The sequence below is a fragment of the Salvelinus fontinalis genome, chromosome 15 (genome assembly GCF_029448725.1).
Source record: "Salvelinus fontinalis isolate EN_2023a chromosome 15, ASM2944872v1, whole genome shotgun sequence".
NCBI lineage: Eukaryota > Metazoa > Chordata > Actinopteri > Salmoniformes > Salmonidae > Salvelinus > Salvelinus fontinalis.
In genome coordinates this window covers 26,327,447-26,455,427 of record NC_074679.1, presented here as the reverse complement: position 1 = coordinate 26,455,427, position 127,981 = coordinate 26,327,447, and the positions used below count along the sequence as shown (strand labels likewise).

General features: G+C 43.6%; 2 protein-coding genes and 1 pseudogene across 5 annotated transcripts; 1 reads left to right on the top strand and 2 right to left on the bottom strand.

Moving 5' to 3' along the window:
- Positions 1-587: 587 nt before the first annotated feature.
- LOC129811650 (synapse differentiation-inducing gene protein 1-like) lies at positions 588-19,271 on the bottom strand. Of its 3 annotated transcripts, XM_055863116.1 has the most exons (6): positions 19,180-19,271; positions 18,976-19,087; positions 17,498-17,604; positions 14,784-15,286; positions 2,268-2,405; positions 588-1,391 (listed from the first exon to the last, which is right to left on the bottom strand). In XM_055863116.1, exons 4-6 carry the CDS (start codon positions 15,213-15,215, stop codon positions 1,230-1,232), a joined length of 732 nt encoding a protein of 243 aa, XP_055719091.1. In that variant the 5' UTR covers positions 15,216-15,286; positions 17,498-17,604; positions 18,976-19,087; positions 19,180-19,271; the 3' UTR covers positions 588-1,229. The 3 variants fall into 3 exon arrangements, with proteins under 3 accessions (XP_055719091.1, XP_055719092.1, XP_055719093.1); XM_055863117.1 differs by lacking the exons at positions 18,976-19,087; positions 19,180-19,271 and adding an exon at positions 18,325-18,564; XM_055863118.1 differs by lacking the exons at positions 18,976-19,087; positions 19,180-19,271 and adding an exon at positions 17,920-18,303.
- A 29,214-nt stretch (positions 19,272-48,485) lies between these two features.
- On the bottom strand, positions 48,486-70,187 carry LOC129811649 (RAS guanyl-releasing protein 1-like). Of its 2 annotated transcripts, none has more exons than XM_055863115.1 (17): positions 69,937-70,187; positions 68,660-68,850; positions 60,904-61,009; positions 58,525-58,587; positions 57,997-58,128; positions 56,728-56,881; positions 56,382-56,555; positions 55,122-55,238; positions 54,727-55,002; positions 54,477-54,557; positions 54,080-54,184; positions 53,761-53,870; positions 53,221-53,365; positions 52,924-52,960; positions 52,183-52,305; positions 49,631-50,010; positions 48,486-49,489 (listed from the first exon to the last, which is right to left on the bottom strand). In XM_055863115.1, the coding sequence occupies exons 1-17, from the start codon at positions 70,074-70,076 to the stop codon at positions 49,349-49,351; spliced, it is 2,475 nt and encodes an 824-aa protein (XP_055719090.1). In that variant the 5' UTR covers positions 70,077-70,187; the 3' UTR covers positions 48,486-49,348. The 2 variants fall into 2 exon arrangements, with proteins under 2 accessions (XP_055719090.1, XP_055719089.1); XM_055863114.1 differs by having other exon boundaries at positions 52,171-52,305; positions 69,937-70,186.
- A 7,834-nt stretch (positions 70,188-78,021) lies between these two features.
- On the top strand, positions 78,022-82,179 carry LOC129811648 (piRNA biogenesis protein EXD1-like; annotated as a pseudogene).
- The last annotated feature ends 45,802 nt before the right edge of the window (positions 82,180-127,981 follow it).

Sequence of the window (127,981 nt, the reverse complement as noted above, 5' to 3'; positions counted from 1 at the left end):
GCATGTCTATCACAGCATTCTGCAGCAATACGCCATCCCATCTGGTTTGTGCTTAGTGGGATTATCATTTGTTTTTCAACAGGACAATAACTCAAAACCCACCTCCAGGCTGTGTAAGGGCTATTTGACCAAGAAGGAGAGTGATGGTGCTGCATCAGATGAACTGGCCTCCACAACAACCCTATTAAGATGGTTTGGGATGAGTTGGACTGCAGAGTGAAGGAAAAGCAGCCAACAAGTGCTCAGCATATGTGGGAACTCCTTCAAGATTGTTGGAAAAGCATTCCTCATGAAGCTTGTTGAGAGAATGCCAAGTGTGCAAAGTTGTTATCAAGGCAAAGGGTGGCTACTTTGAAGAATCTAAAATCCAAAATATATTTTAATTTGTTTAAAACTTTTTTGGTTACTAAATTATTTCATATGTGTTATTTCATAGTTTTGATGTCTTCACTATTAGGTGTAGGTGTAGGTGTGTCCAAACTTTTGACTGTTACTGTAACTCACATTGTTCAACAGTGCATTCTGATGTCCCTCTATTACACAGTGATGCCTCTCTCCACAGAGAAAGACAGGAAACAGAAAACTCATTATTCATGCCAAATGTATTTATTCTGAACAGGATATACAGTGCACAATAAACACAGTTTTCTTTGTCTAGAGTCTATTAAGGGATGGCAGTTGATTCTCCTGGACTGGACTGGCGAACAGTTTGATGAATAATCATGAAAGTGCGCCTTCTTGGTTTTGCATTTCAGACACAATGGCAGGTTCATTATAACTCACTGTGGCATGAAAATCAATACGACCAAAAACACCATCTGCACAATAAGTATTTACAGAGAACAGCTACAAATATGGATGGGGCCTCCATGATCATAATGAAGATCAGTGAAGGTGGTTAGCTCTGGAATTTAGGTAGTACTGTATCATCACATCTACTTCACTATATTTCATCTCATTCATGTAGAGGAGCAGAACAGTCATTGTGGGACAATAGTTCATCTTTCCTTTAGGGGTTTTCCCTCATTATTTTGTGATCCTCAAACATCCTTACCAGGTAGATAGACCTAGAGAAAAGTGGCTGTCTCTCCCCCTGGTCCTTCTTCTCCTCCTCTCTGCTGCTCCAAAACCAAAACATCCAGACAGAGCCACATGTAGACTGGTGCTTCAGGGTTGCCATAACAGGGAAGATTTCCCAAGCACTCTCCCCTGTGGCCCTGGTCCTGCTCCTATACGTGTCCCCTAGACTTGGACAGGTAGGCTACAAGTGCCACCACCACCCCCACGTACATCCCTGCCCCAATGGTGATGGAGAGAGCAGCGAGGAACAGGGCTCTTCTGGAGCTACTGCCTGCCCTAGAGAAGTCTCCCTTAGCCATGGCCTTGCTAGTCTGAGACAAAGGAGAAAGAAATTAGTCATGATTTCATATGACTGAGAACAATTTGAGTAGGTGTAAATTCACTGTAGGGAGAGAAAACAATGAATTGTTCCCGGGGAGCCATTAGTTGCTATGGCAATTATGTCACTACCGTTTTGACAGTGACTAATGTGTTGTTTAGATGTTTTTGGATCCCTCTGAAAAAGACTGGCCCATAACCCATTTGTCCCTTTGAATCCTTTATTAGGGTCATTTTTCAATTTAATTGTCTTTGCAATTAGTTTGAGAGATGTTGCGATCCACTGAGATAAATTGTAGTTGGATTAAGGGGCAGGGAGGGGACCTGCTGCATTCAGGACCTGCTCACTAAAGTGCTGCTATTTATAGATAGACCTGGGGTTCAATATAATCACAATTTCACAATGGCGAGACAGTCCCAGGGGAAGCAGATTATGTCTATTTATTATCTACTGAAAAATACATGTAGATAGATAGTATCTGCCAGACAGTCATGTGGGCAATGTATTGCTAACATAAAATGACATGTATTATGAGGCTTTTGATTAAATTCAAATCAAATAAAACATACTGCATATGTGGCACAGTCAACCTTTAGTTTGAACTGTACACAGTTTACATTTCTCTTTCAGTGGTATTGCTGCTTGTGTTCACAAGAGTAAAAGGGGACAGAACCTATGCGGTTTACGCAGTCAATGGTCTGCAATAAATGGTAGAGGGCGATGGGTGTGGAAAATGGGCTGTGTTAGCACTTGAGAGATAGAGCGCACTTGTGCCTACTGACCTTGCAGAGAGTGCTGGGGGTAATTAGCATTAATAACAGGGTAGTAGCTATAAAGGGGTGAAGTGGGGCCTGGGTCCTGGACTCACCCTCTGGGAGAAGTAGAAGGCAGCGATCCCTAGGGGCCAGAAGCAGCAGAGCATGGAGAAGATGGCCAGGCCCAGGTGGTCCCGAGGGGGCAGCATGATGAAGTTGTCCTCACTCTCAGTGTCACTGGAGCTATCGCTCTGGGAAGGAGAAAAGGAGAGAGGGGGGACCGGACAGGACTGGTATGTGAGCTACTCGTGTCATATTCTACTGCCGCAATTTGACGCATTCTCAGTATATATATATATTTTTTTAATTTTATCCCCTTTTCTCCCCAATTTTCGTGGTATCCAATCGCTAGTAATTACTATCTTGTCTCATCGCTACAACTCCCGTACGGGCTCGGGAGAGACGAAGGTCGAAAGCCATGCGTCCTCCGAAGCACAACCCAACCAAGCCGCACTGCTTCTTTAACACAGCGCGCCTCCAACCCGGAAGCCAGCCGCACCAATGTGTCGGAGGAAACACCATGTACCTGTCCCCCTTGGTTAGCGCGCACTGCGCCCGGCCCGACACAGGAGTCACTGGAGCGCGATGAGACAAGGATATCCCTACCGGCCAAACCCTCCCTAACCCGGACGACGCTAGCCCAATTGTGCGTCGCCCCACGGACCTCCCGGTCGCGGCCGGCTGCGACAGAGCCTGGGTGCGAACCCAGAGACTCTGGTGGCGCAGTTAGCACTGCGATGCAGTGCCCTAGACCACTGCGCCACCCGGGAGGCCCTTTCTCAGTATAATTTGTGCTGTGAGTAAGCGTGTCCCACCAATAGGGGCACATCACTTTTATTTATAAAACAATAATCAGCAAGGTTATAGGATCAGATTAGAGAACATTGTTCCATGGACCTGAATCTGACTCTGCACTATAGAGATACTGTAAATAATGTGTGAGCCCACACCTTGCTGTTACCGTTACTGTAACACCTAACAGTTTGACATTAGATGACAAAAACCACCAGGCATATCTGCCCTTGTTCTGCTTACATGCAGGACATGATGGGCTCAGCCAGGCAGAGAAGATTTGTATTTCTGTCAACACCCATGAGCGGCATGACAGATAACACTGGATTAACAGATTGTTTCATCACCACCAGGTGACAGGAGAAACAGGAAGAACACATTGCCATTTATGTGCTAAATTGCCTCCCTTTCTCCACACGCACCCCACCACCCCTCGTCATTTTGCCCGTCTTGCTTGAAAGGCTGTGAATATTCTGAGGGCCAGTGTGGTCTCTTCCCATACTGTACCTTGATTTTTCTCAGAGGCCCCTGGGTAGCTGAGGGGCTAATGAATAGGAAAGTCAGACGCTGCTGTGGGAACTCTGGCACAGGAACACAAGTGAATAGCAAAACACGAGGAGCCACGTCACTGAGATGACCTTTAAGAAGAGATGGCCTCACCTTTGCAGTTCTCCCAGAGCGGAAGATGCTGTTTGTTTAAATTAATGTTGTTAGTCTTGTTACTAACAGGGATCAAACAAACCTGTGGGACTGAGGGAGGATAGAAAATGGAAATGGATGTTCAGGGCCGAAAATAAATGAGCCAATTTAAAAAGGACGAGAGGAGAGAGGAAGAGGCATAGAGAGTGTGTAGACAAAGTGGACATAGCAGCAAAACCCTCATCTCACCCTCTCACCCATTGGCAAACATGATAGATAGAGAGATAAGCATTTTGAAGTGTCCTTGCATTGTGCATAAAATGCTACAAGTACTGTGCTTGAATAGAGAAAGTGACAGAGGGCCTAAAATGTATTACATAATACTTTTCATATGTAGCTACAGAGGCTATGACAATTATGTTTGAAGTTACACACAGAGACCCACATGCATAACCAATGATCACGAGACTTTTTCCCACAATTGGCCTCTGAAATGATCTATTTCATTCCTGGTGTACACCTGAAACACTAAGTGAGATTCTCCACATCCAAGCACATTTATAATGGATTCCCATGCTCCTGTGGATAGATTTCTAGACTGGGGCCTAGATTCAACTGTGTACTGGGAAAAGGCTGGCCCGGGGGCCGTATGCGGCCCACGACCTGATTCAACACAGCCCGCGGAATCATGCTCAGATCACATAAAGAATTTGTGATAGTAAAGTTTTGAAAATTGAAAGCCCAATGAATACTCGCCTTTGTGTAATGATTTAACTCCCACCACTTGTGGGCCATTTATTTTGAAGGCACGTATAAATAACAACTGCACGAGGACAGACAGTGACTGACAGGCTGACACACGACAGAGTTACAAATAGTACCTAGCTAGAAATTGCGCAAAAAATGAGTTTTTCAAAGATTTCAAAGAAAAGCAAAGTAGACAATGTGTGGACATCAAACTATTTCTTTATTGAGGAATCAGGGAAAGCTATGTGCTTAGTGTGCAAAGAGAGCATCGCTGTCTTGAAAGACAACAACTTGTCCTGACACTTCCAGACAAACCATGCAGAGAAATATAGGAATATGTCTTCTGAGCAGAGGGCCAGTGCATCGAAAGAGTTGCTTTCTCAGTTTCAAAAGCAGCAAGGACTTTTCACAAAACTGCATTCAACAAAGACGGAATGGCGAGAGCTAGCTATGCACTATCCCACAAAATTGCTAAACATAAGTCATTCGCTGAGGGCGAATTCCTGAAATATTTTTTTTGACTGCAGCAATACTTTGTCCCGACAAGAAAGAGCTGTTTGAAAATGTTTCCCGGGCAAGACGAACAGTGACAGGGCGTGTTGAGGACATCGCAGAGAATATGGAACAACAGTTGAAAGACAAGGTAAAGGATTTCATCTATTTCTCCTTGGCCCTGGATGAGAGCAGTGATGCACGTGACACGACACAGTTGTTGATATTCTGACACGGCATAACCCCAGACTTTGAAATTACAGAGGAGCTTGCTTCAGTGCAGTCAATGAAGAGCACAACCACAGGGAAATATTTATTGGAGGAGGTTAATAAGTGTGTGGCAAAGCTGGGAGTTTTGAAAGTTATCCAGTGTGACCACTGATGGGTGCCCAAACTTGACAGGAAAAAACGTTGGCCTTTTGAAAAGGATACAAGATCAAGTAACTGAGCTGATCCCAGATCAGAAAATTATTTTCCTGCATTGCATTATTCATCAGGAGGTGATCTGTAAATGTGTTCTGAAAATGAGCCATGTTGTGGATACAGTCACTAAAGTGGTAAACTTCACAAGAGCAAAATCTTTAAACCACAGGCAGTTTGTCTCACTTTTGAAAGAGACAGAGTCGGGTCATGCAGATCTAGCCTACCACACAAACGTGAGTTGGCTGAGTTTGGGGAAGGTGCTTAAAAGGATGTGAGACCTGAAGTCGGAGATTGCTGAGTTTTTACAAATGATAGGAAAATATGTGGATTTCCTTCAACTGCAAGATAAAGAATGATTGGCTGATTTTGCCTTCACCGTGGACACCATGGCCTTCATGAATTAACTGAATTCCAAACTACAAGGGAAGGGCCTTTTTGCACGTCAGATGTACAGCCTTGTCAAAACCTTCAAGGGAAAATTACTCCTACTGACCAGCCAAGTAGAAGCCAACAATCTCACCCACCTTCCGACACTACTAGTCTGTTCCCTATCAGATGACCTGCGGGAGAAGTATACATAGCTGCTGCGTGCTTTGAACGGTGAGTTTTCTTGTCGTTTTGAGGATTTCAAAGTGTTGGAAAATGACATGCTGTTGGCTTCCTCTCCTTTTCACCTTCAATGTGGATAACGCTCCCACTGACCTGCAACTTGAGCTTATCGATCTTCCGTCTGATGCAGTGATTGGAGAACTATTGAGGTTCTATGCATCTCTCGATGAATTAAAATTTCCAAAGATTAGGAGTCAGGCTCAGAGATGTTTGTACTTTCTGAGTCAACCTATGTATGTGAACAGATATTTTCAGTGATGAAATATAACAAGTCAAGACACAGATCATCTCTTACTGACTCTCACCTCTCAGCTATCCTGCGCATAGCGACGTCAGAAACTGTACCTGACTTCACTGCTCTAGTCAATGCCCATCAGAGACTTCACTCCTCACACTGATTGAGTAGTTTAAATGTAATGTTGAGCTCTCTCTCTTGTGTTTTTGTGCGTACCCGTTAACAAGTATTCTGTCCGTGGTGCTGAATGCACAGAATGCACAGAAGGAGAACATGGATGTGGTTTATTTCTTTGCATGTTAAAAAAGTAAAATAAGTAGCATATCTGGACATGATCTACAGTAGATATTTCTGTCAACACAGTCAAACACATGATCTATAATCCTGTAATATGATTCTGGCCCGCAGTGGCAAAAATATATTCTAATGTGACACTCCATGGAAAATAATTGCCCAGGCCTGGTTTAAACTCTAGAACCTAACCCGCTTACCCCTTCAATGTATCAGGATACATATGGAAATAAAAGATGACTGGTCATTGGTCAGAATAATCAGATCCGATCGGGATGTCATGATCTGGGCCAAAAAATCCATCAGGCTGTTATTCCAGGATTTCTTTTCAAACCATTCTTACAGCACTTTTTACAGCACTGCCCCTTTAAACTAAATAATGAGGATTTCTATCAGCCTAATCGAGGTGTAGATTACATCTCTCATTCCAGTGTTCAAACTTGTAAACAAGGCTGCAAGGGATTTCAATTAATGCGACAGCTAATAGCACCGACAGAGATGGTCGCCTCACTTCGAGTCCTTAGGAAACTATGCAGTATTTAGTTTTTTATGTATTATTTCTTACATTGTTACCCCAGGAAATCGTAAGTCTTATTACATACAGCCGGGAATGATTATTGGATATAAGAGTGACGTCAACGTACCAACATTACGACCAGGAATACGACTTTCCCGAAGCGGTTCCTCTGTTGGACCACCACCCAGGACAATGGATCTAATCCCAGAAGCTGACCCAAAACAATGGCACCGTAGATATGCACATCACCCACCGCTCCAGAGTATAATACTCGTCAATATCCAGTCTCTTGACAACAAGGTAGATGAAATTCGAGCAAGGGTTGCCCCTTGCTCGAGAGAGAGAGAGAGAGAGAGAGAGAGAGAGAGAGAGAGAGAGAGAGAGAGAGAGAGAGAGAGAGGGAGAGAGAGAGAGAGAGAGAGAGAGAGAGAGAGAGAGAGAGAGAGGAGAGAGAGAGAGAGAGAGAGAGAGAGAGAGAGAGAGAGAGAGAGAGAGAGAGAGAGAGAGAGAGAGAGAGAGAGAGAGAGAGAGAGAGAGAGAGAGAGAGAGAGAGAGAGAGAGAGAGAGAGAGAGAGAGAGAGAGAGAGAGAGAGACGACTCATGGTGTAATCATAACAACATACAGGAACTCAAGTCCTTCTGCTCACCTGACCTAGAATTCCTTACATTCAAACGCCGGCCATATTACCTCCCTAGAGAATTCTCGCCAGTTATCGTCACAGCTGTGTACATTCCCCCTCAAGCAGACACCAAGACGGCCCTCAAGGAACTTCACTGGACTCTATGTAAACTGGAAACCATGTATCCTGAGGCTGCATTTATTGTAGTTGGGGATTTTAACAAATCAAATTTGAGACCAAGGCTACCTAAATTCTATCAGCATAGTGATTGCACTACTCACGGGGCTAATACACTCGATCACAGCTACTCTAACTTCCACGATGCATACAAAGCTCTCCTCCACCCTCTCTTCGTCAAATCCGACCATGACGTCATCTTGTTCCTACCGTCTTAGAGGCAGAAACTCAAACAGGATATACCAGTGACTAGACTCATTCAACGCTGGTCTGACCAATCGGAATCCATGCTACAAGATTGTTTTGATCACGCGAACTGGGATATGTTCCAGTCAGCTTCAGATAACAACATCTATCTATATGCTGACTCGGTGAGTGAGTTTATAAAGAAGTACATTGGATGTGTACTCACTGTGACTATAAAACCCTACCCTAACCAGAAACTGTGGATGGATGGCGACATTCACACAAAACTGAAAGCGCAAAGCACCGCATTTAACCATGGAAAGAGGTCTGGGAATATGGCTGAATATAAACAGTGTAGTTTATATAGTTGTTCCCTCCGCAAGGCAATCAAACAAGCGAAATGCCTGTACAGGGACAAAGTGGAGTCGCAATTCAACGGCTCAGACACGAGATGTATGTGGCAGGGTCTACAGGAAATCACAGACTATAAAAAGAAAACCAGCCACGTCACAGACACCAACGTCATGTTTCCAGACAAACTAAACACCTTCTTTGCCCGCTTTGAGGATAATACAATGCCACCGTCGCAGTCCGCTAACAAGGACTGCACCCCCCCCCCCTTTCTTCTCCTTCTTCATTGCCGACGTGAGTAAAACATTTAAACGTGTTAACCCTCGCAAGGCTGCTGGCCCACACGGCATCCCAAGCCGCGTCCTCAGAGCATGCGCAGACTAGCTGGCTCGTGTGTTTACGGACATATTCAATCGCTCCCTATTCCAGTCTGCTGTCCCCACATACTTCAAGATGGCCACCATTGTTCCTGTACCTAAGAAGGCAAAAATAAGTAAACTGAATGACTACCGCCCCGTAGCACTCATTTCTGTCATCATTAAGTGTTTTGAGAGACTAGTCAAGGGTCATATCACCTCCACCTTACCGGCCACCTTAGACCCACTTCAGTTTACATACCGCCCCAGCAGGTCCACATCAATCACCATCACACTGCACACTGCCCTGTCCCACCTGGACAAGAGGAATACCTATGTAAGAATACTGTTCATTGACTAAAGCTCAGCATTCAACACCATAGTACCCTCCAAGCTCATCACCAAGCTGGAGGCCCTGGGTCTCAACCCCGCCCTGTGCAATTGGGTCTGGACCTTCTGACGGGCCGCCCCAGGTGGTGAAGGTAGGAAACAACATCTCCACTTTGCTGACCCACAGCACTGGGGCCCACAAGGGTGCATGGACAGCCCCCTCCTGTACTCCCTGTTCACCCATGACTGTGTGCACGCCTCCAACTTAATCAAGTTTGCAGACGACACAACAGTAGTGGGCTTGATTACTAACAACAATGAGACAGCCGACAGGGAGGAGGGGAGGGCATCAGGAAAACAACCTCTCACTCAACATCAACAAAACAAAGGAGATGATCGTGGACTTCAGGAAGCAGCAGAGGGAGCACCCCCCTATCTACATTGAAAGGACAACAGTGGAGAAGGTGGAACGTTTTAAGTTCCTCGGCGTAAACATCACAGAAGAACTGAAATGGTCCACCCACACAGACAGTGTCCTCAGGAGGCTGAAGAAATTTGGCTTGTCACCCAAAACCCTGACAAACTATTACAGATGCACAATCGAGAGCATCCTGTCGGGCTGTATCACAGCCTGGTACGGCAACTGCACCGCCCTCAACCGCGGGGTTCTCTAGAGGGTGGTGTGGTCTGCACAACGCATCACCGGGTGCAAACTACCTGCCCTCCATGACACCTACAGCACCCGATGTCACAGGAAGGCCCAAAAAATTATCAAGGACGACAACCACCCGAGCCACTGCCTGTTCACACCTCTACCATCCAGAAGGCAAGGTCAGTACAGGTGTATCAAAGCTGGGACCGAGAGACTGAAAAACAGCTTCTATCTCAAGGACATCAGACTGCTAAACAGCAATCATTAACTCAGAGAGGCTGCTGCCTACATTGAGACCCAATCACTGGCCACTTTAATAAATGGATCACTTGTCACTTTAAACAATGCCACTTTTAAATAATGCCACTTTAATAATGTTTACATGTCTTACATTACTCATATCATATGTATATACTGTATTTTATACCATCTATTGCACCTTTCCTATGCCGCTCGACCATCGCTCATCCATATATTTGTATGTACATATTCTCATTCACCCCTTTAGATTTATGTGTATTAGGTAGTTATTGGGAAATTGCTAGATTACTTGTTAGATATTACTGCTGTCAAAACTAGAAGAACAAGCATTTCACTACACTCACATTAACATCTGCTAACCATGTGTATGTGACCAATTAAATTGTATTTTATTTTATTTGGGAGCCGCTTGTGAATTTGACAGCTCTAACTCAGTTCCACCACCAACACCGCCAAAACAACTGCTTTGCAGGTGTCGGCTTACGCGGATCTGATACAATCTAGCCCCTAGGTGTGGGAAAACTGACAGACACTGGTGCATTACACTAACACCCAATCTGAGAGTCAGCCAGTCAGTCAGTCAGCCAGTCAGTCAGTCAGCCAGTGAGCCAGTCAGCCAGTAGTGGCAAGCTGAGCTACCAGTGCGTTTTGAGGCCAGTGTAATTGATGAGACTCCTCCACTGCCCTGGTCTGTTAATTATCCTCAGGCTGCTCTACCAGAAGGCTTGTTAATGACGGCAGGGGACACTGGGCACACCTTCAGGGCACACAGAGACGGCCATGGCCTGTGTCACTAGGGACTGGCATCATTCCACCCACATCTAGGCCTAAATCTCATTTTACCCCCCTACACACCAGCATGGGCCTGATTCCCCATCAAACTAAAGTGTTGGCATTTTGGAAAACGTTGCTTTCTGCAATTGTGGGGGCTGTTTTGTTAGACTTCAGTGTGGCTTTTGACATTAACGATCATAGTCTGCTGCTGGAAGAACTTATGTGTTATGGCTTTACACCCCCTGCTATATTGTGGATAAAGAGTTTACCTGTCTAACAGAACACAGAGGCTGTTCTTTCATGGAAGCCTCTCCAACATAATCCAGGTACAACCAGGAATTCCCCAGGGCAGCTCTCTAGGCCCCTTACTTTTTTCAATCTTTACTAATGACACGTCACTGAGTAAAGCCATGTATGCGGATGACTCAACACATACACGTCAGCTACTACAGCGACTGAAATGACTGCAACACTTAACAAAGAGCTGCAGTTAGTTTCAGAGTGTGTGGCAAGGAATAAGTTAGTTCTAAATATTTCTAAAACTAAAAGCATTATATTTGGGACAAATGATTCACTAAACCCTAAACCTCAACAAAATCTTGTAATAAATAACGTGGTTTTCGGTGACTAAATTGCTTGGAGTAACCCTGGATTGTAAACTGTCATGGTTAAAACATGTTGATACAACAGTAGCTAAGATGGGGTGAAGTCTGTCCATAATAAAGGGCTGATCTACCTTCTTCACAGCACTATCAACAAGGCAGGTCCTACAGGCCCTAGTTTTGTCACACCTGTACCAGTCGTGTGGTTAGGTGCCACAAAAAGGGACGTAGGAAAATTACAATTGACTCAGAACAGGGCAGCACGGCTGGCCCTTGGATGTTCACAGAGAGCTAACATGAATAATATGCATGCCACACACACGCACCCACACGATAACATAAATCAAATCAAATAAAATGTTATTTGTCACATACACATGGTTAGCAGATGTTAATGTGAGTGTAGCGAAATGCTTGTGCTTCTAGTTCCGACAATGCAGTAATAACCAACGAGTAATCTAACCTAACAATTCCACAACTACTACCTTATACACACAAGTTTAAAGTGATAAATAATATGTACATAAAGATATATGAATGAGTGATGGTACAGAACGGCATAGGCAAGATGCAGTAGATGGTATAGAGTACAGTATATACATATGAGATGAGTAATGTAGGGTATATAAACATAAAGTGGCATAGTTTAAAGTGGCTAGTGATACATGTATTACATAAAGATGGCAAGATGCAGTAGATGATATAGAGTACAGTATATACATATACATATGAGATGAGTAATGTAGGGTATGTAATCATTATATTAAGTAGCAATTTTTAAAGTGGCTAGTTATAAATTTTTACACACATTTCCATCAATTCCCATTATTAAAGTGGCTGGAGTTGAGTCAGTATGTTGGCAGCAGCCACTAAATGTTAGTGGTGGCTGTTTAACAGTCTGATGGCCTTGAGATAGAAGCTGTTTTTCAGTCTCTCGGTCCCTGCTTTGATGCACCTGTACTGACCTCGCCTTCTGGATGATAACGGGGTGAACAGGCAGTGGCTCGGGTGGTTGTTGTCCTTGATGATCTTTATGGCCTTCCTGTGACATCGGGTGGTGTAGGTGTCCTGGAGGCCAGGTAGTTTGCCCCCGGTGATGCGTTGTGCAGACCTCACTACCCTCTGGAGAGCCTTACGGTTGTGGGCGGAGCAGTTGCCGTACCAGGCGGTGATACAGCCCGACAGGATGCTCTCGATTGTGCATCTGTAGAAGTTTGTGAGTGCTTTTGGTGACAATCCGAATTTCTTCAGCCTCCTGAGGTTGAAGAGGCGCTGCTGCGCCTTCTTCACAACGCTGTCTATGTGGGTGGACCAATTCAGTTTGTCCGTGATGTGTACGCCGAGGAACTTAAAACTTACTACCCTCTCCACTACTGTCCCGTCGATGTGGATAGGGGGGTGCTCCCTCTGCTGTTTCCTGAAGTCCACAGTCATCTCCTTTGTTTTGTTGACGTTGAGTGTGAGGTTATTTTCCTGACATACGCACTATACACACACGTACACATGGATTTTGTATTCTAGATATGTGGTAGTGGTGGAGTAGGGACCTGAGGACACACAGTGTGTAATGATATCTGTGAATGTATTGTAATGTTTTTAAATTTGTATAACTGCCTTAATTTTGCTGGACCTCAGGAAGAGTAGCTGCTGCGATTGGCAGCAGCTAATGGGGATCCATAATAAAGACAAACACAAATATAAAACATTGCCAGAGAGTTTACCAAAACAAAATAATTGAGATGGGTGCCATTGAGGCCATGGTCCAGTCACGTGTTATCGTGTGGAATAGTTACATCCATCATATCCCTGTATTCCTACTGAGAACCATGTCTTGTCTGTATACAGATGCAGGGTTTCCAGAATAATTTATGATGAACACAAATACATGTGTAGAATAACTAATAGCAGATTTTGGCTTTGACATGTAAGAACTATCATCTGGCTCTTTCCTTCTTGTCTTAGTGTGCTGGGAGCATGTTCACTTTAAAAGACTTCTACAGAGCTCTGATCTCCACCTGGCTGCCACACTCATTCCATCTCCAATTCCTGGAACTACATCTACCAACACACACACGCACGCACACACACGCACACACACACACATGTACACACACACACACATACGTGTATACACACACACACACAACTGCTTCGAACAGAGGGTAAACCAAGAGAAGCAGCTGCCGAAGAAAAGTCTTAAAGTTTGTAATGGGAAATTTTATTTTATGTGTCCACATAACTGAGTATGTGACTAACCTTGTGAAACTATGTGAATCTTTGCTACTATAATCTCCTGTTCTTGGGAGTATCATCCTGCGTCCTTGTATAGTTAAAGTAACAGGAAACTATAAAGATATGTGCTTATCACCCAATGCTTCAGAATTCAGACTGTCTACAGTGCGCTATGTAAATCTGTTACTCTCTGAGCTCAGAAATAAAGGATCTTGGTTTGATTTGGACTCCAGCAGATCCTTATTTTCTATATCAACCACAAGTTAAAATGACTAAATGGTGAGCCTATCATTAGCTGATGTATTGGTGACGAAACAAAATGTGCTCCTGTTATTTCACGGAAAACATTGATTTTGCATAAAGGACTCAGCTGTGAAAGATGTGTGAAACACCAATGAATGCACAATCATACCACTTACATCTGAAAAATTTGCCAAAGTGCTTGATTTTCTTTTTTTTAGATGAATTTGTTCTGTGAATCGACCTGGAATAACTGATCTGCTCGGTTACCTGTGTCGGGGCCATGTTTCAGCCCAGTCTCCACTTAATAATACTTTCAAAGCACTGCATTGTGGCATTAATAAATGTATCTGCTGTGCATCTATCCATCTGCTAGTGACAGGAGCTGGACCGATGGTAAGACCGGTTAGGGATCACTCCCCTGCTGCCAACTCACAGCACTGGGTATTTCACAACCCTACTGCATGAAATTAGATGTAGACACTTTTCTAAAGAAGTTGCTTTCCCACTGTCACCATTTTAATTTGCAGTGGTTAGTCACAGGTTTGTCCTAACATAACAAAAGGCCTGGAGTGACATGATCAAAGATGAACAGGGAGATTTGCCAACAATTATGGAACAGAAAAACTACCACTCTATTGGATTTGTAAGTGCTATAAAATACATAACATTTTCCATTTAGTGAACAGACGGTTAGATGGAACAAATAGGCATGAATCATGCTGGCAGCTTTAACAGCCTATTAGCAAGAGGTAGGGAGCTTTGTTAATTAACATGAACAGTATTCAGTGCCCTGACCGATTATTCTGTTAATATACATCCCTGATAGCTTTCTACAACTAATAAAATACACACAATTTGAGGTAACCTTGTTATTTTATTTGTCCTATTCATTTTCTATGTCCAACTGCTCTCCACTAATGAAAAAGAGCCTTTTGATTTTAACAATGCTCAATGTTTTGCCTGTATGAGCATCATCACATCCCAAATCCAAAGTTCTAGCTGGTCACTTATAGTTGGTTGCCCTCTGTGTGAACTCTCACCTCATACTCATGTCCCTCCTCCTCCACCTCATAGGAGACTGTTTGGATCTTCACATCCTTCTCTCCCAGTAGTTTGTCCTGAGGGTCCTCTATGGGGGCTCCCTCCACTCCCAACACACTGTCCTTGTTCTCTGTGAAGGTGGTCTCAGAGCTCTCACTCTTAGAGTCCTTGCTCCGGAGGCTGACATCGTCATTGTACAGGATTAAGTTGGGCCTATAGAAGGCCTCCACTGCCAGGTGCAGAGAGGTGGCATCCAGAAACTGCTGGGCCTTAGTCTTGCCGTTGCTCCCTGTGACGAAGTAGCCAATGATGTTCTCCTGGCACTGATGGTTCGGGTAGTCGCCCTGGTAAGCCTGGTGGTTGTTGTGGACCATGTGTCTGCTGCTGGTCTTATCTAGGAGCGGGTTCTGCAGCTCACTCAGACTCTCCATGGTGGGGGACAGAGAGGGACTTCAGGGAGATCAGAGTGGATAGACAGCAAGCGTTGATAACAGGCTGGGAGCTAGAAAGGACAAGACAGGTATAGTTATGGAAAGTGGGATGAGGTATGATATGTGATGACATTCAATTGTATGAAATTCTCACTGATGCATTTACAATAGAATCAGCTAAATGCATCTATATAGGGTGTTGATCAGAAGAAGCTGATGCAGCACACTTGTAGATTGGAGACATGGTTTAAGGGCTGGGAATATTCTTCACACAGTATTACACCTCACATGTCACGCTTCTCGTGGGCTGAAGGAAGAGTGGACCAAGGTGCAGTGTTTAAAGTGTTCATGATTTAATCCAAAAAAACAATCTAACAAAAACAACAAACAGGAGAACGAAAGCGAACAGTTCTGTCAGGCAAACAAAACAGCTAAACAGAAAATAACTACCCACAAAAACCATATGGGAAAAAGATACCTAAGTATGGTCCTCAATCAGAGACAACGATAGACAGCTGCCTCTGATTGAGAACCACACCTGGCCAAACACACAGAAATACAAATCATAGAAAAAGGAACATAGAATGCCCACCCAAATCACTCCCTGACCAAACCAAAATAGAGACATAAAAAGCTTTCTACGGTCAGGGCGTGACATCACATGGTATGAATCACCAAATTACCATCTGTCACTGTTGCACATTTCATGCCCCTTGAATTCATATAAAAACGATGGTAAAAAGTCCCCCATCATTTTCCAAGCTCCCTCCATACCAACAAGTGAGATGAAGACAGATGTTGGAGGATTTTTGAATGCATACTGATCATAGTGCTAAGATACCCTCTATGAACTAGTCATCACTGCATCGTTGGAGTACCCCATTCTAGAAGTGGGGGAAAGCCTCTCATAGGTCATGAATAAGCTCCAGTTATGTTGACTGTAAGCCACTTGACTTTTAAAAAGCTAAACAAAGCACGAAAGGATATAGCAAAGGTATTTTCACGGTAAGTGTATTATCAAGATGCTATTTCAATAATGTCAGTAACAGCATCAGGGGAGCGTGTCGCCAGGGTAACATGTCCTCCTGTGAGCTAGTTTGTTGTTTTAAGCAGTATGATTCATGCGCTCTGAAATGCTGGGAAAACTCACCACTATTCCCTCTCTCACTATCAGACAGGGAAATTAGCATAAATAGAACTAGTAGCCAACGACAGCGTATCAGCTCAGTCCCAGAGGAGGTCAATGAGAAGACCTTCTTGTACACCTAATTCATCTTTCCACCCAAGCTTACTCACTGACGCTCTGATGAGAGGAGAACATATAAGCTTAATTTTCTCTCACACATCGAAAAAACCCAGTGAGCCTATATCCCATATCCTATAGCATAATCAATGCATCTCATATGTCTTATATGGAATGATGGCGTTAAGATGGCTATGTGAGATTAGTCATCGTGTAGCTGTTTCTGTGTGGAAGAAGAAGGCTTGGTGGGACTGAATTCTGAATATAAATGTATCCTTCATTCTATGATATGTTTTGGGGGATTCATTCACCCAGGAGCAATATCACAGAACATGTACATTAAGGAGCGTATCTAAGGGCTGGAGAAATAATGTTATTTCAGCCTGGACCTTTGACGCTATGAAAAATCATGTCCATTTGGGAAGATTCCCACAGCACTCAAGTGCTTTCTCTGCATGTCAAGGCAAAGCATCAATTATGGTTTGTGTCTTTTCAGTGTGCTGCCTTCCCTTTAGAATTACAAAGTGATTCTCATATGCCTTTGAGGATGCATCTCTGTTGCTTTTCAGAAAAGAGGAATTTTCCCTTCACAGTACATTACACAACAAAGAGCATATTTTATGTCCACTATTAATTCATCAGACAGACAGTGACATGCACTTATGTTTATATGAGTCTCTGGTTGGAGAGCTCAGTTTAGTAAGCGTGAAGCGGGCTCATGAGCTGCTCTCTCTCTCGTTGATTAATGTGAGTAGAATACATTTTTGAGAGGTGACAACAATGATCTGAAATGACAAATAATTTCCAACAGTCTTTTACAGTACTTAGTCCAATTTGGAATACAACTATGGCTAATTGAATGCCCAATTCTGAAATGAAACACATTAATTCCTATTCCACACATTCATCAATCAGTCTGTCTCTATAAATACGTTATTACATTAATTATTCATATCTAATGGAATTGAAAATGCATGACAGTATGTAATGCAATTCATTCAAGGCAATTCAAGGTAATCAATTAGTCCATCGATCTTACCTATTGTACAAGATCCTGCCACGGACTGCCTCAATAGCATTCCCCTTTTACTGTTGTCCAGGAGTCGATTGGAAGGGAATGAGGTTCCAAATCATACCCCGGCACCTCTGTAGTTCACATAAAATTAGAGACATTTATAAAAGACAACGAGGACCAATGTGCAGGTAACTTTCAGTCTCTGCTGGAGCATGCACTGACGAACCGCGCTCTCTGAGCTGACAAGACAGACCGCTGCGTATTGGAGAGGTGTTGATTACGCACACTCACCCCATAGTTTCACTTCCTCAATAACTCTCTAAATAACTTTCAATAATAGCTATAGCTCATATAATGTACGTTGAATATATGTTTTCCATCCACAGCGATAGGCTACAAAGTCGGTTGTAGCCTAGTCTACTGAGTTTGCTTGGTCGTAAAATCACCCCTGCTCATCTGTGTTTCAGTGCGCGGTGCCGGTGATGATGCCTCCAGCCGCATCCATCATCGCATGGACAGACACTCGTCTTGATGTCCTACACTAGTATCGACTGACACAGACTTCCATGTTCCTTTTTTTAGGCATAACCTCCCCCATACTTTTTTGGGGCATCCTGCATTTTTACACAATCCAATATGCCGTCTCTATTTAGAACAAAAAGTAAGCAAAAATGCCCACAGTAATCAAGCTAGGTCAGAGATCATTATTACATATGTTTAAGTGATTAATAAGACGGAACTAGATCAAAGGTAATTCAATCATACATTTTGTGATGCACCTTTAACCAATAGCCTAACAGATTAACAACTCTTTAAAAAATACAAAGACTTTTGATTGTCTTTATTAAAACCTCAAATTTCAAATTTCAGCCAGACCGACCAGCATCCCGAGCCGCCTGCACACCGAGCCCCACCAGTCTAGTCAATAACTCAACTCTCTACCAACACAATTTCCTCCCCAGTTCCCAGTTTAAACAAAATGTATTCCCACGAGAACGGTTTGGAAACAAAAACCTCAAGTACACCTCAAATAAACTCAGCAAAAAAAGAAACGCCCATTTTTCAGGAACCTGTCTTTGAAAGATAATTAGTAAAAATCCAAATAACTTCCCAGATCTTCATTGTAAAGGGTTGAAATACTGTTTCCCATGCTTATTCAATGAATCATAAACAATTTTGAACATGCTGTTAGTGTCTTAACAACCGTTCAGCAGGTGCATGTTCATAATTGTTTATGGTTCATTGAATAAGCATGGGAAACAGTATTTCAACCCTTTACAATGAAGATCTGGGAAGTTATTTGGATTTTTACTAATTATCTTTGAAAGACAGGGTCCTGAAAAAGGGACGTTTCATTGTGTCATTGGGAAAAGGCTCTCTCAACCATTGATACAGTTTGGAAATCAACTTTGGAGGTTAGTCAGACTGCCTTAAAATAGCATCTGGCTTGTCCAGTGTTTGCTGCACAGAGAGAATAAAGGGTTGTATCTGCAAAAATTCACCTCTGCTCCGTCACAGACTGGTCTTCCCTGGCTGCCTGACCTCACCTCTGTCACAGACTGGTCTTCCCTGGCTGCCTGACCCCGCTGAGACCCCTGTCACCATCTGATCCTCCTAAAACGAGGCATGACAAAGAATTACCTTGGTGTACATTTATACATTATATTATACACGAATAGAATCAATGGTTTAATAATTGAAATTACCATTATTCCCAGATCCCGACTGTTGTTTTAAACTGCTGTCCTGTAACTACAATAGGTCTCCCCATCAATTCAAGATGGAACATTGTATCATTCACTGATATTGTTAATATACTGCAAAATTCACCTGAGCTCTATAGATAGACTGGGTTTCCCTGGCCGTCTGACCCTGCTGGTGTAACCGATGTGAAATGGCTAGCTAGTTAGCGGTGGTGCGCGCTAATAGCGTTTCAATCGGTGACGTCCCTCACTCTGAGACCTTGAAGTAGTTGCTCCCCTTGCTCTGCAAAGGCTGCGGCTTTTGTGGCGCGATGGGTAACAATGCTTTGAGGGTGGCTGTTGTTGATGTTTGCAGAGGGTCCCTGGTTCGAGCCCAGTTAGGGGCGAGGAGAGGGACGGAAGCTATACTGTTACACTGCGACCCCTGCCACCATCTGATTCTGCTAAGACATGATGAGCAGTGTTGCGTACTGACTGTGCATTAGAGGGCTGACTGTGCACCCTACAGAAATCATTACGGCGTGGTCGTCATTTTTTATGCTGCCGGCAGTCAGACAGATGACTTTGGGATGAAAATATTTTTGTTGTCCCACAGATTATTTGGAGATGGTCCTCTTTCTGCTTTGTATGCGTTAGCCTACCTATTGTATTAAAAACACACATTTTTCGTATTATTCACTGCTTCAATAGTAGCCTACCTCTCCTAGTTGGGAGTTAGAGTTCAAGTGCACCTAGTAGGACTATGTGTGGTCTCATTGAAATAGAGGAGGCTGCAAACCTGGGCGGAGAATCACGTGGCAGTTAACTTAAATAGGAAATTAACTTAAATATGATTTGACTGTAGTTTACTCCAATGTCTGTAAATAAATAGGCTATTGATAATGGGAAGAAGTGGAGGGCGCTCAATCAACATGATTCGTAGTGTAATCAAAATGTTTAATCAGCAATGAAAAGGAAAAGGCACAACGTGCACATCGGTTAGGCTACTATGGTGAGCGATTTTTGCCTCCTTTCATTTTCAAAAAGTATTGATTACTCATTTTTTTGTCTATGCCTAAAACAAGGTATGCTATATCCTATAAGCCTATGCAAAATATAGCAAGTGTCGCTGTCATCATTCTTACTGCTTCAAGTTCAGTAGCCATACCTGCTAACATATTGATCCAACAGTGGCTAGGATGGGGAGAAGTCTATAATAAAGTGTTGCTCTGCATTCTTAACAGCACTATCAACAAGGCAGGTCCTACAGGCCCTAGTTTTGTTGCACATGGACCACTGTTCAGTCGTGTGGTCAGGTCCCACAAATAGAGACTTAGGAAAATTGCAATTGGCTCGGAACAGGGCAGCACGACTGTTCCTTGGATGTACAAAGAGAGCTAACATTGATAATATGCATGTCAATTTCTCCTGGCTCAAGTGGAGGAGAGATTGACTTCATTACTACTTGTATGTGTGAGTTATTGACATGTTGAATGCACCGAGCTGTCTGTTTGAACTACTGGCACACAGCTTGGACACCCATGCAAACCCCAAAAGACATGCCACCAGAGGTCTCTTCACAGTCCCCAAAGTCCAGAACAGACTATGGGAGGTGCACAGTACTACATAGAGCCATGACTACATGAAACTCTATTCCACATTCAGGTAACTCATGCCAGCAGTACAATTATATAGACACATGCATACAAACACAAGATAGCATACACACTATACACACATGTACACATTGATTTTATGTTATAGACATGTGGTAGTAGTGTAGAGACCTGAGGGCACACACTTAATATGTTGTGAAATCTGTTATGAATGTATTGTAATGTTTTAAAAATGCCTTAATTTTGGACCCCAGAAAGAGTAGCTGCTGTCTTGGAAGCAGCTGACGGGATCCATAATAATAGAGTAGGCAATGTCCTATGCATGGGCAGAGATGTACTGGGCAGTTCTCTTTTCAATGAGTTTCACTTCCTAAATAGTTTACTACATTGCCTAGAAATAGGCCTAAATATTGACACCCATATTTCTCATTCTGAAAATCTTCCCACTCCTAAAAGTTAGGCTATATAAAAATAGCTCACGAGAAAGTGCAAGTCTCTCCTACTCTGCTCTCTTCAAACTACATCTAGCATATTTGTCATGTTTTGTCTTTGATCATCATGTCTTGTCCCTGTGCTTCCCTCTGCTGGTCTTATTAGGTTCTTTCCCTCTTTCTATTCCTCTCTCTCCTCCTCCCTCTTTCCCTCTCCCGCTCTCTCTCTCTATCGTTCCGTTCTTGCTCCCAGCTGTTTCTCATTCTCCTAACGACCTCATTTACTCTTTCACACCTGTCCCCTATTTTGCCCTCTGATTAGAGTCCCTATTTCTCCCTCTGTTTTCCGCTTCTGTCTTTGTCGGATTCTTGTTTGAGGTTTGCTGTTCTGTGTCCTTGTTGCGCCCTGTCGTGTTTTTTGCCTTCTTCAGATGCTGCGTGTGAGCAGGTGTCTATGTCAGCTACGGTCTGTGGCCTCCTGAAGCGACCTGCAGTCTGTGGTCGCGTCTCCAGTCGTTCCTCTCTACTGACAAGAGGTTTTCAGTTTCCTGTGTTGGAATTACCTTTGAGAGGATCCAGGAGAATCATTGTTTGTTTAAGAATGGAATAAAGACTCTGTTTCTATTACGTCGCTTTTGGGTCCTCCTTCATCAGCATAACAATATTGGCTGATACAGCCCAGTAATACAGATAGCCTACTGTAACATAAAGGCCATGTGAGAATCTCTTGTAATTTAAACAATTTCTTAAGTTATTTTTGTGCATTTGATATTGCCTATAAAATTTGCTGGAACCATAGCGGTCAAGTAAGCTGCGCTTCACGTACGCCTAAAATAACATTGCGGGACCGCTCAGGTCTTGCGGTAGCAGGTGAGAGTCTGACAGAAAGCCAGCACGTGTGCGGATGGGGCAAGGGAGTGGGATTCTTCATCCCACGCAGACCTTTACTGTGCACCATGACAGTGAAGCGTGTAATGTTAGAGCTGTTTATTACTGTGTCAGTGTGAAAAGTAGGGAATTAGCTAGGGAAACTGACAGATCAATAACGTTACATTGCCATACGGACTAATAAAAACTCACATTGCACTGAAAAAACGTCAGAATATTGATCTTCAATCATTTGGCAGATGGTTTCATTGTTTGATTCAGGTCTAGTGTGATTGAGGCAAAAGGAATAGCTAACAACAGACAACTTTTGGCCAGCTCTCTCTCTCTAATGGTAACTCGTTTACCAAAATAAAAAAATAAAAATATTATAAAAAAATAAAAAGTGAAAGCTAGCCAAATGAATTTACTTTTGTTGAAACTTGACAAAACAAAGGCTACAAAACATTTCCATACAAACAACTGCTGTTAGATAGTAATAATAGCCACCTCATATCGCTATGAAAAGATAGCTAGAGGCTAGAGCTGACCTGGCTGTGATAGCTACTAGCTAGCGTAGCTAATTCATTCAGTCTAGAGGGGATGAAACACTAGCCAAAATTACATGTCAGTTACAATACTAGCTCAGCACTGCAAAGAAACACTAGTTTAGTTTTTTTCTGTTAAGTTAAACAGTAGTTACCTTGTCAGCTACACCAGTCAACTAAAGAGTAGCCAGTTTCTGCTCTACTTGCCTTTACAACTTGGTGAAAGAGTGCAACACATACACACTGAACTACTGTATGCTCATGTCTCCCATGTTGGTCCAGCCAACCTTCCAGAAGCTTTGCCTTTGCATAGCCTTTCAGCCCGGTCCTAAATCCAGCTGGCAGAACACTCCAAACAGTCTACCCGACTGCTCGGAGGCGTCTGCATGGTCCTACACACACTGTTTCTGCTTTTTGTATCACATTGAAATAATAAAACTGGGGGGGAGAAAAATGCAATTTAAGAATGTGTGTGTGGGGGGACATGAGCCCCATACCTAGTGAAAGTGTATTTTTAGTTTCCTCTGTTTCTATAACTGTGCCTTACATAATCTACCATTCAAATAGTCTATGTCTGAGTCTGAGCTCAAGGACATGGTCAAACTTAAAATAAATCAAACCCTAACATTCAGGTGCAGTGCATGAGAAACACATTGTAACGGTCCTGACCTGTTTTATGTTGTTTTTGTATGTGTTTTTGGTCAGGGCGTGTGTTTTGGGTGGGCAGTCTATGTTTTGTATTTCTAGGTTGGTTTTTGTGTTCGGCCTGGTATGATTCTCAATTAGAGACAGGTGTGTATCGTTTGTCTCTAATTGAGAGTCATACTAAGGCAGCCAGGGTTTCACTGGGGTTTTGTGGGTGTTTGTTCCTGTGTCCTCACAGGACGGTTGAAGGGGGAGAACAACAATGACTGCCTTTACAGAAACACCCACCACAACAGGACCAAGCGGATTGAGGAGAGAGAAAAGGAACTAAAGCAATGGAGAGAAGAGGAATGGAGTTGGGAACAAATATTCAACGGAGAAGGACCCTGGGCTAAGGTTGGTGTGAATCGCCGCTCGCGGGAGGAGAAGAAGGCAGCCACAGCCCAGGAGCGCTGGTATGAGGAGGCAGCACGTATGAGAGGCCGGAAGCCCGAGAGGCTCACCCAAAAATTTCTTGGGGGGGGCTAAAGGGGAGTGTGGCGAAGCCGGGTTGGATACCTGAGCCAACTCCCCGGGCTTGCCGTGGAGTAAGAGGGCGTCGTACTGGTCAGACACCGTGTTATGCGGTAAAGCGCACGGTGTCCCCAGTACGCGTGCTTAGCCCAGTGCGGGCTATTCCACCTTGCCGCACTGGGAGGGCTAGGTTGGGCATCGAGCCGAGTGCCATGAAGCCGGCCCAACGTATCTGGTCTCCAGTACGTCTCCTCGGGCCGGCGTACATGGCACCAGCCTTACAGGTGGTGTCCCCGGTTCGCCTGCATAGCCCAGTGCGGGCTATTCCACCTCGCCGCACTGGCAGGTCTACGGGGACCATTCAACCTGGTAAGGTTGGGGAGGCTCGGTGCTCAAGAGCACGTGTCCTCCTTCACGGTCTGGTATATCCGGCGCCACCTTCTCACCCCAGCTCAGTACCACCAGTGCCTACACCACGCACCAGGCTTCCAGTGCATCTCCAGAGCCCTGTTCCTCTTCCACGCACTCTCCCTATGGTGCGTGCCCTCAGTCCGGTACCTCCAGTTCCGGTACCACGCACCAGGCCTATAGTGCGTCTCAGCCGGCCAGAGTCTGCCGTCTGCCTAGCGCCAGAGCCGTCCTGCCATGACCAGCCAGAGCCGTCCTGCCATGACCAGCCAGAGCCGTCCTGCCATGACCAGCCAGAGCCGTCCTGCCATGACCAGCCAGAGCCGTCCTGCCATGACCAGCCAGAGCCGTCCTGCCATGACCAGCCAGAGCCGTCCTGCCATGACCAGCCAGAGCCGTCCTGCCATGACCAGCCAGAGCCGTCCTGCCATGACCAGCCAGAGCCGTCCTGCCATGACCTGCCAGAGCCGTCCTGCCATGACCTGCCAGAGCCGTCCAGCCAGGACCTGCCAGAGCCGTGCAGCCAGGACCTGCCGGAGTCCCTACGCCCGGACCGGTCGGAGTCCCTACGCCCGGACCGGTCGGAGTCCCTACGCCCGGACCGGTCGGAGTCCCTACGCCCGGACCGGTCGGAGTCCCTCAGCCCGGACCTGCCGGAGTCCCTCAGCCCGGACCTGCCGGAGTCCCTCAGCCCGGACCTGCCGGAGTCCCTCAGCCCGGACCTGCCGGAGTCCCTCAGCCCGGACCTGCCGGAGTCCCTCAGCCCGGACCTGCCGGAGTCCCTCAGCCCGGACCTGCCGGAGTCCCTCAGCCCGGACCTGCCGGAGTCCCTCAGCCCGGACCTGCCGGAGTCCCTCAGCCCGGACCTGCCGGAGTCCCTACGCCAGGACCTGCCGGAGTCCCTACGCCAGGACCTGCCGGAGTCCCTACGCCAGGACCTGCCGGAGTCCCTACGCCAGGACCTGCCGGAGTCCCTACGCCAGGACCTGCCGGAGTCCCTACGCCAGGACCTGCCGGAGTCCCTCAGCCAGGACCTGCCGGAGTCCCTCAGCCAGGACCTGCCGGAGTCCCTCAGCCAGGACCTGCCGGAGTCCCTCAGCCAGGACCTGCCGGAGTCCCTCAGCCAGGACCTGCCGGAGTCCCTCAGCCAGGACCTGCCGGAGTCCCTCAGCCAGGACCTGCCGCCCCTTATCCCGGTGCTGCCCCTTATCCCGGTGCTGCCCCTTATCCCGGTGCTGCCCCTTCATTTAGGTGGTGTTAGTGGGAGGGTGGTCATTGGGAGGGGGATAAAGAAGCGGGGATTGATTATGGTGGGGTGGGGACCTCGCCCTCAGCCTGAGCCACCACCGTGGTCAACTGCCCACCCAGACCCTCCCCCTGGACTTTGTGCTGGTGCGCCCGGCGTTCGCACCTTGAGGGGGGGGTTCTGTAACGGTCCTGACCTGTTTTATGTTGTTTTTGTATGTGTTTTTGGTCAGGGCGTATGTTTTGGGTGGGCAGTCTATGTTTTGTATTTCTAGGTTGGTTTTTGTGTTCGGCCTGGTATGATTCTCAATTAGAGACAGGTGTGTATCGTTTGTCTCTAATTGAGAGTCATACTAAGGCAGTCAGGGTTTCACTGGGGTTTTGTGGGTGTTTGTTCCTGTGTCCTCACAGGACGGTTGAAGGGGGAGAACAACAATGACTGCCTTTACACACATTCATAGTTTTAAAATCACTGCATTTACATTTGATACATTTTTCAGATAAAACTCATGCATTTATCATAAGCCTGCCAATTTGGTTGTCCTTTATGCCCTCATAAGCTTCTTAAGATTTCATGCCTTTAATTTATCATTGTAAATAGTGTTTACATAACATAAATATAGATGGGATTTTAATGCAAGCATAGGAAAACAGTGACGTGCTACATTCTGCACACTGGAATTAAGCTTTAATACATTTGACATGTCACCAGGAGAATCTATTAGGCAATGACTTAACCATTTACAGGATGCAAATAGCTAAATCCAACCACATCCGCATCAACAGTTGTTTAGTGCCAGTAAATACACTACATGACCAAAAGAATGTGGACATGTGGAAGGCTGTCCAAAAGATGTTGGAACATTTCTGCAGGGACTTGCTTCCATTCAGCCACAAGAGCATCAGTGAGGTCGGGCACTGATGTTGGGCGATTAGGCCTGGCTCATAGTCGACGTTCCAATTCATCCCAAAGGTGTCGATGGGGTTTAGGTCAGGGCTCTGTGCAAGCCAGTCAAGTTCTTCCACACCAATCTTGACAAAGCGTTTATGTATGGATCTCGCTTTGTGCACGAGGGCATTGTCATGCTGAAACCAGAAAGGACCTTCCCCACATTGTTGGAAGCACAGAATCGTCTAGAATGTAATTGTATGCTTTTGCGTTAAGATTTCCCTTCACTGGAGCTAAGGGGCCTAGCCCAAACCATGAAAAACAGCCCCATACCATTATTTCTCTCCACCAAACTTTACAGTTGGCACTATGCATTGGGGCAGGTAGCGTTCTCCTGGCATCAGCCAAATCCATATTCGTCCGTCGGACTGCCAGATGGTGAAGCGTGATTCATCACTCCAGAGAATGCGTTTCCACTGCTCGAGAGTCCAATGGCGGTGAGCTTTACACCCCTCCAGCTGATGCTTGGCATTGCACATGGTGATATTAGGCTTGTGTGTTGCTGTTTGGCTATGGAAACCCATTTCATGAAGCTCCAGATGAACAGTTCTTCTGCTGACGTTGCTTCCAGAGGCAGTTTGGAACACTGTAGTGAGTTTTGCAACCGAGGACAGACAATTTTTACGTGCTTCAGCACTCAGCGGTCCCGTTCTGTGAGCTTGTGTGGCCTACCACTTCGCGGCTGAGCTGTTGTTGCTCCTAGACATTTCCACTTCACAATAACAACACTTACAGTTGACAGCTCTAGCAGGGCAGAAATATAACGAACTGATTTGTTGGAAAGGTGGCATCCTATGACGGTGCCACGTTTAAAGTCATTGAGCTCTTCTGTAAGGCCATTCTACTGCCAGTGTTTGTCTATGGAGATTGCATGGGTGTGTACTCATTTTTATAAACCATTCAGCAATGGCTGAAATAGCTGAATCCACTCATTTGAAGGGGTGTACACATACTTTTGTATATATAGTGCATATTTCTGAACGTCATCGAACTAAATATACAAGTTACTAGACACAAACATTTTATAATTTTCCTCATTCAGAAGTCAAGCTATCAACATATTGCTTGTTATCTTTTAGACCTTCATGCAGTGCCTGTCACGATAGAAGCTATGGGTTGTTTCCAGCTCAAGACTACAGTGTCTCTTTAGTAGCTTATTTTCCATAGAAAAACAACCACATTGTTACAATGTGTGTCTCTATGTCTGCCCCTCCTCTGTCAGATGCGCTGGGTGAAGCATTAACATTCTGATGGGGACTTTATGAGGGAAACATGAGGCTGCATTTACAAGCCTGTGGTCTCTGATGAGCTGTGTCTGTCACAGAGTCACCTTGTGTTTAGATGGATGAGGCGATGGGGCAAAGCCAAACACGTCTCCCTATGATGGGGGGGCTGGTACAACTTGAGGCCAACTTGAGGTGTCAACACCCCCCCCCCAATGTAAAAAATATTTTCAAATGACCGTCCCTTTGCACTGTAGAAAAATGCATACGCTGCCCCATCATATAATTAACTCAAAATAATGTTTACGACCACAAAAAACAAGAACCGTAACCGTTCATAAATGTGGATATCGACTTTGTCACTTCAGCATGCTTTTTATGGCACTGTCGATGTCACGTAGTGCTACGGGCCAGAAGGTTGGGTTCGCAGACTACCACGGACAGTTCACTTTCCCTGCCTGTTTCATTACATTATGATCAGAGGCGGCTGCAGACAATGATCAGCTAGGTGTAAATCAGATTTTAAATATGTGTTTATATTTATAATTATATAAAATACATCCAACTTATTTTCCACCAACAGGTTTCTGTGCCAATGCACCACACAACCAATAGGCAAGGCATACCGAGTTCGGGCGCTTTAATATCATGGTTTGCGTTTTCAACACTACACTCAAATAGACTATGTCAATCTCGACAAACAGAAAATACATCCCTCCCTGTAGGTTTACCCAGTATCGAAGGCTTGTCTTGACAATCTCCGAATGTCATTAAACTGTTTGCTACAGATGTCTCTTTCCTTTCATCAAATGTTCAGATGTTCAGACAGTTCAGATTATTATATTTTGGTAGTCTACAGGATACTTTTGAAGTAGCCTAATCAGATTAAAACATTTTGACTGGTTGTGTTTGTGCCACATTTAAAAGGTAGTGCATTTAAAAAGGTAGTGCAGTTAAATGACAAATATCTGGGCGATATTGAAGCGTTCTAGGTGTGCGAGCCGCGAGGAATAGCCGCTACGATTGCCCCATCGCACGTTAAGCTTTCCTGAATAATTGGGCCTTCCGGGAGCATTTGTGGCTTGTAGGTTGACATGGGAGAATGATGATCTGCAACAGACAGCGCATCTCAGTATCAGAAGTAGAAATACAGCCAGACTCACCTGGTACTGAGCCTTTATAGACCTTATAAACTGTCGAGAGTAGACCCACATCTGATCCAAATGGAATGAAACATTCAAATCACAGGGTATTCAAATTACATTTTCACTGCAGCCTATGAATGGTGGATAGAGGGCAGGATAGGCAGTTAGACTGGTAGACTATATTGATTTGTTGTATAGTAATAGTTAGCCAGCGGAATGTATAGTGCACAAGGGAAGTACCAAACACCTTGATCTAGGGAAGGCACATGCAAGCAGATGAGGAAATGTGGCTAGGATGGAATAAATTATATAGTAAAACCTGCAAAAGGGTGAATGTAAAGCAGGGAAAAACACACTACCCTACCATGTGGCAAGTCTTTTTAAAAATTCGTTTTTTTGACAGTCCTCAGCTATATTTTAGATTTAAAAAGTTGACAATAAAAGACCCATTGCAGTAACACTTTGAAACCTACATGGCAATATTTGTCAATGTATCCATAATGTATAATAGTAGTTCAATCTTTGCCATCTGGGTATAGCTGGACACTTGTTTGTGAATATGTATGGGGTTCAACCTTGGCCCCTTCTCTGTTCCATTTTCTGGTCTACATTTATGTCCTGTGTCACCGAATGCAATTTGTCAAACAAATGTTTATGGTCTTACCTTATTTCATAGTCTTCAAAGTAGGAAAAGGGAGTTTGATTGGAACATGCTTTATAAACAGTTTTCCTAGAAATTAACAAGAAAATTCAAGAATATTTCATTGAAGCTGTGAGGCTTAGGACCTACCGTATACAGTGTTTGTTTGATAGTGAGGCTTTTTCCCACCTCTCTTTGATTTCCCAGCCAACACTGAGACCCTGGGCTGGAAGTCCTCCCTAACACCCATTAACAGGCTTTAATCATTTAAACACTTTTGGGAATTAATCGGCTTAATCCTCTTTGCAGAGGAAGTATTAAACCACTTAATTTGATCTGTTCTCGCCAGCTTTTGTCAAGAAAGGAAGGATTTAAGCCGCTTTCCTCAAGGATCATTCTGGGCATTATTTCCTCTGATTGAGCACTCTGACAAAGCACACCAATACCACCTCTGACCACTGAACCCACCTCAGGAATGGATAAAACAATCTACAGTATTGAAAAGCTTCTGTCAGGACCTGTTTAAATGGCCAGAATCAAGGTTTGGTTTTAGGTTGGGTAATATTAGCAGAAGTCTAATAGCGGAATAGTGGTACAATAAAGCTGTTACTGCATCTTCTATTCTAGAAACACCCTCAACTCATCATCACTATATCAACTTCCTACCTTGGTACAAGTGTCTCTGATCTATTTCTCTCCTGGTGCTCACTGTGAACATTAGACACTGTCTGACAATCTGATCCATTGAAGTAAAGAGGTGTCAGCCCTGAGAGAAGGTTGTGATCAGACTCAGGCCTCAGCCAGCCACTGCTGCAAGATTACGGACGTTTGGCAAATGAGAAGACATTTTGTCAGGAACAAAGTTAATCTCTCCTTCCAGAACCGGAGTCACAAAACAGAGCTACGCCCCCTAAAAAACACTTTCTGGTGAAGACTATGTCATGGTCAAGCGTATCCTCAGATACGGCATCTGTCTATTGATTGAGGTACAATGAGAGGACCAGGAAGTGAATTCGTTTTCTGTCCAGGCATGAACAGTGGAGGTAGAGTGGGCAGATGGTGATTGGAGGAGGTGATAAGTCAATAAGGATCATGGGTTGCCCAATAAATAACCCATTCAGCTGTTTTATGGCCAAAGTGGCACTTTTCTCTTAATTAACCAAGAAATCTTGTTGGGGCATTGGAGCTGACAAACAAAACAAAACAAAAAAACATTTGCTTGGATTTCTGAATTAAGGATAAACATTTAGTAACTTATGGTTGTGATAGTAAAGCCAACCTTCCTGTAATGAATGAAGCTGCTATATGGAGCATTTAGATGGATGGATTTAAGGACCTTATAAACATGGCAGGGTGTGTCTCTCCAGCTGTTATAATGAGATTGTATGAGTCAGAGAATGCCCAAGTTTATGAGAAGCAATTTCATTTAGCATCTGAAAGTTGTACTGACTCTTCAAGGTCTTCTCCGAAAATGAAATCAAAGCATTTACGGTTGCGCTGAATGGGGGCCCATGCAGGCACTTGAGAAGTATGTGAGTTAGAAAATGTGTGGGGAGCAGAGAAGGAGCGGCAGAGGCCTTCGGCAATATAATTATCCCTCGCACAAATGTATTAAGTGGTTCTTCAAGGAGAAAGCACTCAGAATCGAGGGGAAAGGTTGAGGTTTGTTATCCTGGATTTCAGAGAGGAGGATTGCTCACTAGCTCCTCTCATACAGTACCTGAGGCACATCCATATCCATGAGTCCAGACTAAGACATAACCCCCTGCCTGAAATGAATCAGTCCATCAAGGACAATCTTGGGTTGAGTCACTGACATGATCTTCCTGTACGTATTTGAGTCCCCTGGATCTCGTGCGGTGGGGAGATCTTTGTGGGGTATACTTGGCCTTGTCTCTGGGTGGTAAGTTAGTGGTTGGTCTTAAATGCTCTTAAATGCAAGTAAAACTAAATTCATGCTCTTCAACCGATCGCTGCCCACACCTGCCCGCCCGTCCAGCATCACTACTCTGGACGGTTCTGACTTAGAATATGTGGACAACTACAAATACCTAGGTGTCTGGTTAGACTGTAAACTCTCCTTCCAGACTCACATTAAGCATCTCCAATCCAAAATTCAATTTAGAATAGGCTTCCTATTTCACAACAAAGCATCCTTCACTCATGCTGCCAAACATACCCTCGTAAAACTGACTATCCTACCGATCCTTGACTTCGGCTATGTCATTTACAAAATAGCCTCCAACACTCTACTCAGCAAATTGGATGCAGTCTATCACAGTGCCATCCGTTTTGTCACCAAAGCCCCATATACTACCCACCACTGCGACCTGTATGCTTCATATTCGTCGCAAAACCCACTGGCTCCAGGTCATCTATAAGTCTTTGTTAGGTAAAGCCCCGCCTCATCTCAGCTCACTGGTCATCATAGCAGCACCCACCTGTAGCACGCGCTCCAGCAGGTGTATTTCACTGGTCACCCCCAAAGCCAATTCCTCCTTTGGCCGCCTTTCCTTCCAGATAGATATCCCTGTAGTGGTGTGGGGGCTGTGCCTTGGCAAAGTGGTTGGGGTTATATCCTTCCTGTTTGGCCCTGTCCGGGGGTATCATCGGATGGGGCCACAGTGTCTCCTGACCCCTCCTGTCTCAGCCTCCAGTATTTATGCTGCATTAGTTTGTGTAGGGGGGCTCGGGTCAGTTTGTTATATCTGGAGTACTCTCTCTCTCGGAGGACCTGTGCCCTAGGACCATGCCTCAGGACGACCTGACATGATGACTCCTTGCTGTCCCCAGTCCACCTGGCCGTGCTGCTGCTCCAGTTTCAACTGTTCTGCCTGCGGCTATGGAACCCTGACCTGTTCACCGGACATGCTACCTGTCCCAGACCTGCTGTTTTCAACTCTCTAGAGACCGCAGGAGCGGTAGAGATACTCTTAATGATCGGCTATGAAAAGCCAACTGACATTTACTCCTGAGATGCTGCACCCTCGACAACTACTGTGATTATTATTATTTGACCATGCTGGTCATTTATGAACATTTGAACATCTTGGCCATGTTCTGTTATAATCTCCACCCGGCACAGCCAGAAGAGGACTGGCCACCCCTCATAGCCTGGTTCCTCTCTAGGTTTCTTCCTAGGTTTTGGCCTTTCTAGGGAGTTTTTCCTAGCCACCGTGCTTCTACACATGCACTGCTTGCTGTTTGGGGTTTTAGGCTGGGTTTCTGTACAGCACTTTGAGATATCAGCTGATGTACGAAGGGCTATATAAATACATTTGATTTGATTTGATTTGAGTTCTCTGCTGCCAATGACTGGAACGAATTGCAAAAATCACTGAAACTGGAGACCCATATCTCCCTCACTAACTTTACATAGTTAGTGAGGGAGATGTACATAGGCTAGGTACAGGTGTATAGGCTATCTGTAAATAGGCCATCCAACTACCTCATCCCCATACTGTTATTATTATTATTTGCTCCTTTGCACCCCAGTATCTCTACTTGCACCTTCATCTTCTGCACATCTATCACTCTAGTGATTAATTGCTAAATTGTAATTATTTCGCCACTATGCCCTATTTATTGTCTACCTCCCTCATCTTACCTCATTTGCACACACTGTATATAGACTTTTTCTCTATTGTGTTATTGACTGTATGTTTGTTTATTCCATGTGTAACTCTGTGTTGTTGTTTGTGTCGCACTGCTTTGCTTTATCTTGGCCAGGTCGCAGTTGTAAATGAGAACTTGTTCTCAACTAGCCTACCTGGTTAAATAAAGGTGAAATAAAAAAATGTAATAAAAAATATCCCTTTAGTGGTGTGGGGGCTATGCTTTAGCAAAGTGGGTGGGATTATAGCCTTAGTCCCCAGTATCTATTCTGCAAGAGTCTATGTACTGGGGGTCTATGGTCAGTCTGTCCTATCTGGTGTAATTCTCCTGTCTTATCTGGTGTCCTGTGTGATTTTAGGTATGCTTCCTCTAATTCTCCCACCGCTCTCCTCTCTCTATCTCCCAGAGGACCCGAGCCCAAGGAACATGCCTCAGGACTACCTGGCCTGACAACTCCTGGCTATCCCTATCCCCAGTCCACCTGGTCGTGCTGCTGATCCAGTTTCTGGTGTTCTGCCTGCCGCTATGGAACCCTGACCCGTTCACCGGATGTGCTACCTTGTCCCGGACCTGCTGTTTCAACTCTCTCTCTCTCTCTCGACCTCTGAATGCTCGGCTATGAAAAGCCAACTGACAACCACTGTGATTATTATTTGACCCTGCTGGTCATCTATGAATATTTGCTCTTTGGGGTTGTAGGCAGGGTATCTGTATAAGGACTTTGATATAACTGCTGATGTAAAAAAGGCTTTATAAAATACATTTCAATGATTGCTTGATCTTAATGTAGTTTTATATGCAGTTTGTGGAGTTATTAGTCCAGTGAATGTAATCAAATCTCTGGCTGTGTTGCAGTAGGAGTCCTACCCTGGAGAATGGGATGACCACAGATTCATTATACTCTCTGTAGTGAGACTTGATAGTTTCATTAAAGGTGCGCCAGTGAGAATTTATTTGGACAGCAGAGCTTTTCAGCATGAATAATGTGGTGCCCCCTGGATCATCAGTATGATAAATTCCTCTAAATACAGTAGCTAATGTCGTGTCAGCAACGCACTGGAAACACTATAACATTTTATCACATCTGATAAAACACTTAGGCCTACAGCCAAAAGTAGAATGTTATGGGGGATGTGTGAATATTTTAAGGAAAGCAATTGAAGCCAGGTGTTTGACAGGGCTGTGCCCTCTTTCAGTCCAGATGTAACATGTGGGTGACCCAAGCCAAATCCTGATGCAGTGTCTCCACATTGTGTATTCTCCTGACTAGGTCTAGTGCGTCAGACCAACAGACGGGGCCACCCCTGTCCCCCCGCTGCCACCTGGGCCTTGGTTTTATTCACAGCCCGAACTAATCAGCCTCAATAAAAACGGAAATTAAAGGTGCTCAGCCTTGTCAGAGCAGCTCTTCCTGATGTGTCATGGGGGCAGGCTGCATATATAAAAGATTGTAGACATTAATAGAACGTATTGTCATGTGTAATACTGTGTAAGATAGCTCTCAAAATACTCGGAACAAAATTATAAATGCTACATGCAACAATTTCAAGGATTTCAGTGAGTTATGTTCCACATAAGGAAATCAGTCAATTGTAATGAATTAATTAGGCTCTAATCTATCACTGGGAATAAAGATAGGCATCTGTTGGTCACAGATACCTTAAAGAAAAGGTAGGGGCGTGGATCAGACAACCAGTCAGTATCTGGTGTGACTACCATTTGCTTCACGCAGCGTGACACGTCTCCTTCGAATAGAGTTGATCAGGATGTTGATTGTGGCCTGTGGAATGTTCTCTCACTCCTCTTTAATGGCTGTGCGATGTTGCTGGATATTGGCGGGAACTGGAACACGCTGTCGTACAGTCAATCCAGAGCATCCCAAACAGGCTCAATGGATGACATGTCTGGTGAGTATGCAGGCCATGAAAAAACTGGGACATTTTCAGCTTCCAGGAATTCTGTACAGATCGTTGATGAAACATGAGGTGATAGTGGTGGATGAATGGCACGATAATAGGCCATCACATAATCTCTGTGCATTCCAATTGCCATTGATAAAATGCAATTGTGTTTGTTTTCCGTAGCTTATTCCTGCCCATACCATAACCCCACCGCCACCATGGGGCACTCTGTTCACAACGTTGACATCAGCAAACCGCTTGCCCACATGACGCCATACACGTGGTCTGGGGTTGTGAGGCCGGTTGGACGTATTGCCAAATTCTCTAAAACGATGTTCAATTCTCTGGCAATTCTCTGGTGGACATTCCTGCAGTCAGCATGCCAGTTGCATGCTCCCTCAAAACTTGATACAACTGTGGCATTATGTTGTGTGACAAAACTGCACATTTTAAAATGCCTTTTATTGTCCACAGCACTTGGTGCAACTGTGTAATAATCATGCTGTTCAACCCTCTTCTTGATATGCCATACCTGTCAGATGGATGGATTATCTTGGCAAAGGAGAAATACTCACTAACAGAGATGTAAACAAATTTGTGCTCAAAATTTGGCAGAAATAATTGTTTTGTGCATATGGAACATTTCTGGGATCTTTTATTTGAACTCATGAAACATGGGACCAACACTTTACATGTTGCGATTATATATTTCCACACACTGGACAATGGACTAAACATATTACAGTGAAAAATATTTTGTCATGAAAAGACTACGTTTGAAAGAGGGTCACAGTCAGCTTGTATAAGATTTGTTTAAGATTAGGGAAATCTGAATTTAGTGTAGAGTTATTTATAGAGGTCCTATGTGTTTTGTCTATCCTTAAAGGAGATTGGAGCACAAGAGCCCAGGTACATTGAGAAGGATGGCATGTCATGGGAAACTATTACTAGAGGCGGTGGAATAGCTGGGATGGGTCATAAATAAGTGAGCGTTTGGGGGGCCACTCTGGGTCAGGCATACTGAGACACTCCCTGCAGGGGTGACTCATCACCCTGTCTATTTGAATCATGTCAGCTACCTGGGTCTTTGTATCTGTCACTGTGTTCCCATGGCTGCCCACTACCTCTCTCTCTCTGACTGTGGGGGTCTGCATCTTCCCCTGTCCACCTTGGTGTTGGGTCTAGAGAATATTTATCAGACACCCTCTAAGCCACCCACTCAGTCCTCAGTCCTCACATAATGTCTGTCAACTTTACGCGTGATGAAACGATCTATACGGTCAAGCAACCTGTCGGTTCCAAGTGGATAAACACCTTTCTCCATGCACTGTAATTTACCAATTGATAAGAGTTAGGTCAATGAGTAATCCATTTGGATAAGTGGATTGCTTTATGTCTATTTTAAGTTATGATTGCAGGACACAAACGTGAAACCAGTCATATTGCAGCAAACTGAAGCATATCAAAATATCACCTTTTCCACAGTGAAGTTTATGAAATGGTGGCCTTATCATTTGTGAGGAAATTTGGAGACCCAAGCTACAGGCTTCTGTAGTCCTACGGAAATGACAATATAGCGCCAAACCTACCAAGTTGATTTATGATTTCTAGAATCATACATTTTCTGTATGTTTTTGAAACAATTTGTATCGTGTTAAGTATTAGACACTATCGGTAGCCACCGTCAGTTATACCCACAAACATTAATAACGGTCACTGACTTGTGCTAGTTTCCTTACATTTTGCATCATTCAGATGCATCGTTAGTTTACCACACGTTCGTGTGGTTGATCCTGAGGATCGCTAGCATTATTGGATCATATTAGGCTAACGTATTACAAGTTATGCAATATTTAGGGACATGTAGCCTATTTGAATCATTATGGAACGCAGACCACACGTAGCAGTTTAAACCTGGAGCCGGGCACATCACTATCATTAGAGTTCCATGATTAGTGAGAATCTGAATTAGATTTATAGGACTATTGTTCAATCCATATTGTACACTTTTTTCCATCTTCCAATATTTCATGGATTAAACAATTGAATATGGCAACTGTAAGGATGAATCAAACCACTGCATTTTTGAATCACCAATATATTTAATGCAGGCTCTGGGCACTATGCCTATCCCTGAGTCCCTTTACTCTTATCAGCAGCTTTGATTTGAAAGCAGTTTCAGAGACCTGAAGGATTTTCCATTTATGAAGCTTACGCAAAGTCAATTGTGTAAAAATGTAATTTGTCTGTTCTGTCCACCTTTATTAATCAATATGCTTAGCTACCTCCTGTTCCTTCACCATGTCATCTTCTCTGTGGTCAGATACTGGAGATTATTGTTCTGCTCCTGCAGGAGGAGATGTAGAGAGTGCCATTACTTGACCAGCTGTTTTCGATCCAGACTGCCACTGTAGGTTGTGCTGTGACTAACAAAGAGGGGAAGCGTCTCTCTCCATTCAAGGTTCACCATGGGGTTAGTACAGAGCAGCTACTTGTTACTCTATTTATCAATATTGCTCATTCTCCATGCCCCATGCTACAATCCATTATTCCCAGAAACCTATAATGGGCAACAGAAGATTTGCCCAGTTTCCACGGTGATGCTCCATTCTTTCCATAATGTTCACATCTAAAAATCCATGCTTTCTGTCACATGACCTTCAACTGTGTCAATACTAGCTCAGTCTCCCACGCAACCACTCAACATGATCTCTGTTTATTTGCTCAGGCTTTAAAAAAAAATCTATAAACTCACATGCCCACAAATGGACCCCCAGAAAGAGATGTAAGCACTCAGGTCCCTGGTCAAAGAAGCTGGAGGCAGAGGAACATCATTCTTAACTGCTCATCCATTTGAACAGGCTGTTCAAAACTCTGTAAATTATAACTCTGCCCTTTCATGTTCACATGTTCATCTGTCTCCAGACAGCAAACACTGCAGTTTACTGACACAGTGAGAATACAATGCCATTGTATACTTTAAATCTCAGAATAGGATGACAGCCACACTACGGGTGATAAAATATAGGGCTACTGTAGTCATATGGCAAAATACTTACAGCCACAGTATTGGATGGAGAATTTGTAATGGAGCTGAGGGGTTCAGAGACTCTTTAAGACCAACATAATAGGGAAAAATATTCATGTCATTTGGCAAAACGAAAGGTATCGGTGCACGTATCAGTTCTCAAGAAACTGATTACTGGAAGTGTCTACATGGTCTGAGCAGAGACGATGCTTGACAACATGTTATTGCTGTGCTTTGACACATCTTCCTCTTGTTAAACTGAATAATACATGTATTCTATGCATAATTCATTGGCAAAGGAAGGTTTGCAAATGAATGAATGTCTATATATACTGTATAAATAGATCAGTCATTTGTCATTCTGTTTTCTGGAGTTTAGCGGTTGAGTTGGCGAAGCATCACTATTGATTGTTTATCTTCAACATGAGCAGAGCTACTGTCTATTGTCTGCCTGTGTGAGTGTTTAATGAGCTCACCACTTCATTTAACTGTGTTCATCCCAAATGACACCCTATTCTCTATGAAGTGTACTACTTTTGACAAGAGCCTGGTCAGAAGTAGTGCACTACAAAAGGTATAGGGCGTCAAACCCTGATCAATTTCACCTGTCCTTGTTATTGCCTCTACCCTCTCCATGTGTCGCTTGCTTTTCCCAGTGTATTCAACCCTGTGTTTCCTGTCTCTCTGTGTCAGTTCGTCTTGTATGTTTCCAAGTCAACCAGCGGTTTTCCCGTTCGCCTGCTTTTTGCATTCTCCTTGTTCTAGTCATCCTGGTTTTGACCCTTGCCTGTTTCTGGACTTTGTAACCGCCTGCCTGATCATTCTGCCTGCCTTGACCATGAGCCTGTCTGCCACTCTGTACCTCCTGGACTCTGATCTGGTTTTGACCTTTTGCCTGTCCACGACCATTCTCTTGTCTACCCCTTTGGATTATTAAACATTGTAAGACTCAAACCATCTGCCTCCTGTGTCTGCATTTGGGTCTCGCCTTGTGCCTTGATATAATGTGCCACTTGGGACAGATTTGTGTTGTTGTGAAAATAATGTGACCCTGTTACACTCAACACCTGGGGAAGTCCTCTGCAGCCAAAGGTATGGTAGAGACAATACATCACTGTCCAATCACAAATGGACTGGCTTTTCATTTCAGTAGTGAGAAGTGAGATGAATACCTGTAACCAGAGTCTACGGAGTCTTTCTATTTAAGGCTGATCAGGGTTTAAAAATTGTAATAACTTCCCAGCTAATCCATAAAGATACAAGACATTGCAGTCAAGTCCAGTCCAGTAGCACAGGACCTGGTGAAAGTATACATATTTGATTGAAGTGTTCATTTTAGTTGTCAGCAAATTGAGTGATGGCTCGGCTAGAGATTTAATCAGCTCTTTTTTTTAAAAATCTCTCACTAATGCCATATTTTCCCTCTTGACATTGACTTCTGAAATCCTAGTATACCGTTGTAGAAAAGTAAGGAAAATTTACAAAATGTCCCTAGTGACCCCACAGTTTTCACCCTATCACCGGCAATAGAGGGGAACAGATGTTTTATACAAGTTCAGAATCCACTGCTCTAACACCCAAGGACATTTATGTATTATTTATGGCAAGATCTCTCACCAGTTTTTAACCTCATACACACTCTGTTCATCTAACTATAGTAGAGGAAACATACTCTTGTAACTCAGGTTTCTATGTTAAAAGAGTTTATTCACAATGTTAAAGAAATGTCAATCTGAATTTTGATTATAGACCCACTGTACAAATTGGTCAGACCAATTATTTGCAATAAACTAAATGTCCCCTTTCCTGGTGTTAATATCAGTTACATAACTGCTGTAACAGAGCAGCACCCACACATTTCCTCCTGCAGCTGAAGTTGTGTGGTGCACAGTGCACTAATCTATGGGATGAAATAGTTTTCTTAAAATAGTATGACAAAGTGGGAGCTGTGGTTTCCATGGTTACCCAGTCTGTGGGAGAGGCAACCAAAGCATTCAGTAGACCAACCTCGCCAGTAGAAGTTGGCCATCTGAATTACTACGGTATATCCACAATACAGGAGACAGAATTATACTGGCTGTATTGGCCATGTCTGTGTCTGCTGTGACTAATACATGATGTAAAATCACACAAGCTTCATCAGCAAACCAAATAAACTTACTAAGCCAAATATGTCCTCCGATTTTCTATTTCCGAAATATCCGTTGAGCAACATTCTATGTGTATTGTCATTCTCACCTTATGCTGGGTATTTGGAGCGTTGGAGAGTTTAAGAGTTTGTGACATGTTAGGTGAGAGGTTTCCAGGCGGTGTTATCTATAAATAAAGAGCTGGGACTGCTGGAGCCAGAGCTGTCAACTCACATTACCTGTAGATTTCTTTCTCCTCAAATGCTTTTAGCACTTCTGTTGGCAGGGGGCGAAGGTCATGATTGGCTCAGGCATTCATTTTACAGACAACCTTGATCAACAACATTTAGGACTGTGACTCAGACTCATCCAATAATGATTGAATGTTCTATGTATCCACTGCAACTGTTTTAAAAGCGTGACAATTGTCTATTAAGGCTTTGATGGGAATGGTTTATTATCATTAAAATGCACTATTTTGTTCCATGTCTCTATGACGTTACTGCTGGTATAATTTTTCTTGAGATCTATGCAGAGGGAGCCATCATGCCAAATTAAGGAGAACAGTTGGCATCTCCCTGTGGCTTGGAGGCTCACAGATGGCAGGGAGTTGTGTGGTGGGGTTTTAACTCCTTACTACTTGCCTCAAATTAACTTCGGTCCATCACGATGGTGACTCCAGGGATGTTTTTGACGTTCCTCAAAGATAAAGGAAAATAACTGAGAGGTGGGAAGCATCTTTTTATGTCAACATGTCTGGTCGTGTTTTCTTTCCCTTTTTCTCTCAAGATAGTGTTTTTTTAACGACATAGGTACATGTCCATCACAGACAGATATGCCACGATGAGTCCATCCACTCATGCAATTTAGATCCCATAGTCCTCAATGGCCTAGGTATCTCTTTCCCCGTTCAGGTGTGAATGTGTGGTAATGTCCTCTCCTGAGCAGTGATGACACAGTCCTAGTTTGACAGTAACCCAAAGTAACGCCTTGGTTATGTTCCACTGTGGGCTGCTGTATTACTGCTGTCAATGTGCATCACCTTCCCTATAAATCCAGCCCTTTGAAAAACCCATGAGTTATTGTGTTGGAATGAAGTAGAAAATGAGGTCTTTATTTGGCTGGGGTTTGTCAGGGACTAGAAGGCCACATTAAAATACTCAAATACAGCTTGTTAGGGGAGATACTGTGGGCATGATAAGCCTCCACAGAGCACTGGATTACACATGCTGAGGGGGATGGAAGTGAATGTACAAAGTACAGTACAACACACAAGCTCATGTAACCCTTGTCTGTAATCATCACCTTTCTGTCACTCTCCCCATCATTCACTCTTCAGTAGTTTAATGTGATATGATGCCGATCACGTTCAGCTGCTTGCTGTTTCCTTTTTAACCCCTTTCAGTGAAGGACATCTGACCTTCAAGGACTAGAGATTATATTCTGGATTCTACAACCCTACACACCCTACAGTCAAAATACCACATAGACTACTACATACCCTACATCTCATACAAACAGGCTGTGTCCTAGTTTGTGTCAGTAAAGAAGAGTAATTGCTTGCTGTATTTCATTAAAGGCATGTGGCTATTGTAATCAGCCTCTGTGGAGAGGTGCTGTGCTGGGAAGTGAATGGCCTTCTCTCACCGTCCCCAGGAGAACTACCATGCCACTGAGACACCATGGAGGTGGAGCCTTATCTACTGGCCCAAGGTGGCACTAGGGCCAGCACTGCCCGTGGGTATAAAGAAGGCATGGGGACGTCATCAGCTGCTGCCCAGCTCGGTCATGTTCTGACCTGCATTGGCCAGTAGGTATTTTAGTAGCAATTTACATGTATATCATAGATTGGAGTGGCTTGGTCAGCATTGCAGTGTTAATCAAAGTTGTTGTTTTGTAAATAATGGGGTTGATTAATAGATTATTATCAATCACAGATTATTATCAATCACACTTGTTTTACTTATTTAACTTTGGAAATCCATTATTGCTGTCAATAAGTTGGCCTAGAACGCTTTAAACCATGAATTGTATTACGCTACATGTATCTAAACATCTAAAGGGTTATTATGTTCCAACGGAGATATAATTCAAGATAATATGCAACTTGCTACTGTGCAACATTTCACCTACTGTACTAAATTCAGACTCAAGTCTTAAATGAACTCCAGAATCCATTTTGGTGCACATGCTACAGTTATTACAGATGATTCATTTTGTGTGGGAGCACATTATGCATAATGTATCCATATAAACACATAGTCAGGTAGTTAAGGAGTCTTGAGTTCTCCTTTTTCTATAGTTCTAAGGGACCCAGAGGCAATTACAGTGTGAGGCGGCTCTCTTGCTGTTGGAAACATGCAGATTTGGTCAAATTAAATATTAATATTTGAAATGTATGCTAGGTACTGTATGTACAGCTACTCAAACACAATTTGTCTTGATCAGCTGAACATACCATGTAAATGTGCTGACGTTAAATATCCATGGAGAATAACCATTTGAAGCCCTCAGTCTTGGTTTTTGTAAGAGAAAGCGGAGGTCGGATACTTGTAGTGCACAGTACACAACAGCAAGCCCAGTAAGTATGGAATGTTACAAAATTATTTGAGGACATCTGGTTTACCAAAGGGGACTATGGCATATCTCTGTTTTGATAAACTGATCCACATAAATGTGAAATGATAAGATATGACACACAAGCCGCAGGGCCAAGCCTAACAAGGACCAATAACAATGGTCCTGGGAGGTGATTGCTGGCTGAACCAGTCCATCGATTGCTGGGAAGATAGTATATTCAGCCACTTACTTCTGACAGCTCCACTGATTGTGTAGCTTTACGACCTCTGACACTCTTGGCCCAGAGCTCACAGTGCATCAATCCAGTGATTTCACATCAGTTTATTGATACTCAATCCCCTTCAATCAATTTTAGTCTCTTATATTTTTATTTTTTATGCCTCAGCCAGGGACACACGTTAATCGCACCTGGAATCAAGCCATTTGTAAAAGGGATGGCTTCAGGATCAGATTAACACCTATTCCCATTAGCCACATCTCTTATGTGAGCTGAGCTTATTTGTAGAGTTGCTCTGCTGTCAGAACGCCAGCTACGACTAAAGCCTGTTTATGAAGTCACTCTGAGGGACTGTCATATGAGAGGAAATGTGTGAAAGACAGGGAGAGATATCCAGCTGTGACACCCTACTAGGACGTCTGATCTTTGGTTTAGAAATAAATTCAAACACAACGCATATTTCCACTATTTCCAATATAATGTTTCTGGTTGTTAACATAGTGACACAGAAATGTTGATATTCTATCTCATAGCAGCATGAACATAAACACGATTTACCTCCCATTCCATTTGGGAGCATTGTAGTGTATAGTGGAGGAATGAGAGTGTGAAATAGAACAATGACACAAAGAATGGGTGTAACTGTGAGGACAATGTCAAAAAAGAATGTAAAAAGACAGTGAAAAACAGTAGCGAGGCTATTTAGAGTAGCGAGGCTATAAAAGTAGCGAGGCTACATACAGACACCGGTTAGTCAGGCTGATTGAGGTAGTATGTACATGTAGATATGGTTAACGTGACTATGCATATATGATGAACAGAGTGTAGCAATAGCGTAAAAGAGGGGGTGGCGGGTGGTGGGTGGCGAAACACAATGCAGATAGCCCGTCTAGCCATTTGATTACCTGTTCAGGAGTCTTATGGCTTGGGGGTAAAAACTGTTGAGAAGCACAGAGCCACATCTAGTTAACCAATTGGTCTTTAGGTACTGCTTTTATGTTCTCAACATACTTACAGCTGGACTTTGATCTGGACATCATGGATATTATGGACATTTGACAACCCTGTTCTGGCCTGTTTAACAGCAAGAACTGAGGAAAATAAGAGTCCTCTAAGACTGTATAAGAGGGCCTTCGTGCAGACATTAGGAAATGAGAGGGAAAGGCCAGAAAGAAAATGGGAGTGATGAGGTTTCTGCTCACTAACATCCACAAATCCAAATCTTCAATTAGAAAGACCTACGGGGCTTCACATTTCTTCTCAGAAGCTTCCAGAAAGATGAATTTCCACATGCATTCAATGCTCTGCTCCTACACAGGGCTCATTTGACCATCATTAGAACTTAATACGGTACTGTATAGCCTAAGAATATTGCGGCATCCAAATGTACCTTGATTGGGTGTGTTAATTCTTATGCTTTGATTCGGTTCTCAGTTTCCCACTCTTCTATAGGAACTATAATGGGATATTCCCACATCTTGTCCTAATTAGTTTGAGCTCCTGTTCGTTAGATCCATATCCCATGGATCAATTCCCTGTAGTCCAATGATAGCAGTGCCATAAATCATCAGTGTCTCCTCGCCTGCCTGCCTGCCATGCCTCAATATAGTCTACCTCCTCCGTAGTTCAACTCTCATGCTTCTTTGCTTTTTGACTATACCATCTCATGGATGGAAGGATCTTACTGTGTATGAATATGTTTTATAGTTCATATTCAGTCTGAATTAGGTGGATGACACCAGAATAATGGTGTCCACTTTCCTTTTTTTGTAGATTCTGTTGTTATGGCTGTCTTTGGGCTTCAACATTTCAATGTAATTATAGATGCCTTTAACACTTACAAAAAAGGCACTATCTAGAACCAAAAAGTGTTCTTCGGCTGTCTCCATAGGATAACCCTTTAAAGAACCCCGTAGGTTCCAGGTTGAACCCTTTTGGGTTCTATGTAGAACCCTTTAAACATGGAACCCAAAAGAGTTCTACCTGGAACCAAAAATTGTTCTACCTGAAACCAAAAATGGTTCTCCTATGGGGACAGCTGCAGAACCCTTTTGAAACCCTTTTTTCTAAGAGTGTAGGCTACATGTTTTATTTTATTTGTCATCAGTGACTTAAATACGTTAAAAACATCCCATTTCCAGACACGCTGTACTCTGAGTTTAATGAACTGTCTGTTAACTGTCCCTCTTTTTCCTTACTCAGCCATGTTATTGGAAATGATCATGTGAGGAACCTGGGTGGGAGACTGACTGTGACTTTCCCTGAGCTGGGTGTCACATTCAAATATAAGTAAATTAACTGTCAGCAATGCTAAGCCTGCAGGCTGCACCATCTCAGACTGCTTACTCCGCTCAAAGCAGCTGTAGTCAGGATTGGAACTCCTCTGCATGTGTTTGTGCAAGGGAGTTAAGAACATACCGGAAGCTCACGCCATAGCTAGCTTAGGCTTCCACTGAGGCACAGTTATGTATCCCCCAGGTATGACTAGGGGATACATAACCTTTTCTATGAACTCCAAAGACATTTGAGAGAAATTAATGCATCCTATTTGCTATGAACAGAAGGAAGATATTTTCTTATTTTTAAGAGACATAATAGTCTGTGTTGTACTGTAGCATTGTCTGTCCTCAGTAAAGGTGAAGCCAGATGATTTGGTCTGAGATATACAGCTGAAGTCGGAAGTTTACATACACTTAGGTTGGAGTCATTAAAACTCGTTTTTCAACCACTAAACAAATTTCTTGTTAACAAACTATAGTTTTGGCAAGTCGTTTAGGACATCTACATTATGCAAGCCAAAAGTAATTTTTCCAACAATTGTTTACAGACAGATTATTTCACTTATTATTCACTGTATCACAATTCCAGTTGGTCAGAAGTTTACATACACTAGGTTTACTGTGCATTTAAACAGCTTGGAAAATTCCAGAAAATTATGTCATGGAAGAAGCTTCTGATAGGCTAATTGACATAATTTGAGTCAATTGGAGGTGTACCTGTGGATGTATTTCAAGGCCTACCTTCACACTCAGTGCCTCTTTGCTTGACATCATGGGAAAATCTAAATAAATCAGCCAAGACCTCAGAAAAAATTTGTGGAACTCCACAAGTCTGGTTCATCATTGGGAGCAATTTCCAAACGCCTGAAGGTACCACGTTCATCTGTACAAACAATAGTATGCAAGTATAAACACCATGGGACCACGCAGCCGTCATACCGCTCAGAAAGAAGACGCGTTCCGTCTCCTAGAGATGAACGTACTTTGGTGCAAAAAGTGCAAATCAATCCCAGAACAACAGCAAAGGACCTTGTGAAGATGCTGGAGGAAACAGGTACAAAAGTATCTATATCCACAGTAAAACGAGTCCTATATCGACATAACCTGAAAGGTCGCTCAGCAAGGAAGAAGCCACTGCTCCAAAACCGCCATAAAAAAGTCAGACTACGGTTTGCAACTGCACATGGAGACAAAGATCGTACTTTTTGGAGAAATGTCCTCTGGTCTGATGAAACAAAAACAGAACTGTTTGGCCATAATGATCATCGTTAAGTTTGGAGGAAAAAGGGGAGGCTTGCAAGCCGAAGAACACCATCCCAACCGTGAAGCACGGGGGTGGCAGCATAATGTTGTGGGGGTGATTTGCTGCAGGAGGGACTGGTGCACTTCACAAAATAGATGCATCATGAGAAAGGAAAATGATGTAGATATATTGAAGCAACATCTCAAGACATCAGTCAGGAAGTTAAAGCTTGGTCGCAAATGGGTCTTCCAAATGGACAATAACTCCAAGCATACTTCCAAAGTTGTGGCAAAATGGCTTAAGGACAACAAAGTCAAGGTATTGGAGTGGTCATCACAAAGCCCTGACCTCAATCCCATAAAAAATGGGCAGGAATGAAAAAGTGTGTGCGAGCAAGGAGGCCTAGAAAACTGACTAAGTTACACCAGCTCTGTCAGGAGGAATGGGCCAAAATTCACCCAACTTATTGTGAGAAGCTTGTGGAAGGCTACCCAAAATGTTTAACCCAAGTTAAACAATTTAAAGGCAATGCTGCCAAATACTAATTGAGTGTATGTAAACTTCTGACCCACTGGGAGTGTGATGAAAGAAACAAAATCTGAAATGAATCATTCTCTCTAGAATTATTCTGACATTTCACATTCTTAAAATAAAGTGGTGATCCTAACTGACCTAAAACGGCATTTTTACTAGGATTAAATGTCAGGAATTGTGAAAAACTGAGTTCAAATGTATTTGGCTATGGTGTATGTAAACTTCCAACTTCAACTGTATGTGTCTCTGCTCGTCACCACAGAAGGCTGCACCTCTAATTACCCACAGAGATCTCAGGTCAATATGAATTGGAATAAAGCACGTATTATGATAAGCAGCCTATTCACCTACAAGGGACACAAACGATAGGAACCACATTTACATTGCTCTGTTGTTCTCTTGCAAATGCAATTTCTTTCACTGATTGAGCCACCACCATCAGTGTTTGTTTTGTGGTGTGTCTGTAACGATGTTCGTCTGAGGAAGAAGGAGTACACCAAAGCGCAGCACGTGTTCATGATGTTTATTATAACCTGAACACTGAAACAAAAAACAAAAGTGGAACAAAACACAACAGTTCTGTCAGGTACTCATACAAAACAGAAAATAACTACCCACAAAACCAACATGGAAAATGGCAACCTAAATAGGCTCCCCAATCAGAGACAACGAGAAACAGCTGTCTCTGATTGGGAACCAATTTAGGCCACCATAAACCTACAATCCCCTAGACCATACCAAATCCCCATAGAAGACAAAAAACCCTAGACAAGACAAAAACCCCTAGACAAATACAAAAACTAAACAAACCACCCTTGTCACACCCTGACCTAACCAAAAAATGAAGAAAACAAATATAACTAAAGTCAGGGCGTGACAGTGTTTCCTGTTTAAGCTTGATGTTGGAGGTTTTAGAAAAGCTACATAGCTAGAGATTGACAATAGCTCTAAACAGAATATCAATTTCCATCAATACCTTGTTTCTAACTGGCTTTTCAGTCTGTTAAGTCTGGTTAAAATAAGAGATTCATGCCATATAGGTAGTCACAACCTCACCTGTTTACTGTGGAGGCTGAGCTTATTGTTCTTAACCTCTGATGGCGAGGGTGTCTGTCCCTTTAAGAGCAGAAGCAACCGGTCCAAACTGATTGCTACAATCAACTACCCTGCTCACGTTCGCTGACATTATGGAAGGATTTTCTTATTTTCGTATTAGACTTCCCATTCATCTCCAACTGAGAGGTAATGGCACTGTTTCCACTAGTTCACAGCTATTGTGATGAGGTTGAATAGAGAAAGTGGAATACATTTATCCAGCAAATAGTAGTCACTGTGAGCTGTATTTTCAATTATTTTAGCAAAGTTGGACAAAACAAAATGAAAACAGTCAAGCCATTATGAAAGCAGGCAGAGTGATAGGCAGAGATATAAAGCAGTTATGTATTGGTGGTTGGCTATGCCAACATTCTAGAGGGATTCAGTGACCCCTAGTGGAACTTATCTCACAGCTACTGTCACTTACATAGAAACAAAGACCAATTAGAACCCATTGAATTAGAAAACTCACCCAACATGACTAATAGAGAATATGTCTTTATTATAACATTCATTATGACAGCAATACTGAGAGAGGACATCTTGAGAGAAATACTGGTACGTTGGCACCACAATATATCATGTGCTTAGGGTATTTACATGGTATGTCATTGGTGAAACATCTAATATTATGTTAATTGCTACTATGGACAACACTGAGCTGATGAAATATACATGATAAAACTGTGGTTGAATGTATTCTTTCGATAAAATGTCTTACACATACATAAAAACTATTTGTCTATATCTACCTGTATAAAAAAAATGGAACTCTGCTTATCTTTTCCTCAATGATTGACATTAACTCTGAGTTTGTAGTGTTTTAACAATAAATATGGACAGTAACATTGAAATCACGTGGATTTACATGTTGTATGCAATATGCAACCTTGTTATTACCTAAGGCAGGACAATAACTACACAGTACACCAGAATTAACTTCTCCAGTTTCCTGGCCTTTCTGCCATACTGTGTGGTTTTCTGATTGTCAGAGTCCCAAAGCCGATGGCACACTGATTGGATATGTTTTGGCTATGTTCCATGATGGCTGGTACTGTACTTTGATTGTCTGTGTCCTATCCAGGACGGTACTTTCATTGGTTTTGCCTCATAACCCCGTTTTGGCTGTGATTGGCTGCAACTAAGACTGGCTGTATGTACCATACTGTCAGTAACAGCATCTCCTCACAGGGAAGTTTAGGTCCCTCTGTGTATCTTCTCGACTGTGTGGCACTAGGGTCCTCCAAGACATACAGTACTGTCAATGGCTCTGGAGACAGATGGCAGAGCATCACCTGTGATGTCATAGAGTGGGTGTGTCTGACTGGCTGAGGGGCGTTCCTGGCTAGGAGGAGGAGGAGGAGTCCTCCACCACGGAGTGAAGGGCGTGCCTCTTTAGGAGTGTCTGCAGGATCTCTACCTCGCGCTGCGTCTCCCTCAGCTTCTTACGCAGCGTCTCGTTGTTCTTCTGAAGCTTCTGGTTCTCCTGAGAACAACATCATTCACTATCATTGTTTGTTTGTTTGAATGGTCAACCTTACGTTCAAAACTCTAGAAATGAGAATGTAGAACATTCAATGTACACATTTGAACACGTATCAGTAACCCAGTGGTGTCTGAATCTCACCGTTTCCAGAGTATCATAGGTGGGTTTGTTGTCTTCGTCCGGCTCCCTGGGCTGTAGCACTGTAGAAGCTCTGTTCTCCCACTTGGCGTAAGCCCGTTGTTTGCGTTGGGGCACCGGGCTGGGGCATGGGGTGAGGGAGGGGGGTACGGGGGCCAAGAGAGAGGAGGGTACAGGGGCCAGGAGAGAGGACTGTACTGGCTGCAGCCGACTAGGCTCTGGAGGGGGGGCAGGGGCGTGGGGGCCCTCTGTCTGGGTGCTGCGGTGGATCCCCACAGGAATGGCCAGCTCAGGGGGGAGCCTCAGATGGGAGGGGGTCGGTGAGTCAAGGCTCCAGTCCCTACATTCCTCTGAGGGGTACGGGAAAGGCCCCTCTTCTGAGCCTAACACAAACAACATCATGAAGATAGTTAGTCAAATCTGATCTGTTCAGCCCATTTCAATCAGTTTTGGGGTTTTGAAGTGATGTGTTTGCATACAGTCTGCATCCCATAAGGTTAAGAAAAAGTCAACTGAGTGACTGTCTGACCACAGAATGTTATTTTTAGTAGTTCCTGAAAGCACATCCAGTGTTACGGTAAGTGAGGCAGGTCCTTGACTTTAGCGAGCAGTATGACAGTTTGAATCCACCTACTAAGGGAAACTACCCAGGATGCTGTGCTACTTTTCCATAAAGTAGCTTAAACCTGCACTATCATCTGCAAAAACAAACTGTATCTTTCAAGTAATGATTTGGCATTTTAAAGTTCCTGTGTATTTGCACTCTATATGACCAGTGTCAACAATGGTTGCAACATTGAATGGTACAGTTTAGGCCTATCTGAGACAAAATAGGTTTTAGTTTATATAACAGTAGTAAGAACAATGAGGATGATATATTACTTATAGGCCAACAGATGGCGACCTTCTGTGGCCTTAAATTTCTAACACAAAGCTGCCCTGGCTGGTTACTACACTACATGTGGTTATCACTATTTTAGACAAAGAACCTATTTAGTATGCGTGTACAGTGCAGTCATAAAGTATTCAGACCCCTTCACTTTTCCACATTTAGTTACGTTACAGCCTTATTCTAAAACGGAATAAATAAATAAAAATCGTCATCAATCTACACACAATACCCTATAATGATAAAGCGAAAACAGGTTTTTAGAACTTTTTGCAAATGTATAAAAAAATAAATAATGATATATATCAAATTTACATAAATATTCAGACCGTTTGCTATGAGACTCAAAATTGAGCTCAGGTGCATCCTGTTTCCATTGATCGACCTTGAGATTTTTCAACAACTTGATTGGAGTCCACTTGTGGTAAATTTGGAAAGGCACACACTTGACTATATAAGGTCTCACAGTTGACAGCGAATGTCAGAGCAAAAACCAAACCATGAGGTCAAAGGAATTGTCCATAGAGCTTCGAGACAGGATTGTGTCAGTTCTGGGGAAGGGTACCAAAAAATGTCTGCAGCATTTTTTTATATAAAAAAAAAAACTTTATTTAACTAGGCAAGTCAGTTAAGAACAATTTCTTATTTTCAATGACGGCCTAGGAAGAGTGTGTTAACTGCCTTCTTCAGGGGCAGAACGACAGATTTTTACCTTGTTAGCTCGGGATTCAATCATGCAACCTTTCGGTTACTAGTCCAATGCTCTAACCACTAGGCTACCTGCCACCCCATTGAAGGTCCCTAACAACACAGCGGCCTCTATCATTCTAAAATGGAAGAAGTTTGGAACCACCAAGACTCTTCAAGATTCTCTGGTCTGATGAAACCAAGATTGAACTCTTTGGTCTGAATAGCAAGCATCATGTCTGGAAGAAACCTGGCACTATCCCTACGGGTGAAGGTTGGTGGTGGCGGCATCATGCTGTAGGGATATTTTTCAGCGGCAGGGACTGAGAGACTAGTCAGGATCGAGGGAAAGATGAACGGAGCAAAGTACAGAGAGATCCTTGATGAAAACCTGCTCCAGAGCAGTCAGGACCTCAGACTGGGGCGAAGGTTCACCTTCCAACAGGACAATGACCCTAAGCACACAACCAAGACAACACAGGAGTGGCTTTGGGAATGTCCTTAAGTGGCCCAGCCAGAGCCCGGACTTGAACCCGATCGAACATCTCTAGAGAGACCTGAAAATAGCTGTGCAGCGACGCTCCCCATCCAACCTGACAGAGCTTGAGAGGATCTGCAGAGAAGAATGGGAGAAACTCCGCAAATACAGGTGTGCCAAGCTTGTAGCGTCATACCCAAGAAGACTCGAGGCTGTAATCGCTGCTAAAAGTGCTTCAACAAAGTACAGAGTAAACGGTCTGAATACTTATGTAAATGTGATATTTCTGTATATAAAAAAAATACATTTGCTAAATAAAAAAAAAAACTGTTTTTGCTTTGTCATTATGGGGTGTTGTGCATAGATTGATGAGGGAAAAAAACTATTTAATTCATTTTAGAATAAGGCTGTAACGTAACAAAATGTGGAAAAGGTCAAGGGGTCTGAATACTTTCCGAATGCACTGTATGTGTGTGTGTCCCTCCTCACCTTCCGGCCCACCTGTAGTGCCGGGTGTGGAGCCTGGTGTTAGCGGACCTTCAGAGGTGCTACTGCCTTTGGCATTCTTCTTACACTCAAACGCCACCTGATCCTTACAGAGCCTATGGCAGTTCATACCACAGTCTGTGACCAGGCCAAGAGAATGCAGACAATGTGTTAGAGCAAGCAGAGGTGGAAAGGAGGTAGTTAAAAATGTATTCTTGTATGGTCTTGCTGGGTTGCACAGAGAATGCATGTTTATGTTTTGTTGTGATTTACTAACGGAACACTTCAGCACCCTACTAGCTAATGTAACTTCCATTCCCCCTCAGTAGCCTAATGCTGCTGCTCAGCCTGTGGAACAGAACAGTTCTCAGACCTTTACGTGCATGTAGCCATGAAAACAGTGTGTTTCTGACTGTTTCAAGGGGAAGAGGGTAAAAACCAATGCTGTGGTTGCGACTGCAGACTAAAGTCTTTTATCTGTTGCAAGTTTCAGCAAGCAGTCTGCATGACAGAAACCACACAACGCAGCTTCTTCTCAAGATAGCTACACTTCACTTGCTCCTCACAGTCTCCCCATTATCAACAACATCGGCCTCCCCATTATCAACAACATCTGATAACATTGTATTCTATCAACAATAGAAAGTACTGAGTACAACGTACTGAACTCTAAGCTACATACAGTATGACATGTATGAAAACACTATGGAATATTCCAGTCTAAACTCAGTGACAGTAAAAAAAAAAAAGAATCACCTCTGCATCTGTAGCCTTGTTTTATGACGCCCCACAACTGTAATGGAGAAGAGGAAGTTGCTAAGGTTATTTATAGATAATACAAGTGATGCGTATTTAAAAATGAGCATGTTTAAATATTGTCATTTATAGTCGTAACTGCATTGCTATTGTTGATGAGTAGTCTATAACTAAGGCCCAGAGTTTTTCCTGTTCCGGTTACATGGTCTGGAAAACCTCCTGGCCCTATTAATGAGAACTACAGTCTAGCTGAAGACAGGCCAGGACATAGTGCTGTAATATAGAGTAGTGAATTACAAATCCGGAGCAGTTGTCACAGAATGTGGGCTTCATGTAGGTGGTCTCCTGAAAGTTGTGGACAAAGCCAAGACCCAGTTTGGAACAGATGACACTAGCACGCATGAAATAGGCTGTGATCTCCTCTCTGCTGATGAGGCCTTCCCTGGAGCAGGACAACAAAAGCATATCTCATGTACAAACTGTCTGATAAGAAATGTTTGCAATGTGCTGTGTAGGCATTGGGAACCATTTCATATGTTTTCATTGAAATAGGAGCAACCAAAACTAGCATTTGTTTTTTTTTACTTCAACAGTTTCACTCCAGTAGCTAACTGGTTAAAAAGTTTGTGGTTTCACCTGTCAGTTGACCACAGTGAGAATGGCTAGCTCATAGTTCTGTTGTTATTTCTGTTTCCTGCTGCTACAGACCCTGCTAACAGATTCCACTTTAGTTTCCTTTCTCTGCAGTCACAAATGAACCCATGCAGTTACAATGAACTGTCAAATGTGCCAAAGGAGAGCCCATTCACCCACAAAGGAACCATACACTCCACTTACTTCTCTTTGTCCATGACACAAAAGGAGAATGGAAAGCTAGCAGCAATTTTCTCAAAGTCCCCTTGAGAGATGAAGCCATTCTCATCATGGTCATAGTTCTTAAACACGGACTGTTGAGGACGAGAGACAAGAAATTGTAGTGGGATACAAGAAGCACAATAGATCAACTGGGAGAGTTGAGAAATAATGAATATAGTAAACAATAATAGTCATTACATAACAGTCAAGACATAATAATAATCATAACACAATTACTTTTTTTATGAAACAGAATACAATGCGTGTGAGAATACAGTGTGATAGGTCATGGATAACTCACATCCACCATTCGTTGCACATGTTTGCTGATGGTTTTTGGGTCAGGTTTTGGGGGCACTCCTGAAGCCCAGTTCACAACCACTGGAGGTCTAGAGGGGGTGGCTGGCTGATGTAAAACAAAACAGATGATCAGAACACTGTCAGAAGATGTAGAATAGACCAAACTGATGTTAAATGGGCCAATTAAAAAAAAGTTTCAGTGCTTATTCTCTTTCAATAGGTTTGTTCATGAGATATACAACATCCAATTTCCAGACATTCAGAAATGATTCAGTAAAGCTAACTGGGTCTTAATGAGTATTATTACATGTTTGAAATTGAAAATACCCATAGCCATAACACAGTGAACTTGATATGGCTAGGGGTATTTTCAGTTTTCATGTCCCTTTTTTACTCACGGGTGCTTTGCTGTTCTTGGGCTCCCTGGTGTAAGACAGCTCATAAATTTCATCCTCTGTGTAGTAGAGGTCCAGGGACAGCTGAGCAATAGAGGACACCAGGGTCAAACAGCTGATATATTCCAACGAACACAGTAGTGTGTACTAGCCTACGAATATGATATTTTGCACTGATATTACGATTCCATGTTCGTGTTATTTTTGCATTGTAGGTATAAACGTGTCACTGGCATTTTAAGTGTGTACTAACCGTGAGAAGGTGGACCAGGTCTTTGTTGGCATCGAGCTGTGGGGTGATCTGCTGTAGCTGGATCAGCTCGTTGATGTGGTTGTACAAAGCCTGGAGCTTCTGAACATTCACCTTGTAGTCCTCTACATAGTCTGACATTGCCTCGTTGACTGAGATCAGGTCCTTGAGATGGACCCCCAGAATGGGGATCTTAAAGCCTGCACACCTGCTGTACGCCTGACGGTAGTTGTCATAGTTCCTACAGGAGGACAGGAGGTCTGTCATCTCATTCAGCACCTGTGGAGAGAAGAGACAGCAGAGAAGATATTGTAGATGATCACCTTGTACAGTATGTATATAATGGAGACATTTGTCAACATACTGATCAAGTTATGATAATGTTATAGATAATGTACCTTGGTGACCTCGTGGGATACATGTGAACTGGTGTCTTTAAGTCTGGAGATTGAGCTGTGGCACAGGCCCCCCACCACAGCCATTAGTGTGTTGAAGTTGTGCATAAGATGGAGGCTCTGGTTAACACATACACAAATAATTAAATGAACCCCGGAGTCAACCAATAGTACACCCCACAAGTAGCACTCCAATATTGATTGCATAATGCACTCATAATACTGCCACACTTTTCTCAGTTCCTAATTGATGCTATATCCCTGCTGTGGGACACTGGCACCCATTGATGTGAAATACATTAAGAGAAGGTAGAGGAGCAGCATCTGACTAGTGCATTAAAGGGATACTTCAGGATGTTGGCAATGATGACCTCTATCTACTTCCCCAGAGTCAGATGAACTCGTGGATACCATTTGTATGTCTCTGCGTGCAGTTTGAAGGAAGTTGCTAACTAGCGCTAGCACAAATGCTACCTTGCACAAATGCTACTGGAAGTCTATGGTATCTTCTAGCATACTAGCAGATACCATAGACTTTATATCATTGCGCTAACGCTATGTAGCATTGGCTTACGAAACTACCTGTAACTTCCTTTATACTGGACACAGAAATCTAAAACTGATATCGACGAGTTCATCTGACTCTCTCATTGTCAAAATCCTGAAGTATCCCTTTAAAGTAACCTAGAGAGATTCTCCATCCAACTCGGCCTCTCCATCCAACTCTCTCAGCTCGTCATCACTTTTCAGGACACAGCTTTGCATGTGAATAAAGTGGTGAAGAGCCATAATAAACCAGATTTCATCAACTAGTTATGTTTTCCATGGTACACTTCCTAGCACTTGAGTGTCAGTGTTTCACCTGATAAATCCATTCGTGCGGATGGCCTGTACTTTGTTAATATTCAGAGCACACATTCTCTGTTAGCAAGCATCTTTGACGCACTAAAAGCCCATCATGGAACTCTTGAGAGTCATTAGCAGCCCTCTTTTAATATGCATTATGTAACTACAAATGATGGTGCTTCTGCAGCTCAGCAGTAGGTAGGTCTCACTGTGCTGTATGAGATGGTAGACATGTATTCGCTTAAGCCGAGGAAAAGGCACTGAATATACACTATGAACAAACACTCTTTAAGAGGGTACAAAACATGGAACCTAAATACCTTGTATGTGGACATTTTGTTATTTTTTACACATACACTGTAGAGGGAGTGTTAGTCTATGATAGATCTGGAGGATCAGGAATAGTTAGGGCTATACCTGAGCCACATGGATGAACTTGGTGAAAACCTCTGCTCTCAGCTGAGCTGTAGGCCGACTCAGAACCATGAGCTGCACCCACTGTGAGATACCATTACACAACGTAATGGAACGTTCCATCATGGGGTTGTCCTTCATGCAGCAACTGCGGATGTAGTTCTGGTAGTCTGCAAACTGTCAGAAATAATAAAACATATGCTGACTCATTTTGCTAAAAGGACAGAGGTTGGTGAACACATTTGGAATGCATTACGATACCTAAAGTAGAGCGCATGTGCTATGAGATTCTTCCCAATGTCCTAGTGTTAATAGCGATCACATTCAGGCGAATTGGGACTCTACTCACTGATATTCTACAGAAGGACTTGAACTCCAGGTAGGTGAGGTGCTCAGCCAGTTCGATGGGCTCCAGGTGATCAAACAGCAGAGACACTTTCCTCTTCTTACTGCTGTTAGCCTTGATTTTCTGACTGGGCTTCTGAGACCAGTGCCTGTCATTTCTGTGACACAACATGGTGAACAACATAGACGGGAAATATACAAGTACACTACATTACCAAAAGTATGTGGACACCTGCTCGTCAAGCATCTCATTCCAAAATCATGGGCATTAATATGTAGTTGGTCCCACCTTTGCTGCTATAACAGCCTCCACTCTTCTGGGAAGGCTTTCCACTAGATGTCGGAACATTGCTGCGGGGACTTGCTTACATTCAGCCACAAAAGCATTAGTGAGGTTGGGCACTGATGTTGGCCGTTTAGGCTTGACTCGCAATTGGCGTTCCAATTCACCCAAATGGTGTTTGATCGGGTTAAGGTAAGGGCTCTGTGCAGGCCTGCCAAGTTCTTCCACACCAATCTCGACAAACCATTTTTGTATCAACCACGCTTTGTGCACAGGGACATTGTCATGCTGAAACAGGAAAGGGCCTTCCCCAAACTGTTGCCACAGAGTTGGAAGCACAGAATCATCTAGAATGTCATTGTATGATGTAGCCTTAAGATTTCCCTTCACTAGATATAAGGGGCCCGTACCATGAAAAACAGCCCCAGACCATTATTCTTTCTTTCATTAAGTTCCTAACAAACAGTTATTGTGCTGACGTTGCTTCCAGAGGCAGTTTGGAACTCGGTAGTGAGTGTTGCAAACAAGAATAGGCGATTTTTACGTACTATGCGCTTCAGCACTCGACGGTCCCATTCTGTGAGCTTGTGTGGCCTACCACTTTGCGGCTGAGCCATTGTTGCTTCTAGACGTTTCCACTTCAGAATAAAAGCATTTATAGTTGATCGGGGCACCCCTAGCAGAAATTTGATGAACTGACTTGTCGGAAAGGTGGAATCCTATGACGGTGCCATGTTGAAAGTCATTGAGCTCTTCAGTAAGGCCATTCTACTGCCAATGTTTGTCTATGGAGATTGCATAGCTGTGTGCTTGATTTTATACCCCTGTCAGCAAAGGGTTTGGCTGAAATAGCCAAATCCACTACCTTGAATCCACATACTTTTGTATATATAGTGTACTTCACAAGCATAATTTGAAACCATTACATCAGCATGAATGTTAAGCCAGAGAGATATTCATTCTGTTCAGTAATATACTGGGGATACTTACATCCATTGAGTCTGCAACAGAGGGCACAGCCTCTCCTGGCCCTGATCTCTGATCAGATCCTGGAACTGTTCCATGGAGTCAGACAGGCTGCTGTGCAACCGGAACATTGTCCAGAACTCCTGGATCCAATACCTGAAATAGATAGAAAATAGATAGAAAATAGAGTTTTTCCCAACCCTGGTCCTCGAGTAACTCTAACAGAACACATTTTCATTGTAGCCCTGGACAAACACACCTCATTCAACTCATTGAGGGCTTGATGATTAGATTACAAGTTGAATCAGGTGTACTTGTCCAGGGTTACATAAAACATGTGTACTGTTAGGATACTGGAGGACCAGGGTTGGGAAACACTGACCTAAACCATTAACCTAATTACAGAATATTGTATTATTAGGTGACAAGTTGATTTCATAAGCTCATAAGAATGATTGGACAGTGAGGTATTGTGTGAAAGCCTTAGTGGACCCCAGCAGGCCCTGTGGTAGTGACAGGGTCAAGACCACTGCACGGGGAACACACAGTTACCTGATGAAGTAGCAGATCCTCTCACATTCTGTGGACTGCTCATTCTCCACGGCGCTTTTAAATGTAACAACTCAAGTTAAGGATACATTATAATTCCCTGGTATAGTAAAATGTGTGTACATTGTTAAGTGTCAGGGAAAAGACCAGGAACTGTATGTGGGATTTATTAGTGAATAAACGACCTGGATCACTATGCAGAACAAAGTGTCTATTCATTATAATCTCCACCCGGCACAGCCAGAAGAGGACTGGCCACCCCTCATAGCCTGGTTCCTCTCTAGGTTTCTTCCTAGGTTTTGGCCTTTCTAGGGAGTTTTTCCTAGCCACCGTGCTTCTACACCTGCATTGCTTGCTGTTTGGGGTTTTAGGCTGGGTTTCTGTACAGCACTTCGAGATATTAGCTGATGTACGAAGGGCTATATAAAATAAACTTGATTTGATTTCTGTTCATCTAAGTCACGTGTCAAACTCATTCCACGGAGGGTCGAGTGTCTGCAGGTTTTCGCTCCACCATTGTACTTGATCAATGAATTAAGGTCACTGATTAGTAAGGAACTCACCTCACCTGGTTGTCTAGGTCTTAATTGAAAGGATAAACCAAAAACCAGCAGACACTAAGCCCTCCATGGAATGAGTCTGACACCCCTGATCTAAGTAGACAATTCCAAATTGGTGTTTATTATATTTAGTGCAGGAAACAGATGTGACATTTGGTGTTTTGGGAGGAGGCGATCACAAATGGGAAAACTGGTTAGGAGCATCAGCAAGTGAATCATTCTGGTGGTGTGTGGTTCCGATAGCTCAGTTGGTTGAAACATGGTTTTTACAGTGCTATGGGTTGGATTGCTTGGTTGCCTTGGATAAAAGTGTCTTAAACGTGCCCAAAATACATTCACTATTCCTTCCAAAACAGACTATGTATTACATTTGCTGGCAGAGGATCCTTTTAGTCAGTAAAAACATGTTCTCTCAACCAGCTAAAAGCACAGCTTACATAATGTTACTTTTACCTCTCAATGGCTTTGAGTGTGAGAACAGTTTATTACCTAAGCTGCTGTGCCATATGCTCGTTAGGTACAGAGTGACCAGAATCCCTGGGGGATTGTATTAATCAAAAGTAAAAAACATTTCCATTCTTCTTAGTATATAAAACAGGTCTAAAAATAGCCGGACACTGTAAGCCTCGCCACAGCACTCTATTGGCAGAAATCAGCTTGAAGTGATGCACATAAAAAGGCTAATTCCATCATGGGAGCTCGAGAGCCGCCCACATCATCCCAAAGCCAGATTGTGTTTACAATAAATGGCATTAATGGCTTCAGTGCTTTCCCTTGTTCCTAACCCTCTCTTAACAATATTTGATGCATGCTTCTGAGACCTTGGCTCAGAATGAGCCCAGGGGTTCAAAATAAAGGGCAGGACGCATCGTGCATCTTGAGGTGTGACGTAGGTTTTGGTGAGCAAGCCTCCTTGGGCAGCTGAGAGGCTGTGCTTATATCTGAAGAGGACTTCAGTCTGGGAAGAGGTCATTAATACCTGAAGCCCCTAGCCTTAGTGCCCTCCGCACTGGGCCAGTACTGCTGCTCTTTGTTGAATGGAGGCCTAGATTACATACCGCTCATTTGGTCATTTTGTAAATATATATTATGTTCTGGAACCATTACATGCACCCATCTCATTATTTTTTAATTATTAGAGATATACAAATGTTTTTTGCACCGACCATGAGTCATGTCCGCAATGGTCATGTGAGGTGAAATGTGTATATTTTGGGATGTGAACAGTCAGTGTGTTTGACCTGATGAAGATCCGTTTCGGATGGAAACGTTGTCAATAAATCGGTGAATTGGGAGCTTTAACAGTGTGTGGGCATTCTTGTTGTATACCGCTCATTTTAAACAGAAAATAGGCTTCTAGAGTGACCTTTGAAAACCAGACCTGAAGTGGGGGAATTAAATAGGGACGAATCATGTTTTTTTGAATGGTCCTGTGTAGCTAAGATGGTCATAGAAAAAAAATGTAAGGTACCTGGAAGACACTGAATTTGAAACAGAACATGGTGATGTGTACTGGAGCTAGCAAAGACATTTAAAGAATCTACAGTACAGTAATAGGAAATTGGGGTACACACATATTGGCACTGATAGTCACATTGATTGGAGGAGTGAGGCGTCGATGACATGGCACCTTGTCAGCCAAGTTGGATCTTAATTGGCCGTTGCTACTGACAACCAAATCACAAAGCAGTGCTGCACAGCCGGTAAAGATCCTGTGTTATGTTTGGCACAACAGATTGGTCAGGTCCTTGTGCCAACTCAATAATAGTTCTGGCTGTAGTGGAGCAGCCGCAGAGCATTGGGTCTGTTTGGTAAAGGATATAGGGAGGTGAGTTTCTCCAGGAGGTCACTGGAGGACATGAGGAGTCGGTGCATGGTCAGGGTGATGTTCATCAGGTGGCTGCTCCCACATACAGAGCCCTCCACATCTGAAAGAGAGCACACAACACATGGAGCGCGTCAGCAGACATTCTGTTGCACATCACAATGCCAATACTGTACTGCAGATGGTTGAGAGTTCATATGGACAGGAAAATGATTTCTGAATATCAATGTCCAATGCTAATGTAGCTCTTGGATAACAAAAATCAAGCAGTCATGTCATGCAAAGAATCAATGTCAGCAAAACAAGGGGATGTAGCTATTAAAACTACCTGGATTCTTTCAGCCACAAGTCTGCAAAGTCATGCAATAACAGAAAAATAACGATAGAAATCAACCATAAACACAATAATGTACCAGTTATGTGTCAAATGCAAATCTCTAAGTGTATCTAGTCACTGGGTAACGGACATGTATAAAAATAAATGCCATGTATGATAGTATTGTCATCTAAGTACAACTACCATTACCAATTCCCCTACTATCTGAGGACATGCTTGACATGCTGGTGTACACCATCTCTGGACGTCTCTGCCTTTCCTGTGGTGGTGTTGTGACTTTCCTGTGGTCTACTTTTCTCTGTCGTGTCTTATTTCCTGTCTTTGTGACCACCTCCCCTACCTCTGCTGACACTACAGACATCACCGAGACCTGCAGCCACTATCACTGTCATCTACTCTAACAGCTTTGTCCCTAGAGGCACTAGAGATAAAAAAGGATATGACAATGTGGAAACCCACTGGGCAAAAACTGATTGAATCAATGTTGTTTCCACGTCATTTTAACAACAAAAAATATATTTGATGACGTTAAATGAACGTAGAAAACTGATTGGACTTGGGAAAAAATCATCAACGTAATGGAATTGTATCTTTTTTTCCACCCAACGTTTAACCTAAATCAAATGACATGATGACATTTTTTTATTTGATTTCACGTTGAATTCTAGTTAGTTAGACAACTCAACTAAAACTAGATGACGTTGAAATGACGTCTGTGCACAGTGGGAAAGATCTCAAGGAATACATTGTTACCTGTATCCACAAAGTAGCAATGGTGGAAAAAGTACACAATTGCATTACTTGAGTAAAAGTAAAGATACCTTAAAAAAAAATGACTCAAGTAAAAGTGAAAGTCACCCAGTTAAATACTACTTGGACATCAAAAGTAAACGTAATTGTTAAAATATACTTAAGTATCAAAAGTAAATGTAATTGCTAAAATATACTTAAGTATCAAAAGTAAAAGTATGAATAATTTCAAATTCTTTATATTAAGCAAACCAGACGGCACAACTTTCTTGTTTTTACTTAATTACGGATAGCCAGGGGCACACTTCAACACCGAGAAATAATTTACAAACAAAGCATGTGTGTTTAGTGAGTCTGCCGGATCATAGGAAGTAGGGATGACCAGGGATGTTCTCTTGATAAGTCCGTGAATGTCACGTTCCTGACCTGTTTTCTTTTGTCTTGTATTTATTTAGTTGGTTAGGGGGTGAGTTGGGTGGGTTTGTCTATGTGTGATTTTCTATGTTGGGATTTTGTGTTCGGCCTGGTATGATTCTCAATCAGAGGAAGCAGCAGTCAATCGTTGTCCCTGATTGAGAATCATACTAAGGCAGCCGGGGTTTCACGTGTGCTTTGTGGGTGTTTGTATCTCGTGTCAGTGTTCGTGCGACACGGGACTGTTTTCGGTTTTGTCACGTGTGTTGTTTTTTTGTATTTGTAAGTGTTCAGTTTCGTTTTGATTAAATCAATATGAGCACTAACAACTCTGCGTTTTGGTCCGACCCTTACTCCTTCTCCTCATCCGAGGAGGAGGAATTAGACAGCCGTTACAGTGAATTGGACAATTTTCTGTCCTGCTAAGCATTCAAATGTAATGAGTACTTTTGGTTGTCAGGGAAAATGTATTGAGTCAAAAGTACATTATTTTCTTTAGGAATGTAGTGAAGTAAAAGTATAAGTCAAAAATATAAATAATAAAGTACAGATACCCCAAAAACTACTGAAGTAGTACTTTAAAGTATTTTTAATTAAGTACTTTACACCACTGCAAAGTAGCAATTGCAGATTCCATTCCTAACTACATTATCCTTTCTTTTACAAATGATCTGACCTGAGAAAATCTTTTGTTGATCCGCTGTAACACGTTGTGCATCAAAGTTGAGACCGAGAGACTGAAAAACAGCTTCTATCTCAAGACCATCAGACTGTTAAATAGCCATCAATTAACACAGAGAGGCTGCTGCCTACATACAGACTTGAAATCATTGGCCACTTTAATAAATGGATCACTAGTCACTTTAATAATGTTTACATATCTTGCATTACTCATCTCATATGTATATACTGTATTTTATATTATCTATTGCATCTTGCCTATGCCGCTCTGTCAATGCTCATCCATATATTTACATGAACAGTTGAAGTCAGAAGTTTAAATACAATTAGGTTGGAGTCATTAAAACTCGTTTTTCAACCACTCCACAAATTAGTTTTGGCAAGTCGTTTAGGACATCTACTTTGTGCATGACAAAAGTAATTTTTCCAACAATTGTTTACAGATAGATTATTTCACTTATAATTCACTGTATCACAATTCCAGTGGGTCAGAAGTTTGCAAACACTATGTTGACTGTGCCTTTAAACAGCTTGGAAAATTCCCCAAAATAATAGCATGGCTTTAGAAGCTTCTGATAGGCTAATTGACATAATTTGAGTCAATTAGAGGTGTACCTGTGGATGTATCTCAAGGCCTACCTTCAAACTCAGTGCCTCTTTGCTTGACATCATGGGAAAATCAAAAGAAATCAGCCAAGACCTCAGAAAAAAATTGTGGAGCTCCACAAGTCTGGTTCATCCTTGGGAGCAGTTTCCAAATGCCTGAAGGTACCACGTTCATCTGTACAAACAATAGTACGCAAGTATAAACACCATAGGACCACGCAGCCGTCATACCGCTCAGGAAGGAGACGCGTTCTGTCTCCTAGAGATGAACGTACTTTGATGCGAAAAGTGCAAATCAATCCCAGAACAACAGCAAAGGACCTTGTGAAGATGCTGGAGGAAACAGGTACAAAAGTATCTATTTCCACAGTAAAACGAGTCCTATATCGACATAGCCTGAAAGGCCGCTCGGCAACGGTTTGCAACTGCACATGGGGACAAAGATTGTACTTTTTGGAGAAATGTCCTCTGGTCTGATGAAACAAAAATAGAACTGTTTGGCCATAATGACCATCGTTATGTTTGGAGGAAAAAGGGGGAAGCTTGCAAGCCGAAGAACACCATCCCAACCGTGAAGCGGTTGGTGGGTGGCAGCATCATGTTGTGGGGGTGCTTTGCTGCAGGAGGGACTGGTGCACTTCACAAAATAGATGGCATCATGAGGGAGGAAAATTATGTGCATATATTGAAGCAACATCTCAAGACATCAGTCAGGAAGTTAAAGCTTGCTCGCAAATGGGTCTTCCAAATGGACAATGACCCCAAGCATACTTCCAAAGTTATGGCTTAAGGACAACAAAGTCAAGGTATTAGAGTGGCCATCACAAAGCCCTGACCTCAGTCCTATAGAAGATTTGTGAGCAGAACTGAAAATATGTGTGCGAGCAAGGAGGCCTAGAAAACCTGACTCAGTTACACCAGCTCTGTCAGGAGGAATGGGCCAAAATTCACCCAAATTATTGTTGGAAGCTTGTGGAAGGCTACCTGAAACATTTGCCCCAAGTTAAACAATTTAAAGGGAATGCTACCAAATACTAATTGAGTGTATGCAAACTTCTGACTCACTGGGAACGTGATGAAAGAAATAAAAACTGAAAGAAATAATTCTCTCTACTATTATTCTGACATTTCACATTCTTAAAATAAAGTGGTGATCCTAACTGACCTAAGACAGGGACATTTTTACTAGTATTAAATGTCAGGAATTATGAAAAACTGAGTTTAAATGTATTTGGCTAAGGTGTATGTAAACTTCCGACTTCAACTGTATATTCCTTATTCCATTCCTTTACTTAGATGTGTGTGTATTAGGTAGTTGTTGTGCAATTGTTAGATTACATGTTAGATATTGCTGCACTGTCAGAACTAGAAGCACAAGCATTTCGCTACACTCACAATAACATCTGCTAACCATGTGTATATAACCAATAACATTTGATTTGATTATAAGTAGGTGGTTCACTATCATGGTTGTCTATTGGATAGAAATGGGAAACATCTTTGCTACACTCTTAGGAAAAAAAGGTGCTATCTAGAACCTAAAAGTGTTCTTCTGCTGTCCCCATAGGAGAACCCTTTGAAGAACCCTTTCCACAGAGGGTTCTACCCGGAACCAAAAAGGGTTATCCTATGTGGTCAGCCAAAGAATCTCTTTTGAACCCTTTTTCTAAGAGTGTAGACTTCCGATCTTTTCCATACCAAGTAGTATTAAACAATTTGCCAGTGACTTTCTGGAAATTGAATCGTGGCTAAGAGAGCACCTTGACGAAACCATTCAAATGGTGTTTAACTTTTAACCCAAACAGCTGGCATTGTCTTGATGCCACACAAGGACTCCAGTTTCCATGGGTCCCCACTTATCCCATTTCTCCTTGAAATACCACAGACACCATGGCAACATGTTCATTTCTAATCTTTGTTATCTATCTCACTGGGCCACTTCAGCAGGCAGCTAATCCTGTCCTCGTATATCCTGCTCCGCTGGTACGGGAGTGTTCTGTTTACTCGTTCAAACAATGGCTACAACACCCCAATGGTCAATGAAAAGTTACCTTCCCAGCTACAATATGACACACAGACAATGTTACTGAATAAAAAAACTGGCAAGAGTAAAAAGAAACATCTAGAAGATCAATAGGTTTGAAGCTTTATACTGTCACTGTACAGTATGTAAAAGGACTGTGATGCAAAACAAGCAAACTATCCTTCCTCTACTATAATAAACTGAACAGTGCTGTTTTTATGGCTGTAATCATACAAGCAAGTCATGCTCTAAAACAGGTGTGTCGAACTCATTCCAAGGAGGGCAGAATGTCTTTTATTTTCTCCCTTTCAATTAAGACCTAGACAACCAGGTGAGGGGACTTAATTCATTAGTGACCTTAATTCATCAATCAAGTACAAGGGTGGAGTTTGACACATGCTCTAAAATGACCTAAAATAACAAGGAAGCGGTTTTGATTCACTACCAGGTAAACAATTGCTTCATCATTTGACAACACCTCCCTGCCAACCCAGACTTGGCTAATTGCTGAGGAAATCCCCTCTGTCTTACTCACTGTGGAAAGTTAGGAAAGCAGCAGCAGGCGGCACTGGGATAGGAGGAGGGATATGATGACAAACACAGCAAAGAGCTGGGAGTGTTGCCCTACTTTGAGTGTTTTTATTATCATAGGCATCATCAGCAAAGCCCTGGTGTAAGGAGTCTTTCCTTGTTTTGACAGAGAGGTACAGTAACTGGGCTGGATGATCCTTTTGTTTTGCCTCCGTCAGCCTTATGCTTATCTCTACTGTACACATAAAAGAACCGGTAAGGAACGGTCTAAGAGACCCCAGAGATTTCAATTTCATTATTAGTTGCACACTTTCGATAGTTCTCTTTCTACTGAATGTACCAGCATGCTGTAGGTTTACATGTCAAACAATACATTCCTCAGTACAGAAACTTACTTCAATACCCCCAGACAGCCATGATGCTCCGTAAGTGTACATATATTGATTGCCATAGGCACATAAAGGTTTTTCACATTAGTGTCTACAGTACATCCGAGTCTGCAGTGGATCCTCTGACTCATGGTTTATCTCTTTGTGACATTCACAGGTTCTGTGCCTGCATCATACATGATTTACATGGAATATGCATTTAATTAAAAATGTCTTCTACGATTGAGGCATTCAAATATATACACTGCCTATTGCTGTCCATTAACATTATGATTGCGTAGAGACTTCGGGCACTGTGGATGAGTGGAACTGAGGAGCGTGGACTTGAGGGTGAATGATGATGTCAAACATTATTGATCCACACCCCTTGGTCCTCTGCATTTCAAAGAGTGGTCAGCATCTGAGGAGGGCCGTTTGGGGAGCTGACCTTTGGGCTAGCAGCCGCCAGCTAATCCTTCAAATAGCTCTTGCGTATGCTCTCACATTTGAAAAAGGTGCCTGAGCCCCAGGACCTGGGGGGGGGGGGTCAGCCTCTGATGTGAGACAGCAGCTGCTGGGGAACATTCAGCCCTCTTAAACCCCTCTGTACTAGGTACCTTCATTCTGTCCCTTATAATAACCTGGATTTAAAACCCCTGCCTGTTTATCTCCAGACCAGATTCTGATGAGAGGATTTGAATTTCTTGCTCTCACTTGATTAACTTGACAGATCTTCTTTCCTAAATGAACAGCCAGCCATTATTCTGCTATTGTTCCCCCTGACAGATAGTGTAACTGTAAGTAGGGGATGTCACTTTCTGTATTCAGTCCATTGTACCACCTCATCACTCTCACGTCATTCCATTTGTGTCTCCAAGCAACAGTAATCTGGATGCTTGCCTCTTCATAGACATAATCACCATAACTTTGAGAGCACTCCAGACAACTTCGTAGAACACATGATTCTAATTTGACAGGGTTTTTGACAGCATTGATAGTGCAGCCAACAGGAACGTCCTTAGCCTTTTGGGGCCCCTAGGCGAGATTTTCATGTTAAGTTAATGTATTACTAATGTGATATGCCTAAATCAAATTCCACATCTACTGAATCAGTACTTCAGTTGTTGCATGATTGTGTTATCTCATATTCAGAGCAGGCATAGTTGAATACACATACAATTACAGCGATTGGTATAAAGGTTTGCCCTATTGCCCGGGACAAGTGACCTGAGCAGTCGCAAACGTTGAACCTGCTCTGAGTTTTTGTTTATGATAACAACCAAACTTGCAGTAGTCTGGTATTTCTGGTTCCTCCCGTCTGTAGGTGAAAATAGCTACTTTCAATTTTTGGGCAAGTGATCATAATCTTCGGGCAACCAAAAATAATACTGATGTGCGAGTGCCTTTCAGACCTTAATGTCAATCCCTGACTTATCTCAAAAGCAAAGACTGACGACCATGTTATTAGACAAAAAATAGAGGCTAGTTCATTTAAGTCTTCAAATGTGGTCTGTTTGTGTCAACCAAGGACTATATGCGAATTAGAGATACCTTGTAAATGGTGACAGTTGAATGGAGACAGGGTCTCTTAACATCAAACAGCTAGATGCAGAGAAAAACAGGTGCTTCCAGGAAACACTCACCATACTGATTTAAAATAAACTGAGGTTCAGCGACATTTAAAAATGATCAAATGAAGCGAATGCTTTAACCTAACAAGCAGAACTAATGACAATGATCCTGACCTGCACAACCATTTTGTAGAGCTCAACAAACTTAAATATTAAATGTGTTTCTAATTTTACATAAAACAAAAAACATATTTTATTGTGATTTAACAGATGCTTTTATCCAAAGTGACTTACAGTCATGCATGCATACATTTTATGTAACGTGGTCCCAGCAGAAATGTAATCCAAGTGCCGTGTTCTACCGACTGAGCCAGAAATCATTTTCAAATAACAGAAAGAAATATGCAGCACATTAGCTACCAATAGCATTGCTGGCAGAAACTCAAGAGCAACCCAGAGCACAGAGACTCACCAAAGGACTGGATACAGGCCTGGATCACCTCCTCCCAGCTGGCCCCCTTTGTGAAGTGTCCTGGCAGAGACATTGTGACCTTGCCCTGGGTCATCTGGGCCAATTTGGGCCTGTTGAACCGCTGAGGCCGGGCAGGCACCGGTGGACAGACCTTAGATCTTGAGCCACATCCCGGTCCTGGAGAGAGACATCTGGAGGGGCAGTGGTGGAGAGAGGGAGTGAGATAGAGGGAGGTGTAGAGAGCACAGCTTTGTGTGTGTGTGTGTGTGTGTGTGTGTGTGTGTGTGTGTGTGTGTGTGTGTGTGTGTGTGTGTGTGTGTGTGTGTGTGTGTGTGTGTGTTTCTAGAGGACTTTCACAGCATGCAGTGAACATTAAACTATTGAAGTATACAGAACTTTCACAGCATGCAGTGAACATTAAAATGTTGAAGTATACAAAAAAATGAAGTCACACACTCAAATATAATGTAGGTATAAGTTTACCAAAAACTTGTCATGTTCATTACACAATAATAAAACGTGTTTAATACCAGGTTTCCTACATTTACAGTATCTGTGCTATTTTGTATTGTTCTCATTCACTTGCCTTTGGGGAAATCATTGATTACCAACTTCCATCATGGGAACCACTATATCAGTGTTTGTCTAACCCTGGTCCTCCAGTCCCCCAACAGTTGTTGTTATAGCCCTGGACAAACACACCTCATTCAGCTCATTGAGGGCTTGATGATTACTTGACATGTTGAGTCAGGTGTGTTTGCCCAGGGTTACAATAAAAAGGTGTACTGTTCGGGGTACACGAGGACCAGGTTGGGACACTGCACTAAATGAACCGTTAGATGGCTGATAAACAGAGAGGATGCCATGCACTTGTTTTATACACTTTCCACACTATAGGCTACAATTGTAATTAAAAACACTCAACTATGGCATACAATTCGAAGGAGAGAACACATAGGCTATAGGGAAGCTGTTTTGAGAGTGCACATTTTGTGCGCTCTGGCCGATGTTTTTATAAATCGCACTGAATTGGTGCACTCAAGTTATTTTACAACCAAGAACCACCAAAAGTTTCTGATTTAAATTAGGACTACATTGGAAAAGTGTACAAGATTCAAATATGTATTCGATGTCAATAAAGGTTTTATAATTGCGTATGTTGCAAATTGACAAAACCATATTCGCTGTATTTAAACTGTGTACGTAACGCACTCCCTAAACCTATTTAGTTTATTTTACAAACACAGGAAGGACTTCGTTATAAAATAAAAACTTACGAATGTTCTTTTTCCTTTCCATTCGAGCCCACGTTTTCATTTTGTCCATTTTCTTTGGATTGGCAGCCCATAGCGAGATACTGGGCAACAAGTGGTTGAACGAGACTATCCATCTGTGTCCGTTTCGATGAGAGCAACATTGCATGCTTGGTTCAGTGTGCGACCGTGCGCCGGCGGGGAGCTCACCATCGTCCTGACTTGTCAATGAGAACCGCACAAATTATGCATCGTGCTGTGGCTGTGTGGGCGTTAACGCAATTGAACAAAAGTTATTTTGGTGATGCACCCAATGTCACTGCTCAGTAATTTATGCATAGGGGCACATACGACCTCAAATGAGTAGAATGAGTAGGCCGCCTGACCTATTTCTTTATTAGTCTATTGCCATTGTATAGTGATTTGACATTGAAGCATGAGTCACGATTACATTGCCATTTTCTGATATTACCAATTAACTATCAGAAAATGTGTTGTTTCATAGATTATTCGGACTACAAATGGATAGAGATTTAAATCAATTTTATCACATTTAAGTATGCAATAACTAAATGGATTGCAGCAAAAGGGTTGGGTCAGTCTGTTAATAGGAGTTGGCAGGTTAATTCACAGTGCCCCTACGCTGTATGCCAATCAAACCATGACGAATGTCTTCAGGTTCCCTGGAATTACACTGGCATCATGACCACAGCTCCATGTATTGCTGTATTGCTGTGCCTGCAGAAAAGGAAAGGTGGGGCCTTCCTCTCCGTCAGAGCTCTCTACTATACAGGAGACTTTAGACCCCTATAAAGATGTTTCTGTGAGCCTGTTGAAGAGCTACACTATTTATACAAAAGTATGTGGACACACCTTCAAATTAGTGGATTCAACCGGTCAACTGTAAGTGTTGTTATTGTGAAGTGGAAATATCTAGGAGCAACAACGGCTCAGCCACGAAGTGGTATGGCACACAAGCTCACAGAACGGGACTGAGTGCTGAAGCGCATAGTGCATAAAAAACGTCTGTCCTCGGGGGCAATGGAAGCAGTGTCAGCACAATAACTGTTTGTCGGGAGCTCAATGAAATGGATTTCCATAGCCGAGCAGCCACACACAAGACTAAGATCACAATGCGCAATGCCAAGCGTCGGCTGGTGTAGTGTAAATCTCGCCACTATTTTATTCTGGAGCAGTGGAAACGCGTTCTCTAGAGTGATGAATCACGCTTCACCATCTGGCAGTCCAATGGACAAATCTGGGTTTGGTGAATGCCAGGAGAACACTGCCTGCCAAAATTCATAGTGCCAAGTGTAAAGTTTGGTGGAGGAGGAATAATGGTCTGGGGGTGTTTTCATGGGTTGGGCTAGGCCCCTTAGTTCCAGTGAAGGGAAAGCTTAACGCAACAGCATACAATGACATTCTAGACGATTCTGTGCTTCCAACTTTGTGGCAACAATTTGGGGAAGGTCCTTTCTGGTTTCAGCATGACAATGCCCATGTGCACAAAGCGAGGTCCATACAGAAATGGTTTGTCGAGATCGGTGTAGAAGAACTTGACTGGCCTACACAGAGCCAAGACCTCAACCCCATCGAACACCTTTGGGATGAATTGGAACGCCGACTGCGAGCCAGGCCTAATCGACCTACATCAGTGCCTGATCTCACTAATGCTCGTGTGGCTGAATGGAAGCAAGTCCCGCAGCAATGTTCCAACATCTAGTGGAAAGCCTTCCCAGAAGAGTGGAGGCTGACCAACTTCATAATAATGCCCAAGATTTTGGAATTCGACGAACAGGAGTCCACATGCTTTTGATCATGTAGTGTATGTTAGGACTAATCACACATGTCCAGACAGTGGTATAAGTAAATTGTTAAACTAAATATACATGTTGATATTAGTTGTCAGGGGTCTTTACTTCAACATTATTCTGTTTGTATTTCTAATACCTTTTAAGATTTTTTATGCTAGATGTTTTTCTAAGGCGTCTTTTCCATCTGTTTTTCCATCTTTTTTTTAGGATGGAAAATGGTAGAAACATTTATATATGCCTTAATATCTCCAAAATATAGACTCTGAGCTTTCATTTGACACCGAATTCGATGGACTAATTTGAACTTCATGTTAGTGCTCCTGGGGTCTTTTACATGGAAATGCCCAGTACCCACATTCATTTTTGGACTTATAAATAAATGTATGAAATGTACCCATTTATTCATGACGAAAAATAATTGATAAATGCCTCATAAACTTATTTTATTGTGATTTGTTTTACTCCAATGTTTTTAAGCAAGGTAAATGTAAACAAACATTATAAAGCCTAAAAAAGCCTCATGGATTTCATGGATGGTCAGTTTCATGGATCGCTAGTGCTTGCATCCCTAACTGTCTCTGAATTTGAGAGTGGTTACATTTTTCCAGCCATGCCCATGATTGACCCTTTAAGTTACGCTAAAACTACACTTTAAGAAAAATAGAGTTTACTTAACTGAAGTGACTTTGAAAAAGTAGGTCACTACATCTCAACTATTTTGTGAAAAATTATCATATCTAAATCTGAAATGTCATAGACTACAAATTGCATGAAAAGATCACTCTGGAGTCAGATGCTACCAGAATGTGTAATTTGGCCTACTAAACACAAGTGAGAATAAGGCAGGTCTGATGCCGAAAAATGAAGGAAATTCTTGCCTACTGTGCAAAAAAAGTAGTGTGTAGTTAATGAGCTTTGCCCCCAAACATGACCAAATTTGGTTGGACCAAATCTGAACCAATAATAGACGTCTATGCTCTGCTGAGTCCCCAACAATCGGATGTTCCGGTTTTCAGGGGAAATGAAAATAGAGCCTGTGACACAACTTCCGTTTTTGGACGTTAACAAGGCGACACTCCAACTTAACTCCTTCTCCACATTTACTGTATTGGTTGAACAGTGCTGAAGAAAACCTCCCCTGACTGTTATTTTTTCTCGTCAAGGACTAGTTTCAGGCGTTTCTTTTACGTTAGGTTAATGTTTTACAAGTCTGGAGATCAAAGTACAGCACAGTAGAGCTCAGTAGAGTACAGCACAGTACAGAAAGCACAGAACAGAACAGTAGAGTCGCGTATAGTTCAGTTCAGTACAGTATAGTACAGTACAGTACAATACAGTTTATTATACTGTACTCAACACTAGTGTGCTCTACTGTGCAGTACATGAGTCCACTATACTGAACTAAAGTCTACTAAAAACATTGTTTTACTGTACTGTGCTCTACTGTGCTGTCCAAACTTGTGAAACATAGACGTCTATGATTGGTCCAGATTTGGTCCGTTCCAGACTGGACTGGATGTTAAAATCAAGGCCAGGGCAGACTGACCAAATTTCAACTACTTTTCAACTTCCATGGACATCCGGTGTCGGTCAGTGCTCAGTGGGTAATTAGAGAGAGAGGGAGGGGTTGTCTAGACTGTTTTCACACTTGCTTTGACCACCAGAGGACAGCAACATGAAGAAAACAGGATCTTCATTTGAGCCAGTTTGCTACAGCAGTTAAATAATCCTGCAGCAACAGGAAATGTGAATTATTATGTGGATTATAATTAATGAAGTACGCAATATTTTCCTTTGCACATTTCCATTACTGATTTTAATTTACAGATTTGGTAACAGAATTTGAGTTATAATCACTTCATAATTCAAAAACCAATTAGTAAAATCAGTAAAAACACTATAACTAATTGGTAGGTCTACCTTTATTTGTTACTTTTGTGAACTTGTATTATCCTCCCACCTCATGAGGGAGAGAAATAAACACATTTTCGGTTTCGGTAATTGCTTTCAAAGACATTGGGAAGTAGCCTACGTATTTTGATATTTTTTAGTAGTTGAATGTTGGAATGTATTTGGAAATACACTTGGAAAGTATTTTCATGCACTGTATATGAAAATACTCAATACTGTTTGGTATTTAAAATAATGTATTTGGAATATTTTTTAAACAGTAGGCTTTTTATAGGAAATTCTTTGAAAATATTTTCAAATAGTTACAACAGAAGTAGTTGATTCTGGACATATTTTTGAAAAAACGGAAATACACAGAAAGTATGTATTTAAATAACAAATAATAAAATACACATGTATTTGAACCCTGGTCTGCAACAAATATAGGACTAACTATGCATGTGTTATTTGTTATCCAATACTTTTTAATTTTGTCTTCGTGGAGACATTGGTTGGGTAGGTTCTGGAGAAGCCGTCAAACATGACACAACCCAGTCCAGATGTTGACACAAGCACTAGTCATACCATCGTGTGGTCATAGACTGTGATACAAAAAACAAAAACTCCTGAAACTCAGAAACTCATGTTATCTGTGTGCACTCCCCTGGCCTACTCTCATTACTCGGAGACTTATTTCCCCCATCCACCCTTAACTGTGTGACATGGATTCTACCAGGCTGATATGGATGGAAATACTATACTCCCTTGTCTTTCTGCATTAGGCAAGATGGACTAAGGGTTGTTATCTAGTACAATTGCTAACACTGTAGGGCTTGCACTTCCTTGAAATCAGTTATTTTTTATGACTGAGAACATCATTCAACCATTTGCTCTCTGACTTTTGATAATGGATTAGATTCACTGTTTACTTTTCTCATAAGGCTACATTCTGTAATATAATTGAGTGATTGAACTAAGGCCCAAAATGTCTCAAGTCTGCCGCCATGTGGTTGTAGTCAGCACACATTATTATTATTATTACATATTAAAGTATTTACCAGAATCTTTGTCATACATTCTAATACTACTGAGCATGTTCCATCTATAAAATAAATGTTTGACATGTCAGCAGATAGCTCAAACCTAAAACCACATCTCCACATTCTCCAGATAATCAATATTCAAAAAACACATAAAACAGTCATACAAATGTGATACCTTCCTACCTTCTAAGTCAACTGTTCTATTTTATGCACTTTCCAAACGTTAAAATGTTCTCACAGACTGGTTAGGCTATGAATGTGAATAACTTGCAGCTATAATATTTCCCTCTGTGCATTCTGTAACCCCACACCCCAACAATGCCTTTGTGATGTTTGAAGTAGATTCGATTGGACTGTTGTTTAATGTGTGATTTATTGTAAGGAAATATGTACTACTGTTGCAAGACAGTAACTTCCTGCTGTGGACAAGGCATTAGGAAACATAAAACCATTATAGAAATAACCCAAAGCAACTCTGTGCAAGCCACAATGGCCCAATGCACTTTGTTTCACCTGTCTACTTTATAAACTTCACAAAACCATTACTCAGACAAAAAGCATTATATGACCCAACCATAATAGACTCATTCTATTTGGAAAAATTGGAAAGAGTATGACACTCATTATATTATATTTTAAGGCTGCTTACCAGATAACTCTCCAATTGAGGAACTTGCCTGTCTGCCTGCAATTTATTGTTTGGTTAGGTCAGGGTGTGACAAGGGTGGTTTGTTTAGTTTTTGTGTTGTCTAGGGGTTTTGTCTTGTCTAGGTTTTTTTTGTTTATCTATGGGGATTTTGTATTGTCTAGGGGAATGTAGGTTTATGGTGGCCTGAATTCGTTCCCAATCAGAGACAGCTGTTTTTTTATTGTCTCTGATTGGGGATCCTATTTAGGTTGCCATTTTCCATTTTGGTTTTGTGGGTGGTTGTTTTCTGTCTTTGTGTCTGTACCAGACAGGACTGTTTCGTTTCATTCTCTTTGTTATTTTGTTTAGTGTTCTGTTTTTAATAAATTAACATGAACACTTACGACGCTGCGCTTTGGTCCGATGATTCCTCATCTGATGACGAAAATCGTTACATGCTCAGTGCTCATGCTCATTTATTTGCTCTAAATCTGCACAGTAGCTGATCGCGATCAGCTCAGCTAATTTGCCAGCTAGCTGGCTACTAGTAGCTAGCTAATTTTAGTAGCTACTGGTAGCCAGCAGAAGCTACATCCTGGTCGTCAATAGTTACCACAGCCACAAAGTCATAGACTCTGCCCATTTCAAACATGTATCTTCTTATAATGTGATTTTAAACCGAACCGTAACCCCAATTTTAACCACTCTGCTAGCTTTATGCCTAACCCTAACCTTAAAATTAAGACCAAAAAGCAAATTTTTAGGATATAGCCAATTTGGACTTTGTGGTTGTGGTAACTACTGATTACCCTGCGTCCTGGTACTCTGTTCATGTGTGCCAGTTACTGCCCTGTGCTGCCAGTGTGTATTGCATAAATTAGTAATCTGCAATGTATGGGTCTAATCTGTTTCAGTTGTGGATGTCAAGAATGGAAAGAATTAAACTATTGTTTGGACATGAGATTCTGAAACAGGTGGCCTTAATCATGGAAACTTGCACTTTATTTCAGTCATTATTACTAGAAAGCTATTCAAATAGAATATAATCTCTGGTCATCTGCTATGTAACTACTAGCTACCCTTAGTATATCTTTCAGTGAAATTCCCAAATTCCGAAATTTCCCAAATTTAACAAAGACTGACCCTGGGTAAGTATTGACATATCATTATGTGTGAAAGATCAACTAATGTTAACTATGGACAGTGGTGTAAAGTACTTAAGTAAAAATACTTAAAGTACTAATTTAGTAGTTGTTTTGGGTATCTGTACTTTACTTTATTATTTATATTTTTACAACTTTTACTTTTACCTTACTACATTCCTAAAGAAAGTAATTACCCCATACATTTTCGCTGACACCCACCTTTACATTTTGAATGCGTAGCAGGACAGGAAAATGGTCCAATTTCTTATCAAGAGAATATCCCTAATACACATGCTTAGTTTGTAAATTATGTCTGAGTGTTGGCGTGTGCCCCTGGCTATCCGTAAATTTAAAAAACAAGAAACTGGTGCCATCTGGTTTGCTTAATAAAAGACATTTGAAATGATTTATACTTTTACTTTTAATACTTAAATATATTTGAGCAATTACTCTTACTTTCGATACTTAAGTATATTTAAAGCCAAATACTTTTAGACTTTTACTCAAGTAGTGTTTTACTGGTTGACTTTCAATTTTACTTGAGTAATTTTCTATTAACAATAGGGGGGGCGCTATTTTCACTTTGGAAAAAATCGTGCCCAATTTAAACGGCCTCGTACTCTATTCTATGCATATTATTATTACTATTGGATAGAAAACACTCTCAAGTTTCTAAAACTGTTTGAATTATATCTGTAAGTAAAACAGAACTCATTTTGCAGCAAACTTCCAGACAGGAAGTGAAAAATCCGAAAACGAGGCTCTGTTTCAGGGCCTGCCTATTCAATTGCCTAATATTTATCGATATGCATGCACTGCATACGCCTTCCACTAGATGTCAACAGGCAGTGGAATGTGGAATGAGGTGTCTAGCTTGATCTGAGGTCGAACAAGAGCTTTTGGAGTGGCAGGTCAGGCATTTCCTTTCTCTACCTAGGCGCACAAAGCACCCCCATAGTGTCTTCTGATAAGCGTTCGGTATACACGGCTAATATCTCCGGCTCTTATTTTATTTGATACATGTGATAATAACGTTGTAAAGTATGTTTTTTCAACCGAGTTTTATCAGATTATTCCAACTTTATTGAGACTTTTGGAGTTTTCTTTGCGTCGAGAGAAACTGGGAACGTCATCAACATTGGCTAGCATTGTGGCACGAATTCGACAGGAGAAAAGGACATTCTAAAACCAAACAACGATTTATTCTGGAAATAGGACTCCTTGCACAAGATTCTGATGGAAGCTCAGCAAAAGTAAGAACAATTTATGATGTTATTTCGTATTTCTGTGGAAAATGTTATTTCTATTCTCCGCCGTTTTGGCGGGCGCTGTCTCGCAATAACGCAAGCTGTTTGTTATGGTAAAGTTATTTTTAAAAATCTAACACGGCGGTTGCATTAAGAACCAGTGTATCTTTCATTTGCCATACAACAAGTATTTTTTAGTAAAGTTTATGATGAGTTCTTTGGTCAGATTAGGTGAGTGTCCAAAATAGCTCAGGACATTCTGGTGAATTGATGCTACATATTCACAATGTATAACCACGGTTTGCAGCTCTAAATATGCACATTTTCGAACAAAACATAAGTGTATTGTATAACCTGATGTTATAAGACTGTCATCTGATGAAGTTGGTCAAGGTTTGTGATTCATTTTATATATTTTGCTGGTTTTTGCGAATGCTATCTGTGCGGTGAATAAATGAGGTTGTGTGTTTGGCTATTGTGGTAAGCTAATATAATGCTATATTGTGTTTTCGCTGTAAAACACTTAAAAAATCGGAAATATTGGCTGGATTCACAAGATGTTTATCTTTCATTTGCTGTACACCATGTATTTTTCATAAATGTTTTATGATGAGTATTTAGATATTTCACGTTCCTCTCTGTAATTATTCTGACTGCTTTGGTGATATGTTTGATGGTAGCTGCAATGTAAAACTATGATTTATACCTCAAATATGCACATTTTCGAACAAAACATAAATTTATTGTATAACATGTTATAAGACTGTCATCTGATGAAGTTGTTTCTTGGTTAGTGACTAATTATATCTCTATTTGGTCGGTTTTGTGATAGCTACCTATGCGGTAGAAACATGGTGAAAATATGTGGTTGAGTCTTTGGCTATTGTGGTTAGCTAATAGAAATACATATTGTGTTTTCGCTGTAAAACATTTTAAAAATCGGAAATGATGGCTGGATTCACAAGATGTTTATCTTTCATTTGCTGTTTTGGACTTGTGATTTCATGATATTTATATGCTATTATTTACTTGTGGCGCTATGCTAGACTATGCTAGGCAGCTTTTACTGATGAGGATGCTCCTGGATCCAGGATGGGTGTTAAGTAAAGGTTAAGGTATCTTTACTTTTTTTACTTGACTTTGCTCACATTGAAATGAATGTCTTATTAGTATTGCATGTAATAATGCAAGAAACTGACCCTGTATTCAATTTGTGGCACAGATAACTCTAGTGACCACAGACCTGAAGGTCACCTGACTGTGGCAGAGTTTCAGCCATACAGGAAGAATCTCCTACTGAGTTAGTAACCTCATGTTCTATACTCTATTGTACACATTTAGCTAACTGAAGCCAAAGGTTTGCATCATTAGCTTTTTTCATTAGGTAGCTAGCTATATGATGATGTAGCTCAACAAAATAGATGTCTCCCTTCCTCAGATGATAATGAAATTGATGAGAGCCATGTCAACATTGTGGTCATTGATGAGCTCCATGAGAAGCTTGGTCCTGCTGTGAGTACCTAACCCTCACAATTACTGTTTCATTTCACTTCGCCCCCTGTGCGTACGCTTCACTTTACATAGCCTCTTAGCATACAGACGTGGATAACATCTCTGAAGAAAATGAAGCTGTAATGAGTCTAAGGAGCTGTGTGCCATTTGTCCTGTGGGCGTACGGAGTGATCTCTAGTACCTTGCTTGGTCATGCTCTCTCCACCTAGATGATGCACATCCGGAAGCAGCAGGTGATCGAGATAGGAGCAGACGGGTTTGGGACGTTCCAGCATGAGGGAGTCTGTTGACTGCAGGTGAGGAAAGAGAGACAGAGCTCGAAGTAATCCTACCTAGGCTTTTGGATATGAATATGTTCATCATTTTCTATTTCACGTTATCTATTACTTGTCATGAATGGAAATTTGAACTGCTGAACTATATCCAATCTCATTTGCAGATTGCCACTAAGAACAAGGTGTACCTCTTTGACTTCCTGATGCTTGGAGCCCGGGCCTTCAAGAACAGCCTGTCCATGATCCTGGAAAATAACATTTACATTTAAGTCATTTATGCTAAAGGTGAGTAATGTAAACAGGAGATTATTATATTAATCCATTTGACTTCTACCGTATGTAATTTCACCTCTGTCTGGATATTTATCTTATTCAGGTCACCTATAGCTGCCGGAGGATTGCCGGATGTCTGAGGGCTCAGTTTGGAGTAAATGTCATCAACGTCTTTGACACGCAGGTACTGTATTGTAGAAAATGTATGATCCTAGAGTGTGCAGCCGAAGCTTTGTTGTTGTTCTATGAATGTATTCTTACTGCCCTGTAGGCATAGACTGAGTGTTACCCTCCCAGCCTTATCACTGTGATATGTTTGGGTTATTTCTCCATAGGTGGTAGATATCTTGTACTTCTATACAGAGACAAGTAGCTTCCTGCCAGACAGGGTCAGGACTCTACAGGAGGTTGTGAGCCTACATCTGAAGATGCCCTTATCACGACTCTCCTCTCTCAAGATCAAGTCTCTGCTCACCAAGGTACATAAAGCAGGGAACATAGCACAAAAGTATGGATGTGCTCTGTGTGTGTGTGTATCTGCATTGTAAGACTTGATTTTGTGTGTCTGTACTAGAGGTCGACCGATTAATCGTAATGGGCGATTAATTAGGGCCGATTTCAAGTTTTCATAACAATCGGTAATCTGCATTTTTGGACTCCGATTATGGCCGATTACATTGCACTCCACGAGGAGACTGCGTGGCAGGTTGACTACTTGTTATGTGAGTGCAGCAAGGAGCCAAGGTAAGGTGCTAGCTAGCATTAAACTTATCTTATAAAAAACAATCAATCTTAACATAATCACTAGTTCTAACTACACATGGTTGATGATATTACTAGTTTATCTAGCGTGTCCTGCGTTGCATACATTCGAAGCGGTGCCTGTTAATTTATCATTGAATCACAGCCTACTTCGCCAAACCGGTGATTTAACAAGCGCATTCGCGAAAAAAGCACGGTCGTTGCACCAATGTGTACCTAACCATAAACATCAATGCCTTTCTTCTGCCCTGGGTCCCTGCTGAAGGTCATGGCTCTGTCGGTGATCCATCTGCAGCCTCTGAGGCTAGCTGACTACACAGGCCTGGTGGACTACTACCTTAGCAGCAGCCATGAGGAACCTTTCCACACCAAGTCAATGAGCTACACACACATGACCCACCACACAACCGCCCAGATAAATAAAGGACTTACATCCTCAAACATCCAGACTCACTTACTCATTACTGTACACATGACAAATGTCAATGTTGACGGAAAACATTGTAATAGAGTTAGTGACATAAACATTTATAGATCTCAATGACAGTTATTATCTGAGATATACATGTCCCAGTGAGATGAGATGAGATGATATAGATGCTTATGTGCTGCTTTGTGTGTCTGTCTACAGAGCAGTGTTCTGGAGCTGCGGGAGTTGAAGCACATGCGGCAGGAGTGGGCCATCGACCGTTACCCTGTCACTGAGCAGGGCCTGCTGGAGCGCTCCAACCCCAGACCCCTACCCCCATCACAGGATGGGCAGGGCCAGAACACAGCCCCCCAAGACAACCTGGCCGCCCTGTCCCCACAGCAGAGGAGCCTGTAGTCCCAGGACCAGTACCAGGGCTGCAGGCCCCAGCAGAGCAGAGACCCCCTGTCCCAGCAATATCCCGTGGCATCTGACCTCCATGCTATGCCCAGTGCCCTGACCCCAGAGGTCCAGCAGAGCTCCAGGAAACAGCCATCTGGAGTCGTCAGCCCAGCGGCTCCATCAGAATAAGGAGAATCAGGACTCATGGAGATAGTGATGGACACAATGGCAGGCAGAGGGAGGTCTCTGATGAAAGATCCAGCACCACCAACCCTCCCTGCCTTCCTCTCCCTGGGAAGAGGCCTGGTATTCCCGATGCCAGCGGCCCAAGCGGCCCAGGTCCCAAAGGAGAGCCCCAGGGTCCTAAAGACCCAGACCCCAGTGGGGAGGGTGGAAGTGCCTGTCCCCCCAGGCCCAAGACTCAGCCCAGTACAGTGAGCTGTGCCCCAGCAGGCTGCCCTGCCTGAAAACATCCCTGGGGCAGAGTGAGGCCTCTTCATCCAGAAACCCCAAGGTCTCACCTCTCCTCTCAGTCTCTCCTTCATTTCCTTTAGAAAGACTTAAGAGGACCACCTATGGTTGTGAAGGATTGGTTGAAAATTACTTGTGTAATTGTTTATTCTACAAAGACCACTAGATGGCAGTAAATTGTCAATTTTGTTTGCAATATAAATTGCATCAATGTTTGGGGGGAAAACAGTAGTGTTTCAGTTAAATTTCAAATGGAAAAACTATTTCAAATGGAAAAACGACAGTAGATTCACATCAAATTAAAATTGGATGAGTGATATTTTGATAATTCTGTATTTATGGCGTCTAGTTTACTTTGTGTACCTTGAGTACATTTTTTTGTTTATTCAAATTGCTGTTCACACTTGTTACAAATGTAAATTAAACACCAGTTCAGTACTCTGCTTATTGTGATTCTGTGTTTCTCTCTTTCTGGCCTGATTTGCGTGAGTAATGGTACATTCTGAATATGTTAAGTGCAGTCATTTCACTTGGTAATAGGGTCCTCAGCGTACAGTGATATTCTGCTAGGTTACAGTGCAATAATGTCCGACTAATTCCTTCGATATGACTACATGCAGTGGTACTTCACCCATCAATGCATTCCAGCCATCTAGGAATACCATGTATGCAGCACTGGCAGAATTATCATTCTAAATGTTTCTTCAAAGGAAACCTCATTAGTTAGTTGTGGAAATAAAACTTGTTTTTCTTGTCGTGGTAATTTCGTTGTTAATCACACATTTTTTTTCTCCTCAAAAGTCCAATGGGAAGTTGTGTTGGGACATGTTAGAACAAAACACCCAAAAGCTAAATGCATTTAACTTATGATGATTAATTGCCTAAAAACTTGGCTTCTTGGCTGCTATTAATTGAGGCTGAAAGCTAAGGAAAGCATTGATGGATTTGCTATTAATTGAGGCGGAAAGCTAAGGAAAGCATTGATGGATTTGCTGTTAATTGAGGAAAAACCTTGTTTATGGAAGGTTCCTTTGATTACAGATGACTGGAAAACCATTAGAGTTGGCACGGAATGAATGCAGGACGTTGACATTATTAAATTGATATTGCCTGTCTGCAGCACTAATCACTCAAGAAGTTCAGATGGTGATGATCACAAGTACACAACACCTGCCATGTTTTACACAGCAAACAAAGCCTTGTCTTATCAATCTACTATCGGTTTCCTAAATAAGGATCCTGCAATGCGGATATTGCACAGATGTTCCACAAACAGCCTCTTTGAATTAATTTTCGGAGGTACGGTTTGGGAACAAAACAGGATATTAAGACAAAACAATGTGTTCAAACAGCAGCAGGGTGCGAGATACAAATGGGGCCCACATTAATCACATCTTATTGCTATGGCTATCTAGATATAGCAGCTTGGACCTGTGCCAGGACCCCTCATTGAAAGCATGAAACAGATAAAGTAGGCTTTTAATTAACTAGGAGGGAGCAGAGCACAAAGACCCATCTCTCTTAGCAACCACTTCTCCTCAGCTTCTGCTAGGGACTGGATGGACAGATCCTGGATCCTTCTCATATGCTTCACCTCCTAGGCCTTTAGATCATATTTTAGATATCAGAATAATCTTTATTCACCAACTACAATTGTCCTTAGTGAGAAAGTGCTGCCAGCAAGCAATAAACAATATACAGAATACCTAGTCTTCTTAGACATCATACAGAATATACACTATCACAACTGTCTTGTTTCAAGTGATGCGAATGAAAATATAAATCCAATCCATTTAGCATTGTAACACTGACAGAGGCTGTAAATGCAGGAGGGTGCTCTAAGGGTTTCTCGAGGCTCTCTTCCCTGTTGGGTTGTGTCAATCATTCAGTATATATGAAGTGTACTGTGTTTGGTTGGCAGAAATCACATGGCCCAGTCCATTGTGTGCCATACTCGTCCTGTTCCTGAAATTGCCAGTCTGTCATTGCCTTTGGTCATAAAACACTCAACATTCCCATTGTTTATCCACCATTTTCTATAATACATGATGATGGGGATGTAGATTTGCAGGTTATGACTAAACACTCTGGTTCTAGTTGTTCTGTATGCTATATTGTTACAGTAATGGACATGCTCTCCCCAGTCTCTGTTTCTTGCTGACGTGAAGAAAGAAAGGGGTGCAGTAGGAGAGAAGTCTGCCACAGGGCTATAGAGGGCAGGGACCTGTCATTGACAGGTAGAGAGGGACCTTATTTTAGAGGACACTGCATTTCCTGTCCGTCACAATAATGCATTATGAGCTCCGCTTCCTGTTTCTCAGGCCTGGGAGGAAGGAACAGGGCCCTTGTCACACGGTAGTCATGGCTTCCTACCTCCTCCCCCCTGGCCCCTAACTTCAGACAGTCTCTTTACTTTTGAGGGGAGATGACTACACCTTGAACATCGCAGCAGGATGTGTATGGTTACTTTTAGTGTCAGGTCGAGAAGGTAGGACACAGACATAAACATAAACTTTAGAAATACCCGCTGTGTTTATTGGTTACAAGAAATTGTTGTTTCAATGTTGTGCCTCTTCTCCGGAGGAACGTGGAGTGGAGGTCTACTGTTTGCTCATCGTGTCTAAATGTGGGTCAGAACAAACAATTCCTTCCACAGTTAAATAAACAACAACCACACAATGAACTCCTTCATACAGTTACTGTATGCTTTATCCAAACTATAAACTTCATACACAACCTTCAAAACAGCTAATCAGAATAGAATGTGAATTGATTACATACAGTTGAAGTTGGAAGTTTACATACACCTTAGCCAAATACATTTAAAGTCAGTTTTTCACAATTCCTGACATTTAATCCTAGTTAAAATGCCCTGTTTTAGGTCAGTTAGGATCACCAATTTATTTTAAGAATGTGAAATGTCAGAATAATAATATAGAGAATGATTTATTTCAGAATTTATTTATTTCATCACATTCCCAGTGAGTCAGAAGTTTACATACACTCAATATAGTATTTGGTAGCATTGCCTTTAAATTGTTTAACTTGGGTCAAACATTTCGGGTAGCCTTCCACAAGTTTCCCACAATAAGTTGGGTGAATTTTGGCCCATTCCTCCTGACAGAGCTGGTGTAACTGAACCAGATTTGTAGGCCTCCTTGCTCACACACGCTTTTTCATTTCTGCCCACACATTTTCTATAGGACTGAGGTCAGGGCTTTGTGATGGCCACTCCAATGCCATCTATTTTGTGAAGTTCATCAGTCCCTCTTGCAGCAAAGCACCCCCACAACCTGATGCTGCCACCCCCGTGCTTCACGGTTGGGATGGTGTTCTTCGGCTTGCAAGCATCCCCCTTTTTCCTCCAAACATAACGATGGTCATTATGGCCAAACTGTTCCATTTTTGTTTCATCAGACCAGAGGACATTTCTCCAAAAAAGTACGATCTATGTCCCCATGTGCAGTTGCAAACCGTAGTCTGGCTTTTTTATGGCGGTTTTGGAGCAGTGGCTTCTTCCTTGCTGAGCGGCCTTTCAGGTTATGTCGATATAGGACTTGTTTTACTGTGGATATAGATCATTTTGTACCCGTTTCCTCCAGCATCTTCACAAGGTCCTTTGCTGTTGTTATGGGTTTGATTTGCACTTTTCGCACCAAAGTACGTTCATCTCTAGGAGACAGAACTTGTCTCCTTCCTGAGCGGTATGACGGCTGCGTGGTCCCATGGTGTTTATACTTGCGTACTATTGTTTGTACAGATGAACGTGGCACCTTCAGGCATTTGGAAACTGCTCCCAAGGATGAACCAGACTTGTGGAGGTCTACAATTATTTTTCTGAGGTCTTGGCTGATTTCTTTTGATTTTCCCATGATGTCAAGCAAAGAAGCACTGAGTTTGAAGGTAGGCCTTGAAATACATCCACAGGTACACCTCCAATTGACTCAAATGATGTCAATTAGCCTATCAGAAGCTTCTAAAGCCATGACATAATTTTCTGGAATTGTCCAAGCTGTTTAAATGCACAGTCAACTTAGTGTATGTAAACTTCTGACCTAACGGAATCGTGATACAATGATATAAGTGAAATAATCTGTCTGTAAACAATTGTTGGAAATATTCCTTGTGTCATGCACAAAGTAGATTTGCCAAAACTGTAGTTTGCTAACAAGAAATTTGTGGAGTGGTTGAAAAACGAGTTTTAAGGACTCCAACCTAAGTGTATGTACACTTCTGACTTCAACTGTATGTATATTCATCTTCTTTTCAGGACTAACTTGTACATTTAAAAATACTCTGATCTTGTAGATTATTTTGGTAAATTTTAGGGCTAGGAGAGCCTTTACGCACTAAATATATTGATGAATAAAAAATACAGGGGTTTGATTCATCCTGAAAATTGTCATGTTCAAGTTCCATCCATGAAATATTGGAAGGTGGAAAAAAGTGTACAATAGGGGTGGAACAATAGTCCTATAAATCTACCCTAATTCTCACTAATCATGGAACTGTTGGATAATGGTCCAGTCATCTTGAACCATATGCCAGTATCCAGTTTTAACCTGCTACAGTATGTGTGGTCTGACTTCCATAATGACTCAAATAGACTGCATGTTCCAAATTATTGCACAACCATAGCCTAATATGATCCAGTAAAGCAAGCGACCCTCTGGAACAACTACACGGACCTGACAGAGGAAAGAAAGGGAAATGGAATGATGCAAAATGGAGGCTACAAATTGAAGAAAACGAACACTAAAGAGACAATTATAAATGTATGTGGGTATTACTGATGGTGGCTCCAGATAGTGGCTAATATTTAACATGATACAAATTGTAAAATTTAACTGAGAAAAGTCCGGGCATAGGCTATAATTAAAACATTCTAAAGCGCATAGATGAACTCTGCAGGTACAGCCCCACAGAAGCCTATAGTTTGGGTGTCCAAATTTCATCCACGCAAAATATGAGGGAACACTATTCAAATTCAGAACAATGGCACCTGTGGATAAGGGGCTGCAATACATGTCATGTTGATATGAGTTTCAGTTTGCTTCCATATGGCTGGTTTCACATTCGTCTCCAGGGATCATAAGGAAATATAATCTAAAGCAATTGCTATGTGTATTTACAATCCCCTTCTCCAAACGGCTCACTCATTTACCTAGTTCTTATCAATATCTCTTATCGATTTAGAAATTACAGTGCATGGAGAAGACTGTTATTTATATTGGAAAAAATAAAGTTGATACTTTTCCCACTTTGAACCAGAAGGTTTGTGTGACCTTATTCATGGTTTCCTCGCACGTAAAGGTGTTGGTATTATCAGGGTGTTTAGACAAGGTCAGAATACGGCTTATCTGTAGACACACCTCTGCCACACCTTCATTTCTTACATCTCCACCCTGAACGAATAGTGGGTGAATAGCATGCTATTCACATGCTTAAGTTCAAGGTCAGAATACGCATAGACAAGTGCATAAAAAGGAAATAATGTTCCATTTACACACGCTTAACTCCGGTCAGAATTGGGGCCTATCTCTATACACATGCTCAGGCAGGTTCAGTGGAGGAATGCCTCAGATCCCAGAGGCATCCTGACACAACAGACACAACTGCATTATTGATCACCGGGGCTTGTATCCCGTTTGTGACAGGAGCCAATATAACTGTTATTGTCGTGGCCTGCTTTATTTACTTTCTACTGTATTACCACTCTCCTGGGGAGGGTCTCATTAACAGCAACATTAAGGTGTAGTATTTAAAATAGGTCAATGTTCCTAGGCAACTAGCATCCCTCATGACTAGTGTTTGGTTACAGATTGGTTCATATTTAATAGGTTTTCATGAATTATTAACCATAGAGGGGGGATAAACTGTCCTACCCTCTCCTTTTCTGTTCCTCTCCTTAGAACTGTCATTCCATTTGTTGGTTGGCTCCAATCTGCACATCTTGGCCAAAACCATCATTAATATTTACACTTGACTTAAGCTCTCCTGGGCAAGCTCTTATCTTGTCCACAGCTCACCTGTCATTATGTAGATTCAGCAGAAAGGAGAGAGGAGCTGAGAGCAGTGTTCGGGTCATTCCCTGGATCATCTCTCTCCCTGTGTGTGTCAGGTCTTGATCATCAGGCCTGAGTGGTTGTGGCTCCCCAAGAAAGCACTTCTCTGCTGTCAGGTGTGATGACTGGCATAAGGTGTCAGCGAGAGCCTTGCTGTTGGCAGCCATCATCTCTCCCATGGGTGTCTGTGGTTTTGCCTGAGTGGCAGAGTCAGTCAGAGGTGGGTGATTTAATTGCCGTAGTGTTGGGGAGTTTTGATTTTTCAATCTTACCTGAGCACTGAGGCAAATAGGCGGAGATGAGCATTAGCTGGCACTTCTGGTCTGTGCTTCTCAAATGTGAAAACAAGAGTCAACTAATAGTCTGAACTGCAGTATCCCTGTCCACAGGGACATACACATCATCAATCATCAGCTTCTACATTCTACAGTATTTGCCTTCCATCTGTTTGTACAAAACAAATACACTAATCTGTTATCATAAGACCCATGTCATTCATCCTACATATAGTTCCTCTCTTTCTCTCCCTCATTCTCTCTCTCTAGAGTAACACAATTAGCTCCCACTATGCAGCACTGGTCGTATTCAACAGGGGAATGAATAGTTAACGTGAGAACAGCCAAGCTGCCCAGATGGCCACTCAGGTTGGCAATTTCTTTTTACAAAACACAGCATTAATATTTCAGTATGTTCTACTGAAGATATGCTGTGTTTCTCTGTGGTCACTAGTCAGGCTCCACACGGACAAGATCTGAGAGCTGTGACCAAACCTAATGACCAGCTCTCAGACATAAGGGCCTTAGAGGCAAAAGCAGCTTAATCTTGTAAATTCGGCTTTGATTGCTTCAGCCCTAACCTAAATGCTGATTCTATATCATGCCTGGGACCTTGAATGTTAATATCTGCACATGTGTCTCTGTAGGGCTCTCTCCCTCTCCTCTCCTGTGTACACAGGGAGGCAGCAGGCTGGAGACTAGGCTACGCTGGCTGGGGCCTTTGGAGGGTTCTCTCTCCAGCAGGAGCCCACCGCCATATTGTGACCAGAGCAGACTGAATCAGCAACAGTAGGAACAGATTGAGTGACAGGTGAGTGAACAGATGAGGCGTGTGTAGCTGGGCAAAGGGCAGGCCCGCGGAATACCACACAAATGCCCCTGTGACAATCTGTACAACTGGCATCAAATGGACTGTTTGAGAGCACATTCACACCCAGGCCTTTAAGCTCCAGCAGTATGTTGTCCTGGCTTCGGTTCTGTGCAACGCTCCGGCTCTCCCTGGCTGCATTTACAGAATGCATTACATCCATTTATTGAGTGATACAAATAACTTAAGAGACTTTGTGACTTGGCTTCATGTACGTATGTACATGGTGAGAGAATGAGGAGAGGTGGCTCTTGCCTTAGGGGTTGTGAGAGGACCAGAGAGGAACCACCCATGTCTGACACCCTGCTTGCTCTGGAGGGTTGGAGCGTGGGGTGTCACTGATGCCTTGATGATGAACCCCATGGCATAGCACAAAGACACTCCAGCACTGGAGGACTAGTGGAAGCCTTCCCAGCTCATCCTGTGCCCAGGGTAGAGGCCAGGGACACAGTGGGACGTCAGCAGAGAAGATCTAGAACAATCAGAATGCCAGATTAACGCTTCAGAGCATTTTGAACATGAGTTTACCAACCGCTGACTAACTGGCCTCACTGCAGTCCCTGGGGTTCAGAGTCGTGTTCTTAACCACATGGCGGATAATGACAAAACGAGCAGGACATTCATTATTCACAAAGATGAACATGGACATGTGTCAAAGAGATCCATGAAAAATAATGGAAACTCCACTTGCTGTTCCACACATCTTCAATACAGCAACCAGAGACAGCACACAAATTAATCTCAGCATCAAGGAAGATGCAAAGGCACATTTCTCAGTGAGGCCTCATAGGCTTTGCTGTATCGAGAAGAGGGTAGTGCTGGTCAACAGAAGAAAATATGTTTATTCTCCAGAATCTCTGGTAATAAGACATCTGGATATTGGCACCATCATCTGTTACAAATGTATTTGATTAAAAAGATGGGAGATTAGGTTCTGGCAAGTTTGGCATAATTAAGGCTGATGTTGGGGGATGTGAGTCAGTTAGGTGTGTGTGTGTTTTTGTGTGGGAGGGTTGGTTATAGCCACAGGGAAGGGCTTAGAGGTGGGAGAAGGATTCCCTGTGGCTGGCTGAATTAGTGCCTGCTGGTTTGGCCTGGCAGCTGGGCTCTGCTCCTGGCACACTGACAGCCTGCCTGGCCGGATGATGCCATGTTGCCAGGGCCAACCAGCAGTCTGCCTGGTAGGCACCAACAGTAGGCACACCAAACACAAACTCCTTCAGTCCCTCCGCCAAGCTTTTTCTCCAAACCTACTCACCATTATATCTTTACTTGTGGCAATATTATTGGATTAGTGGTGGATCAAGTTTGGCAATTAAAAATAGCAAATTTGATTGATCTCATGTGGGACATTGTCAATGCCATTTTAAGCCTATTAGCCATTCAGCAGTAATGAACAATTTCACCATACAGTATTCTTCACACCACATTCATTTGTTCCAAGACAGATTGGTGCCAAGATATGCCAATCAGTTATGCTCTGTCCCTCACACCACGTACAGCTGAACGTAATCATAATGAACATGTCCTTATGAGTCAATAAAAATGTATGTTTAATTCAATGTTAGATGCTTTCCTTTGTCAGGAATGCTTAACAAAAGCTCTAAATGGGAAATCAAACGTGATACAGAAAGGAATGCCATCTGTTTTAAAAGCTGTTTATAACACAGTTGTATTAATTACCACCCATCTGTACCTACTGTTTCATTGAAAAGAAACGAGAGAATGGAAAATTGTCCTTTCACTTCATGGCAGGATTCAAGTTTGCTACCAGCTAGTGGAACAAACACACAACGTTTCTGTGTACAGTAGTGTCACAAGTGACTTCCTGTGTCAGCTGACTGGCCCCTAGAGGTGTCTGATTGAGTCTTTGACCTGCTGCTTGTAAAAGTTGTCAGCTATGGGGTTTGGGGAGCCTGGGCCTGGCAGGCAGGCTGGCTGGCCGTACCGTTGGCCCAGATGCAGGGGCTCCTGTCCAGGGATGGCACTGGGATATCAGCAAGGCCCAAACGCACCAGCTGCTATCTCCCCATCACAGACAGCTGTGTCTGAATATTCATAAAAAGCGCAGATTAATGTGTGTTTGTTTGGCCCCACCTGGTGTGCCTTCAAACAGGCCGGTGGACACTGTGTGTGGCTGCCCAGTTCCAGAGTAGACAGCCATAGTACACCACACACTGCATGGGCACCGCAAGGATAGATGTCGTCAGATCCACCCATAACACTTCTGAGATGGAGGGACAGTTACTGTGGTGGAGGAAGAACCAGAAAGAAGCCTTGAACAAAGTGGCAGTGTCTAAATGTCAATACCAGGCACTGGCACAGTTAGAGTGGTAGTTCACCATCTGAAAGCTACGGACAGTTCCCCATATGAGCCCAGCTCATCAACTAAAAGTTTGTATTCCATTGAAGGCCAGTTCTAAAGCTGAACAATACATCCCAAGCCTAGCCTGTCCATTAGCTGTGTAAATGTTACTGCCCATTCCAGGCCTGGCGATGGGAAGAGAAGAGCAGCTGCCTGTCATGGCTGGTCCAGTGACACTGATGGCTGTGACCGTGCGCTGTCCAACTCTCTGCTGATGCCTTTCATTCTGCGCCAGTAGGGGATGAGGCATCAGAGACTCCTTGGCTCTCACAGTCACACACACACACACACACACACACACACACACACACACACACACACACACACACACACACACACACACACACACACACACACACACACACACACACACACACACACACACACACACACACACACACACACACACACACACACACACACACAGAGAAATCCCCAATCCCCACTAACAGTCGCTTGACCAACCTTGGCTCCCATTAGGATAAATGGCTCCTGTGAGAGAGGGGGTATTTGGTCAAGCAATCTACTGGCCAATGGTAATGAAAGCGGTAAATGTGACTTGGGCAAAGGGAGGATTTTGAGGTGGGGTTGCTGTCTGAATAGAGCAGATGGTCTTTACTTTCCTGCCTTGAGTTGAATGAACTAGTGAGCACACCAAGGCAGATTTGTGGGTAAACTGTTTTACCTCCCCTCTCTTTTCTTTGTATTTGTATTTATTACGGATCTCCATTAGCTGCTGCCAAGCTGCTTCATGGGGTCCAAACAAGATTATGGCACTTACATACAAAATAAAACAGTACATTGCACTTTACCACAACTTTACCACAACATATCTACAATACAAAATCCATAATACAGCAATGCAACAATATTACAATGTATGTATGTGTAGAGTGAGTGTGTTAGCATATGTGTGCGTATGCGTGTGTGTGTGCCTGTGTGTGTCTTTTCATAGTCCACACTATTCCATAAGGTGTAGTTTTATCTGTTTCTTTTATTAGATTTTACTGCTTGTATGAGTTACTTGATGTGGGATAGAGTTCCATGTAGTCATGGCTCTATGTAATGTAGTACTGTGCATTTCCCATAGTCTGTTCTGGACTTGAGGAATGTGAAGAGACCTCTGGTGGCATGTCTTGTGGGGTATGCGTGTGTTACGAATCCCGCCGAGGATGGTACCTCTTCCCGTTCGGGCGGCGCTCGGCGGTCGTCGTCTCCGGTCTACTAGCTGCCACCGATCCCCTTTTCTGTTTTCCTTTGAGTTTGTCTAATTTGTTTCACCTGTTGTGTGTTTAGGTTAGGGGTTATTTAAACCCAGTTTGCCCGCTGACTTTTGTGCGGGCTTGTTTTTCTGTTTCGTGTTGGTGGTGTTCAGGAGTGGATTTCTATGTTACATTTTTCCTTGGACAATATTCTTTACGCGCCTTGTGTTTTGTGTGGCGTCGCCGAATTATATGTTATTTCTATAAGGGAATAAACATCCACTTGTTCAAGATATTCCTGCTCTCTGCACCTGACTCTTTTATTCCACCACTGGAAGTGTTACAGAAGCCCGCACCCCCGTAATGGAGTCAGCAGAAGCAGCAACCACCCCTCTTCCATCGATGGAGGAGCGTGTCCTTCATCACACCGCCGTTCTCCATCGGATAGGGTCGGCGATGGACATGATGATGGAGAGGATGGAACGATGGGAGAGGAGTGGTATCCCGACATCTATGCCAGCTCCTTCCCAGACGGCGCAACCTTCCCCATCAACATCGGCATCTGGTTCAGGCGCATTGCGTCTCGCGCTCCCAAGGGAGTACGACGGAGCGGTGGCTGGGTGTCAGGGGTTTTTGCTCCAGTTGGAGCTCTACTTGGCCACCGTTCATCCGACTCCCTCTGGAGAGGAGAGTGTTAGCCTCCTCATCTCCTGTCTGACGGGTACAGCCCTGGAATGGGCAAATGCGGTCTGGAACGGCCCAGACTCGGTTCGAGACCACTACCCAGAGTTCACCCGCCGCTTTCGGGCCGTATTTGACCACCCTCAGGAGGGCCGAGCGGTGGGTGAGCGACTGTTCCACCTCAGACAGGAGACGAGGAGTGCGCAAGACTTCGCCTTGGAGTTCCGGACCTTGGCTGCTGGTGCGGGGTGGAATGACAGGGCCCTGATGGACCATTATCGATGTAGCCTTCGGGAGGACGTCCGTCGGGAGCTAGCTTGTCGAGACACTACACTCTCTCTCGATGAGTTAATTGACATGTCTATACGACTGGACAACCTGCTAGCTGCCCGCGGGCGTTCAGAGGGGGTCCTGTCAGTTCCACCTGCCAGCCCTCCCGCTCCAACTCCGATGGAGTTGGGAGGGGCTGCATCTAGGGGGGCCAGAGGAGGTGGTTTCTCTTGCACCTATTGTGGCAGGAGAGGACACACTTCAGACCGGTGTTGGAGAGGCGCCTCTGGGAGTAGAGATGGCAGGCGGAATACTTCTCTGTCACCCCAGGTGAGTAGGCACAAGACTCACCCAGAGCTTCCTGTCGGTCACATGTTTTTGGTTATTTTTTTCCCTGCGTTTTTCCCTTCTCTCCAGCATAAGGCGCTAGTAGACTCAGGCGCAGCTGGGAGTTTTATGGATCGCGGTCTAGCCCGTAAGTTGGGTATTCCGTTGGTACAGATAGACCCTCCTTTCCCTGTGCACTCCTTAGATAGCCGACCGCTAGGGTCAGGGCTGATCAGGGAGGCCACGATTCCGCTGGACATGGTAACGCAGGGGGATCATAGGGAGCAGATTAGTTTCTACCTTATTGATTCACCTGGGTTTCCGGTGGTGTTGGGGGTTCCTTGGCTAGCTTTTCACAATCCCCTCATTTCCTGGAGACAGGGAGCTCTTCAGGGGTGGTCAGAGGAGTGTTCAGGTAGGTGTGTGGGAGTTTCCATCGGTGCCACCTCGGTGGAGAGTCCAGACCAGGTTTCCACTGTGCGCATTCCCCCAGAATATGCCGATTTGGCTATCGCTTTTAGTAAGAAGAAAGCGACCAAATTACCACCTCATCGACGGTGGGATTGCGTGATAAACCTCCAGGAGAACGCTGCACTTCCCAGGAGTCATGTGTACCCCTTGTCACAGGAGGAGACGTTGGCTATGGAGACATATGTCACGGAAGCTCTGAGACAGGGGTTCATTCGGCCCTCCATGTCACCCGTCTCCTCGAGTTTCTTTTTTGTGAGAAAGAAGGAGGGAGGTCTGCGTCCGTGCATTGATTATCGAGGTCTAAATTCCATCACAGTGGGATTTAGTTATCCGCTACCTCTCATCGCTACGGCGGTGGAATCATTCCACGGAGCACGTTTCTTCACAAAACTGGATCTCAGGAGTGCGTATAATCTGGTGCGTATTCGGGGAGGAGACGAGTGGAAAACAGCGTTTAGTACCACATCAGGCCACTATGAGTACCTCGTCATGCCGTATGGGTTAAAGAATGCTCCAGCCGTTTTCCAATCCTTTGTAGATGAGATTCTCAGGGACATGCACGGGCAGGGTGTGGTAGTGTATATTGATGACATCTTGATCTATTCTGCTACACGCGCCGCGCATGTCTCCCTGGTGCGCAGGGTCCTTGGGAGGCTGCTGGAGCATGACCTATACGTCAAGGCTGAGAAATGTGTGTTTTCCAAACAAGCCGTTTCCTTCCTGGGTTATCGCATTTCCACCTCAGGGGTGGTGATGGAGAGTGATCGCGTTAACGCCGTGCGTAATTGGCCGACTCCAACCACGGTAAAGGAGGTGCAGCGGTTTTTAGGGTTTGCCAATTACTACCGGAGGTTTATCCGGGGTTTTGGCCAAGTGGCGGCACCCATTACCTCACTGCTAAAGGGAGGGCCGGTGCGTCTACAGTGGTCAGCCGAGGCAGAGGGAGCTTTCAACCAGTTGAAGGCACAGTTTACTGAGGCTCCCGTGTTGGCGCATCCGGACCCTTCATTAGCGTTCATAGTGGAGGTGGATGCGTCCGAGGCTGGTGTTGGAGCCGTGCTATCACAGCGCTCGGGTACGCCACCGAAGCTCCGTCCCTGTGCTTTCTTTTCTAAGAAGCTGGGTCCGGCGGAGCGGAACTATGATGTGGGGGACAGGGAGCTACTAGCTATGGTAAAAGCCCTGAAGGTGTGGAGACACTGGTTTGAGGGGGCTAAGTACCCTTTTCTCATCTGGACTGACCATCGCAATCTGGAGTATATCCGAGAGGCGAGGAGACTGAATCCGCGTCAGGCGAGGTGGGCCATGTTCTTTACTCGTTTTAGATTTACGATCTCTTACCGACCAGGTTCCCTCAACACAGCCGACGCGCTGTCTCGTCTCTATGACACGGATGACCGGTCCATCGATCCGACTCCCATCCTTCCCGCCTCTTGTCTGGTGGCACCGGTGGTATGGGAGGTGGACGCGGACATCGAGCGGGCGTTGAGGGTAGAACCTGCGCCGTCCCAGTGTCCGACTGGCCTTAGGTACGTACCGCTTGATGTTCGTGATCGATTGATTCGGTGGGCTCACACACTACCTGCTTCGGGTCATCCGGGGGTGGAGAGGACAGTGCGTGGTCTTAGAGGGAAATACTGGTGGCCCACCTTGGCTAAGGACGTGAGACTCTATGTCTCCTCCTGCTCGGTATGCGCTCAGAGTAAGGCTCCTAGGCACCTACCGAGGGGGAAGTTACAACCCCTTCCGGTTCCACAACGGCCATGGTCTCATCTATCGGTAGATTTTTTGACAGATCTTCCTCCCTCTCAGGGGAACACTACCATTTTGGTCGTTGTGGATCGGTTCTCTAAGTCCTGTCGTCTCCTCCCATTGCCTGGTCTCCCTACGGCCCTACAGACTGCGGAGGCTCTATTTACCCACGTCTTCCGGCATTACGGGGTGCCGGAGGATATCGTATCTGATCGAGGTCCCCAGTTCACGTCCCGGGTATGGAGGGCGTTTATGGAGCGTCTGGGGGTCTCGGTCAGCCTCACCTCTGGGTATCACCCCGAAAGTAATGGGCAGGTGGAAAGAGTGAACCAGGAGGTGGGTAGGTTTCTGAGGTCGTACTGCCAGGACCGGCCAGGAGAATGGGCGAGGTACGTCCCGTGGGCGGAGTTGGCCCAGAACTCACTCCGCCACTCATCAACGAACATGTCGCCCTTCGAGTGTGTGGGGCCATTTAAAGTCCTGAGGAGGATAAACGAGGTGTGTTATAGGTTACAACTTCACTCTTATTATCGTATTAACCCCTCGTTTCATGTGTCTCTCCTCAGGCCGGTGGTAGCTGGTCCCCTGCAGGAAGGTGAGGTACCGGAGGTCCCTCCTCCCCCTCTTGACATCGAGGGGTCCCCGGCGTATAGGATACGAGCCATTCTGGACTCAAGACGCCGGGTGAGGGGCCTGCAGTACCTCGTGGACTGGGAGGGGTACGGTCCGGAGGAGAGATGCTGGGTACCGGTGGGGGACATTTTGGATCCGTCCCTCTTGAGGGACTTTCACCGCCTCCATCCGGAGCGCCCTGCTCCTCGCCCTCCGGGTCGTCCTCGAGGCCGGAGTCGGCGCGCTGCGGGAGCCGCGCGTCGGGAGGGGGGTACTGTTACGAATCCCGCCGAGGATGGTGCCTCTTCCCGTTCGGGCGGCGCTCGGCGGTCGTCGTCTCCGGTCTACTAGCTGCCACCGATCCCCTTTTCTGTTTTCCTTTGAGTTTGTCTAATTTGTTTCACCTGTTGTGTGTTTAGGTTAGGGGTTATTTAAACCCAGTTTGCCCGCTGACTTTTGTGCGGGCTTGTTTTTCTGTTTCGTGTTGGTGGTGTTCAGGAGTGGATTTCTATGTTACATTTTTCCTTGGACAATATTCTTTACACGCCCTGTGTTTTGTGTGGCGTCGCCGAATTATATGTTATTTCTATAAGGGAATAAACATCCACTTGTTCAAGATATTCCTGCTCTCTGCACCTGACTCTTTTATTCCACCACTGGAAGTGTTACAGCGTGGGTGTCTGAGCTGTGTGCTAGTCGTTTACACAGATAACTTGGTGCTTTCAACATGTCAATACCTGTCACAAAGACAAGTAGTGATGCAGTCAATTTCTCCTCTACTTTCAGGAGAGATTGACATGCATGCTATTGATGTTAGCTCTCTGTGTTCATTTAAGAGCCAGCCGTGCTGCTCTGTTCTGGGCCAAATGAAATAAAAATAAAAATAAAATTATTTGGGGGGGGGTAGATCAGCTTTAATATTGCATATAGATTGTAACTTCCATCAATGTAATTGTCTGCATCACTTCCAATCCACCATATATGTTTTTGCAAAAATATGAAATATACATATTTTTAATTTCACCTTTATTTAACCAGGTAGGCTAGTTGAGAACAAGTTCTCATTTACAACTGCGACCTGGCCAAGATAAAGCAAAGCAGTTCGACACATACAACAACACAGAGTTACACATGGAATAAACAAACATACAGTCAATAGTACAACAGGAAAGAAAGTCTATATACAGTGTGTGCAAATGAGGTAAGATGAGGGAGGTAAGGCAATAAATAGTCCATAGTGGCGAAGTAATTATAATATAGCAATTAAACACTGGAATGGTAGATGTGCAGACGATGAATGTGCAAGTAGAGATACTGGGGTGCAAAGGAGCAAGATAAATAAATAAATACAGTATGGGGATGAGGTAGTTGGATGGGCTATTTACAGATGGGCTATGTACAGGTGCAGTGATCTGTTAGCTGCTCTGACAGCTGGTGCTTAAAGCTAGTGAGGGAGATATGGGTCTCCAGCTTCAGTGATTTTTGCAGTTCGTTCCAGTCATTTGCAGCAGAGAACTGGAAGGAAAGGCAACCAAAGGCTGAATTGGCTTTGGGGTGACCAGTGAGATATACCTGCTGGAGTGCGTGCTACGGGTGGGTGCTGCTATAGTGACCAGTGAGCTGAGATAAGTAGCCAGTGGGTTTGGCGACGAGTATGAAGCGAGGGCCAGCCAACGAGAGCGTACAGGTCGCAGTGGTGGGTAGTATATGGGGCTTTGGTGACAAAACGGATGGCACTGTGATAGACTACATCCAATTTGTTGAGTAGGGTGTTGGAGGCTATTTTGTAAATGACATCGCCGAAGTCGAGGATCGGTAGGATGGTCAGTTTTACGAAGGGATGTTTGGCAGCATGAGTGAAGGATGCTTTGTTGCGAAATAGGAAGCCGTGGATCAGAGAATCACCAGCAGCAAGAGAGACATCATTGATGTTTACAGAGAAGAGAGTCGGTCCGAGAATTGAACCCTGTGGCACCCCCAAAGAGACTGCCAGAGGTCCAGACAACAGGCCCTCCGATTTGACACGTTGAACTCTATCAGAAAAGTAGTTGGTGAACCAGGTGAGGCAATCATTTGAGAAACCAAGGCTGTTGAGTCTGCCGATAAGAATGTGGTGATTGACAGAGTCGAAAGCCTTGGCCAGGTCGATGAATACGGCTGCACAGTATTGTCTCTTATCAATGGCGATTATGATATCGTTTAGGGCCTTGAGCGCGGCTGAGGTTTACCCATGACCAGCTCTGAAACCAGATTGCATAGCGGAGAAGGTACGTTGGGATTCGAAATGGTCTGTAATCTGTTTGTTAACTTGGCTTTCGAAGACCTTAGAAAGGCAGGATAGGGTAGATATAGGTCTGTAGCAGTTTGGGTCTAGAGTGTCTCCCGCTTTGAAGAGGGGGATGACCGCGGCTGCTTTCCAATCTTTGGGAATCTCAGACGATACGAAAGAGAGGTTGACCAGGCTAGTAATATGAGTTGCAACAATTTCGGCGATAATTTTAGAAAGAGAGGGTCCAGATTGTCTAGCCCGGCTGATTTGTAGGGGTCCAGATTTTACTGCTCTTTCAGAACATCTGCTATCTGGATTTGGGTGAAGGAGAAATGGGGGAGGCTTGGGCGAGTTGCTGTGGGCGGTGCAGGGCTGTTGACCGGGGTAGGGGTAGCCAAGTGGAAAGCATGGCCAGATGTAGAAAAATGCTTATTGAAATTCTCAATTATAAATCATATCAAATCAAAGTTTATTTGTCACGTGCATCGAGTACAACAGGTAGACCTTACAGTGAAATGCTTACTTACAGGCTCTAACCAATAGTGCAAAAAAGGTGTTAGATGAACAATAGGTAAGTAAAGAAATAAAACAACAGTAAAAAGACAGGCTATATACAGTAGCGAGGCTATAAAAGTAGCGAGGCTACATACAGACACCGGTTAGTCAGGCTGATTGAGGTAGTATGTACATGTAGATATGGTTAACGTGACTATGCATATATGATGAACAGAGAGTAGCAGTAGCGTAAAAGAAGGCTTGGCGGGTGGTGGGTGGCGAAACACAACGCAGATAGCCCGGTTAGCCAATGTGCAGGAGCACTGGTTGGTCGGCCCAATTGAGGTAGAATGTACATGAATGTATAGTTAAAGTGACTATGCATATATGATAAACAGGGATTTCCAGCAGCATAAAAAGAGGGGTTGGGGGGGGCACACAATGCAAATAGTCCGGATAGCCATTTGATTACCTGTTCAGGAGTCTTATGGCTTGGGGGTAAAACTGTTGAGAAGCCTTTTTGTCCTAGACTTGGCACTCCGGTACCGCTTGCCATGCGGTAGTAGAGAGAACAGTCTATGACTGTGGTGGCTTGGGTCTTTGACAGTTTTAGGGCCTTCCTCTGACACCGCCTGGTGTAGAGGTCCTGGATGGCAGGCAGCTTAGCCCCAGTGATGTACTGGGCCGTACGCACTACCCTCTGTACTGCCTTGCGGTCAGAGGCCGAGCAATTGCCATACCAGGCAGTTATACAACCAGTCAGGATGCTCTCGATGTTGCAGCTGTAGAACCTTTGGAGGATCTCAGGATCCATGCCAAATCTTTTTAGTTTCCTGTGGGGGAATATAGTGGATTTATCAGTGGTGACAGTTTCCTCGCCTCAGTGCAGTGGATAGCTGGGAGGAGGTGCTCTTATTCTCCATGGACTTTACAGTGTCCCAGAACTTTTTGAGGTTGTGCTACAGGATGCACATTTCTGCTTGAAAAAAGGTAGCCTTAGCTTTCCTAACTGCCTGTGTATACTGGTTCCTCATCTCCCTGAAAAGTTGCATATCACGGGGGCTATTCGATGCTAATATATATATATATATATATATATATATATATATATATATATATATATATATATATATATATATATATACATACAGTGGGGCAAAAAAGTATTTAGTCAGCCACCAATTGTGCAAGTTCTCCCACTTAAAAAGATGAGAGAGGCCTGTAATTTTCATCATAGGTACACTTCAACTATGACAGACAAAATGAGAAAAATAAATCCAGAAAATCACATTGTAGGTTTTTTAATGAATTTATTTGCAAATTATGGTGGAAAATTAGAAAATTACAATAACAAAAGTTTATCTCAATACTTTGTTATATACCCTTTGTTGGCAATGACAGAGGTCAAACGTTTTCTGTAAGTCTTCACAAGGTTTTCACACACTGTTGCTTTTATTTTGGCCCATTCCTCCATGCATATCTCCTCTAGAGCAGTGATGTGTAACGGTCCTGACCAGTTTTATGTTGTTTTTGTATGTGTAATTGGTCAGGGCGTTAGTTTTGGGTGGGCAGTCTATGTTATCTGTTTCTATGTTGGTTTTGGTTGCCTGGTATGGCTCTTAATTAGAGGCAGGTGTTTTGCGTTCTCCTCTAATTAAGAGTCATATTTAGGTAGGGTGTTCTCACTGTTTGTTTGTGGGTGATTGTCTCCTGTGTCGTGTAATGTATGTACCATACGGGACTGTTTGGCTGTTCGTTTTCGTTTCGATGTCGTCTGTTTCCTGTCCGTGAGTTTACGTGTAGTTATGTAAGTTTATGTTCAGGTTTCGTCAACGTCGTTTTCTTGTTTTGTAAATTTGAAAGTGTTTTGTGTTTCGTGTTGCCATCGTCATATTTATAATAAAGATGGCTTATTTCCCTGAAGCTGCATTTTGGTCTGATGATCCTTCTCTCCTCTCCTCGTCTGAGGATGAGGAGAGCGACAGCCGTTACATGATGTTTTGGGGCTGTTGCTGGGCAACACAGACTTTCAACTCCCTCCAAAGATTTTCTATGGGGTTGAGATCTGGAGACTGGCTAGGCCACTCCAGGACCTTGAAATGCTTCTTACGAAGCCACTCCTTCGTTGCCCGGGCGGTGTGTTTGGGATCATTGTCATGCTGAAAGACCCAGCCACGTTTCATCTTCAATGCCCTTGCTGATGGAAGGAGGTTTTCACTCAAAATCTCACGATACATGGCCCCATTCATTCTATCCTTTACACGGATCAGTCGTCCTCGTCCCTTTGCAGAAAAACAGCCCCAAAGCATGATGTTTCCACCCCCATGCTTCACAGTAGGTATGGTGTTCTTTGGCATTTCCCAGCCATTTCCCAGACAAAGTCGATAAATCAGCTCCAAAAGCAGAGCTGGACTACATTTAAGAATTTAAAGCTATTAAGCATGTCTTAATGTGTAATTTGAGTCTTAAGCTATCTGAGCAAACTCCTATCTTCTTAATCATCAAAGTAAGCAGTACACTGGGAACTCAGAGAGAAGAAGAGCATGACTGATAGTAAATTGAGTGCTAGTTTTCAAAGCCTAGACACCCTAAAGTTATGGTTCTCCAGCCAACCCTTATCACACAACCTACAGTAATAACCTCACCTCCAGACATCCGACCACCCAACCTCAACAGCAGAAAAAACCATAGGAGGGATCAGAAGAAAGCCCCGCCAACCCTGCAGTCCTTGGAAACTTTCTCAGTTCTCCATCACAAGTCTCTAAATTAGCAGAAGGCTATGAGCAAAAAACAACCAGTCATTTCGACCATTCAGTCACAAAGCACATGCACAGGACATTTCAAAAACTCCTGATGAGGATCTCTCCATCTAGTGTGGAAGTAGAGCAGTTCTTCTCTATAGCCTACAGACTACATTGCTGTCAGCAGAACAGATTGAGCACATTTAGGAGATGTTGTTGGAGAGTGCTCTGCTCGTTAAGGAAACATGCTTTAACATAGATTGATAGGGTATTTTATCACTGCAATAAGTGGCCAAGGACAATCCATCTCCAATTGCAGTAAGCCTGAGGTAATTTGCTGACTGTTTATTTGCGCAAGCTGGTGCTAGCCTTTATCTGACACTTTCAGTCTGTACCCTCACCTGAGACTATGTCTGGCTGAAAACAATACTTGACAAGAAACACCAGCTGTAAAATCACAGGTTGATGAAGCTGGTGCTTTGTTTTACACTATTTTATTTATTTTTATTTATTTAACCTTTATTTAACTAGGCGAGTCAGTTAAGAACAAATTCTTATTTACAATGACGGCCTACACCGGCCAAACCTGGACGACGCTGGGCCAATTGTGAGCCGCCCTATGGGCCTCCCAATCACGGCCAGTTGTGATACAGCCTACTCACTCTGACGAGGGACAGTGTGACTGAAACGTTAGCCCTATCACTGAGGAGGAGGAAGTGATGGGTGGGAGTTCCTCTCTCATTATTCCCTGTGTCCTCCTCTTTCCTCTCCTCCACTGCTGGAGCCCTGTCTCTCAGGTGGGATAACGTCCTCAGTGTTGAGGCTCAGAGGGGCTGCTGAGGCCAACCACACACAGGCAGCCTCACTGTAGATGCACATCAGACTAACTGAGCTGAATGAGTTGTAACAAGCCCAAATGTATTTTAGTTTTGTCAAATCTGTGATGGATTGCATCTGGCTCCACTGTAATGATTATATTATTCTCCATTAATGAGCTGGATTTGAACAGGGTTCTATTCCCCTAACAACAGAACATGATCTCTGCTAGTTGATTATGGAGGAAATCCATGGAGCTATAATCAGCAGATCCACATTGAACTATGGGTGCTTCTCTTACAGATAACCACAAGAAGACAGAATCAGAATCACTTTCATTCGCCAAGTACATTTACACACACCCAATTGATTCTGCCAGTAATAGACAAATGTACAGACAGTATACAGACAGAATAAAGACAGAGGAATTTACACAAAGTCAACATACAATGTAAATACAGTAAACATGAAACTTACAACTCTAGGGTATGGGCTGATTTACATTGAGGATATACAATTTACAATGGGGATATACGTATCTACTGTATATGCAGGGGGGATGCTGCAATGACATATATACAATGGATGTGCCGGGGTGTACAGTACATAGTGAAAATACAGTATAGTGCAGTTATTAGTTTAGCAGTCAATGACTTTTATAATACTGTCATGATACATCTTGGATCCCATCTTTAATCTGCAGTTGTAATTCCCTGTCAACCCCAGTAGAGTTTTGTATTGACTTCTCACCCCTAGTTCCCTCGGGCTACAGGGCCAACCACATCTCTGCACCTGATGCACCTGTCAGACTGAAGCCCCTATACCCAAATGTGCCGATGTGAGCATTAACGTGCCAGCCTTCCCAGTGTGAAAACAGGTTTGAATTAGCACTCTTACTCTCATGCACCTGTCACCAGTGTGTTTTAATCCATTTTCTAAACATGTAAAAAAACAAAAGTCAAGTCTAGAGGATGTAGAAGGACACTGACAATCTGTAAGAGTTGACTTGTATCAGAAAGCTCATTCTCATTCTCTCAAAGTACATAAATAAAGATAACACCCACATCATATTCCCTCATTTTAACTTGTTGCAACTTGCATTTAAGAGTGTGGGTGTACTGTGTTCACGTACATAGAGCCCTAAAAGGAGACATTTCTTGTCTGTGACACACAGTTTCCCATAAGCTCTCTGCCTCTATTCCCCGTTGCAGCAGGGCCAGGCCACTTTCCCATTATTATGAGGAGGAGAGAGGGAAATAGGAAGGCACACGGTTTCCAGGTATTACTTTAGTCAGGCTGGGTGAACCGTGAGAGGCAGGCCAATCTGAAGTGGAGACTGTGGGAACACAGGGGAACATGGGGGGAACACAGGAAGAACACAGTGGGAACACGGGGGGAACACTGGGGGAACACGAGGGGAACACAGTTGGAACACAGGGGAGCACGGGGGAACAGTTGGATCAAGGGGGAACAGTTGGATCAAGGGGGGAACACGGGGGGAACATGTTTCGAACATGGGGGGGAACACGGTTGGGACATGGGGGGGAGAGGGAACTGGGACCCAGAAGTGGTGGGCCGTGACATAATAACATCACACAGAATGAGCTCTTCCTTGTCTTTTATTGCTCGAACATACACGAAGAGAAACATGCACGCTCGCACGCACGCACACACACACAGACACACAAGCACAGCTTGAAGTAAGTCTATGCGTAACTATTGACAATGCTAAAACATTGTTATAATTGCCATAAGATGGAGAAAAAAAATTGTTCCCATTAAAACTCTATAGTAATCTTCAATTGTAGTACATTTTTCTCTGGTTGTCAACCAGGGGCACCAATGAGAACAATGGACATTGTACTCCATGAGAATGACAAAGTCCTGTGATTCTATGAATGAGTCGGACCGGGAGATGATGGGGGAGTGGGTGTAGGTCAGGGGGGGAAGTGACACGGCTTTCCAGATTAATTGATTGTGTCATGGGTGAATACAGGAGCACAGGCGCTCAGGGATTTGTCAGTGTGTTTCATGTCATGTGGTCCTGTTGGTCAATGTAAACTCTTAGAAAAAAGTGTTCCAAAAGGGTTCTTCAGCTGTCCCCATAGGAGAACCCTTTTTGATTCCAGGTAGAACCCGTTTTGCTTCCTGGTAGAACACGTTTGGATTCCATGTAGAACCATATGTGGAAAGAGTTCTACCTGAAACCAAAATGGGTTCTTCATAGGGTTATCCTATGGGGACAGCCAAAGAATACTTTTAGGTTCTAGGTAGCACCTTCTTTTCTAAGAGTATAGGGGATTTGTCATCTGACAGAGTTGTTACACATCATAACCACCATAGGGGAAACAATGATGTGAAAACATTGGTCATTCAATTAATGCTGACATTTGAAATACCAAATAGCTTCAGACAATTAACCAAGCTGACCGTGTGAACTGAACTTTTGTATTTACAGTAAGCTGCTTTACTCACCATCAGTCCATAGGCTATAGGCTCCCACCCTGCACACTCCTTCTAGTAGCAGACCCACATTGTCTGAGAAGGTACAATGCACTGTCAGACGACAGCCTTATTGTCTGATGAGGAGCCATGTTGTCTAGTGACGGTCCCATTCTCCTGTAGTATATAGTGTGTACCTTAATAGGTTTAACAGCAGCACAGAGCCCCCTCTCCTTTCTCAAAGGACAAACAGGAACTGGCCAGAACATGGAGGTGATTCTTATCTCCCTTTCACAAGCCAGAGAGAGAGCTGTGGTGGGGAATGAAATGAGAGCAGACATAATGCAGTTCCACAGCAAATTATTTAGATGTATAGGCAGAGATAGGAAAAAGAAGATAGAGCTGATGAGATTACAGTCAAGCTCCATTTTAGAGCAAATAAAAATCATTGCCTAACAACGATAGATGGCTGCATTTAAGAAGCTAAATAACACCAGAGGAATTGCACACAAAATAATAATCTGCCAATATGTCTATTTTTGATGCTGGTCAAATGAAAGACTTTGTTAAAACTGCCAATATATTCACATGAAAATAATTAACAATGGGCCAATGCTCTCAATCTAAACAATAAAAACCTGGATTGTAAAGTGTGATTTTGAACAAGAACCAACAGAAAACCAATCAAAAGCTTTTGCTGATGTGATTATTTTCTTGCCCTTAACTGCCTGGTCTTATGTTGCATGTGCAGTGTTTCTGTTATTTGCCCAGATCTGAGGCATACAGACAACAGTCCACATCACACGCTCAGGCTGTCCGGCATGCACCAAGCCAAGCTCACGCTCCTGTTTCATTTGAATGTGTTTGTTTTCGCCTAGACACACCTGCAGAACAAGGCGAGGAGCCAGCAAACATCTACAGCTTCCAACATCACACACAAAACAACAACCCTGTCACGGCTGTTGAAGGAGGAGGACCAAGGTGCAGCGTGGTGAGCGTACATTTTATTTTATTGAATAAAAGATGACGCCGAACAAAACAATAAACAATACCAAAACAAACCGTAAAGCTTAAGGCAATGTGCCATCAAACAAAGTTAACTTCCCACAAAGACAGGTGGGAAAAAAGGCTACCTAAGTATGGTCCCAATCAGAGACAACGATAGACAGCTGTCCCTGATTGAGAACCATACCCGGCCAAAACAGAAATAGAAAATCATAGAAACACAAAACATAGAATGCCCACCCCAACTCATGCCCTGACCAAACCAAAATAGAGACATAAAAAGGATCTCTAAGGTCAGGGCGTGACACACCCTTTAATATTGTCCTCCTGCCATCATTCCCCTCTCCCAAAATACATGGTGCCATGGTAATGGTGCACTCATGGTTCCACTAGTCTAAATGCAATCTTTGGGACGTCCCAACTATGACATCACCCCATTGAAGTTTAATTTAAAACGGTTAAAGTTAGGGTTAGGGTTAGGCTAAGGTTTGCACACATCGCACCAAATGTGGATCTCCCGTTTGTCTACCAACTGTTCAGCGTGCTGTTGATGTCTAACTGCAGACATTTTCACATGATTCTACATGTAAAATTGGTTTGCACTTGGTTCGCAAGTACTCTCGGTAGGAAAATGCTATTGCTGTGTTCAAGCCCTTAGGGTTAGGAATTTTATGTTCCTAGGGTTAGGGCACAGAGTTTCTAAACCCAGAAGCGCAACATCGCGAGACTTCCGGGAAAACTTGCGAAACAGACTACAGTAGGCTTGGGATGGGGATTAAAAAGTCAATGAGAAAAAATATTCTTTAATTGCTAATTTTCTCGAAATCTAAAGGCGCAACCTAGATTCGCTCCAATGTCTTAAGTAGTTGTTATTATTACTCCAACCTCGTGAAAGTGACAAACTGACACGTTTTCATTTTCGGCAAAAACAACTTCATATCTAAGGTGCCTTTGATGGCCTGCACATGTGCAGTTCGGCGCGAGACGACCGTTAGACCCGATGACGTGTTTCTGCGTATGAGCTTAGCTAGTGTGATCAAGTGTGATCTGGGATTTCTATTGGAGAAGAAGTTTTAGCCTATCTTCATACTGTACTGTCTTTGGTTTAAGATAGGAATGTCCAAAGGATCCCGGATAGCACTAACCCTAGGCAGAAGGGTGGGAATAATACTTGCCTGCCCTGGTCAGTCCCCATCTATATATACAGTATCTCTCTCTCATACAGTAGAAGTCGGAAGTTTACATACACCTTAGCCAAATACATTTATACTCACTTTTTCACAATTCCTGACATTTAATCCAAGTAAAAATTCCCTGTCTTAGGTCAGTTAGGATCACCACTTCATTTTAAGAATGTGAAATGTCAGAATAATAGTAGAGAGATGTCACGATCGTGTGGCGGATTAACGGACCAAAATGCAGCTTTTGGAAAATAAGCCATCTTCTTTATTAAACAACACGAAGATGAACACGACACAAAAACACTTTACAAACTAACAAAACGACCGTGAAGCTACAAACGTTGTGCACATACATACAGGCTACAAACGTTCTTACATAGACAATTACCCACAACAAATGAGAGCCTATGGCTACCCTAAATAAGGCTCCCAATCAGAGACAACCGAAATCAGCTGTCTCTAATTGGGAACTCATTCAGGTAACCATAGACTCTCCTAGAAAACTAACCACCATAGACAATGCTAAACATCTACACTCAACACAAAACCATATACTACACCCATTAACCCCTTTACCAAATAAACACCCAAAACAACAAAACATAAACATTCCCCATGTCACACCCTGACCTAACTAAAATAATAAAGAAAACAAAGAATAATAAGGCCAGGGCGTGACATAACGCCCCCCTTGAGGCGCGAACTCCGGGCGCACCATACACAGTCTAGGGGAGGGTCTGGGTGGGCTCCCCTCCACGGTGGCGGCTCCGGCTCTGGTCGTAGTCCCCTCGTCACCACAGTACCTAACCACCTCCTAGGCTTTCTCCAAACGACCCCCCTCCACATTAACCCCATTGCATTAAGGGGCAGTTCCGGACTAAAGGACAGTACCAGGGTAAGGGACAGTACCAGGATAAGGGGCAGTACCAGGATAAGGGGCAGTACCAGGATAAGGGGCAGTACCAGGATAAGGGGCAGTACCAGGATAAGGGGCAGCACCAGGGTAAGGGGCAGCACCAGGGTAAGGGGCAGCACCAGGGTAAGGGGCAGCTCCAGGGTAAGGGGCAGCTCCAGGGTAAGGGGCAGCTCCGGACTGAGGAATGACAGCTCCGGACTGAGGGACTGCAGCTCCGGACTGAGGGACTGCAGCTCCGGACTGAGGGACGGCCCATGGCTGGCTGACAGATCTGGCTGCTCATGGCTGGCTAACGGATCTGGCTGCTCATGGCTGGCTAACTGATCTGGCTGCTCATGGCTGGCTAACTGATCTGGCTGCTCATGGCTGGCTAACTGATCTGGCTGCTCATGGCTGGCTGACGGATCTGGCTGCTCATGGCTGGCTGACGGATCTGGCTGCTCATGGCTGGCTGACGGATCTGGCTGCTCATGGCTAGCTGACGGATCTGGCTGCTCATGGCTAGCTGACGGATCTGGCTGCTCATGGCTAGCTGACGGATCTGGCTGCTCATGGCTAGCTGACGGATCTGGCTGCTCATGGCTAGCTGACGGATCTGGCTGCTCATGGCTAGCTGACGGATCTGGCTGCTCATGGCTAACTGACGGATCTGGCTGCTCATGGCTTGCAGACGGATCTGGCTGCTCATGGCTAGCTGACGGATCTGGCTGCTCATGGCTAGCTGACGGATCTGGCTGCTCATGGCTGGCTGACTGATCTGGCAGATCCTGTCTGGTTGGCGGCTCTGGCAGATCCTGTCTGGTTGGCGGCTCTTGCAGATCCTGTCTGGTTGGCGGCTCTGGCAGATCCTGTCTGACGGACGGCTCTAGCGGCTCCTGTCTGGCTGGCGGCTCTAGCGGCTCCTGTCTGGCTGGCGGCTCTAGCGGCTCCTGTCTGGCTGGCGGCTCTAGCGGCTCCTGTCTGGCTGGCGGCTCTAGCGGCTCCTGTCTGGCGGACGGCTCAGTGGGCTCATGGCAGACGGGCGGCTTTGCAGGCTCATGGCAGACGGGCGGCTTTGCAGGCTCATTGCAGACGGATGGCTCAGATGGCGCTGGGGAGACGGATGGCTCAGATGGCGCTTGGCAGACGGGCAGTTCAGTCATTGCAGTGCAGACGGCAGACTCCTGCCGGCTGAGGCGCACTGTAGGCCTGGTGCGTGGTGCCGGGACTGGTGGCACCGGGCTGGGGACACGCATCTCAGGGCTAGTGCGGGGAGCAGCAACAGGACGCACAGGACTCTGGGGACACACAGGAGGCTTGGTGCGTGGTTTAGACACTGGTGGTAAAGGGCTGGAGACACGCACCATATAGCTAGTGCGTGGAGGAGGCACTGGTGGTACTGGGTTGGGGCGGGGAGGTGGCGCCGGAAATACCGGACCGTGCAGGCGTACTGGCTCCCTTGAACGCCGAGCCTGCCCAACCTTACCTGGTTGTATGCTCCCCGTCGCCTGACCAGTGCGGGGAGGTGGAATAACCCGCACCGGCCTATGTAGGCGAACCGGGGACACCATGCGTAAGGCTGGTGCCATGTACGCCGGCCCGAGGAGACGCACTGGTGACCAGATGCGTTGGGCCGGCTTCATGACATACGGCTCAACGCTCAGTCTAGCCCGGCCGATACGTGGAGCTGAAATGTACCGAACCGGGCTATGCACGCGTACAGGAGACACCGTGCGCTCTACTGCGTAACACGGTGTCTGCCCGTACTCTCGCTCTCCACGGTCAGTACAGGGAGTAGGCGCAGGTTTCCTACCTGACTTCGCCACCCTCCCTTTAAGGCCCCCCCCAAGAAATTTTTGGGGTGTACTCACGGGTTTCCAGCCTTGTCTCCGTGCTGCCTCCTCATATCGCCTCCTCTCGGCTTTCGCTGCCTCCAGCTCTTCACGAGGGAGGCGATATTCTCCAGGTTGATCCCAAGGTCCATCTCTTTCCAATTCGTCCTCCCAACTCCAGAGATCCTGTGTAGGTAGGTCCTGTTGCCGCCTTCCATGCCGCTTGGTCCTATGGTGGGTAATTCTGTCACGATCGTGTGGCGGATTAACGGACCAAAATGCAGCTTTTGGAAAATAAGCCATCTTCTTTATTAAACAACACGAAGATGAACACGACACAAAAACACTTTACAAACTAACAAAACGACCGTGAAGCTACAAACGTTGTGCACATACATACAGGCTACAAACGTTCTTACATAGACAATTACCCACAACAAATGAGAGCCTATGGCTACCCTAAATAAGGCTCCCAATCAGAGACAACCGAAATCAGCTGTCTCTAATTGGGAACTCATTCAGGTAACCATAGACTCTCCTAGAAAACTAACCACCATAGACAATGCTAAACATCTACACTCAACACAAAACCATATACTACACCCATTAACCCCTTTACCAAATAAACACCCAAAACAACAAAACATAAACATTCCCCATGTCACACCCTGACCTAACTAAAATAATAAAGAAAACAAAGAATAATAAGGCCAGGGCGTGACAAGAGAATGATTCATTTCAGCTTTATTTCTTTCATCACATTCCCAGTGGGTCAGAAGTTTACATACACTCACTTAATATTTGGTAGCATTGCCTTTAAATTGTTTAACTTGGGTCAAACGTTTCGGGTAGCCTTCCACAAGCTTCCCACAATAAGTTGGGTAAATGTTGGCCCATTCCTCCTGACAGAGCTGGTGTAACTGAGTCAGGTTTGTAGGCCTCCTTGCTCGCACACAATTTTTCAGTTCTGCCCACAAATGTTCTATGGGATTGAGGTCAGGGCTTTGTGATGGCCACTCCAATACCTTGACTTTGTTGTCCTTAAGAAATTTTTCCACAACTTTGGAAGTATGCTTGGGGTCATTGTCCATTTGGAAGACACATTTGCGACCAAGCTTTAACTTCCTGACTGATTTCTTGAAATGTTGCTTTTAATATATCCACATGATTTTCACATGATGCCATCTATTTTGTGAAGTGCACCAGTCCCTCCTGCAGCAAAGCACCCCCACAACATGATGCTGCCACCCCGTGCTTCACGGTTGGAATGGTGTTTTTCAGCTTGCAAGCCTCCCCCTTTTCCCTCTAAAGATAACAATGGTCATTATAGCCAAACCGTTCTATTTTTGTTTCATCAGACCAGAGGACATTTCTCCAAAAAGTACGATCTTTGTCCCCATGTGCAGTTGCAAACCATAGTCTGGCATTTTTATGGCTGTTTTGAAGCAGTGGCTTCTTCCTTGCTGAGCGGCCTTTCAGATTATGTCAATATAGGACTTGTTTTACTGTGGATATAGATCATTTTGTACCCGTTTCCTCCAGCATCTTCACAAGGTCCTGTTTACTCCAGCATCTTCACAAGGTCCTTTGCTGTTGTTCTGGGATTCATTTGCACTTTTCGCACCAAAGTACGTTAATCTCTAGGAGACAGAAGGTGTCTCCTTCCTGAGCGGTATGATGGCTGTGTGGTCCCATGGTGTTTATACTTGCATACTATTGTTTGTACAGATGAATGTGGTACCTTCAGGCGTTTGGAAATGAATCCCAAGAATGAACCAGACTTGTGGAGCTCTACAATTTTTTTCTGAGGTCTGGGTAGATTTCTTTTGATTTTCCCATGATGTCAAGCAAAGAGGCACTGAGTTTGAAGGTAGGCCTTGAAATACATCCACAGGTACACCTCCAGTTGACTCAAATGATGTCAATTAGCCTAACAGAAGCTTCTAAAAACATGACATCATTTTCTGGAATTTTCCAAGCTGTTTAAAGGCACAGTCAACTTAGCGTATGTAAACTTCTGACCCACTGGAATTGTGACACAGTGAATTATAAGTGAAATAATCTGTGTGTAAACAACTGTTGGAAAATGACTTGTGTCATGCACAAAGTACATGTCCTATCCGACTTGCCAAAACTATAGTTTGTTAACAAGAAATTTGTGGAGTGGTTGAAAAACAAGTTTTAATGACTCCAACCTAAGTGTATGTAAACTTCCGACTTCAACTGTAAATATGTAAAATCAGGGCCAATCTCAAGGTTTAGGCTCAACTTAGTCCATTCCAAGTCCTGTTTTACATGGCATGAGGTAGCTAGCAGCAGAGAGGGTCCCAGCTGGCTCAGCTACAGTGGGGCTGGGCTGGGGCCCATGTGTGACCTGTCAGCTCTGTCCAGGGGGTACAGGGCCAGTTGGGCATGGAGGGAGAGGGGGTGGGGTTCCCATGTCAGAACCATGCTAATGTTGTGGGTTTGCTTTATAACATGTTGTCCTTTTTGCTTCTCTGTCTGGTCTCGTGGATGTTTTTAGACCTTTTTTTCTCGTCATGCTCTGCTCTGTGCCACATCCAGACTCCCAGGGGTCAGCCCCATCCATGGGAACACTGGCTATGGTCACATTGGGAACCCAGTGGACGTACGCAACACAGGGAAGACGAGGCTGACAGAAAATCTGAGGAAGACACAGGCTGCTTTTAACATGAAGAATGTTCTGCAGCAGCCAAACTGGAGAGAGGGAGGGAGGCCAAAGAAGACATGTGGGGCATGGACACTTAACCTGGGACCCTATATGGCAAGGCCATGTGTGGGTGTTTGTTTAGGAGGAATAGGGAGTAGTGACTCAGAAGGATGTGCGACCCCTCTCCGAATGGTGTGACCCCTGTGTGACCTTCACAGCGAAGGTGAGACTCCCTGCGTGCACTGATTAAGGGCCAGGATATGCGTGGACATCCTCTGATGTTTCAGGAATTTTCTCATTAAAGAAGTTCATGCTGATGGTCACATAGGAATCAGTGACAGAATAAACAGAGGAGAACTCCACTGGAGCCAAATAAACATGGGACTCATTCATCATACAACATGTACGTTCCCAGAACATTCGTTAGGTTGCTCCCTCGTAACATAAAAACTGTTGAGTTGTACTGACGATTATGCAATATTTGTATAAAACATTTGCCTGGTGTTGCAAGAACATTCCCAGGACACATTTTCTTATTACATTTCCAGGAAACCTAATAATAACCTTAGGGGAATGTTCTGTGTTGGTTGTTACAGATGTTGTGTCCCAGGATTGTTCCCAGTTTTCTGGCCAGTCACCATTCAAAAGCGTAAATTCAAAATACATGAAAGGAATGTTCTTTGGTTCTGTGAGATGTATACGGCAAATAATATTCAATCACATCATTCAGTAGTACTATGCATTAATTAATAGTGCCATTGTAAAAATGTGTTTACCATGCAGTATATCAGCTGCCTGGACTGGGCTAGGGGACTGAACAGCATTGAAACTTAACAGAATTTTAGCCAGTGTCTCAGGGGATGATAAATATAGAAAATACCAAGCATATGGCATTCACTACAAGTAACGGTGTCAAACATTCTCATGGAGGTATAAAATGAGAAAATTCCATTAAATTTGCCTATATTTCGGGGCTCTGGATACTGTTTTCCTTAATGGCTTGAAATGCGGCAATTAGAGTGCCCCATTACCATATCTGAGAGTTACGATTAAACGGCAGGGGTACATCAGTGTTCTGTTCGTATGTTATTTTCTCTCTCTTTCTCTCCTCTACCCCCGTCTCATGTCTGACAAATCGTTTCCAGCTCATTTACGATGCTCAGAGTGCGGGAGAACAATACCCCTCGGACGTAACATAGCGCAAGCTCCACACCATGTCCCACAGAGGAGAGAGGTGCTCTTAGGAAACACTTGCTGAGATAACAAGATAGTAAGGAAAGCAGGGCCGCTGAAAGGCCACGGAGCGCTCCACATAGAGGAAGAAGGCAAGAGGGGTGGGCCAAAGGGAGAGAAGGGTGGACCAGCAGGAGAGAGGGGTCGGCCAGGGGGAGAGAGGGATCGGCCAGGGGGAGAGAGGGATCGGCCAGGGGGAAGGGAAGTGTGCATGCTGAGGGGACCAGGAAGGTGGTGTCTGTTTGTGACAGTGTGCTCAGCTGTGTCCTGTACTGGCTATAGAGGGGCAAAATGAGTGGCTGTAGACCAATCAGAATGGTACTGTATACCTGTAATCTTTATGAGTGACAACAATCAACAATTTACCATCATCAATTACACTAAACGGTTTACAACACTGACTAACAGATCTATAAATACTATGTATGCAATTTCCTTTTCCATAAATTGTACTACTTCTCATTGAGAGAAAAGAGATATCAGATTCTTATCAATGGTACTGTATTGCTATAGACTGCCACGAAACCATTCACATTTTGGGACACAAAGCCACATCGCTGTTAAAATCACTGCAACTGGGTAAGGGTTGAGCAATACAGCTGCCAAGTGGGGGCATACAGAGCTCAGGGCTATCATTCAGCCTGATTAATGAGTTTGCTTGTTTTCACTGAGCCCAAGTATAGGGAAGAAGCGGTAAAGGGAAGTCGTCTTCAAGGCCCTTGTGTTTACCTTCTGAGGACAGAGGCGAGAGGTCGCACGGGGCTTTAGGAGAAGAGCAGATATCCATTAGCAAGTGGAAAGAGAGCCAAGGGATGTGGAGAGGAGGTGTAGGGGCAGGGGGTTCAACTAATACCCCTCCTCTTTCTCCAAACCTCTCTCCCTACAGCCAGTACGGTGGGAAAGGAGAAGCAGGGAAGTGCAGAACTCTCTCAAGATCAATGAATGTGGTGGGAAAAGGAGTGGCCCAGGGCGGCCAATGAGGGCCAGGCCACTGGGAGCAGGGGGGCTAACGTAAACAAGGAAACCACCTGATGTGAGCGGGGTCAGATAAACGCACAGGCCGCCACACAGACAGATGCTTCCTGAGTCCTGCACTCTCAATCAGTTCAACCTCTCTCCCTCGTCTATCATTGATGTAAACCTTTCTAAAAAGCAGGATAATGTTGAAAACATTGGGTTACTATCAAAAGCAAAGTGCATTGGCCATATGGTTGGAAGTGAAGGGGTGAGATTTCTGGAAGGCAAATTGTGATAGCTATACATTGATATCATGTGGTGTGGTTTCCTTCCACCACTAGAGATAAGAACAGCTTGCCGCTGCCCGCTGGTCCTACTAGGGTTGCTTGCACCACTAAAATGGCAAACACAGTGTTTGTTGGTGTCTGTGCTGACTGATAAAGGGATAATTCCCCCCTACATTTGTGGTGACAGTGTCAGGTGGATGCAGGAGATTGCAGAGGCGCTTGGTGTGTTTTCAGCTACTGATAAACTGTCTGCCCAGACTGATAGCAAACCTCTCTATCGCCACCTCTGTGTCCCTCCACCACCCCCCCCCCTCTCTCTCTCTCTCTGCTCGGCTGGCCAGTCTGGGATTGTTTTGTGCTGTTCAATGAGGAAGGAAGCCGGTGTGAGAAAGTGCCTGTTTTTTTGGGACCAACAGGAATTGGCCTCATCACAAGCAGTTCCTTTTTTTGCTGCTGGAACAATGCAGTGGCGTCACACCCCTCGACTGGACCTCAGCATTTCACATGGAAAAATGTTCCCAGAATTCCGCTCCCAGGCTCAGGCTGAGGAGGGGCGGGGCGGGGGGTAACAGTTGTGAGGGGAGAGAGTGACAGGAGCTGACCAATGGACACTTGTTACCGTAAGCACTGTGCTGTGTCTATGGAAACACATTTACTCCAAATTATATTTTTAGAGGGCATAAATGACTAAATTAATAACTTTTAGTTTAATGCAGATTGAAGGACCTCGACGTTACTCTGGGCCCTGATCTCTCTTTTGACGAACATATCAAGACTGTTTCAAGGACAGCTTTTTTCCATCTACGTAACATTGCAAAAATCAGACATTTTCTGTCCAAAAATGATGCAGAAAAATTAATCCATGCTTTTGTTACTTCTAGGTTAGACTACTGCAATGCTCTACTTTCCGGCTACCCGGATAAAGCACTAAATAAACTTCAGTTAGTGCTAAATACGGCTGCTAGAATCCTGACTAGAACCCAAAAAATGTATCATATTACTCCAGTGCTAGCCTCCCTACACTGGCTTCCTGTTAAGGCAAGGACTGATTTCAAGATTTTACTGTTAACCTACAAAGCGTTACATGGGCTTGCTCCAACCTATCTTTCCGAGTTGGTACTGCCGTACAAACCTACACGTACGCTACGGTCACAAGACGCAGGCCTCCTAATTGTCCCTAGAATTTCTAAGCAAACAGCTGGAGGCAGGGCTTTCTCCTATAGATCTCCATTTCTATGGAATGGTCTGCCTACCAATGTGAGAGACGCAGACTCGGTCTCAACTTTTAAGTCTTTACTGAAGACTCATCTCTTCAGTGGGTCATATGATTGAGTGTAGTCTGGCCCAGGAGTGTGAAGGTGAACGGAAAGGCTCTGGAGCAAAGAACCGCCCTTGCTGTCTCTGCCTGGCCGATTCCCCTCTCTCCACTGGGATTCTCTACCTCTAACCCTATTACAGGGGCTGAGTCACTGGCTTACTGGTTCTCTTTCATGCCGTCCCTAGGAGGGGTGTGTCACTTGAGTGGGTTGAGTCACTGACGTGATCTTCCTGTCTGGGTTGGCGCCCCCCCTTGGGTTGTGCCGTGGCGGAGATCTTTGTGGGCTATACTCGGCCTTGTCTCAGGATGGTAAGTTGGTGGTTGAAGATATCCCTCTAGTGGTGTGGGGGCTGTGCTCTGGCAAAGTGGGTGGGGTTATATCCTTCCTGTTTTCCCCTGTCCGGGGGTATCATCGGATGGGGCCACAGTGTCTCCTGACCCCTCCTGTCTCAGCCTCCAGTATTTATGCTGCAGTAGTTTATGTGTCGGGGGGCTAGGGTCAGTTTGTTATATCTGGAGTACTTCTCCTGTCTTATCCGGTGTCCTGTGTGAATTTAAGTATGCTCTCTCTAATTCTCTCTTTCACTCTTTCTTTCTCTCTCTCGGAGGACCTGAGCCCTAGGACCATGCCTCAGGACTACCTGGCATGATGACTCCTTGCTGTCCCCAGTCCACCTGGCCGTGCTGCTGCTCCAGTTTCAACTGTTCTGCCTGCGGCTATGGAACCCTGACCTGTTCACCGGACGTGCTACCTGTCCCAGACCTGCTGTTTTCAACTCTCTAGAGACCGTAGGAGCGGTAGAGATACACTTAATGATCGGCCAAGAAAAGCCAACTGACATTTACTCCTGAGGTGCTGACTTTCTGCACCCTCGACAACTACTGTGATTATTATTATTTGACCATGCTGGTCATTTATGAACATTTGAACATCTTGGCCATGTTCTGTTATAATCTCCACCAGGGACAGCCAGAAGAGGACTGGCCACCCCTCATAGCCTGGTTCCTCTCTAGGTTTCTTTCTAGGGAGTTTTTCCTAGCCACCGTGCTTCTACACCTGCATTGCTGGCTGTTAGGGGTTTTAGGCTGGGTTTCTGTACAGCACTTTGAGATATCAGCTGATGTAAGAAGGGCTATATAAATAAATTCGATTTGGATTTTTTGGGGGATTAAAGTTATGAAGCCCTAATAAAGCCTTTATAGTTCCTCCTTCGTTTTAAATGAGCGTTTAATGTTGAGTAGCTCAAACACTTCATCCATTGGGGCCTTCATGCTCTCACTACTGTATATTTGGGGAAGTCATAGAAGCAACTCACCATGACATAGTGATGGTGACATAGTGACTACAGAACACTAGTTACATGGTATGTCAGTTATAGTTCTGCATCCAGCAGGGTGGACTAGCCGTGGTCTCGCCAGCCAGACTGACCAGATGAAAGTGTGTGTGAGACAGGCAGGCCAGCAGTCCGCTGGGACAACATAAGCGGCTCATTGCTCTGTGTTTGTAATTACCGTGAGAGGGTAGGCACTGCTGTTCTCTCAGCCTTATCAGCATCAACATATCATACAAAGTTTGGAGCTGAACCAAATTACACTGCACTATTTGGACCTAGCAAAATGCCGTCTTCCACCACAAAGGTGACATCATGCTGACATGCATTATGTTGATGGTGAATTAGGTTGGTGTATGTTGAGGGCAAAGTGAAGTCCTGGTGTCAGTGACCTGCAGATGAAAAGAAAAACAGTAAATAAAAGTCATAAGGCCCCTGGTTAGGACTCTATACAGAGCCCTTTAATATTGACTTACCTATTGTAAGGGAAAAGCTATTTACTATTTGGACAGGCAATTCTATGACTTCCCAGGAGACTTCCAGAACACCCACTTTGTAGCCCCTGCAGTTGCAAAACCCAGGGTCTATCAGTGAAGAGATGGCTTCCTCTCTGAGTAAAACCCTCCCAGGCCAGCCATACCTAACACAGTCCACCTCCTCTAGAGAGGTCAGGAAAGGGTAGGTTAAACTAAATAGAGCCACTTCTCCTGGGTAAGAGAACTACATGGCTGACTGGTGAAGGGGATAGGGGTTCAATGTGCTAGCTCTGCACTTACAGTCTCTATGTCATTCATCACTAGGGATAATAAATCACACAGGTTGTATGAGAAAGTTGGGCCTGCAGGAAAATGAATTAGCACTGTGTGGTTTACTTTGCAACTCCAGCCATTAGAAATAGTGCCATTTAGTGTGAAATCATCAACAATGCACACGTTTGGATTGAAGTGGAGCACAGTAGGAGTCTAGGCCCTTTGCCCTCACAGTTCATTTGGATGTGTGGTTCTCAGAGGTGTAGCTTGGTGGGTAGAGACATGATAAAGAGTCCGTTAGACCCCAGAGGGAAAGGGGGATAATCTAAGAACAACACACCGTAGCCTTCAAGCCTGCCAATGAGGGAACTCTGGGCTGAGCTCTCCAAAGTGGGGCAAATACATCAGTCTTCCCGTCACAGAGGCCCATGTGAAGAGCCATTTATCACCGTGAATCCTAGCCCCCCACCACCCACCCCTCATCAGAGACCGCTCAGACCCATACAGACCTCGTTACACAAACACCCTGGGTTGCAGCTAACCCATCTCTGCCTGTCCTCTGACGTCCCACAGAGATGTCCCATAGAGAGCATTTATCAGGTGCGAGTCAGACAGCTCATGTTGTCTTATTGGTGCAGCTGAGTAAGCATCAACTTACTGCCTGAATGATAGCAAACTCAGCATGAAGCCTGCCTATTGGCCAGGGACTCAGCATGAAGACTGCCTATTGGCTATGGACTCTAATTGACTATGAAAGTCTGCCGTGTTACATTTGCAGTATATAGTATTTGCTAGGCTTAATGCATGAGATATGGGTTTTGAGTTAAAGCATGTTGTACTCAAAAAAAGACTCACAACCTATTGGATCCTGTACTGGATACATGTGTATGTACACCAACTAGCTCTTATGAGATCAATCCTAGTTCAGAGAGCAATTGATTGAGAACAAACAACTAAATCAATATTAATTATGATGCATAGCAGGCATTAGTGCTCGATGACAGCAAACACAGATCTAACTAAACAGCTGTGGACCTAAACAACACTTTCCCTTTCATTTGGAGTCAGAGTATGATTTCAGTCCGCTTTCCTACAGAGCTCTAACAAGCTTTTACAATATGTACAGTAAGTGGGGAATGTATGAATAAAATAGTATTATTTGGACCTTTAAGGACTGTCAGGACGTCAACCAATCAGACTATAAAAACACAAAAGAAACGTTATTTAGCTAAAGTGCCCAGAGATCTGAATCACTTTCTGGCGTTAATACATTAGAATTATGAACACAGTCATTTAAATACATTTTCTTTTCCAAATTATCTTTCTTAAGTTCATACCTCAAATTAAATATATTCCATTATTAAGCACAAGCTACAGTACATCAGCGCGTAGCTTACTATAGGGTGAATTAAGGACAAACGTATAATTTTTTTGTTGTTGTAAATTTACAGCAAAATTGACATTTATCTTTGACTTATACAGTATTTACCTTACACACACAGTGTACAATAGCCTATATACTGTAAATTCATATGGAACCAGACTGCTTAAGACAGTCCATAAAATTAAAACATTTACACCTTAAACACTCATTTAAATAATCCCATCATACACTGAGTGTACAAAACCTTTGGAACACCTTCCTATATTGAGATGCACCCCCTTTTACCCTCAGAACAGCCTCAATTCGTCGGGGCATGGACTCTACAAGGTGTCGGAAGTGTTCCGCAGGGATGCTGGCCCATGTTGACTCCAATGCTTCCCACAGTTGTGTCAAGTTGGCTGGCTATCCTTTGGGTGGTGGACCATTCTTGATACACACAGGAAACTTTTGAGCGTCAAAAACCCAGCAGTGTTGCAGTTCTTGAAACATTCAAACCTGGCACCTACTACCGTACCCCGTTCAAAGGCACCTAAATCTTGTGTCTTGCCCATTCACCTTCTGAATGGCATACATACACAATCCATGTCTCAATTTTCTTAAGGCTTAAAAATCCTTCTTGAACCTGTCTCCTCCCTTCATTGACACTGAGTGAAGTAGATTTAACAGGTGACATCAATAAGGGATCATAGCTTTCACCTGGATTCACCTGGTCAGTTTATATAATGGAAAGAGCAGGTGTTTTTAATGTTTTGTAAACAGTGTATAGTGTCAATAGAACATTCCATACAGAGATATCACATACAACGGTGCACTAATGAAAACCTGAGATCTGCCTTGTAGACCACACTTCTGACCCAAAAGGACATACTCTCTCACAGGCAAGAACCCATAAACACACCTAATTCCCAGGAGTCATACTATGTGAATCGGAAGCAGGGTAGGAAATGGCCTCGGCATCCACCAAATGGGGAAGGGACAAACCAGGAATTTCTAATCAAAAAGGAAAAAACAACATCCATCCAAAAATACCCCCAGTCCTGTAAATAAACAATAATATGACTACCCAGTCTTAGAGGTCATGTGCCCTTGGCCAGGAAGTGCAGGAAGAACAGCTGATTAGGGATCATTAGGCCTCTCCATAATTAAGCCAGAATCACAGGCCGTTATCGCATATAATCACGCCAGCTACGGGAACTCCATGACAAGGTGAAATTATTTGATCCCAATCAGTCTCATGATGTTCTTGGGGAGAACAGAACAGTGCAACTACATCTACTTTAACACTGACACATTACAGTTTAAATTGTAATATACAGTTCAACATGCATTACTAAATATTATTAAAACCCCTGTTGGTACTGACTACAGTACTGTCTGTGGCTTTAACATAAGGAAATTACAATTAGGTGAGTATGGGACTGTATATCTGCACTGTCTTACTGATAATGGAATATGGTGACTTAGGAAACATAGACCTCTACTGTACATAATATGAAGAAGGGAATGCCCCTGTTTCAGAGTCACATAGAGTGATCAGTTTGAGTGTAACATGCAGTCCATTAAGCCTGAGGGGCCTGTCTTCTGTCAGGGTGTAAATCTGAGAAGCTGCCTGGACTAGTGTGATCTTAATGGCCCTCTTCACACCGTCCAACTTAATCCCACTCCTCCATTTTTCTCTTTCCTTTTCCTGTCGGAGGGTTTTGTCTTCTTTTAGGCAATGCCTTGACCTCTATGGGGAAGGATTTCCTCAAGGTCCACAACTTCCACACACACAATTAGCTCTGCAATCAGACATCACACAAAAAATGATATTATTGTGACTAAAAAATAACCCATGCAGCATTAATGTACTTGTCCTTCAAGTGTCACTAATACAATACACATTCTATATTTGACTTTCTTTCTACTTGACACAGACACTTCCTCTAAGTGAGTCAGAAGCCGGAGGAGACATGGTCCTACAGTGACAGATGCCCTGATGGACGGCTTTATGTCCCTGCTGCCCCACCTTGTGTAAGACCTGGAGCGGAGCTGAACAGAGCAGAGCTACAGTGATCAATGGTGTTCATTGAAGGGCCCTGCCCTGCCCCTCCTGGCTGGGGTCCCTGGGTGGGAGGTAGGAGTGACGTGTGCTGTCCCTGTCCTGTTGTCCCTGTGGATGGATCACTCTTCCCAGGCTGGCCCTGGCCCCGTGGGGCTCGGTAGGCTGTCACACATACACTGGTCCCTGACACCACAAACTGATTTTGTATACTCTGCAACCTTAAAAACATTGCTTTAAAAAAAGGAAACGTTCCTGTTTTAACCCCAGTACATATGCTACTGTAAGTAGCTACTTGTTTATGCATCAACCTATTATACATCACTGTACACATGTTGTGTTATTATTATTACTAACAGATCCAAATGGCTGAATCCTCATGTACCACATTGTAAACTTGACTCAACATGCTAACCAACTGACTTCTAGTGTGTGTCCAGAGAGCAGTTAGTTACATAATAGTCCATGTCCTCTTTGTCCTAGTGTCACCTAAATCCCAGGCAGCACGAAACAGCCCCAGTTATAGAAGAGTGTTGTGATTGCTGTCCTAGGGGTAGCAGAGTGCTGACAGGACACTGTTTAGTCAACACTACACCAAGGGGGTGGTTGAAAAGTTCCAAAACAGCCCGCGGCTCTCATTTCTAATACGTCTGACGCCAGAGCCAGCAGCCATCTGCAGTGCAGGTGCTGTCACCTCACCTACAGGATTGTCTAAATTTACTGGTTACTATGAAGATGAAGATCAAGACTGCAACTCTCATGATGGGAGAGTGACAAACAAAACGTGAATTACTGAAGATGGAAACGGTATATTTGTGTATTTCTATGACTGCAGCTATAGCGGATCTCCACGTGTTCCCTTGGAAGCAAATGGAGAACAATCCATCATCTGGTTCCATTACACTGTATTGCATCCATGTGTCAGACATTAGTTCCTCTCACCCACCACTCCCTAATATACTGTAGGTATAAATCCTGCTGCCTGCCCAGAAAGGGTTTATCAGGAAACTGTGCTTGGTGCTGGAAGCCTGTCAAACAAGGGAGGCTGCACTGCATTCATATTCCCTGGCAAATATGCTGTTCTTCAAAAATGACTGCCATTACTGCTTTGAAAATTCCAACTAATTGAGGTTAACCGCTGAATTCAGATATTTTCTACAAACTCTACAAAGACTCTACTTTGCAGAGAATTTACATATGCAGCATTGAATAACTGCATGTGTAGCTCCAGTTTCAGATGAAACAGGGCAGCAGAGTGCAGTGTTGAGGACAAACAGCATTGGGTTCTCTAGTCATGACAGCAGGTGACTTCTCTTCGTATAGGGCGACATAGTTAGATCCAGCCTCAGATCCATTGGCAGAGCACATCAAAAGCTCCATTGATTCACTGGACAGATTGGAGCATAGAGATCAAATGTGCTGTTAAGAAGTGTTAAACCGCTGTGCCTTAAACAGGGGCAGGTTTTTGGCCTAAAAGGCGCCATCTGTTAACACTGTAGCTAATTTCCCATTGCACATGCCCAGTGTGTTGATACTGTTGGAACAGTGAAGAAAATAGGCACATATCAGAGATGACACAGTACTTACACTGGCAATGAGACAATACAGATTTACAGTAAGAAATGTGGACACACAGCTGAAATAAATTAAGTTATGAAAATGCTTTGATCACGCTTGACTTGACTGGTGATGAAGGGGTATCTTCATATTTCAATATGTTTTGGTAATATATTAGCATCAATAGAGGCTTATAGAGACGTGTAATGTCAGTGTTTTGTTGTAGAAACTATTAGTAGCAGCAGGGGTTAAAGCTAAATCCAAATGCACCTTCATACCTTCTTGTTTCCCAATGAACATTTTATTTCTAAGGGTTTTAGATCCAAGCTAAAAGGCAGGAGAACAATCAGAGAGAGGGCAGCTTTACAAAACACTGACACAAAGAAAAATTATGGGCGAAAAGGGCTGCTGCAGATGGAATTATGGACGGCCTATGTCTCGTTTCCAAATATGTGAGAGAATAGAGACAGTTAGGTTAAAGTTTGCATTGGCGGAGTGTAAATAACCCTAAAAGGGTAGAGGCTGAAATGTCATATTATTTCAGGCCACAATATTAAAATGCTCAAATGAATAAGGGCACAAAAATAGTAATAAAATTGGGGTAGGTACAGGGTGGGATTAGGGTAGGTACAGGGTGATGGGTAAATAGTGATAAAATGGGATTGGGGTACTGTAGGTACAGGGTAATGGGTAAATAGTGATAACATGGGATTGGGGAGGTACAGGGTGATGGGTAAATAGTGATAACATGGGATTGGGGAGGTACAGGGTGATGGGTAAATAGTGATGAAATGGGATTGGGGAGGTACGGGGTGATGGGTAAATAGTGATGAAATGGGATTGGGGAGGTACAGGGTGATGGGTAAATAGTGATGAAATGGGATTGGGGAGGTACAGGGTGATGGGTAAATAGTGATAACATGGGATTGGGGAGGTACAGGGTGATGGGTAAATAGTGATGAAATGGGATTGGGGAGGTACGGGGTGATGGGTAAATAGTAATGAAATGGGATTGGGGAGGTACAGGGTGATGGGTAAATAGTGATGAAATGGGATTGGGGAGGTACGGGGTGATGGGTAAATAGTGATGAAATGGGATTGGGGGAGGTACAGGGTGATGGGTAAATAGTGATGAAATATCATTGGGGAGGTACAGGGTGATGGGTAAATAGTGATGAAATGGGATTGGGGAGGTACGGGGTGATGGGTAAATAGTGATGAAATGGGATTGGGGAGGTACGGGGTGATGGGTAAATAGTGATAAAATGGGATTGGGGTACTGTAGGTACAGGTTAATGGGTAAATAGTGATAACATGGGATTGGGGAGGTACAGGGTGATGGGTAAATAGTGATGAAATGGGATTGGGGAGGTACGGGGTGATGGGTAAATAGTGATGAAATGGGATTGGGGAGGTACGGGGTGATGGGTAAATAGTGATAACATGGGATTGGGGAGGTACAGGGTGATGGGTAAATAGTGATGAAATGGGATTGGGGAGGTACGGGGTGATGGGTAAATAGTGATGAAATGGGATTGGGGGAGGTACAGGGTGATGGGTAAATAGTGATGAAATGGGATTGGGAGGTACAGGATGATGGGTAAATAGTGATGAAATGGGATTGGGGAGGTGCGGGGTGATGGGTAAATAGTGATGAAATGGGATTGGGGAGGTACGGGGTGATGGGTAAATAGTGATGAAATGGGATTGGAGAGGTACGGGTTGATGGGTAAATAGTGATAAAATGGGATTGGGGAGGTACAGGGTGATGGGTAAATAGTGATGAAATGGGATTGGGGAGGTAAGGGGTGATGGGTAAACAGTGATGAAATTGGATTGGGGAGGTAAGGGGTGATGGGTAAATAGTGAAGAAATTGGATTGGGGGAGGTACAGGGTGATGGGTAAATAGTGATGAAATGGGATTGGGGAGGTACGGGGTGATGGGTAAATAGTGATGAAATGGGATTGGGGAGGTACGGGGTGATGGGTAAATAGTGATGAAATGGGATTGGGGAGGTACGGAGTGATGGGTAAATAGTGATGAAATGGGATTGGAGAGGTACGGGGTGATGGGTAAATAGTGATGAAATGGGATTGGGGAGGTACGGGGTGATGGGTAAATAGTGATGAAATGGGATTGGGGGAGGTGCGGGTGATGGGTAAATAGTAATGAAATGGGATTGGGGAGGTACGGGGTGATGGGTAAATAGGGATGAAATGAGATTGGGGAGGTACAGGGTGATGGGTAAATAGGGATGAAATGGGATTGGGGAGGTACGGGGTGATGGGTAAATAGGGATGAAATGAGATTGGGGAGGTACAGGGTGATGGGTAAATAGTGATGAAATGGGATTGGGGAGGTACGGGGTGATGGGTAAATAGTGATGAAATGGGATTGGGGAGGTAAGGGGTGATGGGTAAATAGTGAGAAAGTTTGATGACACCAAGTGTAGCATAGATACAGCTCCATATGCCTATCTGATGCTGTCTGTTTTTATTTATCATATTTAAAGGATATAGGTTACAAATCCAGGCAACTTAACTTGTACAGTTATTAATTTACCACCTCCTAAATGATTCATCTGTGTAGAAGTTTTGAAGTGTGTATGAGGGGCCTTGGGTATGACTCAGAATAAATTCAGTCAGAATAAACTGCCTTTTTACAAATTGCATCCATGCTATCACTTAAGAAAACAGGAAAATAACCCTACAAAAGTCTGGCTGAGCTCAGGTGCTATGACTCTGATCTCCTGACATTCTGAGCATCACTGCTACTGTACGGTTTGAGTAAACCTCTCGTCTATACAGACCAGTCTGAAAATTCCAGCGATTCTCCACAGGACCAGTCCAGTGTGCCACGGTGAATGGTGGGAAAAGGGCTCCAGTGAATTTGAGATGTGAGACTCAATAGTCCATTGTCCCTGTGCTCAACAGAATCGCCTTCAACCAATAAGTCAAACGTGGGGGGTGTAGATGAGGTCATCTCTGCAGGAGTGTTCTGCCATAAGACACCTTCATCTGGCCAGGGAACAGTTCGTAAATCCTGTTCCCTCACTCCTCCACTGTAAATCCTGCTGGACAAGGCGGTCTGCTCAATAAGTGATAAAGCCAACAATGCTGTTACCCAGCATGGGTCTATGTGTGATAAAACTGTATGGAGGGTTTAAATGATTTGTTTAAGTCCTACATTTACTTCATTGGATTAATTTTGGCTTCCTTCTCTCAACAATCATTTGATCTTAAAAAGGAAAGAGGGAAAGTTATTTAACAGCGTAAAAGTTAAACTAACATATAATAAGTAGGACTACAGTCTCCCCCCACTTCAATTTCCACAATTGGCTGTCTGCCAGTGAAGGTAATATAATGGAGGTTGGTTGAGCAGGTGGCATGGTATTTTACTGGGCATTTATTTAATAGAAATCAACACAACGTGAACAGGGTAATTAACACTTAGTTTACACGAAATATACAACAATAATCTAATATGTTTACTGAAACACACAATAATAATCAAACTTGTAAACAAAAACATGTATAAAGTTGAAAAACAATATTGATTTAATGCACTAACATAAGTACATGTCTTGATAACGTCTGTTAAAATAATTATGTGAGAGAATGAGACTGGAAGTTTGGATTTGAGCAGTTCTTCACATTTCTGATGAGTGGGTTGGATAGAGCTCAGCTCATTATCATACAGCTGTATGGTTATCTCCCGCTTCGTCTTCACTATTCTATATAATATGTGGCATTAACAAAGATGTGTGGTCAGTGATAATGGTAGGCACGCGACCAAAGAGGCACGCGGCATCTTTGTGGATGAGGGCGCACCCAATGACGCACAGCCAATTGGAGAGTGCAAAATTGATGTACAGGTTAAAAAAAAGGAAATGGTAATCCGTTTTACGATTATCAGGAATGTCTACTAGTGCAATATAAACCACACAAACTATATCAAATGTTAACTAATAGTTATCCAATGTTAAAGGTACAATCTGGGAGAGATAACGAGTCACAATGAATTATAGACAGGGTAAAATAGACAGGATTTTCGTACAAATGCTATGATATTAATTTATTAATTACTGATAATAACATCAAATAA

Excerpts from the sequence above, each read along its gene's own strand:
- LOC129811650 (XM_055863116.1), bottom strand. The coding sequence starts at position 15,215 with ATGGAGAGTCTGAGTGAGCTGCAGAACCCGCTCCTAGATAAGACCAGC. Across the intron at positions 2,406-14,783 it reads AGGAGGGACATGAGTATGAG|AGCGATAGCTCCAGTGACAC; the intron begins GTGAGAGTTCAC and ends TCTCCTTCCCAG. Across the intron at positions 1,392-2,267 it reads CCTTCTACTTCTCCCAGAGG|ACTAGCAAGGCCATGGCTAA; the intron begins GTGAGTCCAGGA and ends CCTTTGTCTCAG.
- LOC129811649 (XM_055863114.1), bottom strand. The coding sequence starts at position 70,076 with ATGTTGCTCTCATCGAAACGGACACAGATGGATAGTCTCGTTCAACCA. Across the intron at positions 58,129-58,524 it reads AGGATCTGCTACTTCATCAG|GTATTGGATCCAGGAGTTCT; the intron begins GTAACTGTGTGT and ends TATCTATTTCAG. Across the intron at positions 50,011-52,170 it reads CACTACAGGTGGGCCGGAAG|GCTCAGAAGAGGGGCCTTTC; the intron begins GTGAGGAGGGAC and ends TGTTTGTGTTAG.